The 143,800-nt window shown below is 46.4% G+C and overlaps 5 protein-coding genes and 1 non-coding gene across 14 annotated transcripts; 5 read left to right on the plus strand and 1 right to left on the minus strand.

The window, feature by feature from the left end:
- Positions 1 to 51,629: 51,629 nt before the first annotated feature.
- Positions 51,630 to 51,726, minus strand: MIR393c (microRNA MIR393c). The gene has a single exon (NR_121147.1). It is a non-coding gene; the product is annotated as a microRNA MIR393c (primary transcript).
- Positions 51,727 to 58,876: 7,150 nt separating this feature from the next.
- Positions 58,877 to 86,444, plus strand: LOC100282637 (protein kinase APK1B). 6 transcript variants are annotated; one of them, XM_035963052.1, is made up of 14 exons: positions 58,877 to 59,205; positions 59,312 to 59,467; positions 59,569 to 59,718; positions 60,300 to 60,517; positions 61,331 to 61,466; positions 75,587 to 75,720; positions 75,801 to 75,906; positions 80,212 to 80,297; positions 80,830 to 81,018; positions 81,319 to 81,483; positions 82,702 to 82,815; positions 84,415 to 84,702; positions 85,948 to 85,992; positions 86,082 to 86,444. In XM_035963052.1, exons 3-12 carry the CDS (start codon positions 59,622 to 59,624, stop codon positions 84,658 to 84,660), a joined length of 1,491 nt encoding a protein of 496 aa, XP_035818945.1. In that variant the 5' UTR covers positions 58,877 to 59,205; positions 59,312 to 59,467; positions 59,569 to 59,621; the 3' UTR covers positions 84,661 to 84,702; positions 85,948 to 85,992; positions 86,082 to 86,444. The 6 variants fall into 6 exon arrangements, with proteins under 6 accessions (XP_035818945.1, NP_001353372.1, XP_020400644.1 ...); NM_001366443.1 differs by having other exon boundaries at positions 58,926 to 59,205; positions 85,948 to 86,347; XM_035963051.1 differs by lacking the exon at positions 58,877 to 59,205 and having other exon boundaries at positions 59,268 to 59,467.
- Positions 86,445 to 86,772: 328 nt separating this feature from the next.
- Positions 86,773 to 88,316, plus strand: LOC109942972 (uncharacterized). 2 transcript variants are annotated; one of them, XM_020545585.2, is made up of 3 exons: positions 86,773 to 86,921; positions 87,791 to 87,958; positions 88,032 to 88,316. In XM_020545585.2, exons 1-3 carry the CDS (start codon positions 86,793 to 86,795, stop codon positions 88,137 to 88,139), a joined length of 405 nt encoding a protein of 134 aa, XP_020401174.1. In that variant the 5' UTR covers positions 86,773 to 86,792; the 3' UTR covers positions 88,140 to 88,316. The 2 variants fall into 2 exon arrangements, with proteins under 2 accessions (XP_020401174.1, XP_020401175.1); XM_020545586.2 differs by having other exon boundaries at positions 86,833 to 87,602.
- A 5,350-nt stretch (positions 88,317 to 93,666) lies between these two features.
- LOC732779 (pentatricopeptide repeat protein) lies at positions 93,667 to 101,519 on the plus strand. Of its 3 annotated transcripts, none has more exons than XM_020545257.2 (12): positions 93,667 to 94,523; positions 95,326 to 95,453; positions 96,106 to 96,246; positions 96,444 to 96,530; positions 96,655 to 96,808; positions 96,993 to 97,052; positions 97,520 to 97,948; positions 98,050 to 98,345; positions 98,771 to 98,900; positions 99,134 to 99,696; positions 99,937 to 100,137; positions 101,066 to 101,500. In XM_020545257.2, exons 1-10 carry the CDS (start codon positions 93,780 to 93,782, stop codon positions 99,623 to 99,625), a joined length of 2,661 nt encoding a protein of 886 aa, XP_020400846.1. In that variant the 5' UTR covers positions 93,667 to 93,779; the 3' UTR covers positions 99,626 to 99,696; positions 99,937 to 100,137; positions 101,066 to 101,500. The 3 variants fall into 3 exon arrangements, with proteins under 3 accessions (XP_020400846.1, XP_020400845.1, NP_001105869.1); XM_020545256.2 differs by having other exon boundaries at positions 101,063 to 101,493; NM_001112399.3 differs by having other exon boundaries at positions 93,725 to 94,523; positions 100,925 to 101,519.
- A 15,577-nt stretch (positions 101,520 to 117,096) lies between these two features.
- LOC100274826 (uncharacterized) lies at positions 117,097 to 119,297 on the plus strand. The gene has a single exon (NM_001149095.1). The coding sequence runs from the start codon at positions 117,197 to 117,199 to the stop codon at positions 119,057 to 119,059; it is 1,863 nt and encodes a 620-aa protein (NP_001142567.1). The 5' UTR covers positions 117,097 to 117,196; the 3' UTR covers positions 119,060 to 119,297.
- Positions 119,298 to 124,785: 5,488 nt separating this feature from the next.
- Positions 124,786 to 125,869, plus strand: LOC103642973 (probable CCR4-associated factor 1 homolog 11). Its single transcript, XM_008666124.3, has one exon. It carries the CDS (start codon positions 124,819 to 124,821, stop codon positions 125,716 to 125,718), a length of 900 nt encoding a protein of 299 aa, XP_008664346.2. The 5' UTR covers positions 124,786 to 124,818; the 3' UTR covers positions 125,719 to 125,869.
- The last annotated feature ends 17,931 nt before the right edge of the window (positions 125,870 to 143,800 follow it).

Here is a 143,800-nt window from a genome sequence, read left to right on the forward strand (position 1 = left end):
GACTCGGCGAGTGCTGGCCGACTCATGGCATGACTCGGCGAGAGCTGGCCGACTCTTGGCGTGACTCGGTGACCTTTCTCCTTCAACTTCCCTCTGCGAGAGGTTAAATAGAGGAGCACCCCTGTCACTCGGTACACGCGAGAAACACTTTCAGTCTCACAGTCCAGCCGCCGAGTGAGGGTATTTCCATCTCGTGACTCTGCGCGCACAGAGAAGCGAGAGGGCAGGTGCCTCCGAAGCCGGTGTCGTTCGAGACCTTGCACGGGGGATCGGCAATTAGGTTTTTGGGGAGCGTCTACGCGACTGCCCAAAACATCTACAACATGACAAAGGAAGCTGGCCAAGGATCTGGATCATCAGAGCGCATGGGAGGGTATGATCAGTTTATTTACTTACTGTTTTGTGTTCTGGAGATTATATATGTTTCATATATTCATCTATGTTGTTTCATATTTACGAATGATTTTATCTTATCTGTTCTGTCTTATTATAATATGATAGATCTGTCTGTTTTAATTTTACAGTCATGCTATTTATGTTTCTATCTGTTTATTTTCATTTGTTCAGTCAGTATACATGTTTATCGTATTTATATGATTTATATAATTCACATGCTCTATGTTCTCTTGATTCATATTGGTATGGATCAATTTAAGATCACGATTTTATGGTTAATTATTTATTATATGTCATCATCATAATGTTAATTTATGGAATTAAAATAATACGGAAAATGCCTAAATTTCTAACAATCCAAAAAACCTAATGTTAGGCATTTTTCTGTCAGAGGATTTGCTGCTGTGCTAAAGCCTGATCCTTTCGATGGTAAAAACTTCTTGATATGGAAAGCTAAGATGGAATTGTGGCTTACTGCAATGTCTTGTTTTCATGCCGCTGAGGGCAAGCCTGTCAACTTACCTCCTGAGGATGAGGCTAAGTTTAAGGCTGAAGACAACCTCTTTCGAGGAGCAGTAATTAGTGCACTGGATACTAAATTCCAGAAAAGCTATATCATCCTTCCCACAGGGAAAGAGCTGTGGGATGCACTTGTTGGAAAGTTTGGAGTAACTGACGCTGGTAGCGAGCTGTATCTCATGGAGCAGCTGTATGACTACAAGATGATTGAGAACCGATCTGTAGTGGAACAGGCTCATGAGTTTCAGGCACTAGCTAAGGAACTCGAACTTTTTCCTTGTCCTTTGTCTGACAAGTTTGTGGCTGGCGGTATAATCGCCAAGTTATCACCTTCTTGGAAGGACTTTGCTACCTCTCTCAAACATAAGAGACAAGAGTTCAATGTGGAAGAGCTCATTGGTACTCTTGATGTTGAGGAAAGGTCTAGAACAAAGGACAGTGGAAAAGGTGTTGAGACCTCTACTGCTAATGTGGTGCAGAAGAGAAACTTCCGCAAGTTTAACAAGAAGAAAAACCAGAACAAACAAGAGAATGCAAATAAACCTGTTCAAACAGCACAGTTTAAAAAGAAGAACAACAATAACAAGGGAAAGGGAGGATGCTTTGTCTGTGGCAGTGATCAACACTGGGCTAGAGAGTGCCCTGATCGCAAGTACACACAGGACAAGAAATCAGCTAATGTTGTAACCACTGAAACTGAAGGTGGAACATCTGGGTATGGTAATTCTTTACCATTTGTTCTCTCAGTTTGTAATTCACCTGAGTGGTGGATGGACAGTGGTGCAAATATTCATGTGTGTGCTGATGCCTCTATGTTCTCCACCTATCAGGTCGGGAGGTCTGGCGCCTTGTTAATGGGAAATGGGTCGCGTGCTCATGTTCTTGGTGTTGGTACGGTCATTCTGAAGTTTACTTCGGGAAAGACGGTGCCATTGAAGAGCGTGCAACATGTGCCCTCTATCAAGAAGAATCTCGTTAGTGTTTCGATGCTATGTCGAGATGGATATAAAGTTGTTCTTGAGTCTAATAAATGTGTTGTGTCGAAACATGGTAATTTTGTTGGTAAAGGATATGACTGCGGAGGCTTGTTCCGCTTATCACTGCATGATGTGTGTAATAAACTGGTGAATTCTGTTAATTTTTCTGATGAGTCAGATTTATGGCATTCACGTTTTTGTCATGCAAGTTTTGGCTGTCTTATGCGGTTAGCAAATATAAATTTAATTCCTAAATTTAACTTGGTCAAAAAGTCTAAGTGCCATGTGTGTGTTGAATCAAAACAAACCCGCAAGCCTCACAAGGCTGCTGAGGCGAGGAGTTTGGCACCTCTAGAACTTGTTCATTCTGATCTGTGCGAGATGAATGGAATTTTGACCAAAGGTGGTAAAAGATACTTTCTCACTTTTATAGATGACTCCACTAGATTTTGCTATGTGTATCTCTTAAAAACAAAAGATGAAGTGTTCAATTATTTTAAGGCCTATAAAGCTGAAGTTGAGAACCAACTTGAGAGGAAAATAAAACGTTTAAGGTCCGACCGAGGTGGAGAATATTTCTCTAATGTGTTCGATGAGTTCTGCGTGGAACATGGTATTATTCATGAGAGGACACCGCCATTCTCACCACAATCCAATGGGATTGCTGAAAGGAAAACCGCACTCTAACAGATTTGGTGAATGCCATGTTGAGTACAGCGGGATTATCCAAGGCATGGTGGGGTGAGGCGATTTTGACAGCATGTCATGTCCTGAATAGAGTTCCAACAAAGAATAAAGAGATCACTCCATTTGAGGAATGGGAAAAGAGAAGAGTAAATCTCTTGTATTTACGCACTTGGGGTTGCTTGGCTAAAGTGAATGTGCCAATCAACAAAAAGCGTAAACTTGGGCCTAAAACTGTTGACTGTATATTCCTTGGGTACTCTTTTCACAGCACTGGGTATAGGTTCTTAATTATAAAATCTGATGTGCCTGATATGTATGTTGATACTATCATGGAATCAAGAGACGCAACATTTTTTGAGAATGAGTTTCCCATGAAGAATACACCTAGTGATACAAGTCATGAGACTATAATTTCCCATGAGCATGAACTGTCGATTCCTATAGATCATGCTGAGGATTCTCACGTGCACATCCCTGAGGAGGATGACACTATAGTCACTCGAAAGAGCAAGAGACAGAGGGTTGCAAAATCCTTTGGTAATGACTTTATAGTGTACCTTGTGGAAGACACACCAACTACCATTAGTGAGGCATATTCCTCTCCTGATGCTGACTTATGGAAGGAAGCAGTAAGGAGTGAGATGGAATCTATTATGTCTAATGGAACTTGGGAGGTCGTTGACCGTCCTTATGGTTGTCAACCTATAGGTTGCAAATGGATCTTCAAGAAAAAGCTTAGGCCTGATGGTACAATCGAGAGGTACAAGGCAAGGCTTGTGGCCAAAGGATATACCCAAAAGGAGGGTGACGATTTCTTTGATACCTACTCACCAGTGGCTCGATTGACTACAATTCGCACATTAATAGCCGTGGCAGCCTCTTATGGTCTTATCATTCATCAGATGGATGTTAAGACAGCTTTCCTAAATGGAGAGTTGGATGAGGAGATCTATATGGATCAGCCAGAAGGGTTCATTGCGGATGGTCAAGAGAACAAGGTGTGCAGGTTGATAAAATCATTGTATGGCCTAAAACAAGCACCTAAGCAATGGCATGAAAAGTTTGATAATACTCTTACAGCAGCTGGATTTGTTGTAAATGAATCTGACACGTGTGTATACTATCGGTATGGTGGGGGTGAGTCTGTTATGCTGTGCCTTTATGTTGATGACATCTTGATCTTTGGATCAAATCTCAATGTGATTGAGGAAGTTAAAAATCTTCTATCGAGCAATTTCGAAATGAAAGATTTGGGAGAAGCTGATGTCATTCTAAACATCAAGCTTGTTAGAGAAGCTGATGGTGGGGTAACTTTGTTACAATCCCATTATATGGAAAAGGTATTGAGTCGCTTTGGTTTTAGTGACTGTGATCCTGCTCCAACACCTTATGACCCCAGTGTGCTATTAAGAAAGAATCGGAGAATAGCAAGGGATCAATTGACATACTCCCAGATCATTGGCTCGCTCATGTACCTTGCAAGTGCAACAAGGCCAGACATCTCTTATGCTGTGAGTAAGCTAAGTCGGTTTGTGTCGAAACCAGAAGATGATCACTGGCGTGCTCTTGAGAGATGTTGCGGTATTTGAAAGGTACTATGACATACGATATTCATTATACCGGAAACCCAAAAGTGCTGGAAGGCTATTGTGATGCCAACTGGATTTCTGATGCTGATGAGCTTTATGCCACAAGCGGATATGTGTTTTGAAAGTCGCCTAGAGGGGGGGTGAATAGGGCGAAACTGAAATTTACAAATATAAACACAACTACAAGCCGGTTAGCGTTAGAAATATAATCGAGTCCGAGAGAGGGCGTGAAAACAAATCGCAAGCAAATAATGAAGTGAGACACGAGGATTTGTTTTACCGAGGTTCGGTTCTCTCAAACCTACTCCCCGTTGAGGAGGCCACACAGGCCGGGTCTTTTTCAACCCTTTCCCTCTCTCAAACGGTCCCTCCGACCGAGTGAGCTTTCTCTTCTCAAATCAACCGGGAGCAAAACCTCCCCGCAAGGACCACCACACAATTGGTGTCTCTTGCCTTGGTTACAAGTGAGTATTGAACACAAGAAAGAATGAAAGAGAGAAAGCAATCCAAGCGCAAGAGCTCAAATGAACACGGCAAATCACTCTCACTAGTCACTAGGGCTTTGTGTTGAATTGGAGAGGATTTGATCACTTTGAGTGTGTCTAGAATTGAATGCCTAGCTCTTGTAAGTGGTTGAGAAGTGGAAAACTTGGATGCAATGAATGGTGGGGTGGTTGGGGTATTTATAGCCCCAACCACCAAACTTGACCGTTGGCAGGGTTGTCTGTTCGATGGCGCACCGGACAGTCCGGTGCACACCGGACAGTCCGGTGCCCCTTGCCACGTCATCACTGCCGTTGGATTCTGACCGTTGGAGCTTTTGACATGTGGGCCCGCCTGGGTGTCCGGTGCACACCGGACAGGTACTGTTTGCTGTCCGGTGTGCCAGTATGGGCACGCCTGCCATCTGCGCGCGCATTTATTGCACCGCAGAGAGCCGTTGGCGCGGAGGTAGCCGTTGCTCCGGAGTCGCACCGGACAGTCCGGTGAATTATAGTGGACTAGCCGTTGGAGTTTCCCGAAGCTGGCGAGTTCCTGAGGCCGCTTCTCCATGGCGCACCGGACACTGTCCGGTGTACACCGGACAGTCCGGTGAATTATAGCGCGAGTGCCTCTGGAAATTCCCGAAGCTGGCGAGTTCCTGAGGCCGCTTCTCCATGGCGCACCGGACACTGTCCGGTGTACACCGGACAGTCCGGTGAATTATAGCGCGAGTGCCTCTGGAAATTCCCGAAGGTGGCGAGTTTGAGTCTGAGTCCCCCTGGTGCACCAGACCAGGGGTGCCTTCGGTTGCCCCTTTGCTCCTTTGTTGAATCCAAAACTTGGTCTTTTTATTGGCTGAGTGTGAACCTTTTACACCTGTATAATCTATACACTTGGGCAAACTAGTTAGTCCAATTATTTGTGTTGGTCAATTCAACCACCAAAATTAATTAGGGATTAGGTGTAAGCCTAATTCCCTTTCAATCTCCCCCTTTTTGGTGATTGATGCCAACACAAACCAAAGCAAATATAGAAGTGCATAATTGAACTAGTTTGCATAATGTAAGTGTAAAGGTTGCTTGCAATTGATCCAATATAAATACTTACAAGATATGAATGGATTGTTTCTTTCTTATATAACATTTTGGACCACGTTTGCACCACATGTTTTGTTTTTGCAAACTCTTTTGTAAATCCTTTTCAAAGTTCTTTTGCAAATAGTCAAAGGTAAATGAATAGGATTTTGCAAAGCATTTTGAGGTTTGAAATTTTCTCCCCCTGTTTCAAATGCTTTTCCTTTGACTTAACAAAACTCCCCCTAAAGGAGATCCACCTCTTAGTGTTCAAGAGGGTTTTGATATATCATTTTTGAAATACTATTTTCTCCCCCTTTTGAATACAATAGGATACCAAATGATAAATACTCAAAGTGGTGGTGCGGTCCTTTTGCTTTGGGCTCATACTTTCTCCCCCTTTGGCATGAATCGCCAAAAACGGAATCATTAGAGCCCATTGAAGTACTATCTTCCCCTTTGGTCATAAGTAAATGAGTTTAGATTATACCAAAGACGAAGTCCGGTCCTTTTGCTTTGGGCTTTTACTCTCTCCCCCAAAGACAAGGTCCTTTTCTTGGAGCGATGGCGAAGGATGAGTTACGGAGTGGAAGCCTTTGTCTTCGCCGAAGACTCCAATTCCCTTTCAATATACCTATGACTTGGTGTGAAATGGACTTGAAAGACACATTAGTCATAGCATATGAAAGAGATATGATCAAAGGTATATAAATGAGCTACGTGTGCAATCTAGCAAAAGAAATTGCGCGAATCAAGAATATTGAGCTCATGCCTAAGTTTGGTAAAAGTTTGTTCATCAAGAGGCTTGGTAAAGATATCGGCTAATTGATCTTTAGTGTTAATATAAGAAATCTCGATATCTCCCTTTTGTTGATGATCCCTAAGAAAATGATACCGAATGGCTATGTGCTTAGTGCGGCTATGCTCGACGGGATTGTCGGCCATTTTGATTGCACTCTCATTATCACATAGCAAAGGGACTTTGGTTAATTTGTAACCATAGTCCCGCAGGGTTTGCCTCATCCAAAGCAATTGCGCGCAACAATGACCTGCGGTAATGTATTCGGCTTCGGCGGTGGAAAGAGCGACCGAATTTTGCTTCTTTGAAGCCCAAGACACCAAGGATCTTCCCAAGAACTGGCAAGTCCCCGATGTGCTCTTCCTATTAATCTTACACCCTGCCCAATCAGCATTCGAATAACCAATTAAATCAAAAGTGGATCCCCGAGGGTACCAAAGGCCAAACTTAGGTGTATAAGCCAAATATCTCAAGATTCGTTTTACGGCCGTAAGGTGTGATTCCTTAGGGTCGGATTGGAATCTTGCACACATGCAAACGGAAAGCATAATGTCCGGTCGAGATGCCAATAAATAAAGCAATGAACCAATCATTGACCGGTATACCTTTTGATCCACGGACTTACCTCCCGTGTCGAGGTCGAGATGCCCATTGGTTCCCATGGGTGTCTTGATGGGCTTGGCGTCCTTCATTCCAAATTTGTTTAGAATGTCTTGAGTGTACTTCGTTTGGCTAATGAAGCTGCCCTCTTGGAGTTGCTTTACTTGGAATCCTAAGAAATACTTCAACTCCCCCATCATAGACATCTCGAATTTCTGTGTCATGATCCTACTAAATTCCTCACAAGTAGATTCGTTAGTAGACCCAAATATGATATCATCAACATAAATTTGGCATACAAACAAATCATTGTCAAGAGTTTTAGTGAAGAGTGTAGGATCGACCTTGCCGACTTTGAAGCCATTAGCGATAAGGAAATCTCTAAGGCATTCATACCATGCTCTTGGGGCTTGCTTGAGCCCATAAAGTGCCTTAGAGAGCTTATAGACATGGTTAGGGATACTTGAAAGGGAAATGTGCCCTTGGGCCATTTCTAAGTATTTTGGTGATTGAGTGCAAACACAAGTGCTTAAATGTGAAAATGTGCCCACGGTTGAACAAAGTGCAAATCACAAGTAAAGGTATGTTTCTAAGCCTTAGTACATTGGTTTTGTGTACTAATATCTTGTCTAAGTGTTAGAAACAGAAAGAAGAAGAGAAGAGAAGACTTGGCTGTGTGCAGCCAAGGGGCTGCTTCGGTCTGGGGCACCGGACTGTCCGGTGGTGCACCGGACAGTGTCCGGTGGTGCACCGGACAGTGTCCGGTGCGCCAGGCCGCCTCGGCCGAAGAGGCCGCTCTCGGGTTTTTCTCCGGCGACTTCGGCTAAAATTCACCGGACTGTCCGGTGTACACCGGACTGTCCGGTGAGCCAACGGTCGGCCGGGCCAACGGTCGGCCGCGCGATCGGCGCGCGACACGTGGCCGAGCCAACGGTCGGAAGGAAGCACCGGACTGTCCGGTGTGCACCGGACTGTCCGGTGCGCCAGATCTGCAACGGTCGGCAACGGTCGGCTTCGCCAATTAAGGAAAGGAATCGGGCACCGGACACTGTCCGGTGTGCACCGGACTGTCCGGTGCGCCCGACGACAGAAGGCAAGAATAGCCTTCCAGATGTGCTCTCAACGGCTCCTAGGTGCCTTGGGATTATAAAAGGGACCCCTAGGCGCATGGAGGAGGGAGACCAAGCATTCTTTGAGCACTCTTGATCACTCACACATCAATCTCGCGCACTTGTTCGACATTCTAGTGATTTGAGCTCCGTTCTAGTGTGCTAGTCTTTTGAGCTCAAGTCTGGGTCTTGTGTGTGCGTATTCGCTGTGATCTTTGTGTCGTGTGTGAGTTGCTAATCCCTCCCTTGCTCCGTGATTCTCTGTGAACATCTTTTGTAAGGGCGAGAGGCTCCAAATTGTGGAGATTCCTCGCAAGCGGGATTGAGAAAAGAAAAGCAAGAACACCGTGGTATTCAAGTTGATCATTGGATCACTTGAGAGGAGTTGAGTGCAACTCTCGTCCGTTGGGACGCCACAACGTGGAAGTAGGCAAGTTTTGTACTTGGCCGAACCACGGGATAACCACCGTGTCATCTCTGTGATTGATTTCTTGTGGTTATTGTGTTTTGACTCCTCTCTAGCCACTTGGCCATAATTGTGCTAACACATAACAAGTTTTTGTGGCTTAAGTTTTGAAGTTATTCAGGATCACCTATTCACCCCCCCTCTAGGTGCTCTCAATTGGTATTGGAGCCGTTCTCTTTAAGAAAGGGACTAACCGCCCGAAGAGATGGATCCTAAGGGGAAGGGAATTGTGATCAACAACAAGGAGAAGGAGTCCTTCGTCAACGAGCCAAGGGATGACAAGTCCAACGACTCGGGCTCGGGCCACAGGCGCAAAGATGGGAAGAAGAAGAAGACAAGGCGCATCAAGGAGATCATCTACTACGACGATAGTGATGAATCTACTTCTTCCCAAAAGGATGGTGACAACGACTACAAAAAGACGGTCAATTCGAACTTTTCATTTGATTATTCTCGTATTCAACATAGTTCGAATTCGCATTTGCTTTCCATTCCTCTTGGCAAACCCCCACACTTTGATGGGGAGGACTACGGATTTTGGAGTCACAAAATGCGTAGTCACTTATTCTCTCTCCATCCAAGCATATGGGAGATTGTGGAGAATGGAATGAAATTTGATAGCTCGGATAGTCCTATGCTTATAAATGAACAAATTCATAGAAATGCACAAGCTACTACTGTTCTCTTAGCATCTTTGTGCAGGGAAGAGTACAATAAGGTGAGTGGCTTGGACAATGCCAAGCAGATATGGGACACTCTCAAGATCTCTCACGAGGGGAACGACATCACCATGCTCACCAAGATGGAGTTGGTGGAGGGCGAGCTTGGACGATTCGCCATGATAAGGAGAGAGGAGCCAACTCAAACTTACAACCGGCTCAAGACCCTTATCAACAAAATAAGGAGCTACGGAAGCACGCGTTGGACGGACCACGACGTCGTCCGCCTACTACTCAGGTCCTTTACCGTTCTTGATCCTCATCTCGTGAACAATATTCGTGAGAATCCCAGGTACACGATGATGACGCCCGAGGAAGTACTTGGAAAATTCGTGAGCGGGCGAATGATGATCAAGGAGGCAAGGTACGTCGATGACGCGTTGAACGGTCCAATCCACGAGCCTCAACCCATTGCTCTCAAGGCATCGAGAAGCAAGGAGGCACTACCAAGCAAGGTGGCGCAAATTGAGGCGGCCGGGCTTAATGATGAAGAAATGGCTCTCATCATTAAGCGCTTCAAGACGGCGTTAAGGGGTCGCAAGGAGCATCCCAACAAGACCAAGACGAAGGGGAAGCGCTCATGCTTCAAGTGTGGTAAGATTGGTCACTTTATCGCTAATTGTCCTGATAATGATAGTGACCAGGAAAAGAAGAGTGGAAAATGGGAAAAGAAGAAGAATTACAAGAAGGCAAAGGGCGAGGCTCATATTGGAAAAGAGTGGGATTCGGATTGCTCCTCGTCCGACTCCGACAACGAAGGACTCGCCGCCATCGCCTTCAACAAGTCATCCCTCTTTCCCAACGAACATCACACTTGCCTCATGGCAAGGGAAAAGAAGGTAATCACTCGTAATGCTAATACTTATGATTCTTCTAGTGATGATGAATCTAGTGAGGATGAAGTAGATTATTCATGTTTATTCAAGGGCTTAGATAGATCTAAGATAGACAAAATTAATGAATTAATTGATGCCTTGAATGAAAAGAATATACTTTTAGAAAAGCAAGAGGATTTGTTGTATGAAGAACATGATAAGTTTGTAGAGGCTCAAAAATCCCTTGCATTAGAAATTAAGAGGAATGAAATGCTTGCTTGTGAAGTGTCATCATGCCATGATTCTATTTCTAACTTAAAGAGCATAAATGATGATTTAAATGCTAAACTCGTAGAAGCAAATAAATCCAACTCCTGTGGTGAAACTGTTGTTATTTGCAATAGATGTAAAGACTTTGATATTGATGCTTGTAGTGAACACATAGCTTCTATTGCAAAGTTAAATAATGAAGTGGCTAGTCTTAATGCCCAACTTAAGACTAGCAAAAGTGAATTTGATAAACTAAAATTTGCAAGGGATGCCTACACTATTGGTAGACACCCCTCAATTAAGGATGGACTTGGCTTCAAGAGGGAAGTCAAGAACTTAACAAGCCATAAGACTCCCATTCCCACTAAGGAGAAAGGGAAGGCTCCTATGGCTACTAGTGCTAAAAAGAACCATGCCTTTTTATATCATGATAGGAGATATTCTAGAAATGCTTTTAAAGGTCATGATGTTTTTGGTTCACATGCTTATGACTCTTATGCTATGACTGCTTCTAGTTCTCATGTTATGCCTGGTAGAAATGTGCTTAGAAGAAATGTTGTTCATCAAATGCCTAGGAGAAATGATGCTCATAGTGCTCCTAGGAAAGTAGTAAATGAATCTTCTACAATTTATTGTGCTTTAAATGCTTCCTTTGCTATTTATAGAAAGGATAAGAAAATTGTTGCTAGGAAGATAGGGGCAAAATGCAAGGGAGACAAAACTTGCATTTGGGTCCCTAAGGATATTTGCACTAACCTTGTAGGACCCAACATGAGTTGGGTACCTAAGTCCCAAGCCTAAATTTGCCTTGCAGGTTTATGCATCCGGGGGTTCAAGCTGGATTATAGACAGCGGATGCACAAACCATATGACGGGGGAGAAGAAGATGTTCACCTCCTACGTCAAGAATAAGGATTCCCAAGATTCAATTATATTCGGTGATGGGAATCAAGGCAAGGTAAAAGGGCTAGGTAAAATTGCAATTTCTAATGAGCACTCTATATCTAATGTGTTTTTGGTAGAGTCTCTTGGTTATAATTTGCTATCTGTTAGTCAATTATGCAACATGGGGTATAACTGTCTATTTACAAATGTAGATGTGTCTGTCTTTAGAAGAAGTGATGGTTCACTAGCTTTTAAGGGTGTATTAGATGGCAAACTTTATTTAGTTGATTTTGCAAAAGAAGAGGCCGGTCTAGATGCATGCTTAATAGCTAAGACTAGCATGGGCTGGCTGTGGCATCGCCGCTTAGCACATGTGGGGATGAAGAACCTTCACAAGCTTCTAAAGGGAGAACACGTGATAGGTCTAACTAATGTTCAATTCGAAAAAGATAGACCTTGTGCAGCTTGTCAAGCAGGGAAACAGGTGGGAGGCTCTCATCACACCAAAAATGTGATGACGACATCAAGACCCTTGGAGATGCTGCATATGGACCTTTTTGGACCCGTCGCCTATCTGAGCATAGGAGGAAGTAAGTATGGTTTAGTTATTGTTGATGACTTTTCCCGCTTCACTTGGGTGTTCTTTTTGCAGGAAAAGTCCGAAACCCAAGGGACCCTCAAACGCTTCCTCAGGAGATCTCAAAATGAGTTTGAGCTCAAAGTGAAGAAGATAAGGAGCGACAACGGGTCCGAGTTCAAGAATCTTCAAGTGGAGGAATTCCTTGAAGAAGAAGGGATCAAGCATGAGTTCTCCGCTCCCTACACACCACAGCAAAATGGTGTGGTAGAGAGGAAGAACAGGACGCTCATCGACATGGCGAGGACTATGCTTGGAGAGTTCAAGACCCCCGAGCGTTTTTGGTCGGAAGCCGTGAACACGGCTTGCCACGCCATCAACAGGGTCTACCTTCATCGCCTCCTCAAGAAGACGTCGTATGAGCTACTAACCGGTAACAAACCCAATGTATCTTACTTTCGTGTATTTGGGAGCAAGTGCTACATTCTAGTGAAGAAGGGTAGAAATTCTAAGTTTGCTCCCAAAGCTGTAGAAGGGTTTTTGTTAGGTTATGACTCAAATACAAAGGCGTATAGAGTCTTCAACAAATCATCGGGTTTGGTTGAAGTCTCTAGCGACGTTGTATTTGATGAGACTAATGGCTCTCCAAGAGAGCAAGTTGTTGATTGTGATGATGTAGATGAAGAAGATGTTCCAACGGCCGCTATGCGCACCATGGCGATTGGTGATGTGCGACCACAGGAACACTTGGAGCAAGATCAGCCTTCTTCCTCAACCATAGTGCATCCCCCAACCCAAGATGACGAACATGTACCTCAAGTGGAGGTGGGTGATCAAGGGGGAGCACAAGATGATCATGTGATGGAGGAAAAAGCGCAACCGACACCTCCAACCCAAGTTCGAGCAATGATTCAAAGGAATCATCCCGTCGACCAAATTCTGGGTGACATCAGCAAGGGAGTAACTACTCGTTCTCGATTAGTTAATTTTTGTGAGCATTACTCTTTTGTCTCCTCTATTGAGCCTTTCAGGGTAGAGGAGGCCTTGCTAGATCCGGACTGGGTGTTGGCCATGCAGGAGGAGCTCAACAACTTCAAGAGAAATGAAGTTTGGACGCTGGTGCCTCGTCCGAAGCAAAATGTTGTGGGAACCAAGTGGGTGTTCCGCAACAAACAGGACGAGCACGGGGTGGTGACGAGAAACAAGGCTCGACTTGTGGCGAAAGGTTATGCCCAAGTCGCAGGTTTGGATTTTGAGGAGACTTTTGCTCCTGTGGCTAGGCTAGAGTCAATTCGAATCTTGCTAGCATATGCCGCTCACCATTCTTTCAGGTTGTACCAAATGGATGTGAAGAGCGCTTTCCTCAACGGGCCAATCAAGGAGGAGGTGTACGTGGAGCAACCCCCTGGCTTCGAGGATGAACGGTACCCCGACCACGTGTGTAAGCTCTCTAAGGCGCTCTATGGACTTAAGCAAGCCCCAAGAGCATGGTATGAATGCCTTAGAGATTTCTTAATTGCTAATGCTTTCAAGGTTGGGAAAGCCGATCCAACTCTTTTCACTAAGACATGTGATGGTGATTTGTTCGTGTGCCAAATTTATGTCGATGACATAATATTTGGTTCTACTAACCAAAAGTCTTGTGAAGAGTTTAGCAGGGTGATGACGCAAAAATTCGAGATGTCGATGATGGGCGAGTTGAACTACTTCCTTGGGTTCCAAGTGAAGCAACTCAAGGACGGCACCTTCATCTCCCAAACAAAGTACACGCAAGATCTGCTAAAGCGGTTTGGGATGAAGGACGCCAAGCCCGCAAAGACTCCGATGGGGACCGACGGACACACCGACCTCAACAAAGGAGGTAAGTCCGTTGATCAAAAAGCATACCGGTCAATGATAGGTTCTTTGCTTTATTTATGTGCTAGTAGACCGGACATTATGCTTAGCGTATGCATGTGTGCTAGATTTCAATCCGATCCTATGGAGTGTCACTTAGTGGCGGTGAAGCGAATTCTTAGATATTTGGTTGCTACGCCTTGCTTCGGGCTCTGGTATCCAAAGGGGTCTACCTTTGACTTGGTTGGATACTCAGACTCCGACTATGCTGGATGTAAGGTCGATAGGAAGAGTACATCAGGGACGTGCCAATTCTTAGGAAGGTCCCTGGTGTCGTGGAACTCTAAGAAACAAACCTCCGTTGCCCTATCCACCGCTGAGGCCGAGTACGTTGCCGCAGGACAGTGTTGCGCGCAACTACTTTGGATGAGGCAAACCCTCCGGGACTTTGGCTACAATCTTAGCAAAGTCCCACTCCTATGTGATAATGAGAGTGCTATCCGCATGGCGGAAAATCCTGTTGAGCACAGCCGCACAAAGCACATAGACATCCGGCATCACTTTTTGAGAGACCACCAGCAAAAAGGAGATATCGAAGTGTTTCATGTTAGCACCGAGAACCAGCTAGCCGATATCTTCACTAAGCCTCTAGATGAGAAGACCTTTTGCAGGTTGCGTAGTGAGCTAAATGTCTTAGATTCGCGGAACTTGGATTGAATTGTAGCATACATGTGTTTATGCATTTGATCAGGTTCATTCTGCATTTTGTTGCTTATTGTGGTGCTCAAGTTGTACCAACACTCCCTGGACCTCACAAGTCCGTTGCAAAGTGATGCACATGTTTAGGGGGAGATGTGTTACAACTTGACCCTTTGAGACTAACCATTTGCTTGAGTTTGCTTGATTGAGTCTCGAAGGAGGATTGAAAGGGAAAAGGTGGACTTGGACCATGAAAGACTTCCACTGCACTCCGATGAGAGGGTAACTAATTCCAAGTTCATCTCATGAACTCTTATTGCCATTTGCTCTTAATTGAAGATTTTGGTGAGGCAATGGGGTTATGGGGCCAAGATTGATCCCGTTTTGGTGCTTGATGCCAAAGGGGGAGAAAATAAAGGCCAAAGCAATGGATGGATCAGCTACCACTTGAGAAACTTTGAAAATAGTATAGTAGAGCTTTTGGTTTGTCAAAAACTCCTTTAGTATATCTTTTGTCAAAAGTTGGCTTCTTGTGGGGAGAAGTATTGATTATGGGAAATAGGGGGAGTTTTTGAAATCTTTGAACAATCTCTTTTGGAATGACTCTCTTTATGCTTCAACATGTGTGTTTGACTTAGAGATAGAGATGTGAGTTTGATTTGCAAAAACAAACCAAGTGGTGGCAAAGGATGATCCATATATGCCAAAATTGAATCAAAACCAATTTGAGTTTTTATTTGAAGTGATTTTGCACTTGTTCTAGTTGCTTTATGTTGTGTTGGCATAAATCACCAAAAAGGGGGAGATTGAAAGGGAAATGTGCCCTTGGGCCATTTCTAAGTATTTTGGTGATTGAGTGCAAACACAAGTGCTTAAATGTGAAAATGTGCCCACGGTTGAACAAAGTGCAAATCACAAGTAAAGGTATGTTTCTAAGCCTTAGTACATTGGTTTTGTGTACTAATATCTTGTCTAAGTGTTAGAAACAGAAAGAAGAAGAGAAGAGAAGACTTGGCTGTGTGCAGCCAAGGGGCTGCTTCGGTCTGGGGCACCGGACTGTCCGGTGGTGCACCGGACAGTGTCCGGTGGTGCACCGGACAGTGTCCGGTGCGCCAGGCCGCCTCGGCCGAAGAGGCCGCTCTCGGGTTTTTCTCCGGCGACTTCGGCTAAAATTCACCGGACTGTTCGGTGTACACCGGACTGTCCGGTGAGCCAACGGTCGGCCGGGCCAACGGTCGGCCGCGCGATCGATGCGTGACACGTGGCCGAGCCAACGGTCGGAAGGAAGCACCGGACTGTCTGGTGTGCACCGGACTGTCCGGTGCGCCAGATCTGCAACGGTCGGCAACGGTCGGCTTCGCCAATTAAGGAAAGGAATCGGGCACCGGACACTGTCCGGTGTGCACCGGACTGTCCGGTGCGCCCGACGACAGAAGGCAAGAATAGCCTTCCAGATGTGCTCTCAACGGCTCCTAGGTGCCTTGGGGCTATAAAAGGGACCCCTAGGCGCATGGAGGAGGGAGACCAAGCATTCTTTGAGCACTCTTGATCACTCACACATCAATCTCGCGCACTTGTTCGACATTCTAGTGATTTGAGCTCCGTTCTAGTGTGCTAGTCTTTTGAGCTCAAGTCTGGGTCTTGTGTGTGCGTATTCGCTGTGATCTTTGTGTCGTGTGTGAGTTGCTAATCCCTCCCTTGCTCCGTGATTCTCTGTGAACATCTTTTGTAAGGGCGAGAGGCTCCAAATTGTGGAGATTCCTCGCAAGCGGGATTGAGAAAAGAAAAGCAAGAACACCGTGGTATTCAAGTTGATCATTGGATCACTTGAGAGGAGTTGAGTGCAACTCTCGTCCGTTGGGACGCCACAACGTGGAAGTAGGCAAGTTTTGTACTTGGCCGAACCACGGGATAACCACCGTGTCATCTCTGTGATTGATTTCTTGTGGTTATTGTGTTTTGACTCCTCTCTAGCCACTTGGCCATAATTGTGCTAACACATAACAAGTTTTTGTGGCTTAAGTTTTGAAGTTATTCAGGATCACCTATTCACCCCCCCCCCTCTAGGTGCTCTCAATACTCACTGTCTTCAAAGCCGGGAGGTTGCTCAACATAGACTTCTTCCTTGATTGGTCCGTTGAGGAAGGCACTTTTCACGTCCATTTGATAAAGCTTAAAGCCATGGTAAGTAGCATAGGCCAATAATATGCGAATTGACTCAAGCCTAGCTACGGGTGCATAGGTTTCACCGAAATCCAAACCTTCGACTTGGGAGTATCCCTTGGCCACAAGTCGTGCTTTGTTCCTTGTCACCACACCATGCTCATCTTGCTTGTTGCGGAAGACCCATTTGGTTCCTACAACATTTTGGTTAGGACGTGGAACCAAATGCCATACCTCATTTCTAGTGAAGTTGTTGAGCTCCTCTTGCATCGCCACCACCCAATCCGAATCTTGGAGAGCTTCCTCTACCCTGTGTGGCTCAATAGAGGAAACAAAAGAATAATGTTCACAAAAATGGGCAACCCGAGATCTAGTAGTTACCCCCTTATGAATGTCGCCGAGGATGGTGTCGACGGGGTGATCTCGTTGGATTGCTTGGTGGACTCTTGGGTGTGGCGGCCTTGGTTCTTCCTCATCCTCCTTTTCTTGATTATTTGCATCTCCCCCTTGATCATTGCCATCATCTTGAGGTGGCTCATCTTCTTGATTTTGCCTTTCATCAACTTGAGTCTCATCCTCATTTTGAGTTGGTGGAGATGCTTGCGTGGTGGAGGATGGTTGATCTTGTGCACTTGGAGGCTCTTCGGATTCCTTAGGACACACATCCCCAATGGACATGTTCCTTAGCACTATGCATGGAGCCTCTTCATCACCTATCTCATCAAGATCAACTTGCTCTACTTGAGAGCCGTTAGTTTCATCAAACACAACGTCACATGAGACTTCAACTAGTCCAGTGGACTTGTTAAAGACCCTATATGCCCTTGTGTTTGAGTCATAACCAAGTAAAAGCCTTCTACAGTCTTAGGAGCAAATTTAGATTTTCTACCTCTTTTAACAAGAATAAAGCATTTGCTACCAAAGACTCTAAAATATGAAATGTTGGGCTTTTTACCGGTTAGGAGTTCATATGATGTCTTCTTGAGGATTCGGTGTAGATACAACCGGTTGATGGCGTAGCAAGCGGTGTTGACTGCCTCCGCCCAAAACCGATCCGAAGTCTTGTATTCATCAAGCATGGTTCTAGCCATATCCAATAGAGTTCGATTCTTCCTCTCCACTACACCATTTTGTTGTGGCGTGTAGGGAGAAGAGAACTCATGCTTGATGCCCTCCTCCTCAAGAAAGCCTTCGATTTGAGAGTTCTTGAACTCCGTCCCGTTGTCGCTTCTTATTTTCTTGATCCTTAAGCCGAACTCATTTTGAGCCCGTCTCAAGAATCCCTTTAAGGTCTCTTGGGTTTGAGATTTTTCCTGTAAAAAGAATACCCAAGTGAAGCGAGAATAATCATCCACAATAACTAGACAGTACTTACTCCCGCCGATGCTTATGTAAGCAATCGGGCCGAATAGATCCATGTGTAGGAGCTCCAGTGGCCTGTCGGTCGTCATGATGTTCTTGTGTGGATGATAAGCTCCAACTTGCTTCCCTGCCTGGCATGCGCTACAAATCCTGTCTTTCTCAAAATGAACATTTGTTAATCCTAAAATGTGTTCTCCCTTTAGAAGCTTATGAAGATTCTTCATTCCAACATGGGCTAGTCGGCGGTGCCAGAGCCAACCCATGTTAGTCTTAGCAATTAAGCAAGAGTCGAGTTCAGCTCTATCAAAATCTACTAAGTATAGCTGACCCTCTAACACTCCCTTAAATGCTATTGAATCATCACTTCTTCTAAAGACAGTGACACCTACATCAGTGAATAGACAGTTGTAGCCCATTTGACATAATTGAGATACGGAAAGCAAATTGTAATCTAATGAATCAACAAGAAAAACATTGGAAATAGTATGGTCAGGTGATATAGCAATTTTACCCAATCCTTTGACCAAACCTTGATTTCCATCCCCGAATGTGATAGCTCGTTGGGGATCTTGGTTTTTCTCATATGAGGAGAACATCTTTTTCTCCCCTGTCATGTGGTTTGTGCACCCGCTGTCGAGTATCCAACTTGAGCCCCCGGATGCATAAACCTACAAAACAAGTTTAGTTCTTGACTTTAGGTACCCAAACGGTTTTGGGTCCTTTGGCATTAGACACAAGAACTTTGGGTACCCAAACACAAGTCTTTGTCCCCTTGTGTTTGCCCCCAACAAACTTGGCAACGACCTTGCCGGATTTGTTAGTCAAAACATAGGATGCATCAAAAGTTTTAAATGAAATAGCATGATCATTTGATGCATTAGGAGTTTTCTTTCTAGGCAACTTAGCACGGGTTGGTTGCCTAGAACTAGATGTCTCACCCTTATACATAAAAGCATGATTAGGGCCAGAGTGAGACTTCCTAGAATGAATTTTCCTAATTTTGTCCTTGGGATAACCGGCAGGGTATAAAATGTAACCCTCGTTATCCTGAGGCATGGGAGCCTTGCCCTTAACAAAATTTGACAATCTTTTAGGAGGGGCACTAAGTTTAACATTGTCTCCCCGTTGGTAGCCAATGCCATCCTTAATGCCAGGGCGTCTCCCATTATAAAGCATGCTACGAGCATATTTAAATTTCTCATTCTCTAGGTTGTGCTCGGCAATTTTAGCATCTAGTTTTGCTATATGATCATTTTGTTGTTTAATTAAAGCCATATGATCATGAATAGCATCAATATCAACATTTCTACATCTAGTACAAATAGATACATGCTCAACAATAGATGTAGAGGGTTTGCAAGATTTTAATTCTACAACCTTAGCATGCAAGATATCATTTTTAGTTCTAAGGTCGGAAATTGTAACATTGCAAACATCTAGTTCTTTAGCCTTAGTAATCAACTTTTCATTTTCTACTCTAAGGCTAGCAAGAGATACATTCAATTCATCAATCTTAGCAAGCAAATCAACATTATCATTTCTAAGATTGGGAATTGAAACATCACAAACATGTGAATCAACCTTAGCATTCAAACTAGCATTTTCATTCCTAAGGTTGTCAATAATCTCATGGCAAGTGCTTAGCTCACTAGACATTTTTTCACATTTTTCAACTTGTAGAGCGTAAGCATTTTTAACCTTAACATGTTTTTTATTTTCCTTGATTAGGAAGTCCTCTTGGGAGTCCAAGAGATCATCCTTCTCATGGATGGCACTAATTAGTTCATTTAATTTCTCTTTTTGTTCCATGTTAAGGTTGGCAAAAAGAGTACGCAAATTATCTTCCTCACCACTAGCATTATCATCACTAGAAGACTCATATTTAGTGGAGGAGTTGGATTTAACCTTCTTCTTTTTGCCGTCCTTTGCCATGAGACACTTGTGGCCGACGTTGGGGAAGAGGAGTCCCTTGGTGACGGCGATGTTGGCGGCGTCCTCGTCGTCGGAGGAGTCGCTAGAGCTTTCGTCGGAGTCCCACTCCCGACAAACATGGGCATCGCCGCCCTTCTTCTTGTAGTATCTCTTCTTTTCTCTCCTCTTGCCCTTCTTGTCGTTATCCCTGTCACTGTCACTTGATAATGGACATTTAGCAATAAAGTGACCGGGCTTACCACACTTGTAGCAAACCTTCTTGGAGCGGGACTTGTAGTCTTTCCCTCTCCTTTGCTTGAGGATTTGGCGGAACCTCTTGATGACGAGCGCCATTTCCTCATTGTCGAGCTTGGAGGCGTCTATTGGTTGTCGACTTGGTGTAGACTCCTCCTTCTTCTCCTCCGTTGCCTTGAATGCAACGGGTTGAGCTTCGGATGTGGTGGCATCATCAAGCTCGTTGATCTTCCTCGAGCCTTCGATCATGCACTCAAAACTTACAAAATTCCCGATAACTTCCTCGGGGGTCATTTTAGTATATCTAGGATTGCCACGAATTAATTGAACTTGAGTAGGGTTAAGGAAAATAAGAGATCTTAGAATAACCTTAACCACTTCGTGGTCATCCCACTTTATGCTCCCGAGGTTGCGCACTTGGTTCACCAAGGTCTTGAGCCGATTGTACATGTGTTGTGGCTCCTCCCCTTTGCGAAGCCGGAACCGACCGAGCTCCCCCTCGATCGTTTCCCGCTTGGTGATCTTAGTGAGCTCGTCTCCCTCGTGTGCGGTTTTGAGCACATCCCAAATCTCCTTGGCGCTCTTCAACCCTTGTACTTTGTTATACTCCTCTCTACTTAGAGAGGCGAGGAGTATTGTTGTTGCTTGAGAGTTGAAGTGCTCGATTTGGGCCACCTCATCCTCATCATAGTTCTCATCCCCTACCGACGGTACCTGTGCACCAAACTCAACAATATCCCATATACCTTTGTGGAGCGAGGTTAGATGAAATCGCATTAAATCGCTCCACCTAGCGTAATCTTCACCATCAAAAGTTGGTGGTTTGCCTAATGGGACGGAAAGCAAAGGTGTATGTTTGGAAATGCGAGGGTAGTGTAGGGGGATCTTACTATACTTCTTGCGCTCTTGGCGCTTAGAAGTGACGGAGGGCGCATCGGAGTCGGAGGTCGATGTTGATGAAGTGTCGATCTCGTAGTAGACCACTTTCCTCATCCTCTTGTGCTTGTCGCCTTTCCGATGCGGCTTGTGGGAAGAAGATTTTTCCTTCTTCTCTTTGTGGTGAGAAGAGGAAGACTTTTTCTCCTTTCGTTTGGAGGAGTCCTTCTTCTTCTCCTTCCTCTTGGTGCGGGACTCTTCCGATGAAGTGCTCCCGTGGCTTGTAGTGGGCTTTTCGCCGGTCTCCATCTCCTTCTTGGCGTGATCTCCCGACATCACTTCGAGCGGTTAGGCTCTAATGAAGCACCAGGCTCTGATACCAATTGAAAGTCGCCTAGAGGGGGGGTGAATAGGGCGAAACTGAAATTTACAAATATAAACACAACTACAAGCCGGGTTAGCGTTAGAAATATAATCGAGTCCGAGAGAGGGCGTGAAAACAAATCGCAAGCAAATAATGAAGTGAGACACGAGGATTTGTTTTACCGAGGTTCGGTTCTCTCAAACCTACTCCCCATTGAGGAGGCCACAAAGGCCGGGTCTTTTTCAACCCTTTCCCTCTCTCAAACGGTCCCTCCGACCGAGTGAGCTTTCTCTTCTCAAATCAACCGGGAGCAAAACCTCCCCGCAAGGACCACCACACAATTGGTGTCTCTTGCCTTGGTTACAAGTGAGTATTGAACACAAGAAAGAATGAAAGAGAGAAAGCAATCCAAGCGCAAGAGCTCAAATGAACACGGCAAATCACTCTCACTAGTCACTAGGGCTTTGTGTTGAATTGGAGAGGATTTGATCACTTTGAGTGTGTCTAGAATTGAATGCCTAGCTCTTGTAAGTGGTTGAGAAGTGGAAAACTTGGATGCAATGAATGGTGGGGTGGTTGGGGTATTTATAGCCCCAACCACCAAACTTGACCGTTGGCAGGGTTGTCTGTTCGATGGCGCACCGGACAGTCCGGTGCACACCGGACAGTCCGGTGCCCCTTGCCACGTCATCACTGCCGTTGGATTCTGACCGTTGGAGCTTCTGACATGTGGGCCCGCCTGGGTGTCCGGTGCACACCGGACAGGTACTGTTTGCTGTCCGGTGTGCCAGTATGGGCACGCCTGCCATCTGCGCGCGCTGCGCGCGCATTTATTGCACCGCAGAGAGCCGTTGGCGCGGAGGTAGCCATTGCTCCGGAGTCGCACCGGACAGTCCGGTGCACACCGGACAGTCCGGTGAATTATAGTGGACTAGCCGTTGGAGTTTCCCGAAGCTGGCGAGTTCCTGAGGCCGCTTCTCCATGGCGCACCGGACACTGTCCGGTGTACACCGGACAGTCCGGTGAATTATAGCGCGAGTGCCTCTGGAAATTCCCGAAGCTGGCGAGTTCCTGAGGCTGCTTCTCCATGGCGCACCGGACACTGTCCGGTGTACACCGGACAGTCCGGTGAATTATAGCGCGAGTGCCTCTGGAAATTCCCGAAGGTGGCGAGTTTGAGTCTGAGTCCCCCTGGTGCACCAGACCAGGGGTGCCTTCGGTTGCCCCTTTGCTCCTTTGTTGAATCCAAAACTTGGTCTTTTTATTGGCTGAGTGTGAACCTTTTACACCTGTATAATCTATACACTTGGGCAAACTAGTTAGTCCAATTATTTGTGTTGGTCAATTCAACCACCAAAATTAATTAGGGATTAGGTGTAAGCCTAATTCCCTTTCATGTTTCTGTTTGGAGGTGGCGCTGTTTCCTGGAAGTCTTGCAAGCAGACTATCTTAACGAAGTCTACAATGGAAGCAGAACTCGCAGCATTAGACACTGTTGGGGCTGAGGCCGAGTGGCTTCGTGATTTCCTATTGGACTTACCGGTAGTTGAAAAACCGATACCGGCCATTTCCATGAACTGTGACAACCAAACGGTGATTACAAAGGTTAACAGTTCTAGGAATAACATGAAGTCTACAAGGCATGTTAACAGGAGATTGAAATCTGTCAGAAAGTTGAAAAACTCCAGAGTTATAACTGTGGATTATGTCCACACATCGAATAATCTGGCAGATCAATTCACTAAGGGTCTATCACGCAATGCGATAGAAAGTGCATCGAGGGAAATGGGTATGAGACCCATGTGAGGTCTACTCTAGTGGTAACCTACTCTATGTGATCGGAGATCCCGTGAAGTAGAGTGGTGTAACAAGCTAGGAGTAGATTGTGAGGAAAGATCCCTTCTATAACTCATTTTTGATGCACATCTTTCCTATCTGTAAGGCAGGATGGTTTTTACCTTAATGTATTCCAAGAGTCTTATAAAGGTGAGATGTTGTCCTACAGAACATCTTTTGAGAAATACACCTATATGAGTCAGACCGCTGGTCACAGTCTATGGGACTTGGGTAATCCCTAAATACTCATGAAAGGCACTGAAGTGTGACTTATATGCTTCTAAACAGCGGGAGTACTCTTTTGCAGCCTAGTATCAGCAAAGGATTTGAGTGAATCTTATTTCGCACAAAACTGTCAATTCAAGGCATAGTCCATTGTTCAGTTGTGAATGAGTGAAACTCTTATTCTAGATGGATGTTCAACTTAACAGTCTCCATCGAAACACTGGTATATCAAAGGATTGTGATTCTGATACTTCATCATTACAAACCCTAGAGTTTGGTGGGGATTGTTGGATCTTTTATGGTCTTGGCCCATTTATTGAATAAACTCTAAGGTGTGTAATGGTGGAGAATACCAATAGTACCACATTGGAAGTCCAAGGGTCTTTTGGCTTGACTTATATGGTGGGATTTATTCCACTTAACTTGAGAAGTCAAGAAATGGACAAGGGCATGCCACACGCGCGCGCGCCGCCGCCGCCGCCGCCGGCCGGGCCGGGCGTGGCGTGGCGAGGCAGGCAGGCAGGCAGGCGAGCGGGCGTGGTGTGGTTGTGTTAATTTTTAGCACTCACTAACCACGTTAACCTTTCAGTTGTCTGTCTCTTCGTCAGCCGAGTGACCCTGTCTCTTCGTCAGCCAGCCGAGTGACCCTTCTCCTTCAGCTGGCCGACTCATGGCATGACTCGGCGAGTGCTGGCCGACTCATGGCATGACTCGGCGAGAGCTGGCCGACTCTTGGCGTGACTCGGCGACCTTTCTCCTTCAACTTCCCTCTGCGAGAGGTTAAATAGAGGAGCACCCCTGTCACTCGGTACACGCGAGAAACACTTTCAGTCTCACAGTCCAGCCGCCGAGTGAGGGTATTTCCATCTCGTGACTCTGCGCGCACAGAGAAGCGAGAGGGCAGATGCCTCCGAAGCCGGTGCCGTTCGAGACCTTGCACGGGGATCGGCAATTAGGTTTTTGGGGAGCGTCTACGCGACTGCCCAAAACATCTTCAACATGACAAAGGAAGCTGGCCATGGATCTGGATCATCAGAGCGCATGGGAGGGTATGATCAGTTTATTTACTTATTGTTTTGTGTTCTGGAGATTATATATGTTTCATATATTCATCTATGTTGTTTCATATTTACGAATGATTTTATCTTATCTGTTCTGTCTTATTCTATACTATACTTAAAGCACCAGATTCAACGGTCGTCATGCGTCATTTTTTTACAAATAACCCCTCACAGCTATTTCAAATTAATCTGCTGCACGTCTATAGATGCCAAACGACGCCCGACACGGGCTAGATGCACGCGAGCCACAATTATGGCACAGGCACGTCATGCCGGCCTGCTAACTGTGTCAGGTCAGCCCGTCGATCCATTTAATTAAATCAACGTAACGACGCCCGACACGGGCTAGATGCACGCGGGCCACAACTATGGCACAGGCACGTCATGCCGGCCTGCTAACTGTGTCGGGCCAGCCCGTTAGCCCGTCGATCCATTTAATTAAATTAGCGTAAAATGTCAAAAAACGATGCAGGAGGTAGGGTTCGAACCCATGCCCTGATGGAAGAAGGGCGGGAGACACTGGGTGAAACTGTCTAACCAGTAGAACATCACGTTAAGATGTTTTTAATATTGAATATAAATTGTATATAGGTATATACGTTTTTTGTAAAATAAAAAAATAATCGTGTTGGGTCGGGCCAGCACTACGGGCCGAGGCTACAGCCCAAGCACGGCACGACGTTCTTTGCTCTTGCAAGTATTAGGTCGTTTCTGAGACCACATTGACGCAATGGACTACATGGTGTTTGAGGTTGCTGAATTGGATGGAGCAGCAATGTTTTGTCACACTAATAGCAAAATGAAAGGTTATTTGTTGGTTTTAAACGTTAGTAATTGCTACGAAGTAGCGTAATTTATATGGAGCGCATTTAGTTTTTATTGATGCCTGACTTTAGCAATCACTCCATATTTTGATCTATCTTTTTTATAAGTTTGACTTCATGAGACTTATTTTATAAACTTGATCTCAGAAACTTTCTCTTATTTGGTCTCTGTATGATGGAATTATGTCATTTTATAATCTCTGTTCATTCAGTCAATCGTTGTGAACTCTCTTCTAATCACTCACTTCATTGACCGTGTTGTACCAAGACATATTTACATGGAGTAAACAATAACATCAGTTAGCCAAATCAAAAAATATATTATACAGAGAGCGGAGACAATCAATAAAAAATCTTGAAATTTTTTTGATGGATAGTTTACGTGGGTATTGTTGTAAACCGTCGCAACGCACGGGCAACCGACTAGTATAATATGATAGATCTGTCTGTTTTAATTTTACAGTCATGCTATTTATATTTATATCTGTTTATTTTCATTTGTTCAGTCAGTATACATATTTATCGTATTTATATGATTTATATAATTCACATGCTCTATGTTCTCTTGATTCATATTGGTATGGATCAATTTAAGATCACGATTTCTATGGTTAATTATTTATTATACCTTATAATCATAATGTTAATTTATGGAATTAAAATAATACAGAAAATGCCTAAATTTCTAACAAACAACTCAAAGTCGTTATGCTGAGAAGCAAGCAAGTGATAACTTTAGATGGTTCTTTAGTGGATGAGCGAGGTTCTGTCCTCTACCGCACCCATGCATGCACCAATCTTCGAATCATGCATGAGCTCTGTAGCAGCAACAGAGAACTGAGCATGATAGATCGGTTGGCGTGGTTGGGTTCATGTGTTAGAAATATAGGCATTTTCCGTACCACTTTAATTCCATAAATTAACATTATGATGATGACATATAATAGATAATCAAACATAGATAACATAATCTCAAAAATATCCATAACAATATAGATCATGAGAACACAAAGCGTATGAAGCATGTAAATCATATAAATAAAATAAGCATATAAACATGGTTCATGGATTATTGCGGAACAACTGGAAATAAATAGATAACAATATAAACAGGATGACTGTAAAATTAAGACAGACAGAATATAAAACTGTAATGAACTGAATTGATCATACCCTCTCATGCGCTCCGAGGATCCTGATCCTTGTCCAACTTCTTTTGTCATCCGATCGAGATGAAGATGCCAAGAACCAGCGATGAAGACAACAACAGACGTTGGGCAGTCGCGAAGACGCTCCCCAAAAACCTAATTGCCGATCCCCCGTGCAAGGTCTCGAACGGCACCGGCTTCGGAGGCACCTGCCCTCTCGCTTCTCTGTGCGCGCAGAGTCACGAGATGGAAATACCCTCACTCGGCGGCTAGATTGTGAGACTGAAAGTGTTTTTCGCGTGTACCGAATGACAGGGGTGCAACTCTATTTAACCTCTCGCAGAGGGAAGCTGAAGGAGAAAGGTCGCCTAGTCACGCCAAGAGTCGGCCAGCTCTCGCCGAGTCACGCCATGAGTCGGCAGCTGAAGGAGAAGGGTCACTCGGCTGGCTGACGAAGAGACAGGGTCACTCGGCAGACGAAGAGACAGGGTCACTCGGCTGACGTACGCGGTTAGTGAGTGCTAAAAATTAACACAACCACACCACGCCCGCTCGCCTGCCTGCCTGCCTCGCCACGCCACGCCACGCCCGGCCCGGCCCGGCCGGCGGCGGCAGCGGCGCGCGCGCGCGCGTGTGGCACGCCCTTGTCCATTTCTTGACTTCTCAAGTTAAGTGGAATAAATCCCACCATATAAGTCAAGCCAAAAGACCCTTGGACTTCCAATGTGGTACTATTGGTATTCTCCACCATTACACACCATAGAGTTTATTCAATAAATGGGCCAAGCCCATAAAAGATCCAACAATCCCCACCAAACTCTAGGGTTTGTAATGATGAAGTATCAGAATCACAATCCTTTGATATACCAGTGTTTCGATGGAGACTGTTAAGTTGAACATTCATCTAGAATAAGAGTTTCACTCATTCACAACTGAACAATGGACTATGCCTTGAATTGACAGTTTTGTGCGAAATAAGATTCACTCAGATCCTTTGCTGATACTAGGCTGCAAAAGGGTATTCCCGCTTTTTAGAAGCATATAAGTCACACTTCAGTGCCTTTCATGAGTATTTAGGGATTACCCAAATCCCAAGACTTTGACTAGCAGTCCGACTCATATAGGTGTATTCCTCAGAAGATGTTCTGTAGGACAACATCTCACCTTTATAAGACTCTTGGAATACATTAAGGTAAAAACCATCCTGCCTTACAGATAGGAAAGATGTGCATCAGAAATGAGTTAAAGAAGGGATCTTTCCTCACAATCTACTCCTAGCTTGTTTCTCCACTCTACTTCACGGGATCTCCGATCACATAGAGCAGGTTACCACTAGAGTAGATCTCACATGGGTCTCATACCCATTTCCCTCGATGCACTTTCTATCACATTGCGTGATAGACCCTTAGTGAATTGATCTGCCAGATTATTCGATGTGTGGACATAATCCACAGTAATAACTCCGGAGTTTTTCAACTTTTTGACAGATTTCAATCTCCTCTTAACATGCCTTGTAGACTTCATGTTATTCCTAGAACTGTTAACCTTTGTAATCACCGTTTGGTTGTCACAGTTCATGGAAATAGCCGGTATCGGTTTTTCAACTACCGGTAAGTCCAATAGGAAATCACGAAGCCACTCGGCCTCAGCCCCAGCAGTGTCTAATGCTGCGAGTTCTGCTTCCATTGTAGACTTCGTTAAGATAGTTTGCTTGCAAGACTTCCAGGAAACAGCGCCACCTCCAAACAGAAACACATATCCGCTTGTGGCATAAAGCTCATCAGCATCAGAAATCCAGTTGGCATCACAATAGCCTTCCAACACTTTTGGGTTTCCGGTATAATGAATACCGTATGTCATAGTACCTTTCAAATACCGCAACACTCTCTCAAGAGCACGCCAGTGATCATCTCCTGGTTTCGACACAAACCGACTTAGCTTACTCACAGCATAAGAGATGTCTGGCCTTGTTGCACTTGCAAGGTACATGAGCGAGCCAATGATCTGGGAGTATGTCAATTGATCCCTTGCTATTCTCCGATTCTTTCTTAATAGCACACTGGGGTCATAAGGTGTTGGAGCAGGATCACAGTCACTAAAACCAAAGCGACTCAATACCTTTTCCACATAATGGGATTGTAACAAAGTTACCCCACCATCAGCTTCTCTAACAAGCTTGATGTTTAGAATGACATCAGCCTCTCCCAAATCTTTCATCTCGAAATTGCTCGATAGAAGATTTTTAACTTCCTCAATCACATTGAGATTTGATCCAAAGATCAAAATGTCATCAACATAAAGACACAACATAACAGACTCACCCCCACCATACCGATAGTATACACACGTGTCAGATTCATTTACAACAAAGCCAGCTGCTGTAAGAGTATTATCAAACTTTTCATGTCATTGCTTAGGTGCTTGTTTTAGGCCATACAATGATTTTATCAACCTGCACACCTTGTTCTCTTGACCATCCGCAATGAACCCTTCTGGCTGATCCATATAGATCTCCTCATCCAACTCTCCATTTAGGAAAGCTGTCTTAACATCCATCTGATGAATGATAAGACCATAAGAGGCTGCCACGGCTATTAATGTGCGAATTGTAGTCAATCGAGCCACTGGCGAGTAGGTGTCAAAGAAATCTTCACCCTCCTTTTGGGTATATCCTTTGGCCACAAGCCTTGCCTTGTACCTCTCAATTGTACCATCAGGCCTAAGCTTTTTCTTGAAGATCCATTTGCAACCTATAGGTTGACAACCATAAGGACAGTCAACGACCTCCCAAGTTCCATTAGACATAATAGATTCCATCTCACTCCTTACTGCTTCCTTCCATAAGTCAGCATCAAGAGAGGAATATGCCTCACTAATGGTAGTTGGTGTGTCTTCCACAAGGTACACTATAAAGTCATTACCAAAGGATTTTGCAACCCTCTGTCTCTTGCTCTTTCGAGTGACTATAGTGTCATCCTCCTCAGGGATGTGCACGTGAGAATCCTCAGCATGATCTATAGGAATCGACAGTTCGTGCTCATGGGGAATTATAGTCTCATGACTTATATCACTAGGTGTATTCTTCATAGGAAACTCATTCTCAAAAAATGTTGCGTCTCTTGATTCCATGATAGTATCAACATACATATCAGGCACATCAGATTTTATAATTAAGAACCTATACCCAGTGTTGTGAAAAGAGTACCCAAGGAATACACAATCAACAGTTTTAGGCCCAAGTTTACGCTTTTTGTTGATTGGCACATTCACTTTAGCCAAGCAACCCCAAGTGCGCAAATATGAGAGATTTAATCTTCTCTTTTCCCATTCCTCAAATGGAGTGATCTCTTTGTTCTTTGTTGGAACTCTATTCAGGACATGACATGCTGTCAAAATTGCCTCACCCCACCATGCCTTGGATAATCCCGCTGTACTCAACATGGCATTCACCAAATCTGTTAGAGTGTGGTTTTTCCTTTCAGCAATCCCATTGGATTGTGGTGAGAATGGCGGTGTCCTCTCATGAATAATACCATGTTCCACGCAGAACTCATCGAACACATTAGAGAAATATTCTCCACCTCGATCAGACCTTAACCGTTTTATTTTCCTCTTAAGTTGGTTCTCAACTTCAGCTTTATAGGCCTTAAAATAATTGAACGCTTCATCTTTTGTTTTTAAGAGATACACATAACAAAATCTAGTGGAGTCATCTATAAAAGTGAGAAAGTATCTTTTACCACCTTTGGTCAAAATTCCATTCATCTCGCACAGATCAGAATGAACAAGTTCTAGAGGTGCCAAACTCCTCGCCTCAGCAGCCTTGTGAGGCTTGCGGGGTTGTTTTGATTCAACACACACATGGCACTTAGACTTTTTGACCAAGTTAAATTTAGGAATGAAATTTATATTTGCTAACCGCATAAGACAGCCAAAGCTTGCATGACAAAACCGTGAATGCCATAAATCTGACTCATCAGAAAAATTAACAGAATTCACCAGTTTATTACACACATCATGCAGTGATAAGCGGAACAAGCCTCCGCAATCATATCCTTTACCAACAAAGGTACCATGTTTCGACACAACACATTTATTAGACTCAAGAACAACTTTATATCCATCTCGACATAGCATCGAAGCGCTAACGAGATTCTTCTTGATAGAGGGCACATGCTGCACGCTCTTCAATGGCACCGTCTTTCCCGAAGTAAACTTCAGAATGACCGTACCAACACCAAGAACATGAGCACGCGACCCATTTCCCATCAACAAGGCGCCAGACCTCCCGACCTGGTAGGAAGTGAACATAGAGGCATCAGCACACACATGAATGTTTGCACCACTGTCCATCCACCACTCAGGTGAATTACAGACTGAAAGAACAAATGGTAAATAATTACCATACCCAGATGTTCCTCCTTCAGTTTCAGTGGTTACAACATTAGCTGATTTCTTGTCTTGAGTGAACTTGCGATCAGGGCACTCTCTTGCCCAATGTTGATCACTGCCACAGACAAAGCAACCTCCCTTTCCCTTGTTATTGTTGTTCTTCTTTTTAAATTGTGCTGTATGAACAGGCTTATTTGCATTCTCTTGTTTGTTCTGGTTTTTCTTCTTGTTAAACTTGCGGAAGTTTCTCTTCTGCACCACATTAGCAGTAGAGGTCTCAACACCTTTTCCACTGTCCTTTGTTCTAGCCCTTTCCTCAACATCAAGAGTACCAATGAGCTCTTCCACATTGAACTCTTGTCTCTTATGTTTGAGAGAGGTAGCAAAGTCCTTCCAAGAAGGTGGCAACTTGGCGATTATACCGCCAGCCACAAACTTGTCAGGCAAAGGACAAGGAAAAAGTTCGAGTTCCTTAGCTAGTGCCTGAAACTCATGAGCCTGTTCCACTACAGATCGGTTCTCAACCATCTTGTAGTCATACAGCTGCTCCATGAGATACAGCTCGCTACCAGCGTCAGTAACTCCAAACTTTCCAACAAGAGCATCCCACAGCTCTTTCCCCGTGGGAAGGATGATATAGCTTTTCTGGAATTTTGTGTCAAGTGCGCTAATCACTGCACCTCGAAAGAGGTTGTCTTCAGCCTTAAACTTAGCCTCATCCTCAGGAGGTAAGTTGACAGGCTTGCCCTCAGCGGCATGAAAACAAGACATTGCAGTTAGCCACAATTCCATTTTAGCTTTCCATATCAAGAAGTTTTTACCATCAAAAGGATCAGGCTTTAGCACAGCAGCAAAACCTCTGACAGAAAAATGCCTAACTTTAGGTTTTTGGAATGTTAGAAAAATAGGCATTTTTCGTACCATTTTAATTCCATAAATTAACATTATGATGATGACATATAATAGATAATCAAACATAGATAACATGATCTCAAAAATATCCATAACAATATGAATCATGAGAACACAAAGCATATGAAGCATGTAAATCATATAAATAAAATAAGCATATAAACATGGTTCATGGATTATTGCGGAACAACTGGAAATAAATAGATAACAATATAAACAGGATGACTGTAAAATTAAGACAGACAGAATATAAAACTGTAATGAACTGAATTGATCATACCCTCCCATGCGCTCCGAGGATCCTGATCCTTGTCCAACTTCTCTTGTCATCCGATCGAGATGAAGATGCCAAGAACCAGCGATGAAGACAACGACAGACGTTGGGCAGTCGCGAAGACGCTCCCCAAAAACCTAATTGTCGATCCCCCGTGCAAGGTCTCGAACGGCACCGGCTTCGGAGGCACCTGCCCTCTCGCTTCTCTGTGCGCGCAGAGTCACGAGATGGAAATAAATCTCACCATATAAGTCAAGACTCTTGTCCATTTCTTGACTTCTCAAGTTAAGTGGAATAAATCTCACCATATAAGTCAAGGCAAAAGACCCTTGGACTTCCAATGTGGTACTATTGATATTCTCCACCATTACACACCATAGAGTTTATTTAATAAATAGGCCAAGCCCATAAAAGATCCAACATCATGTCGGCTTGTATATTTTGTATAATTTGAGATGTTGTTCTTCCGGCCGGTGGACTTCACGTCTTGCATATATATATTCTGTAGCAAGACTAGATTGTCATAGCGTGATCAACGTACGTGGTGGCTAGCTAGTGCCACTCATGCATACATTAATGTCGTGTTGTAGGAGGATAAGATCAATCATCCACGTACGAAAAGCGACCTAGCTCATATGTTCCTTTCAAGCCCGCTAGCTACAACTAGTCAGGCAGTATGTGCCAATGCATGCAAAACCAGTAGAGTTGGCAACCAGCAGCCTAATTAATTAATTAGTTTGAAATTATTTCCGATCTCTCTCACTCTCATGCATGCCAATCGCCGATCATCAATAATGCTAGCTCCAGAGCAGGTCGCCGCCATGCATTCCGACGACGGATGGATGGATGAACCCAAAACCCAGTGAGCGATCCAATGATGGATAGGACGGACGAGCTAGCTGAGACTGAGAGCCGATGGAACCTGCGGTTGAGCGGTGGTCGTCATGGCGGCCGGCGGCTGGATTATGACATATGTGTTTATTTGAAAATTGTTAATAGCTCAACTATTTAATTATTTGCTTCTTTATATGTTGATAATATATTAATTGTTATAAAAGAAAAAAAAACAGAAATAACTAAACGGAATGCACCATTGAGCAAAGAATTTGAGATGAACAACTTAGGTGCAGTTAATAAAATTCTTAGTATGTTATTGTTTGTTCTCGTCCTTATTTATCTCACGGAGGCCTAAAGTCGGCCGGAGGCGGTTACAATGCCTGACTCCAATAATTGATTTTGCTCGCTTGTATTAAAGTTGTTGTACTAGTGTGAGTGTTATTAGTAGATTCATGGATGATTATAGTAAGAAGTATTGAAGGGTTGTTCGATGATCTTTTAGATATCTATGAGGTACTTCCAATGTCTGTTCGCAAATTGAAAAATCTAGAAATAGCCTTGTTAGTTATGTTGATTTTGATTATACTAGTGTTTTGGAAAAAAGAGGAAATCTCTCACGGCTTATGTTTTCCATCATTGGTGGTTGTGTTGTTAGATATAAAGCAAGTTTGTAGCCTACTGTTGCTCTGTCTACTATAGAAACCGAGTATATGACAACTTCTAAAGCATATTGAGGAGATATTCAACACATGTTTGGAGACATAATATTTTAGTTATAGTATAAGAGAAGAGAAGACTGTAATTGTGTGCAAGTAAAAAAAAAACTTTTTTCTGACCCCAAAAATATTGCGGTATTACAAAATCATGGTTTAAAATACAGAGTTCTAGTATATGTTCCAAACACCTTTTATTTTAAAATATTGTGATATGTTCAAATACTTTGATATTATCTTGAAACTAAGGCTGGTGGCAACGCGGGCGAGAGAGAGCCGCTACCGCCCGCGCGTGGGCGAGAGGCCGCCCGGGCGAGAGCGAGGCGAGGCACTGGCGGGGCGAGAGCGCGGGCGAGAGCGACGTGGCGCGATCTGACTAGTCCACGTGTCGCGATCTGATTGGTCCACGTGTGCTAGCCGTTGCAACTAGCCGTTTTTGACCGTTTGGAGTCCAAAAAATTCGAAAATTTTTTGCAAAAAATCACAAATTTCATCCCCAATCCCTCTATATATATCCCTACCCGGGTGGAGTTCATTCCACATACCATTTCATCTCATTTCTCTCTTCCAAACTCGGCTTTTCTACTCATCTTCACGTCATGTCTTCCTCGAGCACAAACTCAAGGGGGGATGCATTGGCAATGGAGGAATTGTCCGGTCGCCCATGCCGGTCAATTCACAAGGGGGATATCAAACATCCCACCATTATCTTAGAAGCTGTTGCATCGTATGATCGGTGGATCTGGCATGTTTTTTTTGGGGTGGCTGGGTCCAACAATGACATTAACGTACTGAATCAGTCGCCATTATTCAAGGATGTCCTTCAAGGTCAAGCACCCATAGTGAACTTCATGGTTAATGGACATGAACACAATATGGGATACTATCTTGCCGACGACATCTACCCTTCCTGGCCGGTGTTCATCAAGGGTATTCCGCTTCCACAAAGTGAGAAACATCAGTTATTCACAAATGCTCAAGCAGCATGGCGCAAAGATGTTGAGTGCGCTTTTGGAGTGTTGAAATCTCGGTTCAACATTATAGCAGTTCCTGGACGTTCTTACTCTCAACGTACTCTTGGTTTGATCATGCGTGCATGTGTCATTTTGCACAATATGATCATCGATGACGAGCGTGATGCCGATTTAGACGAGACATATGAGACAGTTGATTCTACAGTCAGTCCGTCGATCTACTACAATGCAACCCTGAGCCTAGCAGCTAGGATTCAAATGGACAACGAGATGACGGACACATCGATGTATACACAACTACTAAATGATTTGGTTGAACATGTATGGGGACATAATAATCATTAGATTTATGTAATTTTCTATTAATTATTATATATTTTTAAATCATCATGTAATTTTATTTTAATTATTACACATTGTCGACGTTTCGAGACCGGGGGTCCCCGAGCCGACGAGTGAGTGTGTCGCGTGCCCCAGCCCAGATGGGTCGAGCGCGTGGGCGAGCGCGAAGGGGGGAGAAGCGAGGTGGCCGGAGACGGGCGTGAGAGAGGTGGAGATCCCGCGGCCTTCGTGTTCGTCCCGCGCCCAGGTCGGGTGCGCTTGCAGTAGGGGGGTTACAAGCGTCCACGCGGGTGAGGGAAGCGAGCGGCCCTAAGAGAGCGCCTGTCCCGTCCTCGTCCCGCGCGGCCAACCTTCTCTAAGAAGGCCCTGGTCCTTCCTTTTATAGGCGTAAGGAGAGGATCCAGGTGTACAATGGGGGTGTAGCAGAGTGTTACGTGTCTAGCGGAGGGAGAGCTAGCGCCCTAAGTACATGCCAATGTGGCAGCCGTAGAGATCTTGGCACCCTGCTGGCGTGATGTCGTGGCTGTCGGAGGAGCAACGGAGCCTGGCGGAGGGACAGCTGTCAGAGCGGTCGAGTCCTTGCTGACGTCCACCTGCTTCCGTAAGAGAGCTGAGAGCCGCCGTCGTCACAGAGCTTGTGGGGCGCCATCATTGCCCATCTGGCGGAGCTAGCTAGATGGGACACCGGTCTTGTTCTCCATGACCCGAGTCGGCTCGGGGTAGGATGATGATGGCGCTTCCTGTTGACGTGGCGGGCCTGTGCCCTAGGTTGGGCGATGTGGGGGCTCCTCCGAAGCCGAGGTTGAGTCTGTCTTCCGTGGCCGAGGCCGAGTCCGAGCCCCCGGGTCGGGCGAGGCGGAGATCGTTCGGCAGAGGCCCGGGCGGAGTCCGAGCCCTGGGGTCGGGCGAAGCGGAGTTCGTCGTCTTCCGGGTCTTAGCCCGAGTCCGAGCCCTGGGGTCGGGCGGAGCGGAGTTCGCCATCTTCCGGGTCTTAGCCCGAGTCCGAGCCCTGGGGTCGGGCGGAGCGGAGTTCGTCGTCTTCCGGGTCTGAGCCCGAGTCCGAGCCCTGGGGTCGGGCGAAGCGGAGTTCATCGTCTTCCGGGTCTTAGCCCGAGTCCGAGCCCTGGGGTCGGGCGGAGCGGAGTTCGCCGTCTTCCGGGTCTTAGCCCGAGTCCGAGCCCTGGGGTCGGGCGGAGCGGAGTTCGTCGTCTTCCGGGTCTGAGCCCGAGTCCGAGCCCTGGGGTCGGGCGGAGCGGAGTTCGCCGTCTTCCGGGTCTTAGCCCGAGTCCGAGCCCTGGGGTCGGGCGGAGCGGAGTTTCCTATGGCGCCTTTGGCAAGGCCTGACTGCCTGTCAGACTCACTCTGTTGAGTGGCACTGCAGTCGGAGTGGCGCAGGCGGCGCTGTCCTTCTGTCAGACCGGTCAGTGGTGCGGCGGAGTGACGGCGGTCACTTCGGCTCTGCCGGGGGCGCGCGTCAGGATAAAGGTGTCAGGTGAAAGGGAATTAGGCTTACACCTAGTTCCTAAATAATTTTGGTGGTTGAATTGCCCAACACAAATAATTGGACTAACTAGTTTGCCCAAGTGTGTAGATTATACAGGTGTAAAAGGTTCACCCTCAGCCAATAAAAAGACCAAGTTTTGGATTCAATAAAGGAGCAAAGGGGCAACCGAAGGCACCCCTGGTCTGGCGCACCGGACTGTCCGGTGTGCCACCGGACAGTGAACAGTACCTGTCCGGTGCACCAGGGGACTCAGACTCAAACTCGCCACCTTCGGGAATTTCCAGGGCGACTCGGCTATAATTCACCGGACTGTCCGGTGTACACCGGACAGTGTCCGGTGCGCCAAGGGAGGTCGGCCTCAGGAACTCGCCAGCTTCGGGAAACGCCAACGGCTAGCCCGCTAAAATTCACCGGACTGTCCGGTGTGCACGGGACTGTCCGGTGCGCCTCCGAAGCAACGGTCATCTCCGCGCCAACGGCTCTCTGCCGCGCATTTAATGCGCCCTCTGCGCGCGCAGAAGTCAGAATCGCCCATGCTGGCACACCGGACATCAAACAGTACCTGTCCGGTGTGCACCGGACACCCAGGCGGGCCCACAAGTCAGAAGCTCCAACGGTCAGAATCCAACGGCAGTGATGACGTGGCAGGGGGCACCGGACTGTCCGGTGTGCACCGGACTGTCCGGTGCGCCATCGAACAGACAGCCTTCCAACGGCCACTTTTGGTGGTTGGGGCTATAAATACCCCAACCACCCCACCATTCATGGCATCCAAGTTTTCCACTTCTCAACTACTACAAGAGCTCTAGCATTCAATTCTAGACACACCAAAAAGATCAAATCCTCTCCAATTCCACACAAAGCCCTAGTGACTAGTGAGAGTGATTTGCCGTGTTCATTTGAGCTCTTGCGCTTGGATTGCTTCTTTTCTTTCTCACTTGTTCTTGAGATCACAACTCCATTGTAATCAAGGCAAGAGGCACCAATTGTGTGGTGGCCCTTGCGGGGAAGTTTTGTTCCCGGCTTTGATTTGAGAAGAGAAGCTCACTCGGTCCAAGGGACCGTTTGAGAGAGGGAAGGGTTGAAAGAGACCCGGCCTTTGTGGCCTCCTCAACGGGGAGTAGGTTTGCAAGAACCGAACCTCGGTAAAACAAATCTCCGTGTCTCACTTGCTTATTCGCTTGGGATTTGTTTTGCGCCCTCTCTCTCGGACTCGTTTATATTTCTAACGCTAACCCGGCTTGTAGTTGTGTTTATATTTGTAAATTTCAGTTTCGCCCTATTCACCCCCCCTCTAGGCGACTATCAATTGGTATCAGAGCCCGGTGCTTCATTAGAGCCTAACCGCTCGAAGTGATGTCGGGAGATCACGCCAAGAAGGAGATGGAGACCGGCGAAAAGCCCACTACAAGCCACGGGAGCACTTCATCAGAAGAATCCCGCACCAAGAGGAAGGAGAAGAAGAAGGACTCCTCCAAACGGAAGGAGAAAAAGTCTTCCTCTTCTCACCACAAAGAGAAGAAGGAAAAATCTTCTTCTCACAAACCGCATCGGAAAGGGGACAAGCACAAAAGGATGAGGAAGGTGGTCTACTACGAGACCGACACTTCATCAACATCGACCTCCGACTCCGATGCGCCCTCCGTCACTTCTAAGCGCCAAGAGCGCAAGAAGTATAGTAAGATCCCCCTACGCTACCCTCGCATTTCCAAACATACACCTTTACTTTCCGTCCCATTAGGCAAACCACCAACTTTTGATGGTGAAGATTACGCTAGGTGGAGCGATTTAATGCGATTTCATCTAACCTCGCTCCACAAAAGCATATGGGATGTTGTTGAGTTTGGCGTGCAGGTACCATCCGTAGGGGATGAGAACTATGATGAGGATGAGGTGGCCCAAATCGAGCACTTCAACTCTCAAGCAACAACAATACTCCTAGCCTCTTTAAGTAGAGAGGAGTATAACAAAGTTCAAGGGTTGAAGAACGCAAAAGAGATTTGGGATTTACTCAAGACCGCGCATGAAGGTGATGAGCTCACCAAGATCACCAAGCGGGAAACGATTGAGGGGGAGCTCGGTCGGTTCCGGCTTCGCAAAGGGGAGGAGCCACAACACATGTACAATCGGCTCAAGACCTTGGTGAACCAAGCGCGCAACCTCGGGAGCGTAAAGTGGGATGACCACGAGGTGGTTAAGGTTATTCTAAGATCACTTATTTTCCTTAACCCTACTCAAGTTCAATTAATTCGCGGTAATCCTAGATATACTAAAATGACCCCCGAGGAAGTTATCGGGAATTTTGTAAGTTTTGAGTGCATGATCGAAGGCTCGAGGAAGATCAACGAGCTTGATGATGCCACCACATCCGAAGCTCAACCCGTTGCATTCAAGGCAACGGAGGAGAAGAAGGAGGAGTCTACACCAAGTCGACAACCCATAGACGCCTCCAAGCTCGACAATGAGGAAATGGCGCTCGTCATCAAGAGCTTCCGCCAAATCCTCAAGCAAAGAAGGGGAAAGGATTACAAGTCCCGCTCCAAGAAGGTTTGCTACAAGTGTGGTAAGCCCGGTCATTTTATTGCTAAATGTCCTATATCTAGTGACAGTGACCGAGGCGACGACAAGAAGGGGAGAAGAAAGGAGAAGAAGAGGTACTACAAGAAGAAGGGCGGCGATGCCCATGTTTGTCGCGAGTGGGACTCCGACGAAAGCTCAAGCGACTCCTCCGACGACGAGGACGCCGCCAACATCGCCGTCACCAAGGGACTCCTCTTCCCCAACGTCGGCCACAAGTGCCTCATGGCAAAGGACGGCAAACGGAAGAAGGTTAAATCCAACTCATCCACTAAATATGAATCTTCTAGTGATGATAATGCTAGTGATGAGGAAGATAATTTGCGTTCCCTTTTTGCCAACCTTAACATAGCTCAAAAGGAAAAATTAAATGAATTGGTTAGTGCTATTCATGAAAAGGATGACCTTTTGGATTCCCAAGAGGATTGTCTAATTAAAGAAAACAAAAAACATGTTAAGGTTAAAAAGGCTTATGCTCTAGAAGTAGAAAAATGTGAAAAATTATCTAGTGAGCTAAGCACTTGCCGTGAGTTGATTGACAACCTTAGGAATGAAAATGCTATTTTAAATACTAAGGTTGATTCTCATGTTTGTAATGTTTCAATTCCCAATCCTAGAGATAATAATGATTTGCTTGCTAGGATTGAAGAATTAAACATTTCTCTTGCTAGTCTTAGAATAGAAAATGAGAATTTAATTGCTAAGGCTAAAGAACTAGATGTTTGCAATGCTACCATTTCCAATCTTAGAGATAAAAATGATATTCTTCATGCTAAGATTGTTGAACTTAATTCTTGCAAACCCTCTACATCTATTGTTGAGCATGTATCTATTTGTACTAGATGTAGAGATGTTGATGTTAATGCTATTCATGATCATATGGCTTTAATTAAACAACAAAATGATCATATAGCTAAATTAGATGCTAAAATTGCCGAGCATAACTTAGAAAATGAAAAATTTAAATTTGCTAGAAGTATGCTATATAATGGGAGACGCCCTGGCATCAAGGATGGCATTGGCTTCCAACGGGGAGACAATGCCAAACTTAATGCCCCTCCTAAGAACTTATCTAACTTTGTTAAAGACAAGGCTCCCATGCCTCAGGATAACGAGGGCTACATTTTGTACCCTGCCGGTTATCCCGAGAGCAAAATAAGGAAAATTCATTCTAAGAAGTCTCACTCTGGCCCTAATCATGCTTTTATGTATAAGGGTGAGACATCTAGTTCTAGGCAACCAACCCGTGCTAAGTTGCCTAAGAAGAAAATTCCTAATGCATCAAATGAACATAGCATTTCATTTAAGACTTTTGATGCATCCTATGTTTTGACTAACAAATCCGGCAAGGTCGTTGCCAAGTTTGTTGGGGGCAAACACAAGGGATCAAAGACTTGTGTTTGGGTACCCAAAGTTCTTGTTTCTAATGCCAAAGGACCCAAAACAGTTTGGGTACCTAAAGTCAAGAACTAAATTTGTTTTGTAGGTTTATGCATCCGGGGGCTCAAGTTGGATACTCGACAGCGGGTGCACAAACCACATGACAGGGGAGAAGAAGATGTTCTCCTCATATGAGAAAAACCAAGATCCCCAACGAGCTATCACATTCGGGGATGGAAATCAAGGGTTGGTCAAAGGATTGGGTAAAATTGCTATATCTCCTGACCATTCCATTTCCAATGTTTTTCTTGTAGATTCTTTAGATTACAACTTGCTTTCTGTTTCTCAATTATGTCAAATGGGCTACAACTGTCTTTTTACTGATGTAGGTGTCACTGTCGTTAGTAGAAGTGATGATTCAATAGCATTTAAGGGAGTGTTAGAGGGTCAGCTATACTTGGTAGATTTTGATAGAGCTGAACTCGACACTTGCTTAATTGCTAAGACTAACATGGGTTGGCTCTGGCACCGCCGACTAGCCCATGTTGGGATGAAGAATCTTCATAAGCTTCTAAAGGGAGAGCACATTTTAGGATTAACAAATGTTCATTTTGAGAAAGACAGGATTTGTAGCGCATGCCAGGCGGGGAAGCAAGTTGGAGTCCATCATCCACACAAGAACATCATGACGACCGACAGGCCGCTTGAGCTACTCCACATGGATCTATTCGGCCTGATTGCTTACATAAGCATCGGCGGGAGTAAGTATTGTCTTGTTATTGTGGATGATTATTCTCGCTTCACTTGGGTATTCTTTTTACAGGAAAAATCTCAAACCCAAGAGACTTTAAAGGGGTTCTTGAGACGGGCTCAAAATGAGTTCGGCTTAAGGATCAAGAAAATAAGAAGCGACAACGGGACGGAGTTCAAGAACTCTCAGATTGAAGGCTTCCTTGAGGAGGAGGGCATCAAGCATGAGTTCTCCTCTCCCTACACGCCTCAACAAAATGGTGTAGTGGAGAGGAAGAATCGAACTCTTTTGGACATGGCAAGAACCATGCTTGATGAGTACAAGACACCGGACCGGTTTTGGGCCGAAGCGGTCAACACCGCCTGCTACGCCATCAATCGGTTATATCTTCACCGAATCCTCAAGAAGACATCCTATGAACTCCTAACCGGTAAAAAGCCCAACATTTCATACTTTAGAGTTTTTGGTAGCAAATGCTTTATTCTTGTTAAAAGAGGTAGAAAATCTAAATTTGCTCCTAAAACTGTAGAAGGCTTTTTACTTGGTTATGACTCAAACACAAGGGCATATAGAGTCTTTAACAAGTCCACTGGACTAGTTGAAGTCTCATGTGACGTTGTGTTTGATGAAACTAACGGCTCTCAAGTAGAGCAAGTTGATCTTGATGAGATAGGTGAAGAACAGGCTCCATGCATAGCGCTAAGGAACATGTCCATTGGGGATGTGTGTCCTAGGGAATCCGAAGAGCCTCCAAATGCACAAGATCAACCGTCCTCCTCCATGCAAGCATCTCCACCAACTCAAAATGAGGATGAAGCTCAAGTTGATGAAGGGCAAAATCAAGAAGATGAGCCACCTCAAGATGATGGCAATGATCAAGGGGGAGATGCAATTGATCAAGAAAAGGAGGATGAGGAAGAACCAAGGCCGCCACACCCAAGAGTCCACCAAGCAATCCAACGAGATCACCCCGTCGACACCATCCTCGGCGACATTCATAAGGGGGTAACCACTCGATCTCGTGTTACACATTTTTGTGAACATTACTCTTTTGTTTCCTCTATTGAGCCACACAGGATAGAGGAAGCACTTCAAGATTCGGATTGGGTGGTGGCGATGCAAGAGGAGCTCAACAACTTCACGAGGAATGAGGTATGGCATTTGGTTCCACGTCCTAACCAAAATGTTGTAGGAACCAAATGGGTCTTCCGCAACAAGCAAGATGAGCATGGTGTGGTGACAAGGAACAAAGCACGACTTGTGGCCAAGGGATACTCCCAAGTCGAAGGTTTGGATTTCGGTGAAACCTATGCACCCGTAGCTAGGCTTGAGTCAATTCGCATATTATTGGCCTATGCTACTTACCATGGCTTTAAGCTTTATCAAATGGACGTGAAAAGTGCCTTCCTCAACGGACCAATCAAGGAAGAGGTCTATGTTGAGCAACCTCCCGGCTTTGAAGACAGTGAGTACCCTAACCATGTCTATAGGCTCTCTAAGGCGCTTTATGGGCTCAAGCAAGCCCCAAGAGCATGGTATGAATGCCTAAGAGATTTCCTTATTTCTAATGGCTTCAAAGTCGGCAAGGCCGATCCTACACTCTTTACTAAAACTCTTGAAAATGACTTGTTTGTATGCCAAATTTATGTTGATGATATTATATTTGGGTCTACTAACGAGTCTACATGTGAAGAGTTTAGTAGGATCATGACACAGAAATTCGAGATGTCGATGATGGGGGAGTTGAAGTATTTTCTAGGATTCCAAGTCAAGCAACTCCAAGAGGGCACCTTCATTTGCCAAACGAAGTACACTCAAGACATTCTAACCAAGTTTGGAATGAAGGATGCCAAGCCCATCAAGACACCCATGGGAACCAATGGGCATCTCGACCTCGACACGGGAGGTAAATCCGTCGATCAAAAGGTATACCGGTCGATGATTGGTTCATTGCTTTATTTATGTGCATCTCGATCGGATATTATGCTTTCCGTTTGCATGTGTGCAAGATTTCAATCCGACCCTAAGGAATCCCACCTTACGGCCGTAAAACGAATCTTGAGATATTTAGCTTATACTCCTAAGTTTGGGCTTTGGTACCCTCGGGGATCCACTTTTGATTTGATTGGTTATTCGGATGCCGATTGGGCAGGGTGTAAGATTAATAGGAAGAGCACATCGGGGACTTGCCAGTTCTTGGGAAGATCCTTGGTGTCTTGGGCTTCAAAGAAGCAAAATTCGGTCGCTCTTTCCACCGCCGAAGCCGAGTACATTGCCGCAGGCCATTGTTGCGCGCAATTGCTTTGAATGAGGCAAACCCTGCGGGACTACGGTTACAAATTAACCAAAGTTCCTTTACTATGTGATAATGAGAGTGCAATCAAAATGGCCGACAACCCCGTCGAGCATAGCCGCACTAAGCACATAGCCATTCGGTATCATTTTCTTAGGGATCACCAACAAAAGGGAGATATCGAGATTTCTTACATTAACACTAAAGATCAATTAGCCGATATCTTTACCAAGCCTCTTGATGAACAATCTTTTACCAGACTTAGGCATGAGCTCAATATTCTTGATTCTAGAAATTTCTTTTGCTAGCTTGCACACATAGCTCATTTGAATACCTTTGATTATATCTCTTTTATATACTATGACTAATGCGTCTTCAAGTCTATTTCAAACCAAGTCATAGGTATATTGAAAGGGAATTGGAGTCTTCGGCAAAGACAAAGGCTTCCACTCCGTAACTCATACTTCGCCATCACTCCAAGCATCTCTCTATTCCTTAGGGAGAAATGAGAATTCAAAGCAAAAGGACTTCGTCTTTGGTATAATCTTAACTCATTTACTTATGACCAAAGGGGAAGATAGTACCTAAGGGCTCTAATGATTCCGTTTTTGGCGATTCATGCCAAAAAGGGGGAGAAATGAGCCCAAAGCAAAAGGACCGCACCACCACCAATTTCAAAACTTAGTGTTTTCCAAGAAGTATTTATCAATTGGGATCCTGTTGTGTTCAAAAGGGGGAGAAAGTAGTATTTCAAAATGGTATATCAAAACCCTCTTGAACACTAAGAGGAGGATTTAATTTAGGGGGAGTTTTGTTTAGTCAAAGGAAAAGCATTTGAAACAGAGGGAGAAAATTTCAAATCTTGAAAATGCTTTGCAAACTCTTATTCATTTACCTTTGACTATTTGCAAAAGATCTTTGAAATGAATTTACAAAATTTTTTTGCAAAAACAAAACATGTGGTGCAAACGTGGTCCAAAATACTAAATAAGAAAGAAACATTCCATGCATATCTTGTAAGTAGTTATATTGGCTCAATTCCAAGCAACCTTTACACTTACATTATGCAAACTAGTTCAATTATGCACATCTTTGTTTGCTTTGGTTTGTGTTGGCATCAATCACCAAAAAGGGGGAGATTGAAAGGGAATTAGGCTTACACCTAGTTCCTAAATAATTTTGGTGGTTGAATTGCCCAACACAAATAATTGGACTAACTAGTTTGCCCAAGTGTGTAGATTATACAGGTGTAAAAGGTTCACCCTCAGCCAATAAAAAGACCAAGTTTTGGATTCAATAAAGGAGCAAAGGGGCAACCGAAGGCACCCCTGGTCTGGCGCACCGGACTGTCCGGTGTGCCACCGGACAGTGAACAGTACCTGTCCGGTGCACCAGGGGACTCAGACTCAAACTCGCCACCTTCGGGAATTTCCAGGGCGACTCGGCTATAATTCACCGGACTGTCCGGTGTACACCGGACAGTGTCCGGTGCGCCAAGGGAGGTCGGCCTCAGGAACTCGCCAGCTTCGGGAAACGCCAACGGCTAGCCCGCTAAAATTCACCGGACTGTCCGGTGTGCACGGGACTGTCCGGTGCGCCTCCGAAGCAACGGTCATCTCCGCGCCAACGGCTCTCTGCCGCGCATTTAATGCGCCCTCTGCGCGCGCAGAAGTCAGAATCGCCCATGCTGGCACACCGGACATCAAACAGTACCTGTCCGGTGTGCACCGGACACCCAGGCGGGCCCACAAGTCAGAAGCTCCAACGGTCAGAATCCAACGGCAGTGATGACGTGGCAGGGGGCACCGGACTGTCCGGTGTGCACCGGACTGTCCGGTGCGCCATCGAACAGACAGCCTTCCAACGGCCACTTTTGGTGGTTGGGGCTATAAATACCCCAACCACCCCACCATTCATGGCATCCAAGTTTTCCACTTCTCAACTACTACAAGAGCTCTAGCATTCAATTCTAGACACACCAAAAAGATCAAATCCTCTCCAATTCCACACAAAGCCCTAGTGACTAGTGAGAGTGATTTGCCGTGTTCATTTGAGCTCTTGCGCTTGGATTGCTTCTTTTCTTTCTCACTTGTTCTTGAGATCACAACTCCATTGTAATCAAGGCAAGAGGCACCAATTGTGTGGTGGCCCTTGCAGGGAAGTTTTGTTCCCGGCTTTGATTTGAGAAGAGAAGCTCACTCGGTCCAAGGGACCGTTTGAGAGAGGGAAGGGTTGAAAGAGACCCGGCCTTTGTGTCCTCCTCAACGGGGAGTAGGTTTGCAAGAACCGAACCTCGGTAAAACAAATCTCCGTGTCTCACTTGCTTATTCGCTTGGGATTTGTTTTGCGCCCTCTCTCTCGGACTCGTTTATATTTCTAACGCTAACCCGGCTTGTAGTTGTGTTTATATTTGTAAATTTCAGTTTCGCCCTATTCACCTCCTCTCTAGGCGACTATCATCAGGCCACCTTTGCGTTAAATGCTCCTGCAACTCGGTCAGTCGGTGCGGCGATTTGGTCAGGGTTGTTTCTCAGCGAAGCCAAGGCCTCGGGCGAGCCGGAGATGCGTCCGCCGTTAAAAGGGGGGCCTCGGGCGAGACGGAAGTCCCTCGAGGTCGGCTGCCCTTGGCCGAGGCTAGGCTCGGGCGAAGCGTGATCGAGTCACTCGTATGGACTGATCCCTGACTTAATCGCACCCATCAGGCCTCTGCAGCTTTATGCTGATGGGGGTTACCAGCTGAGAATTAGGCGTCTTGAGGGTACCCCTAATTATGGTCCCCGACACACATTTTGTAATTTTTAATTTAATAAAAAATATTATGTTGTGTGTTTTCTGAGCGTTGAAATAAATCCGCGTGAATTAATTAATTCTGAAATAGAAAAGCTGATGTAGCTATAGCCTGAGGCTGTAGCCTGCTGCAGCCTGTGCACTGAAGCAGTAGAGGCGAGAGTGGAGGCAAGAGCTAACGTGGCAGGGGCGAGAGAGAGACTGTGCACTGGACTCAGCCTAAGAAAATACCAACAGTCACGTAATATTCGTTCCTGCCGCCCAATAACACTGTATCCAAGTGGCGTCGCTTTCGGCAACTAGGCATCGGGCAGAGCAGGGCGGCCCTAGGACCTCGCCACTTGCATGCGTTGTGCCCAATCATGTGGACGACTCGGTGCGTGCGGGCGGGCGAGAAGGACCCGACCCGGTGGCGCTAGCTGCCCGATGGATGTTGCTGGGCGAGGGCCCCGGCGGCCACCAGCGGCAGGCGGCGCTGTCGTGCGTGGGAATGGAAACCCTGTGGCTGCGCGCTGTTCCGTCCATCCAGCGATCGATCGATTACCTGTCTGCAGCTGCTGCCTAGCGATCGATCGAGCGGCTAGCTGGGACGATGGAGAGGGATCGTGGTTAGAGATGGCAATGGGGATCCGATCCCCGATTCCTCGCGGGGAATTCCTCTATTAGGGGATGAGGATGGGGAAGTTTCTTTCCCCACGGGGATGTAAATGGGGAAAAGTTCTCCCCCGACGGGTAAACGGGGACGGGGATGGGAAACATTCCCCATCCCCGTTCTCCGTGGGGACCCGTTAAACTTACATGCGATAATGTTTTCATGTAATAGTTAATGATAAAAGTAAAGAATTACCTTGTCAAGAGATCACCCGTTGTACAAATACATTGATTTTAATGTGCACATAATGAATTTTACATCTAACAATGCGTATAAGTGACAATATTTTATATTAATAACAAATGAAGTATAATTTAATTATAATTTAAGCGGAGATGGGGATCCCCGACGGGGATTTATCCCCGCGGGGAACGGGGATGGAGAAGAAATGTCCCCCGCAAGCGTTCGTGGGGATCCCCGCGGGGAAATTTTTTTGTCGCGGGAACGGGTTTGGGGAGCTAAAACCCGACAGAAAATTCCCCGTTGCCATCCCTAATCGTGATGGGGGAGCGGCTAGCGTAGCGTCGTCGTCGTGGCCCCACATGCCGATATCCATGACGCGTGCGTGCGCTAGCGTACCCGTGGACGGCGCGTGCCAATCAGTTACATGCATAAAGCAGACTCCCTCCATATCACGCTCCTTATTATAATTTCTATTTTAAACTATACTTTATAAATAAAATAATCTACGGTACAAAACAGTACTTTACATGGCCTAACGATGACGTACCTCGAATCCATAGCGTACTACAAGAAGAAGAAAAAAGGAAACGGGAAGTGGATACATAGATAGATCCATGCGGCAGGGGGCAACAATTGTTTATCACTAGTATGCAAAAGCTCTATAATAGCGGTTGTAAACTTATTTGCACAAACGTTTTCCATAACCACCAGTACTAGAGGCTAATAAAAAAAATTATTTTTTTACAGGCGAGTAACTAGAACCGTGAGTGAAAAATCGATTTTCACTAACGGTCAAGTTAATAAAATCGCTAGAGAAACATAAAAATAGGTTTCAAATTAGTAAAAAATAATTTTATTAGGAGAGGCCTTGCCCGTCTGTCTCCGTTGAGGTGACTTTGTTTTTCGCGCATGCGTCTACACTACCCGGGGAATTGAAACCACGACCTCCCCTCACGTGTAACCCCCTCGACCACTCCTCTTATCACTTACTTCATATCTATATTGCAGAGCTGAGTGTAAATTAATTGTTTGATGATGTAAACGAACTCAAATAAAAAAGTTGTCAACTACAAAGTTTCATAACTTTTGAAGTTATACAACTTTTATTTTAACACTTTTCCCATCCAAGTTCGTTTGCAAAAAATGTATTTTAAATTTGATAAATTTAGATGTAACTTTTTAGACCCGAAATAATTTGAAATAAAAGAGTTATCAACTATAAAGTTTCATAACTTTTAAAGACCTATAAATTTTATGTTGGTGGTTTTTTCATAAAAGGTAATTTGGAAAATTCAAAAAAAAAAGATAAAAATGATTTTTAGTGGCGGTTGCTGGAAATCATATTTGTAGTGACGGTTCCTTGAGAAAACCATGACTAAAAAACCACTGACGTTTGACAACCGAAACCGTAATTAAAAATTAGACCACGTTGCCGTTTAGAGTTTTTTTTGTAATAGTGTATATTGATTTAGTACCAAAAAAATGGAAGGAAAAAAAATCCCAAGTCACTCTACGTACGGTGCTGTTCAGGTACGTGTGTGTGCATACTGGTGGTACTCCGTACAACGTACAAGTACAGCTCGCTTTCTACATATATAATGCCCATTTGGCAGTTTGGCCATTGCAAAGTCAAAGCTCATTGCAATCCGGCAGACACAAGCATGCACTCAGCGCCTCACGATCGAAACCTGTCTTTCCTTTTCGCCTTTAATTAATTTCAGCGGTACAGGTTAGATTTTGGGCTCAAATAGTGTCTGCATGACAGGATACATGATATGTCGTCACAATCTGCATGCGCGTTACCCAGAACAAAACAAATAGGATATATGCTACGTTCAGGCAATTATTTGGCATGACCTTTGGTTTCCATATCTCCAAGGGTTAGAGCAGAAAATGCAATATAGGGGTTTTCCGATCCTCAATTGAAAAACAACTCTAAAACGATTCCAGTAACATCAAATTTTTGACTTCTCTTGTACTAGTAGTTTATTTCAGAGCACACAGAAATATTGAAACTTGGGTACACGAGCGCATGATTTCTAATCTTTGGGCGCATAGGTAATTGGATTTTGCGATCCAAAGTGTTTGGATTTTATTATCGCTTTTTTTTCTATAGGAGATATAAAACATTGCCTAATAAGTTGAGATAGACATCTGTGCATGCATGTCCGTGTGCTAGCTCTTCATGTACGTCGGGAGGGAGAGGCACCACCGCATGTGCGAGCGACAAGTGGCCTTTCAGTTTGGTTTGCTATCCATCTCAACGTGCAGTGGAGAGGTGTAGCACATGGATATGCATATGGTGACAGCACGGACAGGATAAGGCCGCGGCCGGGAAAGATGCCAACAGTGACCGCCGGGTCTCGGGCGGACGCGGACGCATGCACCCATCCGCTTCGCTTCAACAAATCATGCCCAGTGCATGTGGAAGTGCAACCCATGGAGGAGGAGGCAGCATCCTCCTACCGGCCCATTTATCTGAACTTTCGTTGCGTGCTGTCAAGGCCCCTTTCCTTTTGTTCAAGCTCCGGCCCAAAAAGGGCGCCAGGTCGTATTGTTTTTTTTTTTTCATTTTCTTATGGAAAACTGTACATGCATGCATTGTGAGGACTGTATGTGCACTGTGAGATAGGAACTTGAGTAGCATATTAGTCAACGGAGCAGCAATTGCCTTGCGTTTGCACTTCTCTTCGTTGCGTGCTGTCAAGGCCCCTTTTCTAGCAATATATATATATGCCACCATGGCAAGGATGGAAAATATCTAGCTAAAACATATGCAGATCTCCCTAAACAAGAAAGAAAGCCTGAAAACAAAATTAGGGGTACAAGTTAGAGAGATGGCTGGTTGGGGACAACCATCCTCTTAATTATTGGGAAGTTTTTCACATTCCCAACATAGCCCAAAATATTTAGAGTTAAACCACTTAGTCAGAGCATAATGGACAGACTCTCGTTCCGATGATCTGACGCCCATGCTTTACTTCGTGGATTTGTTTCGCCTTGACATGTCCTCCACAACGGCTTCATGCGATGTCTCTGATTCCCGCGCGAAACCGACGCTCGATGTTTTTGAGGCTAAGAGCAACTCCAATAGTTCTCTAAAAAATAGCTTGCTAAAATCATGTTTAGCAAGTTGCTAAATAGCTATTGGAAGTAAAAAATAACTTAGTCTCCAATAGTTGCTCATATTTAGGAAGTAGTTCGATTTTGAATCTAGATTTAGCGGCCCTGCCCCTATGTGAGGGCGAAAGAGAAAAGGCCGGTCGATATGAACTATGGAGGAGTGGTGGTCCGGTGGCGCAACCTATGAGAAAGTTGGGTTCGACGATGAAGGAGAAACTTGTGTCATACGTGTTTGACCTGGCTATCTCATTATGCTAGAAAGTGAAAAAAGAGTGTGCTATACCTGTCTACCTCACTGTGTGCGAAACGGAAAAATAATCACGCTAGTGTGAAGAAATTGACGTCAACTACATTTAGGGAGTTCCTACCGAGTTGCTAAATGTGGAGAGTAAATAGAGTTGAATAGCAACTAAGTAAATTTAGCAAGTCTATTTAGAGAACCATTGGAGAAGCATTTTTCTGTTTACTTCTTAAATTTAAGATTTAGAGAGTTGTTTAGAGAACTATTGAAGTTGCTCTAAATCCGTGAAACCGTCACTCGATGGTTTTGAGGCTAAACCATCGTAGGTAACATACTTCACTCGCACGCGCTACCTACATCCTGGATATGTGTCCCGCCAGTTCTTGACTGCGTCGGTGACGCGAACAACTCCGTCATATTTCCACGCCTATAGGTGTCCCCAGGTGTCAGCCACTGGAACTAGTGACCTGACTTTTTGTAGCCCCTCGGTCAAGTCCCGTCCCTCGTTCTTCAGTGGTCCCACTCCATCGACGTAAAAACCGCATGGCTCTCACATTCAACCCTAAGAGATATGGATGTGTCGTACAATATCGGCACACACATATGCTCCAGTTAGTCCACCCAATTCAACCCTAAGTCGCTACTCCGTAGATTGTCACTCATCACAAAAATTGAACCACAAGAGCAAAAATATCAACATTGTGTTGGCAATCTTGTAGTGATAATCTTATTCATGAACAATGATTACCTTCTTGCCACGTTGGTATGCAAGAAGTTGACATGTCGGTACATAGATCAGTTAGTAAAGAATTTGCTATTTGGCTAACATATATGCTTCTCTCGAATACTTGAGTTAATTGGTAATTGTTTGACAACTTGAATGGTAGTACAAGCAATGAAGAACTTGGCATGTTGGTCCATAAGAGTCCTCAAGATCGATGTAATTGGTTGCCATGTTGGTCTGCACAGCTCCTCTCATGCATCGGACCAATGTAAAAAAACCCTTAATTATAGCATACAGTAGAAGCCGATGGATCGAAAGGCGTTGCAAACAGAGTAGATAGACCGGCGGCGGCGAATCAAATAAATAATAAAAAAAAAACAAACGAACTAATTTAAACGAAGGAAACATGGATGGATCGAAGCGAAACCTGGAGGCGCTAAGTGGAGAATTCCAAAGGGATTGCACTGACTGATCTGCTTGTCCTCGGGCACGTACGTACGTCGGCGTCGATCGGCAGGTTAGATCAATGCGATCCCTTTGGAGTCCTCCACTAGCTTCCTGCTAGTAGGCGGCATAGGGGGGACGACGGCAGGAGAGCTAGCTATATAGATGCCATGCCATTGATGGGACGACGGGGAGAGCGAGGAGAGGTCCATGCCAATGCCAGCTGGTTAATTCCGGCGATGGCTGTTGCTTGCTTTGCGCTCTCGCTTTCGACGTACACGTGGGCCCGCCCGGTCCCGGGGTGGGGTGTGGGAGGAGAGACACGGCGGCCCCACCACGGAGATGCTGCTCCTCCGATCCGTCTCACCGGGCCGGCCGGTGGTGGAGACGACGAGCTAGCCAACGCCAAGCCTCCGAGTCTCCGGACCAGACCATGCACGCCGCACGCATTATCTTCTGGCTTGCATTTGCCTCCTCTGATTCGCCGACGCACGCTGATCTAGATGCGTCGTACGATGTGCTCGCTAAGCCCCGTGCAACGAGTCTTGCCGCACAGTGAAATGGATGTGCGTGTCTACTTTACATAAGCTAGCTGTGGTGTGTGTGGCCCATCATGTTGTCCTCCTCTTTTACCTCTCCCTCTTTCTTTTTACCACTGCTCTATCTAAGCATCTACACACTGTCACTTAGGGCATATACAATCCTAACACTGCTGCACCATATTCTAAGTATAAGACATAGTTAAAATAAAATATAATATAATGGATGTGTCTAAAACTTATGTCTTATTATATCTATTGCATCTAGAGATGGCCAGGGTCCGGCTTGCCAGTCACGGTTAAGAAACCGGGCCGTCTAAGCACGCTGGCTCTGCGGGCCTAAACGGGCCGTTAGCACGAAAAAAGTGGACCGAAAAGCGGGCTATGTGGGCCGGTAAGCACATTTTAGTGTAAAAAAGCAGGCTCAACGGGCTTAGAGATAAACGGACCGTGCCGGGCTAGCCCACCGTGTCTAGTTTCCTGACGAGCCCGGTCCGCTTGTTCGTGCCGGGCTCGGATCGGGCCCAAACAGCGGGCTTCGTGTCGGGCTCGCGGGCCTCGTGCTTATTGGCCATCTATAATTGCATCAATTAGAGCATTCAATAAATTAAATTGACCAATTAGCTAGTCCTTATCTCGAGCATAAAACCAAGACATTGTGTCTTCGTCAATATACGTGTTTTTAGTTTTTTTTACATTTAACTCTTTAGATAGACTTGAAGACACAGCTCAACATATTTATTGTACATGTCCTTATGTCCTAACACTGCATGCATGAAGTTTCTGATGATATATATATACACGTATGGTAGATATTCTATGTGGTGCGTGATAGCAAAATTGACATGAAAATAAACTCTTGGAGTCCGGTCTGGATCACTGGATGTGCAGTGATGAACTGAAGCGACGGAGTTGGAGACAGCTAGCTCATATGATTTGGACACACCACTGACCTTAACAAATTAAGACGGATCTGAGGCGATACATCGAACGAATCCAAATTTATTAAAGCTTCTAGAACCGCATTCTATTTCAGCAAGAGGTCCAAGTAGGGGAAAAGACGAGGCAGGACTTTGGAGTGGCCTTCATCCTTTTTTCTGCATGCAAGAAAGGACAAGCGGAGCTCTTGGAAGTCACTGCTGCCACTTCTGACTGGCAGAAACAGCATGTCCATGGCACAAACACAACTGAAATTCAACCGTTCCTCGCAGGTGAAAAGCTAGCTGACCAATACTCTCTGTCCCTCCCTCTCTGAGAAAACAAACAAAGACTGTCTACTGAAATACGTAGGGGAAAGGTCGCTGTTACTACTGCACAGACAGTTAGGCAAACGCTGAAACCAGAGCTGCCTAGCTGCAGGAACTTCGGCGATGCAAGGTCTCTTGTAGTGATAAACAGCAGGGCCGTTCCTGTGGGGGTGCCCAAGGTGCGGCCGCACCGGGCCCCCAAAATCAGAGGGCCCCTAAGTACCAGACGCTAGCATTTTTTCCTATTAAACCTATCTATTCTAGACACAAATACGCAATGAGCGATACACTATCAATCAGTCTCATTTAGATTGTTAAACTAATGTCTCAATGGCTTATCGAATACTCCGTTCGTTTCAAAATAGTATTTATTTTTGCTATATATTTTTATGTTTATATTCAACTAGATGATGATAAATCCACTAAAGAAGCAAACAAATTTTATTTTGATATAGATATAGTATTATTTACTATACACATGATAGTTGCATCGTCAAACAGAAGCTTTTTAAAATTGAAATGTTTTTGTGGACTATTTATGGTCAAACATAACTTAAGAGAGGTTAAATGACTTGATGATTTTATATATCGAAAAAAGTTGTTGTATGAAATTGATCTCAACGATATAAGGGATGACTTCGTATCACAAAATGTTAGAAGATATTTTTAATGATATCAGATGAGAAGTAAGTGTTTTTGGCTATATTTTACATTTGTTATCTTATAAACATTAAAAGGTGCATAATAATTTTTATACGTTAAATATTCAATATTGTATGTATAATTATATATATTTGTGTGTGGATGGGCCCACCATATCGAATTTCGCACTGGGCCCCTAAAAAGTCAGGAACGACCCTGATAAACAGCGTACTGCGTACGTCATGTTGCTTTCCCAGCTTCAAAGAATCGCATGCATGTGTTCAACCACCATTTTATAGTACTGGGAACGGCCATACGGTTCGGTCCTGAGGTCCGAACGGTCCGGCTCATAGACGGCCGCGCAGACGATACGCGAATAGATCGATTAGGTGACTCTAATTCTGCGGAAGCTGTTGGAGAACGTCTAGAAACAGGTCTAGACCCCTTATATATATTTGAAAGTGTACGGTCGATTGAACAACCAATAATCGATCAAACAATTAATTTATCTTCCGTTCTTTACTTTTCGCCATAGGAGTAGACAACAATATAGACTTCGTCCTCTAATCTTCACCTCTTTCCGGCTCTACGTCATTTAGAGACATTTTGGGTGGTCTGCCAATCACAGGACAAAACCCTAAGATCTCTTCTCCCCGACGGATCTCTCCCGGGAGCGAGATCTCTCCGACTCGTGGTGCATAAACTCTAGCGTCTGCGTCAAGTCCCGGACCGTCCGTGCATCCGCAGAGACCACCGTCGTCAGTACTCAGTGCAGTGATTGGCGATTAGATCGATGCCAACAACATGGGAGGATTTGGACTTGTAATGTAACAGGTCCTCTAAAAATGAATAAGCTTTAACTCGGTTATCCTTAATCGATCGAGTGGGAGAACACGTACGTACCTCTAACAGTAGGTAGCTGTTGAGGCATCCAATCCAAGGAAGCAGTCCGATTATGAAACAAAACTATCGCTTAATGTAACCGGGTGGGTGATCGTCTGAATTCTGGTGCCAAATAGAAAGGGTACCCAAACAACAGAAAAAGGGGAAGCGGGATTATTCCGGTCGAGATCATCCAGCTCCCCGGACGCCGTGCATGCAGTTCATACACCTGCAAATGATGCATGCTGCGAGGAGGAAAGGCGAGAGCGGCAGCGGTGTTGCCGTGTTGGACAACTCGATCGGATGCCCACCCAAAGCACGGGCACTGTGGTGGCATAGTGGAGGGCAGGCACGACGCCTGCCCGTGCCCGGCACGCCAACCAGAAACCGATGGATCGGCCCCATCCCCATAGCATTGAGATGCTCGTTCCCAGTTGCCGACGTCCGGGTCCGGCCCGCTGGAGCTAGCGCCTGTACTCTGTGCCTGGGTGGGTGGGTGGCATTTCGTCGACCACGACCATGCTTATGTGGCATGGGACGACGGAATAGAATGGAATTCACCGGCCGGCATTTGGCCGGCCGACACTCGGCGTGTCTGCCGCCGTACGTGCTGTAGGCCGTAGCCTGTACACTCGGTGAGCTGTGGGCGAAGCGAAGGCGCCATTGCTGTGGCATGGCAATTGGCAACAGAAGGGGAGAGGAGAGGAGGAGGTGAGAATCGCGGAGTGCTAAGTGGGCTGCGCATTTCGTGATTCCCTAGTACTCCATGGGCTTCCTTGCCCAGTTCGTAATAGTGGGCCTTGCGTGCGACCTCATGAGTCACCAAGGAAAGTGCGCAACGAGTGAGTGGTGGACCGGCCTGATGACCAAGGAAATGGGCATCTAAAATAAGTGAAGCCAAAAAATAATAATAATTGTGATGAGCCACGATTTTGGTTGCCCTTTGGTTCGCTATAAAAACTTCTCTGTCGGTCATATTTAGAGCTTGCTAGATCTGTGACAATTCTTTTATCCAGATTTCGCATGCCAAATCTTTTTTTAAGAATCAGGAGGGGGCCCTACTGAGAATTTTATTAAAGAAGTGAAAAGAAAACGTTACAACTTAGTCTCTTTACAAAAGTTAAAATACATTGGATTAGGAAGCACTACTCCTATGCTTGCCACAGACTCAGCCAATTCGGGATAGAGGTGTCAAAGTTCACCCGCGCTCTGTGCATGATCAACCGCAGCTATTTACTGAATTCCTGTGTACAGCGATGTACCAAAGGATCTTTGTTTGAAAACAGCCACTCGTTTCGGCTTTTCCAGATGCTCCATGTCATGAGAATAATAATTTCCATAGAGAAGGGGACGTTAAGCTGCTGATTAAGGTTCGCTGATGCCTCCTCAGGATTAGAAATTCTGGGTGGGGTTATGCCAATTGAGTTCCAGCAGGCTTTCGTGAAATTGCATCTGAGGAACAGATGATAGCGAGTCTCCTCTCTTTGCCATAGGCAGTTCTCGCAAGAATAAGAATCCAGCTCCATGTTTCTCCTTCTCAGCATATCTCTGGTATTTAGCCTATTTTTAAGCCACAACCAATAGAAGACTCTATGCTTAGGCTGACATTTGCTTTTCCATAAGAGTCTGTAGATAGGGTGAACCTGCGTCTGGCCCATAAAAAATCTGTAAGCTTTTTGAGAGGAGAATTTGTCAGATCCCCAAATGTACTGCCAACGGTCGTGGGCGTTACTGAGGACAATTTGCTCCCAAGACACCTTCAGCTCCAGGTATTGATCATACGCTTGTTCAGAGATAGGCAAATGAAAAAAAACCATCAAACTGCTCCTGCTCTTTAGCCTCTCTAATAGTCAACTTTGTGTTTTTGACAAAGGAGAATAACTCTGGGAATTTTCATGCCAAATCTTTGATATAACAAATTTTGGTGGTGAACAAAGCGAGCCCAACAAGATAAATATAACACCATTACAACAACAAAGTTTATGAACACGTTGCGTCGCGTCCGTGCGTACAGCAGGGCACGCCTCAACTCCAGTTGAAGGCTTGTGCCACGTGTCGACGAGCGACGTGGCGGCTTCGGACCACTGCCTGAGCGGATAGTGTGGGTCAAGAGCGCATGCTGGTTTGAAGGCCCAGCCCCCTTGCCATGAGTCCAGGAGCCGCCAGCGAGGATCCGGACGACATGCACGTAGGGCCAGGATCCATCTGTGGGGATTCAGACTCATAGCAGTAGTCATTGAGCAATTCCACCCCCTAGGACATTTGGTGGCACCAGACCTGTCCCCGAGCGGGGAGCGGGTCTCGAGGCCAATGGTCCCGTCACACGGGTCTAGACCCATGGGCCCGACGGTTCAGTTCCTAAGTACGCAGTTACAGGTAACCACACGCGCGGGTATCTGCCTTTGGCACGGTAGGAAATGGTACCCAATTACAGGGTACCGGCAGATACCAACGACACTATTTATAGGGTTAAGTTTGAGATATAAGATAAGACAAAATAGCTGCTAAATACATACCCAACACATGTTATATGCTAGTATATAGAAAAAGAGAGAACATATGTGGACCAAGACATAAATACACTGTCACCTCCCCTAGATATTTTTATATAATATATATATCAACAAAATACATCATTCAATTTTATATACTCCATCCGTTCCAAAATATAGGTATTTTTAACCCACCTTTTTTTCCGACTGCATTCATTCAAATGCTAATGAATATGAGCATACATATAATTACATTCATATTCATATGTTACTTAATAAATACATGATTAAGCTAAAATAAATTATATTTTAGAATGGATGGAATAGTTTATAACATTTCTTAATAAATAATATAATTTTATCATAACATATTGTATAAAATCCATAAAACGCTCCTTTCTCAATCTATATATTTTAGATATAACTTCAATTCAGGATCATCGACCAGCCAAACATAAGGTAAGAGACGACTCGAGCTATCTGCCAGGTGCGGCGTAAGGCTATCCGCAGTAGATCTTCAATTATATTCTTTATTAAATCTGTTATATTAAAATTTTACCTTATTTAAGATGTTTTCTATAATATGAAACAGTATTTTACATTATATACACGTTGGACACAGCATAAGTTATACTCATTGATATTCTTATCGGTTGATGAGCGATTTGCGGGCAGCCTAGGGCCTAGCTAGTTACGCTGAATTGAAGGTCGTGGGTGGGTGGATTCATTCGTCTCCTCTGCCCGTGCGTGTTCGCACGCACACAGGCGCTGATGCTACCTAAAACCCACTCACAATCCCAAGATACAGTGGTTGCTGCTGCTGCTGGTAGTATATAGTACTACTAGAAGAGAAAAAAAAGGCGTGCATAGCAGCATAGGCACAATGGTAGGATTAGCTGTAGGATTGGTAGGCACGCACAGTTGACGGTAGTAGGATTGGAGTATATGATGATAGAGAAGCGCTGGGGTCACGATTGATTGAAGAAATCGTCAGCCTTTCGTTTTGCTTGCAGTCGTTTAATATAAGCAGGGGCAGGGCAGCTGCCGCCTTTGCGTTGCAACCACTAGAAAAGAAGAATACAAAGACAGAGACTAGAGGGCAGCTCAGGGGGGCCGCCGGTGCATGCATGTCCAGCTCAGAGATTACATTACATATTGCTTCCTAATATACTCCAGTTTTGAACATTTGCCGCTGTTTCTTCTGTCTACGCACGCGGCGCATGTCTTTTCCCCGTCGCAGGCTGGCCCGCTTTTGACGAGCAGAGAGACCACCGGGTCAGTCAGTGCCCCCTTTTTTTTTTACTCTCGCAGTGCGTGTGCATGAGGACATTAGTTTCAACTCTCAACTACTCCCACCCGCGCGGCCACCGGCTTGGTAGGTCGAAAACTGATTGACGTGAAAACAAACATGTCGATTACGAGAACCCGCCAGAGAAGATAGACGAGCAAAGAAACAGGAGAGCATGTGGCGAATTTCTCCGTGACACAACGAGAACCCGTCCGCGTGCTTTTCGTGACTTGCGTTCCCGGGCCCGACCCCGAGCGAGTGGAAACGCACCCGCGCCCCGAGCAGAAACGCACGTCGCCAACTTTGCCGTGCCGTTACGGCGGTTTGGCTACCATGCCACGCCATTTTTATGTTTTTTATTTTTACTGCTCCTCCCCGTCCTCTTGATTCCACTCCATGCTGCTGCCTCTCATGGTTTTCTTTTCTTTATTAATAAAAAGAAATGTACCGCTTCATTTGACGCCGCACTGCACTGGTCCCGAGTACAGGTATGTCGGTATAAATTAACCTGAAAAATATTCCTCTAGTCAAAATTAACCACCAGAAAATTACTCATAATCCTCCTACTGCTTCATGCTCGAACGGCCGAACCAGCGCTAGCCCTCTTCCTCTTCCTCGCTATACAGTACTTCCCAGCAGAGCAGAGAGCTGAGACGAAAACGAGAAGATCCCATCCACTACCGCCCGGTCGCCGTCCTCCCTTCCCGCCGCGCCCCTCCTGTTCCACCCGCTCCGCTTTGCTCGCCGCAGGTGACAAGCTCGGTCGCTTCCATTCGGGCGGCCCCGTCCCGTGCTCAGATCCGGCCAGGCAGGCTTTGAATTCTGCTCTGACCTCCCAGTGTCCCGCGCAGATCGCCCTCAGGATTTTATTCCGCCCTCCGTCTCCGGGCTCGCTTGGATCGAGATGGGCGTCTGCGCGTCCAAGGCCGCCTACTCCTGCTGCTGCTGCTGCTGCTGCCGCGAGCCGCACAACGGGGTTACTAACGAGAGGACCGATGCTGGTGCGTGATGCCTTCCGCCTTCCATGCTGCCTTTTAGGTGCTTTGCTTTTTGCTGTTTAACTGTTTTGGCGGCTGCTTTTCCCTTCTCCGAGATGTTTTTTTTTTGGTCAGCTTCTCTTCTGGGTGTTTGGGTTCGCGTATGGCCGCTTCCATCCAGTTCGATGCGTGATATCTGCAGCTGCGTTTCCGCACTGCCGCTGAGCCCTTTTTTTTTAGTGGAACCGTTTCTGATTTCGGCGCTCTTTGATAGCTAAATGATCATGGCTGGAAATGCGCGGATTAACTTATTTGATGCCATTTGTTGGTGTTCGGGTTCACGTATGCTTGCCACATCTGCATTCGGATGGTTGCTAGGTTGAGTAGAGTGCCATCCAGTTCGGTTGGTGACATTTGCAGCTGCGTGTCCAGACAACTTCTGTGGGGGGTTTTACTGCAATTGTTTCTGATTTTTGGTGCTCTTTGATGCCTGCTGATTAGGATAGGATGCAAATAGGTTTTGTTAGGCATGTGGATTAGCTTTTCCATGGGATTCGGAGTATTTTGACGGCAACACTCGGTTTTTTTTTTTGCCCCATCCATAGTAACGGATGACGAGGAGGCATACGACCTGCCTGCGTTCCAGGAGTTTACCTTCGAGCAGTTGCGGCTAGCTACATCAGGGTTTGCGGTGGAGAACATCGTGTCTGAGCAGGGTGAGAAGGCTCCCAATGTGGTATACAAGGGGAAGCTCCATGCCCAGCGCCGCATCGCCGTCAAGCGCTTCAACCGCTCTGCCTGGCCCGACCCGCGCCAGTTCCTGGTATTCCATCCGCCTTCTCTTTTACCCTTTCTAATTATGTGCGTCCTGTGGGTGTAATTGATAGTTGGGAACCTGGTTGTTTATTTTGAGCATGGTAGATTCCTTGCAACTTTTTGTTCACATACCTAGGCTCTGAGAATGCCCCTTATCATGGAGGTTGTTGATTTGTACCTGTTCTCGTGATGCTATGTATGCTTGCTATTTACTTATTTTGCTTTTCGATGGATTATGATGGCTTGCAAATGGAATGGAGTGCTGGCACCTACCAACTGTTTGCCTAATTGTTAGATTCCATTTCTAAACAAGTGTTGTGTGAGGCAGCTATCATATCAGCTGCTATGTGTCCCATCATTCTGTCCATCGCTGAACACCACTTTTTGCCCCCCTTTCCAGATTGAGCTGTTTAATGTGAAATTACAGAGCTAGAAATAGAGTGTGTTTTGTTCATATAGTGCCAAATATGGGGAACTTGTAGGTTTATTTCTGTAGCGAATCAGCATTTTATTATCTATCTCAATGGTGACGCTTTAATAGTGGTCATCAATTTTTTTGTCAACCACATTTTGTATCTTTGATTCTATCAGATCTACTTTTACTAGTGCTTATGCGCCTTCCAAATTGTGATACTTATCCACAAGATATTTTATCACTTATGGTTCTGTTTGTCTGTTCTAATTGTACTCTGCATCGCAATGACATAGGGGAAAACATCCTCTTTTTTGTGTATATGATTGGATTTTATTTGCTTGCCCCGAAAGTGCAAATTTTCTAAGACATGGTCAAACAATCAATCTGGCCTTTTGATTTGTGCAGGAAGAAGCTAGATCAGTTGGCCTGCTCCGAAGCAAAAGGTTGGCAAATTTGCTTGGCTGTTGCTGCGAAGGTGATGAAAGGTTGCTTGTTGCAGAATACATGCCCAATGATACGCTCGCGAAACATCTTTTCCACTGTGAGTCCTTTGAAAACATTCTATGTTAGTTATGTTTAGCATTACAAAATTGTCGGGGACCATAATTAGGGGTACCCTCAAGACGCCTAATTCTCAGCTGGTAACCCCCATCAGCATAAAGCTGCAAAGGCCTGATGGGCATGATTAAGTCAGGGATCAGTCCACACAAGTGACTCGATCACGCTTCACCCGAGCCTAGCCTCGGCCGAAGGCAGCCGACCTCGAGAGACTTCCGTCTCGCCCGAGGCCCCCTTTTTATGGCGGACACATCACCGGCTCGCCCAAGGCCTTGGCTTCGCTCAGAAGCAACCTTGACTAAATCACCACACCGACTGACCAAATTGCAGGGGCATTTAACGCACAGGAGGCCTGACACCTCTATCCTGACACGCGCCTCCGGCAGAGCCGAGGTGACCGCCGTCACTCCACCGCTCCACTGGCCAGTCTGACAGAAGGACAGCGCCGCCTGCGCCACTCCGACTGCAGCGCCACTCGACAGAGTAAGTCTGACAGGCAGTCAGGCCTCGACAAAGGCGCCACGGCGAACTCCGCTCCGCCCGACCCCAGGGCTCGGACTCGGGCTAAGACCCGGAAGACGGCGAACTCCGCTCCGCCCGACCCCAGGGCTCGGACTCGGGCTAAGACCCGGAAGACGGCGAACTCCGCTCCGCCCGACCCCAGGGCTCGGACTCGGGCTAAGACCCGGAAGACGGCGAACTCCGCTCCGCCCGACCCCAGGGCTCGGACTCGGGCTAAGACCCGGAAGACGACGAAACTCCGCCTCGCCCGACCCCAGGGCTCGGACTCCGCCCTGGCCTCGGCCGAACGACTTCCGCCTCGACCGACCCCTTGGCTCGGGCTCGGCCACGGCAACAGAAGGCAGACTCAACCTCGGCTTCGGAGGAAACCCCACGTCGCCCTGCCTAGGGCACAGACCGCCACGTCAACAGGAGGTGCCATCATCATCCCACCCCGAATCGACTCGGGTCACGGAGAACAAGACCGGCGTCTCATCCGGCCAGCTCCGCCAGAGGGGCAATGATGGCGCTCCACAAGCTCTATGACGGCGGCGGCCCCTAGCTCTCTTACGGAAGCAGGACAACGTCAGCAGGGACTCGACCGCTCCAACAGCTGTCCCTCCATCAGGCTCCGCCGCACCTCCAACAGCCACGACATCACGCCAGCAGGGTGCCCAGATCTCTCCGGCTGCCACATTGGCATGTACCTAGGGCGCTAGCTCTCCCTCCGCTAGACACGTAGCACTCTGCTACATCCCCATTGTACACCTGGATCCTCTCCTTACGACTATAAAAGGAAGGACCAGGGCCTTCTCAGGAAAGGTTGGCCGCGCGGGACCGAGGACGGGACAGGCGCTCTCTTGGGGCCGCTCGCTTCCCTCACCCGCGTGGACGCTTGTAACCCCCCTACTGCAAGCGCACCTGACCTGGGCGCGAGACGAACACGAAGGCCGCGAGACTTCCACCTCTCTCACGCTCGGCTCCGGCCGCCTCGCCTCTCCCCCCTTCGCGCTCGCCCACGCGCTCGACCCATCTGGGCTGGGGCACGCAGCACACTCACTCGTCGGCTTAGGGACCCCCCTGTCTCGAAACGCCGACAGTTGGCGCGCCAGGTAGGGGCCTGCTGCGTGCTGACGAACAGCTCCCCGTCAAGCTCCAGATGGGCAGTCTCCAGCAACCTCTCCGGCCCGGGACGGTGCTTCGTTTCGGGACTCTTGAGTTCATGTCCTTCGACGGCAGCTACGACATGACACTTCTTCCACCGCCGCGCGACTACGACAATGGCGGCCGACAACCCGCCCGCCGGCGGCGGAATCGACGACGTCTACCCCGCGTGGTGGAAGAGCAACATTCGGGCTCGCTCCGTTCTCTCCCCCGCCAACGGAGGAGGAGGCGGGGCCGTCAAGGCCAGACGGGAGGCCACGCTTCGCCGGCCGTCGAGCGAATCGACGCCCCCGACGCCCCGACGGAAGGCACGCCGGACGTCGACCTCGCGTTCGAGACGGAGGCAAGCGCCGTCCCCCCGCGGCACGCTGACCCCGAGCAAGAAGACGACGCCGGTGCGCTCGCGGAAAGCCTGCAGGACGTCGCCCTCGAACCAGAGATGACGGCGCAACCAGTCCCCGATGTGACTACGTCGCTCCACGTCGACCAAAAGGTAACGACTAACTCCCATCTTGCGTCATTTCGACTCGGCCTCAACCCGCCAAACGACCTCGTTTTGGCGGGCGCTCTCATTGAGGCGAGTGCAACCCCACTGAGGTTCTGTATGTGGTCGCCTTGGGACCGACTGACGGACGTCTCGACCTACGGGCCCTCCGGGTCCGAGGAAGATGACGATCCCAGCATCGGTTGGGATTTCTCCGGACATGGCAACCCCAGTGCCATGCGGGACTTCATGACCGCATGTGACTACTGTCTATCCGACCATTCCGACGGAAGCCGCAGCCTCGGTGACGAGAGCTGCGGCCCAAGCCGCGAATGTTTCCACATCGAGCTAGGGGATCCCACCGAAGGCAACCATCTTGGCATGCCGGAGGATGGTGATCTCCCTAGGCCGGTGCCTCGCGCCGACATCCCACGAGAGCTAGCTGTGGTCCCCGCTCCGGCGGGGGGTTACGACCCACAACTCGAGCAAGTCCGCGAGGCGCAGGCCAGGCTCAACGAGGGAACAGGGGCGCTTGAGCCGATCCGTCGGGACGCCGGACAGGCATGGGTGGGCCAACCCCTGGCCGGAGAAATACGTCATCTGCCCCAAGGTCTCCAGCACCGCGTCGCCAACGACGTCAGGATCAGGCCGCCGCCCGCATCCAGCGGGGTCGGTCAGAACCTGGCGACCGCAGCGATGCTCATCCGCGCGATGCCGGAGCCGTCAACCACCGAGGGGCGGCGAATACAGGGAGAACTCAAGAATCTCCTGGAAGGCGCTGCGGCCCGGCGGGCCGAGAGCACTGCATCCCGGAGGCAAGGATATCCCTCGGAACCTCATGTCGCGACTTCCCGATTCATGCGGGAGGCCTCGGTCTACACCGGGCGCACGCGCAACACCGCGCCTGCGGCCCCGGGCCACCTCGGCAACGAGCACCATCGACGCGACCGTCGGGCTTACCTCGACGAAAGGGTGCGCCGAGGCTACCACCCCAGGCGTGGGGGGCGCTACGACAGCGGGGAGGATCGGAGTCCTTCGCCCGAACCACCCGGTCCGCAGGCCTTCAGTCGGGCCATCCGACGGGCGCCATTCCCGACCCGGTTCCGACCCCCGACTACTATCACAAAGTACTCGGGGGAAACGAGACCGGAACTGTGGCTCGCGGACTACCGCCTTGCCTGCCAACTGGGCGGAACGGACGACGACAACCTCGTCATCCGCAACCTCCCCCTGTTCCTCTCCGACACTGCTCGCGCCTGGTTGGAGCACCTGCCTCCGGGGCAGATTTCCAACTGGGACGACTTGGTCCAAGCCTTCGCTGGCAATTTCCAGGGCACATACGTGCGCCCCGGGAACTCCTGGGACCTTCGAAGCTGCCGGCAACAGCCGGGGGAGTCGCTCCGGGACTACATCCGGCGATTCTCGAAGCAGCGCACCGAGCTGCCCAACATCACCGACTCGGATGTCATCGGCGCGTTCCTCGCCGGCACCACTTGCCGCGACCTGGTGAGCAAGCTGGGTCGCAAAACCCCCACCAGGGCGAGCGAGCTGATGGACATCGCCACCAAGTTCGCCTCCGGCCAGGAGGCGGTCGAGGCTATCTTCCGAAAGGACAAGCAGCCCCAGGGCCGCCCGTCGGAAGAAGCTCCCGAGGCGTCTGCTCCGCGCGGCGCCAAGAAGAAAGGCAAGAAGAAGTCGCAATCGAAACGCGACGCCGCAGACGCGGACCTTGTCGCCGCCGCCGAGTATAAGAACCCTCGGAAGCCCCCCGGAGGTGCAAACCTCTTCGACAAGATGCTCAAGGAGCCGTGCCCCTACCATCAGGGGCCCGTCAAGCACACCCTCGAGGAGTGTGTTATGCTTCGGCGTCATTTCCACAGGGCCGGGCCACCCGCCGAGGGTGACAGGGCCCACGACGACGACAAGAACGAAGAACACCCAGCAGGGGGGTTCCCCGAGGTCCGCGACTGCTTCATGATCTGTGGAAGGCATGCGGCGAATACCTCGGCTCGGCACCGCAAGCAAGAGCGCCGGGAGGTCTGCTCGGCGAAGGTGGTGGCGCCAGTCTACCTAGACTGGTCCGACAAGCCCATCACTTTCGACCGGGCCGACCACCCCGACCATGTGCCGAGCACGGGGAAATACCCGTTCGTCGTCGACCCCGTTGTCGGCGATGTCAGGCTCACCAAGGTCCTGATGGATGGGGGCAGCTGCCTCAACATCATCTACGCCGAGACCCTCAAGCTTCTGCGCGTCGATCCGTCCTCCGTTCGAGCAGGTGCTGCGCCCTTCCACGGGATCATCCCTGGGAAGCGCGTCCAGCCCCTCGGGCGACTCGACCTCCCAGTCTGCTTCGGGACACCCTCCAACTTCCGAAGGGAGACCCTGACGTTCGAAGTGGTCGGGTTCCGAGGAACCTACCACGCCGTGCTAGGGAGGCCATGCTACGCGAAGTTCATGGCCGTCCCCAACTACACCTACCTGAAGCTCAAGATGCCGGGCCCCAACGGGGTCATCACCGTCGGCCCCACGTACAAACACGCGTTCGAATGCGACGTGGAGTGCGTGGAGTACGCCGAGGCTCTCGCGGAGTCCGAGGCCCTCATCGTCGACCTGGAGAACCTCTCCAAGGAGGTCCCAGACGTGAAGCGCCATGCCGGCAACTTCGAGCCAGCGGAGACGGTCAAGGCCGTCCCCCTCGACCCCAGCGGCGACACCACCAAGCAGATCCGGATCGGTTCCGGGCTCGACCCCAAATAGGAAGCAGTGCTCGTCGACTTTCTCCGCGCAAACGCCGACGTCTTTGCGTGGAGTCCCTCGGACATGCCCGGCATACCGAGGGATGTCGCCGAGCACTCGCTGGATATTCGGGCCGGAGCCCGACCCGTCAGACAGCCTCTGCGCCGATTCGACGAGGAGAAGCGCAGAGCGATTGGCGAAGAGATCCACAAGCTAATGGCGGCAGGGTTCATCAAAGAGGTATTCCATCCCGAATGGCTTGCCAACCCTGTGCTTGTGAGGAAGAAAGGGGGGAAATGGCGGATGTGTGTAGACTACACTGGTCTCAACAAAGCATGTCCGAAGGTTCCCTACCCTCTGCCTCGCATCGACCAAATCGTGGATTCCACTGCTGGGTGCGAAACCCTGTCCTTCCTCGATGCCTACTCGGGGTATCACCAGATCCGGATGAAAGAGTCCGACCAGCTCGCGACTTCTTTCATCACGCCGTTCGGCATGTACTGCTACGTCACCATGCCGTTCGGCCTGAGGAATGCAGGCGCGACGTACCAGCGGTGCATGAACCATGTGTTCGGCGAACACATCGGTCGCACAGTCGAGGCCTACGTCGATGACATCGTGGTCAAGACACGGAAGGCTCCCAACCTCCTCTCCGACCTTGAAGTGACATTCCGGTGTCTCAAGGCGAAAGGAGTCAAGCTTAATCCTGAGAAGTGTGTCTTCGGGGTGCCCCGAGGCATGCTCCTAGGGTTCATCGTCTCTGAGCGAGGCATCGAGGCCAACCCGGAGAAGATTGCGGCCATCACCAGCATGGGGCCCATCAAGGACTTAAAAGGGGTACAGAGGGTCATGGGATGCCTCGCGGCCCTGAGCCGCTTCATCTCACGCCTCGGCGAAAGAGGTCTGCCTCTGTACCGCCTCTTAAGGAAGGCCGAGTGTTTCGTTTGGACCCCTGAGGCCGAGGAAGCCCTCGGCAACCTGAAGGCGCTCCTTACAAAGGCGCCAGTCTTGGTGCCGCCGGCGGACGGAGAAACCCTCTTGGTCTACGTCGCCACGACCACTCAGGTGGTTAGCGCCGCGATTGTGGTCGAAAGGCAGGAGGAAGGGCATACATTGCCCGTTCAGAGGCCGGTCTACTTCATCAGCGAAGTGCTGTCCGAGACTAAGATCCGCTACCCACAAGTTCAAAAGCTGCTGTATGCTGTGATCCTGACGAGGCGGAAGCTACGACACTACTTCGAGTCCCATCCGGTAACTGTGGTGTCATCCTTCCCCCTGGGGGAGATCATCCAGTGCCGAGAGGCCTCGGGCAGGATCGCAAAGTGGGCAGTGGAGATCATGGGCGAAACGATCTCGTTCGCCCCTCGGAAGGCCATCAAGTCCCAAGTGTTGGCGGATTTCGTGGCTGAATGGGTCGACACCCAACTACCAACGACTCCGATCCAACCGGAGCTCGCGACCGTGTTTTTCGACGGGTCGCTGATGAAGACGGGGGCCGGTGCGGGCCTTCTCTTCATCTCGCCCCTCGGAAAGCACTTGCGCTACGTGCTGCGCCTCCACTTCCCGGCGTCCAACAATGTGGCCGAGTACGAAGCTCTGGTCAACGGATTGCGGATCGCCATCGAGCTAGGGGTCAGACGCCTCGACGCCCGCGGTGACTCGCGGCTCATCATCGACCAAGTCATGAAGAACTCCCACTGCCGCGACCCGAAGATGGAGGCCTACTGCGACGAGGTTCGGCGCCTGGAAGACAAGTTCTTCGGGCTCGAGCTCAACCACATCGCTCGGCGCTACAACGAAACCGCAGACGAGCTGGCCAAGATAGCCTCGGGGCGAACGACAGTCCCCCCGGACGTCTTCTCCCGGGATCTACATCAACCCTCCGTCAAGCTCGACGACGCGCCCGAGCCTGAGGTACCCTCGGCTCAGCCCGAGGTACCCTCGGCTCAGCCCGAGGTATCCTCGGCTCAGCCCAAGGTACCCTCGGCTCAGCCCGAGGTACCCTCGGCCCCCGAGGGCGGGGCGTTGAACGTCGAGGAAGGGCAGAGCGGGGCCACGCCAGACCAAGATTGGCAGGCCCCATACCTGCAATATCTCCGTCGAGGAGAGCTACCCCTCGACCAAGTCGAGGCTCGGCGGGTAGCGCGACGCGCCAAGTCATTCGTCTTGCTGGGTGACGAAGAGGAACTCTACCATCGCAGCCCCTCGGGCATCCTCCAGCGATGCATCCCCATCGCCGAAGGTCGGGAACTGCTGCAAGAAGTACACTCGGGGGCTTGCGGCCACCACGCAGCACCCCGAGCCCTTGTTGGAAATGCCTTCCGGCAAGGCTTCTACTGGCCAACGGCGGTGGCTGACGCCACTAGAATTGTCCGCACCTGCGAAGGGTGCCAATTCTATGCGAAGCGGACACACCTGCCCGCTCAGGCTCTGCAGACAATACCCATCACCTGGCCCTTCGCTGTATGGGGTCTGGACCTCGTCGGTCCCTTGCAGAAGGCGCCCGGGGGCTACACGCACCTGCTGGTCGCCATCGACAAATTCTCCAAGTGGATCGAGGTCCGACCCCTGAACAGCATCAGGTCCGAGCAGGCGGTGGCATTCTTCACCAACATCATCCATCGCTTCGGGGTCCCGAACTCCATCATCACCGACAACGGCACCCAGTTCACCGGCAAAAAATTCTTGGATTTTTGCGAAGATCACCATATCCGGGTGGACTGGGCCGCCGTGGCTCATCCCATGTCGAATGGGCAGGTAGAGCGTGCCAACGGCATGATTCTACAAGGGCTCAAGCCTCGGATCTACAACGACCTCAACAAGTTCGGCAGGCGATGGATGAAGGAACTCCCCTCGGTGGTCTGGAGCCTAAGGACGACGCCGAGTCGTGCCACGGGCTTCACGCCGTTTTTCCTGGTCTACGGGGCTGAAGCTATCTTGCCCACTGACCTGGAATACGGCTCCCCAAGGGCGAGGGCCTACACCGAACAAAGCAACCAAGCCAGCCGAGAGGAATCGCTGGACCAGTTGGAGGAAGCTCGGGACAGGGCCTTACTACACTCGGCGCGGTACCAACAGTCCCTGCGACGCTACCACGCCCGAGGGGTCCGGTCCCGAGAACTCCAGGTGGGCGACCTGGTGCTTCGGCTGCGACAAGACGCCCGAGGGAGGCACAAGCTCACGCCCCCCTGGGAAGGGCCATTCGTCATCGCCAAAGTTCTGAAGCCCGGAACATACAAGCTGACCAGCAATCAAGGCGAGATCTACGGCAACGCTTGGAACATCAAACAGCTACGTCGCTTCTATCCTTAAGATGTTTTCAAGTTGTTCATATACCTCGCACCTACGCAAAGTTTAGTTGTCAAGGAAGGGTCGGCCTAGCCTCGGCAAAACCCGACCCTCCCTCGGGGGCTAAAAGGGGGGAGACCCCCTCTGCGTCGAATTTTTCCTCGAAAAAGGATCTCTTTTTAGCAGGATTTCTTTCGTGCTTCTTGACTACTTCGGAAAGCGGATCCTGGAAACGACGAGGTACACGTAAGCAGCCAAGGCTGACCGAGCCGAGGGACTCCTACGCCTCCGGGATACGGATACCTCACTCGTCCCCTTCTGCGATAAGTAACTTGCGCTCGGATAAAGCGACTCCGTGGACCGAACGAGTCATCACGTTCGGAAGCTCTCCTGCCGAAGCAGTCCTTCAAGCTTTCTCGACTAAGTCGGGGACAGGGCCTCATGGACGGGTGAAAGTACGCGTAAGCGGCAAGGCCGACCGAGCCGAGGAATTCCCACGCCTCTGGGATACGGATACCTCACTCGTCCCTTCCGCGAAAAGCAGCTCTTGCTCACACAAACATCCCTGTTACCGACGAAGTCCAGATGCTCGAAACAGGAGGAAAAAAGGCGCAGCTTCACAAGTGCAGCGAGGGCGTTTTCTTCTGGCCTCGGCGGCCGCAGGAAGCACACGCTACAAGATGATCGGATCCTGCAGGCTCGGGTCTTCACGCCGAAGGGAGCTGTAGCACCCTCGGCATCGACGACGTCTTCAGCAAAGCCCGACCCAGCCTCGGGCGGCGCCGCGGTCCAGGGGCTCCTCCGGGAATCCGGCCCGAGCAGGTGGCTCAACCGGTTACCCCTGGGGCCTCGGTCAACCGGCTCCCAAGGGCGCCAGCCCGATCCGAGGCCTCGACTGATCGACTTTGGCGTCGGCCCCGCTGACGGACAACACGGCTAGGCTCCGGCCAACCAGGTTCCCATTCTCGAGCCAACTCCGCCTCTGTTCATACTGATATCGCTACCCCCGGCCTCGATCCACCGAAGGGCGACCGAGGGGTCTCTTCAACTATGCTAGAGGAGCCTCACATAACAAGGCCGAACGGGCCGAGGGATTCCTACGCCTCCGGGATACGGATACCTCACCCGTCACCTTGACACGGGGCAACTCATGCTTGGTAAAGCGGATCAGATAATCAAACAGGCGAGACCTAGTGCTCGAAAATGAGGAAAAAACACGGCTCCGTGCCAAAATTACATACACGTTCAGGCCTCGACAGCCACAATGAACGAACTCACTGGCATTCGAAGTGCCATTACAAACGGAACTCCGGTTCCCCCTCCGCAGGTACGAACAACCCCACTCCGAGGGGGAAGGCCTGCGGAGCAACGGAAGGCCAACGAACGGCGCGCCGTCACCTACTCCAGCAGTGGCGACGACGGCGACTTCTGCTCCGGGGGGCCGAACAGCGGCAACGCTGACCTCAGGGTGGATGCCGCTGCCAGGAGGCCCCCGCCCGTGCCAAAACTCGTGAGGCAAGGACGGGCAGAAGGCCGTAGAAGTTGGAGGTCAGCCCGTGGCCGGTCCCGGCCGCCACGCCGGCGGAAGAACCTCTTCCGGCTGCCGTGGCAGACGCCGACGCCGCAAGTGGCCCCGAAGCCACTCGCGGCTGAAGACCAGGCACGCTGCAGCTGCCGGACGCCACGGGCAATGCCCGCTTCTCCCCCCATCACTGAGTGAAGGAGCGGGCCACCGCCCACGCAGGGGCCGACCCCAACTCGGCACTCTCCCCTCCCCGGCCTTGGTGATGAAAATCCTTGAGGCTGAGGAAGGGGCAGAGGCCGCAGCCCGGCTCGCTTTCCCCCACCATCAAGCTGGAGGTCGCCATCTCGGGTGACCGCCGGTGAAGGGGTGCGACCGGGCTGCGTGATGAAAATCCTTGAAGCCGAACGATGGCTGAGAGGTACCAGCTCCCATGGAGTTGCGTTCCTCCAACGAGGAGGCGGAAAGGCGGCGGATACCCCCCATCCGGGGGCTTGGAAGACGGGAAGACCCGACGCTTAAGGGAGGAAGAAGACATGGTTGCCTTACGAAGGGAGCCTCCCTCCTTTTAAAGCCAACTCCCCCTACGTGCGCCCCCAAGCGCCGCGGGCCGAGTCTTCTCCAACACGCTCCAAGGCCCTCCCCTGCGACTCGGGGGCTGGGTCCCGCACGTCATGCAAGCCGGCTCAGGGCAGAAGAAGCCAAACCGCCGCGCATGGTGCGCACGACCGTCCAGCGGTTACAGGCGACCCCCCATTTTCGCCCAGACCAACGGGCGGAAGGGGCGGGCAGCCATGCAGGCGGCATGCAACCGCGCCAGATGGACGCGCTTCTCCGACTTCTGACACGCCAGCCTGGAACCCAGGCCCACGCGTCGAGCAACCGGCACGCCAGTTGCTGCATGCAAGCAACCGCACCGCCACTTGTGCCACCATCGCGCCTCTTCGGTTGCGAAGCCTGTGCCACGACTCGAGGCGACCCAACAGCGCCAGACTGGCGCGTCGGTCAAAGCGACCGAAAGTGGGCCGGCAGTAATAGCGGTGGCAGGCGGGCGGGCACAGCAGTCACGTCGTCAGCCAGGCTCACGTCCCATCCTGAGACAGCAAGGGAGCCTCCTCTCACGGCGTGAAGACGGTGCACCCGTGACCCATTCCTCGAACGGATCGCACGCGCGCAACGGCCGCCCCGTCAACCACTCACCCCGTCGCATTAACTCCGCGGCGAGACACGCGGCGCTTCTGGCAGGAGGAGCGCGCGACGCTTCACCTTCGCCGTAATAACCGCGTCAGAAAAGGTACGCCACGTCGTCCGATTTCGTATCATTTTCCGTTTTCCTCTTTCTCTATCTCTTGCAACAGGGACCGGGAAAGGGGGATACCCCGAAAGGGATCCTTCTCCGCGAAGGAACCGGGCTCCGAGCCCCCCATTACTGATCAGGGGTTCGAAGGTTGGCCCCCCGAGGGTTCAACAGTCGCCTCAGATCGCGTGGGCCCGACACCCACTACTGGTCAGGGGTTCGAAGGCCAGCCCCCCGAAGGGCTTCATGGCCGCCTCAGGCTACTCGGGCTCCGCGCCCATTACTGATCAGGGGTTCGAAGGCTGGCCCCCCGAGGGTTCAACAGTCGCCTCAGATCGCGTGGGCCCGACACCCACTACTGGTCAGGGGTTCGAAGGCCAGCCCCCCGAAGGGCTTCATGGCCGCCTCAGGCTACTCGGGCTCCGCGCCCATTACTGATCAGGGGTTCGAAGGCTGGCCCCCGAAGGGTTCACAGTCGCCTCAGACACCGAGCGAGGGATGACCAGGGGTACGTTCGATACATAACCGAGGCTCGGGCTGCGCTCCCGAGGTACCCTAGGACATTTCCGAGACCAGTGGGAACGATCTTGTAACGGAATCCCATCGGAGGGAGGCATCGAGCCCTCGGACCCCGTCGCCAGGGGACCGGGTCCGGCAAATCACCCGCAGGTACTTTTGGGCGTGCCTCTGGGCCCCTAGCCGACCCCCAACGAACGGGGCACGGACGTCCACTCGGATTACCCGCTTGCAGCTCACCGGAGACACCATGTTCGGTGCCCATCGAGGGTAACATGGCGCACTCCCCCCCCCTCCTCCTTGCGGAAAGGCGACGAAGGGGCGTATGTAAAAAGCCGAGTCTGTCCCTGATCGTCCTCTCGCCCTGTGCAGAGGCTCGGGGGCTGCTCTCGCAAAAACCGGCTCCGGCCAAATCGTTGACAGCGTCAACATACCAGCCCGAGAGCTTGGGCCCCGACCGTGCACCCGGGCTACAGCCAGTTCGCATGAGGGAACAACCAGACCAGCCAAAGTATTAAGACCTCGAAGGAGTGTAACCACTCCTCCGAGGCCTCGGGGGCTACACCCGGCGGGTGCGCTCGCGCGCACCCACCGGAACGAAATGCAACCGAGAAAGGCTGGTCCCCTTGCAAAAAAGTGCGACAAAAGCCTCCAAGCGAGTGCTAACACTCCCTTCGAGGCTCGGGGGCTACTGTCGGGGACCATAATTAGGGGTACCCTCAAGACGCCTAATTCTCAGCTGGTAACCCCCATCAGCATAAAGCTGCAAAGGCCTGATGGGCATGATTAAGTCAGGGATCAGTCCACACAAGTGACTCGATCACGCTTCACCCGAGCCTAGCCTCGGCCGAAGGCAGCCGACCTCGAGAGACTTCCGTCTCGCCCGAGGCCCCCTTTTTATGGCGGACACATCACCGGCTCGCCCAAGGCCTTGGCTTCGCTCAGAAGCAACCTTGACTAAATCACCACACCGACTGACCAAATTGCAGGGGCATTTAACGCACAGGAGGCCTGACACCTCTATCCTGACACGCGCCTCCGGCAGAGCCGAGGTGACCGCCGTCACTCCACCGCTCCACTGGCCAGTCTGACAGAAGGACAGCGCCGCCTGCGCCACTCCGACTGCAGCGCCACTCGACAGAGTAAGTCTGACAGGCAGTCAGGCCTCGACAAAGGCGCCACGGCGAACTCCGCTCTGCCCGACCCCAGGGCTCGGACTCGGGCTAAGACCCGGAAGACGGCGAACTCCGCTCCGCCCGACCCCAGGGCTCGGACTCGGGCTAAGACCCGGAAGACGGCGAACTCCGCTCCGCCCGACCCCAGGGCTCGGACTCGGGCTAAGACCCGGAAGACGGCGAACTCCGCTCCGCCCGACCCCAGGGCTCGGACTCGGGCTAAGACCCGGAAGACGGCGAACTCCGCTCCGCCCGACCCCAGGGCTCGGACTCGGGCTAAGACCCGGAAGACGACGAAACTCCGCCTCGCCCGACCCCAGGGCTCGGACTCCGCCCTGGCCTCGGCCGAACGACTTCCGCCTCGACCGACCCCTTGGCTCGGGCTCGGCCACGGCAACAGAAGGCAGACTCAACCTCGGCTTCGGAGGAAACCCCACGTCGCCCTGCCTAGGGCACAGACCGCCACGTCAACAGGAGGTGCCATCATCATCCCACCCCGAATCGACTCGGGTCACGGAGAACAAGACCGGCGTCTCATCCGGCCAGCTCCGCCAGAGGGGCAATGATGGCGCTCCACAAGCTCTATGACGGCGGCGGCCCCTAGCTCTCTTACGGAAGCAGGACAACGTCAGCAGGGACTCGACCGCTCCAACAGCTGTCCCTCCATCAGGCTCCGCCGCACCTCCAACAGCCACGACATCACGCCAGCAGGGTGCCCAGATCTCTCCGGCTGCCACATTGGCATGTACCTAGGGCGCTAGCTCTCCCTCCGCTAGACACGTAGCACTCTGCTACATCCCCATTGTACACCTGGATCCTCTCCTTACGACTATAAAAGGAAGGACCAGGGCCTTCTCAGGAAAGGTTGGCCGCGCGGGACCGAGGACGGGACAGGCGCTCTCTTGGGGCCGCTCGCTTCCCTCACCCGCGTGGACGCTTGTAACCCCCCTACTGCAAGCGCACCTGACCTGGGCGCGGGACGAACACGAAGGCCGCGGGACTTCCACCTCTCTCACGCTCGGCTCCGGCCGCCTCGCCTCTCCCCCCTTCGCGCTCGCCCACGCGCTCGACCCATCTGGGCTGGGGCACGCAGCACACTCACTCGTCGGCTTAGGGACCCCCCTGTCTCGAAACGCCGACAAAAATAATTTGCATTCATGATAATCTGCCGTTCGACTATTAAGGAATTAAGGATGATGCCATCACGTTTCGTAACTATTAATTTCTGTTTCTGCACAAGATCTTGCATCTATTGTGAATTCTCTCTTTGAATTTCTAATGGGACCAAGACATCTAGAGAGATTCAAATGCATTTTTCATTTTACTCAACTGACACTTAAATATCTGATACATTGTTTTGAATGCCCGATGAGATTGATAGTGCAACTACCTCCACATTATTCTGTGCATTTCTCAGGGGAGTCACAATCAATGAAATGGACCATGAGATTAAGGGTTGTTCTCTGTCTTGCTGAGGCTTTAGAATATTGCACCAACAGGGGCCGTGCTCTCTACCATGATCTCAATGCCTATAGAGCTCTGTTTGATGATGTGAGTATCATGTGATTTACTTTTTTCAACATGATCAGCAGTGGGTTCTGTAACACATTTGTGCTGTCTACATGCTGCAGGATTGTAACCCTAGACTTTCCTGTTTTGGCCTCATGAAGAACAGTCGTGATGGAAAAAGTTATAGCACCAATTTGGCATTTACGCCTCCAGAATACATGAGGACTGGTGGGTCTTATCTTACTTTCTGAATGACCTAAACCTTGTTTGTTTAGTATACATTTAGTGCGAGTTTGATTTGATAATCTGTTATGGTCGTTAGTTCGGTGAGGGATTGGAGAGGGGTATCGATGGGCAGGAACACCGGCCGGGGGCCTCTGCCCACGACCGAGCAAGAGGAGGGTTTCTCCCTTCTAATTCTTGCCTACTTTATTTTTCATCCATTGATTACATAAATAGGCCAGCTGGCCGCCCCTATCTAGCTATAGATCCTTATCTCCTTAAAACTCTCCTAAAAACTCTCAACAACTACTAACTGATAACCTTCCTAGATAATCTCAACTAATCTCCTAGATAATCTCAACTAATCTTCTAATCTTATCTCTAACTATTCTTATCTAATCTCCCTTGGAGGACCCATGACTGCTGCTGCCGCAGCCCCTCCGTGGGCCTCCTTAGGCCCTGACACTACACCCCTCCTGGACAAGCAGCTCGTCCTCGAGCTGCAGCATGACGGATGCTCAAAGACCGAGTCTACTTGACCCAAAACGAGACACCTAGAAGATAAGCCTTTTACATCTCGGCTTATCTTATTATTCCGAATCTGATTTTTTTGACCCTATAAGATAAGGCGGACACCCTCCGCGCATTGGACTTGCACTTGTGCTGCCACCTGGATCCCATGGACGCCATCTGGACGAAAGGGGAGCACATGGACGGGCACCTGGAATAGGTCGCAACAATAACCAGTGGAGGCGCCCTCGTGGCGGCCGGTAGTGGAATGTGGTGGCGCTAAATAGTGCGCCCTTGCCGATGACGAGGGGAGTGCCTTCCCTACCGCCGCTGCCGTAGAGCTGAAGTTTGTCGCCCGTGGGACACATACCATGCTCGCACTTGGAGATAGCGGCCCGGTGCCGCTGCTGATGGCCGTCTGACAGGGCGAGGTCGCACATCCGTGTGCCGAGGTCAACCGTCACCAAGGCTGCCTCGAGCATCTGCCGGCGCATCTCTCGCACTCTCCGTCGTGCAAGGAAGCCACGAGCAGCAGCTTGTATGCCCACAGCCGCCGACGTCTGGAGCCGTGCGGACAACGCTAGCTGGTGCTGCTCATGTTGCACTGCTGCCTTGATTTGTAGCAGCCCTTGCTCAACCTTCTGGAGCGTGGCTTGCATCTTTGCGAGATCAGCCCTTATGTTGGTCCACAAAACCCTCATCGATGGAGCTGGTGATTGCTGAGTCGTGGCTGCCCCTAGTGGCGTCGCCCATGGGGACGGAGACGCCGTCAACGAAGATGATGTGACGAAATTTGGCGTTGTCCTTGGAGATGGACACACCGGCGTCCAGGATGTGGTGACAAAATTGGCAGGCGATGCTGCCCATGGAGATGGGGACGCAGGTTGACAGGATGGCGTGACGAAGGTGGCATGCGTCGCAGCCCATGGAGATGGGGACGTCGGTTGCCAGGACGGCGTGACGAAGGTGACATGCGGCGTAGTCCATGGAGATGGGGACGCCGGTTGCCAGGATGACACCGCGGAATTGGCAGCAGAAGCCATGGGATCAGATCGAAACCCAAGCTAGCCGATACCAGATGTTATGGTCGTTAGTTCGGTGAGGGATTGGAGAGGGGTATCGATGGGCAGGAACACCGGCCGGGGGCCTCTGCCCACGACCGAGCAAGAGGAGGGTTTCTCCCTTCTAATTCTTGCCTACTTTATTTTTCATCCATTGATTACATAAATAGGCCAGCTGGCCGCCCCTATCTAGCTATAGATCCTTATCTCCTTAAAACTCTCCTAAAAACTCTCAACAACTACTATCTGATAACCTTCCTAGATAATCTCAACTAATCTCCTAGATAATCTCAACTAATCTTCTAATCTTATCTCTAACTATCCTTATCTAATCCTCCTTGGAGGGCCCATGGCTGCTGCTGCCGTAGCCCCTCCGTGGGCCTGCGGCAGCAGCAGCCATGGGCCCTCCAAGGAGGATTAGATAAGGATAGTTAGAGATAAGATTAGAAGATTAGTTGAGATTATCTAGGAGATTAGTTGAGATTATCTAGGAAGGTTATCAGATAGTAGTTGTTGAGAGTTTTTAGGAGAGTTTTAAGGAGATAAGGATCTCTAGTTAGATAGGGACGGCTAGCTAGCCTATTTATGTAATCAATGGATGAGAAATAAAGTAGGCAAGAATTAAAAGGGAAAAACCCTCCTCTTGCTCGGCCGTGGGCAAAGGCCTCCGGCCGACGTTCCTGCCCATCGATACACCTCTCCAATCCCTCACCGATCTAGCGACCATAACATCTGGTATCGGCTAGCTTGGGTTTCGATCCGATCACATGGCTTCTGCTGCCAATTTCACGGCGTCATCCTGGCAATCGACGTCCCCATCTCCATGGACAGTGCCACATGTCACCTTCGTCACGCCGTCCTGGCAACCAACGTCCCCATCTCCATGGGCTGCGCCGCATGACACCTTCGTCACGCCATCCTGGCAACCGGCGTCCCTATCTCCATGGGCAGCATCGCCTGCCAATTTTGTCACCACATCATGGACGCTGGCGTGCCCATCCCTAGGGACAACGCCAAATTTCATCACATCATCTTCGTTGACAGCATCTCCGTCCCCATGGGCGACGCCACTAGGGGCAGCCACGACTCAGCAATCACCAGCTCCATCGATGGGAGATTTGTGGACCAACATAAGGGCTGATCTCACAAAGATGCAAGCCACGCTCCAGAAGGTTGAGCAAGGGCTGCTGCAAATCAAGGCAGCAGTGCAACATGAGCAACACCAGGTGGCGTTGTCCGCACGACTCCGGACGTCGGCGGCTGTGGGCATACAAGCTGTTGCTCGTGGCTTCCTTGCACGACAGAGAGTGCGGGAGATGTGCCGGCAAATGCTCGAGGCAGCCTTGGTGACGGTTGACCTCGGCACACGGGGGCGCGACCTCACCCTGTCGGACGGCCATCAGCAGTGGCACCAGGCTGCTATCTCCAAGTGCGAGCATGGTACGTGTCCCACGGGCGACGAACTTCAACTCTACGGCAGCGGCGGTAGGGAAGGCACTCACCTCGTCATCAACAATGGCGCACTATTTAGCGCCACCACATTCCGCCACGAGGGCGCCTCCGCCGGTTATTATTGCGACCTATTCCAGGTGCCCATCCATGTGCTCCCCTTTCGTGCAGATGGTGTCCATGGGATCCAGGTGGCTGCACACGTGCGTGTCCGCCTTATCTTATAGGGTCAAAAAAAAATTCGGATTCGGAATAATAAGATAAGCCGAGATGTAAAAGGCTTGTCTTCTAGGTGTCTGGTTTTGGGTCAAGTAGACTCGGTCTTTGAGCATCCGTCATGCTGCAGCTCGAGGACGAGCTGCTTGTCCAGGAGGGGTGTAGTGTCAGGGCCTAAGGAGGCCCACGGAGGGGCTGCGGCAGCAGCAGCCATGGGCCCTCCAAGGAGGATTAGATAAGGATAGTTAGAGATAAGATTAGAAGATTAGTTGAGATTATCTAGGAGATTAGTTGAGATTATCTAGGAAGGTTATCAGATAGTAGTTGTTGAGAGTTTTTAGGAGAGTTTTAAGGAGATAAGGATCTCTAGTTAGATAGGGACGGCTAGCTAGCCTATTTATGTAATCAATGGATGAGAAATAAAGTAGGCAAGAATTAAAAGGGAAAAACCCTCCTCTTGCTCGGCCGTGGGCAAAGGCCTCCGGCCGACGTTCCTGCCCATCGATACACCTCTCCAATCCCTCACCGATCTAGCGACCATAACATAATCAGTGCTGAGTTTCTGAGGAACTGCATTGTATTATTCACCCTGTTATGTACTATGCTATGCCAAACTTTTTTTCTTTCTTTTACATGTGGAACACATAAAGCAAGTTCTTGTATAGAAGCTAAGGTACCTTTGCAAAGCTTGTTTGTCACTGCCATTCAATTGTGCATATAGATAATACAGTGCAATCATAATTTATGCTACGGTTTAGAACCGTTTTTGTGGCAGACCTATAGTAGATTTGGCAAAACATAGCATGCACTAATCTGCGAAGTAAACCTACTTGATACAAATGATGACGAGCATTGTTACTGATCATCACACTTGCAAATTCATATTTTGATGCTTTGTCTTTGTAATAACCTTAGGTTAATGCTAGCTTCAAAATTATACATGTAGTTTGAACTGGTGGAAAACCCTGGACCATTATTTTGGTGTAGATTGTACAAGATTATTAGGCTATCTTTGTACTAACCTCAAGTCCTCAACATCTCATTCTTGCATATTTGTCTTTTGTTTTACCTGCAGGACGTATTACTCCTGAAAGTGTCATACACAGCTTTGGAACCTTACTGATTGATGTTCTTAGTGGGAAACATATTCCTCCTAGCCATGTAACAACTTAAGCTCTAATGCTTTGAAAAATGTTCTTGTTTTAATCTTTTAAGCGCTCCCTTATGCTGAATGATATGTCAGCTTCTACTAGCAATTTCATGTGAATATGACTAGCTCGTAGTTCATAGAAGGCTTATTTAGCAAAAAGTTCAGTTATGTTGCCTTCTAAATGAATAGTGACATTGAAAAATGCAAAATCGCACTCGTTGTCTATAGTTTTGAGTATTCATCTTCATTAAACAATGCGAGATCATCAGATATTGGGTTATATTTACTCATTCAAATCAACCTGCATGGCAGCATTGGAATTTTTTATCTAGTAGACCATAAGGGCAATCTAGTGTATCATTATCATCTTGACTATTTTGCACTCAGAGAGTGTTGTCTGATGAAATATCTGTTTTGGAATAAAGTATGAGACAATAGTGACCGTTATATGCAACAATAACTATCATTTCACACTTACATTTGTTCTACGTTCAAGAAAAATCAACCGTACCAGACTAATGATTATGGAGCAAATATGTGCAGGCCCTTGACCTGATTCGGGACCGAAACTTCAATATGCTCTTAGACTCATGTTTAGAGGGTCAATTTTCAAATGAGGAAGGGGCAGAAATGGTACGATTAGCTTCAAGGTGCCTTCACTATGAACCCCGTGAACGACCTAATGTCCGATCACTTGTGCAAGTATTGACTCCTCTACAGAGGGATGTTGAGGTGAATACTTTAACTTTCTATTGTTAGCTTGGAGGTGAATAATTTAACTTTCTATTGTTAGCATTCTTGAATTCAGGCTTGCAACGTGTTTGTGGGCCATTTCAGTCATTGCCTTCAGATAGCTCATTAATTAAATCACCAGACCTTGTGTGCAACATTTAGTCTATTCCTAATTTAGCCTGACAAAGCAATTCAATTGCGCAAAGGGTAATTACAGTTCTTTTGTCTAATCCAGGCCATTTTAGCACGTCCAAGATAATGCTTTGACATTCTTGTTGACAATATCTGAATCTTTTGCAGACTCCATCTTATGTGCTGATGGGTGTTCCACGTGGCGGTGCATCTTCTATCCAACCATTGCATCTTTCCCCTCTTGCCGAAGCTTGTTCCAGAAAGGATCTGACAGCAATACATGAAATTCTAGAAAAGACAGGCTACAAGGATGATGAGGGGACTGCAAATGAGGTTCATTATATTTATTTATTTATTTTCTTTAGAGGTTTAATGACATAATTTATGCATATTTTAATACAACATTATTGGATAAATTCAAATTGTTAGAGTGGACACACTAACCAGTTTAACCCAAAAGCTTAAGTTGTTAGGAGAAGGTATGCAATCCACGTATACACTTCAACACCCCTACTCATGTGCAACTACAGAGATAGACGCAAACGTGGAAATAAAGGGACATAGACACAAATAAAGCCTCTGTCGGGATTCGAACTCAAGATCTCTGGCTCTGATACCATGTTAGAGTAGGCGCACTAACCAGTTCAACCCAAAAGCTTAAACTGTTAGGAGAAGGTATGCAATTCACGTATACACTTCATAATCTCTAACAACTTCAGTTCATATGTGTTAGAATGGACACACTAACCAGTAAACCAAAACAATTAAGTTGTTAGGAAAAGGTAAGCAATTCATTTATACACTTCAACACCCCCACTCATGTACATCTAGAGAGAAAGACGCATATGTGGAAATAAAGGGACGGATACACAAGTAAAGCCTCTGCCAGGATCAAACTCAAGACCTCTGGCTCTGATACCATTTTAGAGGGGACATACTAACCAATTCAACATAAAAGCTAAGCTATTAGGAGAAAGATAGACAATCCACTTATATGCTTCAACAATATGCATATACTCTAAATAGTTAAATAATCAAAAATCTTATCCTACATTTCATGATGTTCATTTGGTTTACGTACATTTAAAAAAACTTGACCTGCGAGGGGTAAGACAACCCCCGGGTATTGTATTAAGAAGAAGACCTTCTCACACAGGTCAAAAAACCCCCCAAACCCCTGCCCCACCCATACACAGCGGCATCGAAGCCCATGTGAAAACGACCACGACCGGGGCTGAGCCTTAGACCTGTGCTTTAGCATGGGATAGACGAGAGAATTTTTTTAACCACAGCCTAAAATTCCGCTCCCACGGGGAGTCGAACCCAGGACCTGAGGAGTGCTACTCAGACCACCTAACCATCTCAGCTAGAGGCCATTTAAAAGCCCTTCATGTGATACTTAATCTCAATCACACATATTATGTTGTGTTGGAATATTTTTTTGGGGTTCATCTTGTTGTTTGAAATTTGATGTTTCCTACAATATATTTTCAGCTAAATTGTTAATGTTTGCTGCTATGTCATCCTGTTTATACCTTTTTTATGTTCCAGCTCTCGTTTCAGATGTGGACAAATCAGATGCAAGATACACTGAACTCAAAAAAGAAGGGTGACAATGCTTTTCGACAAAAGGATTTTACTACTGCCATTGATTGCTATTCCCAGGTTTGAAGTTTGATGTGTTCTGTTCTTCTATTTTGTATGGATGTGACAGAGATACTGGAGTTGCATGATTGAATGTAATTAGAGTCATACAGGTTCAACGTCTTCTAATTTGTTCCCTAATACTCGTATATTAAGGCACTATGGGAAAACAGCTCTGGGTTACATATGCTAAAAATATTGTTGTTCATGATTATGTTATAACAAGCATATTCCAGTGTCACACCCGGGTTTTAGGGGTCCAAAACCCAGGCGCGAAATAAACACTAGATGTGTTGGTACAAAGTCTCACACATATGATGAACAGTGGTACAGAAACGAATGCCACATCTTTACTGTATAATAGGAGTTCTGTACAAAATAAATAATTACATCATATGGGGACAACGATCCTACAACCCAAAAGTTGATTGGAAGACGACGGTCTAGACCTCTCACGAACTCGTCACAGCACCCTCCTTGCGCCTCATCACCGGATCGACGGCTAGGGCCATTTCTCCCCCGCCCGATCCTGTTCATGTCGGAACGGGGCTGCGACATCCTGCCCGCGGTGGCAGGCCCATCGGCGAGCGGTGGCTGCTGCAAAGCTATGGATGAGATGAGTCTTTGATTGATGGTTTGAGGTGTTATGGTGGCATGTATTTATATAGGCTAGGAGGTGGGCGGTTACATGATAGATCTAATCTGGTACTTGTCCTTACAACCATATCCTATATATTAGGAACTCTAACAAACTCGATCTCAAATCTGTTACATGATAGATCTAATCTGTTACTTATTTGTTACAATCATATCCTATATATTAGGAATTCTAACTTATCTCTTTTATTACAATAATATTTTTGTTAATTTGTACTAATCATATTAGTCCTTCAATTTAAATAAATCTTAGAATATATTTTTATTTAAAATTTTAAATTAATTTTTTTGGGTGTTACACGCGAGCTGAAAAGAGTATTTTCTTAAATATTTTATCGCGATACCCTAATTCGTATCAACTTTACCTAAAGGACGTCGTATACAAACAAACCAACCAAACATACATCAATCCATTATATTAGCTTATATTTCTAATTTTTGCTTTCTATTTTAAATTTAAAATTCAAGTCTAATTTAGAGATGAGTTAAATTTTCTATTTCAAACATATATTGCAACAAACAAAAATTCAACATGAATGCAAAGCATTTTTGTTAATTAATTTATCCATTTAAGCAAATGAAAATTAGTAGGAATAATTCATGTAAGATGCTTTACAATAATAATTATTAAAGAAAATCATTCAAACACACAAACATATTTTAGAAGTACAATAAAATAAATTTATAATCTTCACATATTTATTTAAAAGGATATAATTTCTTATGTAAAATCTATATTAAGAGATAATCTAACTTAAATTCTTTTTTTGGCGAATAAATCTTTAACACAAAGGATAGTTCACATAAGAATCTTTTAGGTAATCTATTATTTGAAAACACATTTATTTAATTCATGAAATGAGTTCTTCTAATTTATCTAGAATAGGATTTTGGAGTGCTACATGCAGTTTACCTGAAGGCTGTTGTTGACTTGGTCTTTTCTAATTGTTGTTTGTCATGCAGTTCATTGAAGTTGGTACAATGGTATCTCCAACCATTTATGCTCGACGCTGCTTATCATATCTGATGAATGACATGCCACAGGAGGCATTGAATGATGCAGTGCATGCTCTGGTAATATCTCCGACATGGTCAACAGCATTCTATCTTCAGGCAGCAGCACTTTTATCACAAGGCATGGAGAATGAAGCCCAAGAAGCACTCAGGGATGGTTATAGCCTAGAGCAAAGTAGCAGCGGTGGACATTGAGTGTGAACAGATTTGTAGTCCCCCAAATGCACATAATTTCAGGTATACATACTTTTTAGAAATCCTAATATCTTGCTCCCTTCGTTCCAAATTATAAGTTGTTTTTTGCTTTTCTAGATACATACTTTTGTTATGCACCAATATAATCTCTGTATCTAGAAAAAAACAAAACAAACTATAATTTAGAACGGATATACTCTCTGTATCTAGAAAAAAACAAAACAAACTATAATTTAGAACGGAAGGAGTACTTAAGAACCAAGTACTACATTTCTGATGGGATCTATACACTACTTCCATATCATGCAAATAGCCTGCTAAATCTAGGGATCTCATGACGGGGTTGTGACTAGAGTTCCATTTCTTGTTTTGGGTTAAAAAATTGGTAACCTGGTAACTTCTCGTTCTGTTTTGAGTTCTGAAGTCCAGTTTGTCGGTTTGATTTCTTGGAGATTCTGAGTTTGAAGCTTGGATTTTGGAATCTAACTAGCTAGTAAATGTACTTTTATATAACTACTACCTCCGTTGTCGAATATTTGTCGTCCGGTAGTTCATTTTTGAACTAAAACACGACAAATAAAAAAGAATGGAGGGAGTACATGTTTTCGTGACCAGAGGAATTATTTAGCAAGATGGGACAAATGGAGTCTATGGCCTCGAACGAGTTATTTGAGAACTTTGGCTGTTAATGAAAAAAATAACCGGGTTAGTTTCTGGTGGATTTTGAAACCTGACTTGCTGGGCTGTCATACTTTACTTCTGCTCCGCAGCATTGTCCCCGACTCCATGGGATCTTAAGACCATCACCAGCAGTTTGCGTGCTGTGATGCGGAAAAGCTTTCTTTCCTCAGTGGGCCAACCACGGTCCCGCGCCCGTGTGGACTTGGCTTCCAGTAGCTCTCGCCTCCAGGTGCGGAAACTTGTCCGAACTTGCTGCGGCCGTTGGAATTGATGAATCGCGAGGAGAAAAAATACGGACCGCGCTGCCCTACTTTACACATCCGCGTCCGGTTGTTGTTGGGTACATGTACAATGTCACCTCATCGCGTAAATCCCGTATTCGCAGACTCTTCGGGTAACAAAGCCTTAGAGCCTTTTCCCCTTATTGGCCTGTTTGGATTATACTAGTTGCTTCAAACAGTACTGAAGCTGCTGACATGTTTTGCTTCAAACAGATGAAATTTTATCAAGTTCATCAATGTGCTGTTGTCTCAACTTGTGTAAGCAATGTTTAAGAAAGTCATTGACATCACTATCTTTTTCTCATCATTTTGTTTTGTGGCGCAGGTGCTTGTTTGAAGAGAGTATTATTGTCTATGGAAGCAGCCATCGGTAATTTGTCGATTTGTTTGGCTAGGGTTTCGTTAACCTTCAGATTTTGTGCGTGTGGAACGTCGTCCCTCGTATATATCTTCATGTAGGATGTACATATGGAAGAAAGCGATAACAGAGGCTGGCTCTGAAGGAGAGGGCAAAGACATCCGAGGTGAATAAGTGCAGTAGACAGGAAATTAATGGGGTGAAGAAGGTGAAACATTTTTCTTGGTCCTACTGAAACAAAAGAAGGAAAACGTAGGGGGAAAAAGGTTGCTGATGTACATGTCTATCCTTGTTGGTGGTAGCCTGGTAGGTGCGTAAACCTGTACAGCAAGCGTGGTTTTTACCTTGTCTTTGTTCTTCGTTTCTTATGCGTTAGCTCCCATTGATATATTTCTGCATAAGATAGTGGAATTCTTTTAAAAGGAAAAAAATGTCAGCGTTCTGGCTGTTCCATTTCTTGCTCATCAAGACTTTAACGCTTTTCACCCCTTGCTCCAGATAATTTTGGTGGGATTTCATGTGCTAGTTAACTGCCATAGTGCCATCAGAATGTCTGATTGTTCACGCGTAACGCTTGAATGTATTTCTCGGCAAGCAAACCTTCTCAAGTTCTCGTAAGGGGATGCAAAGCTGCCGGGTTTGATAGCGGATCGGCATTGTCTAGTACGTCTGATTTCATATCAGACAATACAGATCTATACAAGTAGATGGACATACAAAAAAAAAATTCTCTTCCGTCACTTGACTAGAGGTCTATACTATAACGTGCCTGCAATGTAATATAAGGGTGAAGTTTGAATATAAAGATGTAGATGAATAAGCTGCATGCTCAAGATAGTCTAAGCAACCAATTTTTCGCTGTTGTTGACGGAGGCGGGGGTGTTGCCGAGGCGTCTGCATCTGGTGATGTTGCAGTGGTTGCTGTGAGGCAGCTGTGTTATGTAAGCGACTCTCTCATTTTCTCTATCGTTTTTTGTGACGAAGTATGTATGTGTTAGGTTGACGCTTTTGCTGAACAAGTGGTGTCTAGGGCGCTAGTGGACCTCGCGACCTCACAGCTGTGCTCTGATAAGAAACGACTGGAGTACAAGGTTGAGCGTCTCCGAACGCAAAATACAGAAGCTATCAGAGATAAGTTTGTTGTCGAGAACAAGAGTTGCAATCTTTTGGACAAGGTTGGCGCTCTTAAGAAGTAGGACGAGGGGCTCAACCGTCAGCTGGGTGAGCTGAAGGATGTCGTGGCCAAGTCGCAGATGGAGGCCCAGGCCGCCCGAGAGTGCGCTGCCGCGTTGGAGCTAGAGGTAAAGAACGAGAGGGCCTATAATGATAAGGTGGAGGTTGTCACGTAGCCTGACGTGGCCCAGGCACATATGCTTTTTGTTGACGCCCATCATGATTTGGGTGCTGAGATAGCCCCCTTCGATAGATTTGGGGAGGTGGGGACTCGCTTCCTCAATTGGCTGTAGGAAGAGCTGGAGTCCCTCTCGTTCATCGTGACGGGCCTGATGTTCTACGCCTTTCTCGTCACCTGCGAAGCTGCCAATGCCTTGTCCCGCAAAGGCTGCCGACACTTCGAAGCTTTTGACCAGGGCAATGAGAACTTCGATCGGGAGGTGTTCCAGGTAAAAGACGTTGTACTGAAGCGGTCTGCTGAAGCGTTGTATGATTGGGTGTGGGGGTCGTATGATCGCGTTGTTGTTAAGGAAAGGGTTGGTCGTGCGTTGGAGCAGGCGAAGGCCTTTTTTCCGGTCGGTGTGGGAAGCTGTGTTTACATTTGTGATCTTAATGCTTTGTTGTTTTCTTGCCGCAGGCGTTTAGGGACAAAGAGATTTTGGAGCTCGCTGGCTTGGAGGGCTCCCTGGCCATTCTAGACGACGACGTCGCTGAGAGGGGGGTGGAGGTGCAATCGTCCCGTGCGGTGGATGGCCATGCCGATCCTAGTGCGGCGGGGACTTCACGCCATTCTGCTAATGAGCAGGTGTAATAGGAGTAGGTTTTCTAAGGGGTGGTACTTATGGTGTATGCTGACACTAAATTTGGTGCCTACGTAGGTTCCTATGACTGACTGGGGCTGTCGAATGCATTACACCATTGACTCACCAGATTCCGTCTGTGAACAGCGGCGAGGACTCTGGTTTTGGCTCGTGGTCGTCGGATAGCGAGGGGTGTTTGAGTCCCTTCACGAAGATGGACAAAGAGTCCTCCGAGGAGGACTTAGATTTTCTTGTTGCGTTGTATGTTGTGTCTGCGGTAGAAGTTGAAGCAAATGAGGGGCCCTCGACTAGGGCCTCGATACCCATGATAAAGGGAAAAAGGAGCCGAGTTGTTTTTTCAAAGCGAAGATTGGGAAGTGTTGATGCGTCTATACACGGTCTCGAAGGCGATTGTAGACTGCGACGTATGGGATTGTGCGGACCCCGCTCTCGGGTTTCGCTCCACGAGGCTTTTGGTATGTCGCCTTCACGCCTTCGTGAAGGGGAGAGGGTGCAATCAGAGGACGGACCTCGCCGAATTCTTCTAGCGCAAACAGCTGAAGGGGTCCTTGGCCCTTGTCGCTTTGAGGAACATGAGCTTAGGGTGCTCTTTGAGGGCGAAGAACTTGAGCTCATGTTGTTTAATTTTTGGGAGGTCGGTCTTGTTCCAAAAGAGGACCCTTTGTAAACCTAAAAAATACGCTTGTGAATCGAAGGGCGAGGACTTTGGAATTTTGATTTGTGTATTGTCGTTGCTTGGCAATTTTGATGTGGAACGCTACCCTCACTCCCCTTTGCCGAGCGACGACTATATTGTGCCTGCTAAGTGTCCTCGCACACTTTTTCTGCTAATCCGGCTACACCCTTAGGCGACTTTTGATCAAAATGTTTGCGTCTACTAGGACGGCTTCACATCCCTAGGCGTCTTTTGCTTGGAATATTTGCGTCTACTAGGAGGACTTCACACACTTAGGTGTCTTCGTGCACTTTTTGTGCTAATCCGGTTGTATCCTTAGGCGACTTTTGCTCGTAATGTTTGCGTCTACTAGGACGATTTCACACCTTTATGTGTCTTCACGCACTTTTTGTGCTAATTTGGCTACACCCTTAGGCGACTTTTGCTCGGAATATTTGCGTCTACAGGGACGACTTCGCACCCTTAGGTGTCTTCGCGCACCTTTTTTTGCTAATCTGGCTACACTCTTAGGCGACTTTTGCTTTGAATATTTGCGTCTACTAGGACGACTTCGCAGTCTTAGGTGTCTTCACTCACTTTTTGTGCTAATCTGGCTGCACACTTAAGCAACTTTTTCTTGGAATGTTTGCGTCTACTAGGACGACTTCACACCCTTAGGTGTCTTCGCACACTTTTTGTGTTAATCCGGCTGCACCCTTAGGCAACCTTTACTCTTTAGATAATTCTACCATCACTATATATTCACATATATTACTATTTCTACCTGATGTTTATATATATACATACATACACAACAACATTCTTTCGCCATCTGTCAAGTAACTGTGTAAGCACATCATTCAAGGGCTCGCGCAAGGCGCGATGAAGCTACTAGTTAAACTTCAAGGCATTGTATATATTTGCGTCGACCTGAGTTGTGCTATATACAAGCAACCTAACAACTTTGCGGGCCGTGGTCACATCAAAATGTAATGTGTGGATGCCTGATGAGCGAGATGTGTTGCTCAGACTTATTAGATTTGCGATGTCAGGATCATATCATATTTTAAGTAAATTATCTAGCTAAGCTAAGAAGTTTTTCATGGACTATCGAACCTTAGTTAAATAACATATTTAATTCATCATTCTAACCACCTATGCAATGCACTAAGACCAGCCTTCATCCATGATCATGACAGTCGAAAGAAAATTACCTCAACCTTGCAGCTAAGTTCACATCACATTCAAGCTAGTTAACTTTACAACCACTATTCACAAACTTAGTAATCACACTATATAACATCCATCCAACAACAATGTATTCTTCACAACATAGTTTTTTTAAATAGCATGTGTATCGCTCTCCATCGGATAACTTTGTGGATATAGCATAGGTCCTTCTTTACACAAAAGTGGGTCTTCGAAATAGCCTCTCCCATAACACCCCCATCGTCTTCACTATTGAATTATGATCACAATTTTGTAGGCCTTGTTCTCTTCGGTACATGATGTCGGCCATATCACCCACTATCATATCACCAACATAGTGGGTGACGAGGTGTGATCTCACAAAACTACAATCATCTTTAAATACAATTCCAATGGTGCATGCAAACATAAAGTTATTTAAGTTATGAAATCTCAATGAACACTAGTCCTAACCCTATAGCAAGTGATATTTGTGGTGGTCTAACTAACTAATCTAATCACTTTGCAAAGGACCTATCACCTATGCAAAACATTGAGGGATTTTTGAGCACTTGAATGCCTAGAGCTAATTTGAACAAGTCTCAACTCACTAGATACACTCCTTAGCTCCTACATGCCTAAAACAGACAGTTAGGATCCTATTTATAGCCTCTATGGAGAGATGTAGTTGTTGCACACATGATTGTCAAACCAGTAAAATGCGCTAGAAATCTCTCTCCCCAACTGCTGGATTGTGTAACTACATAACGCTCTTACACCTATTTTATTTCATGAAGGATGAAGATCCATAGATACCATAAAGAAGGGATTTTCAACATCAGCCTCATTGACCCTTTGGTTGTTAATCAGAAAGCAATTGAGGACTTCCACATAGACGTCCTAAGAAGATTGACCAAGATTTTTTTTCCAGAAGCAACATTATATGCAATACATAATTATTCTATAGCGTCAACTGTCTTTCCACACTTTTACCTATTTCTAACTATTTTAGTCTAATTTTCTCTTACTATTTATAATTTTTTTAAAAACTTTCACTCTTCAAGTGATCTCAATAGATCAAGGCATTGTACATATCTTTGACACAATGAGAAAGCCAATCAAAAAGTTACAAGAAATAGTGGACCTTCTTAACGAGTAACTCTTATCATTCAAACTTAACTCTCTAAACCCTTGTATGATTGAATCAAACTTGCACTAAAGACTTATTATTTTTTGTTATATAGGACACAGAGGCCGCTAGAAAAAACATCCTGCCCGGAAGAAAACTCTTTAAGTTTAGACCTAACTTTCCTGTATATATGAAGCTTGCACGTCTCATAATTTATTTGTCAATAATAAGTCATAACTTTTTTCTGATTTTAGTGCTTGAGGCTGTCTTCGTGGACCGTGTAAAATAGAAGATTATACTGTAGATGACACTATTTATAAAGTAAAGTTTGAAATAAAGGATGTGATAGATAATGAGATAGGAAGCTGATGGGGATAGACTGACATAGGGAAAGGGAAATAATCTTTATAGATACTATATTTGTAAATTTATTTACACCTTTATAGATAATAAGTACAAAAGGTATAGAGATCCATTAATAATTTTTGTTGTATTAACATTGATTTCATGATATATATAATAGAGTATCAGGAAATGATGAACGACTGCATTCATATGCATGTGCCGTTGTTGTTTTGCTTTCGTCGTGCAATGTGATTTCAGCTATGCGTATGTAGAGATTTTTTTATAATGGAAACATGAGTTCTGGCTTTAGCATGGTAATACGTACAGCCAACACAAGACAATTATTACATCCGAGAAACGTTGCATAGAAAATGAAACTAACTTAAAGAAGCAAAATCACGAGAATGTAGGTAACTCTAGCCATCCTCAATTCTTGCATGTGAGCGCCATCCATGATTTGCAAAGACTTCCATCGCCACCACTTCCAACGCTTGAGAGACATCGAGGATTTGTTGATGTGATTCCTCCTTATGTAGAAGTCTCCAGAATCTGAACCAATAAGTACCTCTGAAAATGACCTGCAGAATTGATGGTATTGGTTTATGATTAAAAGCAACTTCATTTCGACTAAGCCAAATAGACCAAAATAAAACTGAAATTCCAGAGAGTAATAATTTTTTGTATCCTGGACTCATATTGCTCCCCCAAGACCCAATAATGTGATTAATGCTAACGGGCTTGTCTATCTTTAAGACATAGTAAATTAATCTCCATATGTTGCTGGCCATATAGCAGTCAAAAAAGAGATGATGAATACTCTCATTTCGGTTGCGAAAGCTACAAGTCAAGCTGCCTTTCCAGCGTCTTTTGGCTAGGTTATCTTTAGTAAGGATCGCTCCCCGACATAAATTTCACAAAAAAACTTTTATTTTCAAGGGGAGCTTAAGTTTCCAGAGCTTTTTATTCCGTTCGTCGTTGGGATTATTCATCAAACAATGGTACATAGATTGGACTGAGAAAATTCCATTCTTATGACCATCCCAAACAAATTTGTCGCTAGACATATTCAAAGTAACATTAGATAGAAAGTTTAACATGTTGTGCCATTCCATCAATTTAATCCCCCTAATTATTCGGCGAAAAGATAAATTAAGATTCGTAGCTGAAAAAATGTCTACCACTAATGTTGATTTATTCCGCATTATATTAAATAGATTCAGAAATTGCTCACAAAGAGACCGACTGGTTAGCCATTTATCCTTCCAAAATCTGATAGTTTGATGGCAGTGGATATCCACGATCCAATATCCGATGGATACTTACTTTATTAGGATATATATATAGACTAAATATTCTATTTACAGGTCTTTTATTGAGCAAAAAACTTCACCTAATGGATACACGAATATTAGAACGTTACGCCATACTAGTTGACCTGTGGGTATAAAATACCTAATATAAACTTAGCCTAAAACCATGAACTTAGGCTTCAGTCACCCCATCTCTTTTTACTATTTAACAATCTTTTGGGTGATAATGTCATCGAAAGATTAACAACTATTTAATGACCATGTAATGAAACATGTAATATGTTATGTAGTACTATTCTAGTGTTGCTACTTTATCTAATTATATATGGTTTTGTTGAATGGATGATTCAATGATGTTAGAAAATTTGTAATAGTATTTAGATGAATATACTTGATGTTTGTATAATGTATTATTTTGATAGATGTTTAATCTTTACGGGTACAGATGACCCGACGAGTAACCCATACCTGCATAGGTATGTGGTAAATATACTCACCAGTGGATATGGGGTGACCCGACGGGTTATTTTTTTGCCGTGAGTATGAATATGGGATAGTAATACCCGGTGTGTATTTACCCATCGTCATCTCTATGTGAATGAGATGCTTGTGTAAGTGTACGTGAGCAGTGCGCAATGGCATCCGTCTAAGACTATCTCCAGCATCTTACCCATATGCATACCCATATTTAAACTATACTCTACAAACAATACAATCTACAATGCAATTATGTTTTTGGTGATGAGTGGACTACTGTACATTGCACCTATATGGTCACTATAAACACTATTTTGCATCTTTTTTATTGTAGATTGTACTATTTATAGAGTGTAGTTTGAATATGAATACGAGTATAGGTAAGAGTATAGGTAAGTTGGTTGAGATGCTTTAAGATTTATTGCCTGTAAATATATACTCGTATACAAAGGTGGTAGAGTGTTCAAGAAAAATGTATATGCGATTTTTTTTCCGGAAAAATAAGTGGCCGGCCCTAAATGAAACCCAGCCCAGTTCAGGTAGGCTCGTACCACATATTAGAAGAACCCAAGGACCAAATCAAAAATCTCTCGCCGCGGCTTATCCTCCATGTCCAGCCTTGGCCGAGGAGGAAGCAGGCGCAGCGCAGGTGGGCATCGTCTTTCCCGGGCCATTCGAAAATCTGACACCACCACCCTCTGATGCAATTCCTCTCGCTCCCCACCGCCTCCTCGCCTACCCCGAGGCCCTTCAAGCCCGTGGCCTCCTCGGCCTCCTTCCGCCGCCCATCTCCGCCGCCGCCTCCTCCGGCCCCCAAACCCTCGCCTCCACCCCGGCCGCCTACTCTTCCCGCAAATCCACTAGCCTCCAAGCTATGGCTGACGAGCAAGCTGTCCCCACCGCCCCCTCCGCCTGCGCCGCTCCAGACTGCGGAGGAGCCTTCGCCCCCGCCTCCGACGCCCCCGACGGAGCCGGAGCAGGAGGCGCCGCCGCTGCGGCAGGAGGACTTCCGGCAGAAGGGCAAGGTGTTCGTGGGGAACCTGCCGCTGTGGGCGAGGAAGCCTGAGATCGCGGAGTTCTTCCGCCAGTTCGGGCCCCTGGAGAAGGTGGAGCTCGTGCGGGGCCACGACGACCCCGAGCGCAACGTCGGCTTCTGCTTTCTCTACTACGGGGGCGACGACCCGGAGGCCGCGGCGGGCCGGGCTGTGGAGGTGGACGGGGTGGAGTTCCGGGGGAAGTTGCTCACCGTGAGGCTCGACGACGGGAGGAAAGGGAGAGCCAGGGCGGAGGAGCGGGCGCGCTGGGTCGAAGCCGGGGTTGTCCGGGAGGCTAGCTCCCCGTGGCACAAGGGCAGGGAGGACGCGTGCCGCGAGTTCCGGAGAGTGCTGGAGTCGCGGCCCGAGGACTGGCAGGCTGTCGTCTCCGCTTTCGAGCGGATTCCCAAGGTGGTGGCTTCTTTGATCGATCACCTCAGCATTAGTATTACCCGACCTTATTGGTTCCTGTAGAATGCCATTTATGCAATTGCGAGGTGGTACACATGCTGAACATGCTGACGGAGTGATGGGTGAAGTTTTTCTGTTTCTGGGCTGTGATTTGGAAACCTTTAGGGGATACTGGCTCTGAGGGGTGCTTTAAATAGCAGACAGCACCAGCAAAATATGCTTAGAGTAAGCTTTGTTAGGATGCCACTGAGTAGGTCCATCTGCCACCTTAGTCGTAGAATAAACTACAATGTTTTTGATGTCATTTCCAATTCCAATCATTAGCTGACACCAAAGTTCATCTCCAACTCCAACTTAATCAGACAGCTTCATTAAACAATTCCCTTCTTCCGAGTTCCAACCCTTATTCAAGTATGAACCCTTTCCTGAGTTACCTTTGGAAATAAGTTGCTTCACTAACATGTAACATATACCCTATTTTTAATATATATATTTGCAACCTTGCCCTATGACTTGTTTGAGATTTGGAGCTGGTGATCATTTAATTTGTTTTATCTGGACAATCATGTTTTGATTTCAATGCCGTTTTCTTATTTGGCATCTGGTAGTCATGTTTTAGCAACTTCCTAGGAAAGTATCGTACCTCCTTTACTCAATTTCTAGAATTCAAAAGGGAGGGGTATGTAGGTTCAATTATTTCTAGGAATTTATGCTTAGAGTATAAAGTTGTCTCAGTGTTAGTGTTAACTTTTCTCTTTTGGTGGCACTGATTATAGTCTTATTTTCTACTTTGCTTGTTTAGCCATCAAGGAGGGAATTTGGTCTGATGGTTGTGTATTATGCCAAGCGAGGTGATAAGCATCACGCTCGTGCAACATTTGAGAACATGAGAGCAAGGGGAATAGAACCCAATGCGTTTGTCTTCACAAGGTGGGTGCATTGTTACTTCTGTTTAGCAGTTATTTCTTGTTTTTTCTTCATCACATGGTAAAATGCACCATGGCAACCTAAACTTACACAGCTGGGCCAACTAAATTGACTTACTGAAAAGAAAAAATCATTTATACTGCTAAACTAATTTAAGTAGGTCAAGTGAGGTTTGGCACAGTACGGATATGTTATTTTTGCTTGTTATGTTTTGGAGCTCTGGCTCAAGTTCAGAGATCCACAGTGAACTTTCTCTTGGTAATGCCACCAAATTACCTGTATAAATTGCTATCTGAATAAATGGTAATTTTAATATGTAAAGAATACTTATGAAACGATCTTGCATGATGGCATCACGAGAAGCTAACCTGTGAAGAATATAGGCAGTAATCTACCAAGAAACTTTGTGCCTGATCACTTCTGTGCTTGCTTGACTATTTGAGATAAAACAAAGTTTGGCTGGTAACATTATTGAGGTGTAAAGGGGGCTGTTCTAAAAACAGGAGGGAGGGAGGTGGGGATATGCTGTTATCTTCTTCTTTACTTTTACTTTACTAATATCATACAGATGTATGTGTTAATGAGTGACAAACTAGCTCTAGCAATGTCTCTATGTACCTTGTATCCTGCATTAAGTTTAATTCATTTCATGCAGCCTTGTTCACGCTTATGCAGTTGCTGGAGATATGCGTGGGGCACTGTCATGCGTTGAGGAAATGAAATCTGAAGGCATCGAAATGACAGTTGTTACTTATAGTATCCTTATTTCAGGATATGGCAAAACTAATGATGCTCAGTGAGTATTTTCTTTTTTCACAGTTCTTTAACTCTGCTCTATGTGCTACTGAACATGTTTTTTCTCCAGAATTTCAATATAGCTATAACTGCACGTCTGCACTTTCATATAAGATACTGAGCCTTAGACACTTTTAGGCAACAGATCACATGGCCTTTTCATTTTAGTCTTTCTAACATCATTTCTTGTTCTGGAAGATCTGCAGACAACTTGTTCAAAGAGGCTAAGACCAAGCTTGACAACCTAAATGGAATCATATATAGCAACATTATACATGCTCACTGGTTAGTGGTTGCTGGTTACAAGATTCATAAACATCTTAAACTTGAGAAAAATAATACAATTATGCCTTAATGGTTACTGTTTAATCTGCTTACTAATAAATCCTGTTAGAGCACTCAATTGCAGCCAATCTGGGAATATGGATCGAGCTGAAGAGCTGGTTCGTGAAATGGAAGAGGATGGTATTGATGCTCCTATCGATGTTTATCACAGTATGATGCATGGATATACTGTCGTCCAAGATGAAAAGAAATGTCTAATTGTGTTTGAAAGGTTGAAGGTATAGTGGGAAGGCATCTCATAACTAATAAGTAATTGTGACATGTTTCTTAGAAACAATTATTTTTACATTTATTGTGCTCACCTTCGTAATCTATAATGTGTTTGTGGATTTTGATTTGGGGATGGAAGGGAAATGAAGTGATGTATTTGCCAGCCTGATTCAAGTTTCTCTCACTTTGCAGGAGTGTGGCTTCAAGCCAACTATAATATCTTATGGTTGCCTTATTAATCTGTATGTTAAGGTTAGTTTCTGCTCTTGCCCATTCTTCTCATGTATTTACAGGCTGACTAGGGCTTTAAATGAGTCGAGATCCTGGCCTCAAGCTTGGGCTTGTTGGAGGGTCGAGCTGAGCCTCAGAACTGCCCGAGCCTACAACCAGGCTCAAGCCTGGCCGACCATGTTAAATACGAATTGCCTTTTCATCTATCCTTTCCCTTTTCGGTTCAAATTCTCAAAGGAGCTGGTTTTGATGTCCATCTTTCTGGTTCCTCTTTGTTTTTGGTTACTAATGCTTGGTAACTTCAATGGAAGGACGATCAATGAAATATCAGATACTTGAAGTGCAGCTTTGGTTTAACCTTTGTGGAAACAAAATGCCTGACTAATCATTTGAACTTGAAACCTTACATTATTTGCATATTCCTGTAGTCTTGTACTTCTCTGAATGAAAAACAGTTGCTAATGCCAGTTTGAACATTCTTTTTACAGGTTGGGAAGGTTCCCAAAGCCATAGCTATTAGCAAAGAAATGGAATCACATGGCATCAAACATAATAACAAAACTTACTCTATGCTGATCAATGGATTTATCCATTTGCATGACTTTGCAAATGCTTTTAGCATTTTCGAGGACATGATAAAATCAGGTTTGCAGCCTGATCGTGCCATATACAATTTGCTGGTAGAAGCATTTTGTAAGATGGGAAATATGGATCGAGCTATTCGCATATTCGAAAGAATGCAGAAGGAACGAATGCAACCATCAAATAGAACATTCAGACCTATCATAGAAGGATTTGCAGTTGCTGGAGATATGAAAAGGGCTTTCGATACCCTTGACCTAATGCGGCGAAGCGGTTGTGCTCCTACTGTAATGACTTACAATGCTCTCATTCATGGGCTAGTTAGAAAGCACCAGGTATTTCTCGAATACATGTTAGATTCTTCACACTGAAAACTAAATACTTTTGGCCTTAGTCTATTCTTTTATTGTATCTGTGTATGTCTGCATGTTTGCAGGTTGAAAAGGCCGTTTCTGTACTTGACAAGATGTCTATTGCTGGCATTGCACCAAATGAGCATACATACACGATCATTATGAGAGGTTATGCTGCTAGTGGAGATATTGGGAAGGCTTTTGAGTATTTCACCAAAATCAAAGAGAGTGGCCTAAAGCTTGATGTGTACATTTACGAAACATTGTTGAGAGCATGTTGCAAATCAGGAAGAATGCAAAGTGCCTTAGCAGTTACACGAGAGATGAGCTTTCAGAAGATACCGAGGAATACATTTATATATAATATTTTGATTGATGGGTAGGTACTATATGAGCACAGTTGTTAATACCAGTTAACATTATTTCTATCTGTCCTACTGTGTTCGAATTTGTTTAGTTATTCTCTGCCTACGTACAAGAAGTGTTTACAATTTGACCCATTCAAAAACCTTTTAAGTAAATGGATCTCTGGGGAAACAATTTTGGGAAATGGACCCTTTTGTGCAGTGCCATGGCATTGACACCATGGCAGCTGCCATATATGATGTCCATTTATGAAATACTATAGAAAAGGACCAAAATTATTATTATTTACCTCAGTAATTCAGACACTTGCTTTCATATCATGTCAATTTATGATTTACTTGAGCCATGTTATAATCAAAAATAGTTTGTCAAATCCCTGTTAAGAGTATTGTATAATCTAAAGACTAAAATACTGTGTCATTACATTCTTTCATGTAGTTGGGCTCGGAGAGGAGATGTCTGGGAGGCAGCAGATTTGTTGAAACAAATGAAAGAGGATGGAATCCCTCCTAACATCCATACATTTACTTCCTACATAAATGCATGCTGCAAAGCGGGAGACATGCAGGTGTGTGCATTTTGCATCAAAATATTTGATTAGTAGTTTGTGGTGTTACAGTTGGACATTATTGGAGTTTTTGAAGGTGGCTGAACACAATGTCTGCAATGCCCTTTATTCACACAATGTGCCTACATGGCTTCATCTTAGCTTATTGTCATCGGGAAAATGTGAATGGAGAAGTAATCCTGGCCTTTGTTGCACATTATTCACTAATTTCTTGTTTGAACTATTTATTGTAGAGAGCGGAAAATGTGATTCAAGAAATGGCAGATGTTGGATTGAAACCAAATGTCAAGACGTTTACCACGTTGATTAAAGGTTGGGCTAGAGTGTCACTGCCAGATAGAGCGTTGAAATGCTTTGAGGAGATGAAATCAGCTGGGCTTAAGCCTGATGAAGCTGCTTATCATTGCTTGGTGACCTCACTTCTCTCAAGGGCAACTGTGATGGAGGGAAGCACCTACACCGGAATCTTCAGTGTCTGTAGGGAAATGTTTGAGAATGATTTGACAGTTGACCTGCGCACTGCTGTTCACTGGTCAAAATGGCTTCACAAGATCGAGAGGACAGGAGGTGCACTAACAGAAGCACTTCAGCGAATATTTCCACCTGATTGGAATTCGTCAGAAAATTTGGAGGCTTCGAATTCTGCAAGTGATGGAGATTCTGAGTCTTGCAGTGACGCAGAGTTTAGTGATAATGATGAGGATCACGACGTTGATGACTTGTGACATAATATCAAGACAGTTTTAACCTTTCTCCAATTCCTCACTACTGCTTCAATGACAGTTAAACTATCAAGGTATGCTGCACACACATGTTCTTAATATATCGCAACCTTTGCTGCCATCTTTTTAGAAGTATAGTATGCCAACCGTTAATGAGTTGACTAAGTTCCATATCATATATTAAGAAGTATAGTTTGCCTATTATGCTCACTAATTGCCAGTTTGAGTTCTCATAATTTGATTCCAGGTGACATCTAAAACATTTTTCCAAATTGGTAGTGTTTCTGATGAAACTTTTTGTCCTCAAATCACAGGCTACTTGCTTGTGGCCTGCCAAGAGGAAGGTTTGGAATCTTATTGTGATTTTAAGCGTGAGCCGTCTGCCCTCTGTGGTGTTTTAAGAGTCACGGACTGTCAGTAACAGTACTGCTGGGGCTGAAGACAAAGGCTGTCAATGCAACAGACGAACTTCCAGTTATATCTGTTGTTGTACAGATCAGTGACTCGTAGTACAGGTAGGTAAATATTCTCTATATTCTTGAGAAATCGACAAGTTCATTTCTCATCATTATTCATTGCTCTATTTCTAGTGCAACCTAACTAAGTTAAATCTACTTTTCTGTAATCGGAGAAATGCAAGTGAAATTATGGTTTTACTTTGTTTATTTCCCACGTGTTCCAGGTAGGTCTTTTGTACAATTAGAACCTGTTCGTTTTGTTTCAAATCCATGTGGATTGAGGGGGAATAAATCTACTACTAGTCAAAATCCATCTCAATCCACCCCAATATCCCTCAATCCACATCGTTTTAAGATGAAACGAACGAGGCCTTACTCGGTAAAATATGTTACAAAAGGCAATTCTTGGCTTTCCTTTGTATTGTTCTATCTATACCAAATGTACCTTCCATGATAAGAATTTAAGGTCTCGGCACTCATTTCATGTTACAACATTAGTAGGACCTACCAGAGTAGTAGAGTGTTTGCAGGCTATTGGTTGAATACCACCTCTGACCTCTCCAGCTCTGTCATCGGCATTTAGGGAGCATTCCCAGCACAACAGGACTCGTAACTGCATTTAGACATTGTAATCATATATATTTATCAATTATATAAATAACTTTGTAATCTCTTTTCTTCCTTTTGTGAGCTATGAACTGAATTGGATGCTATAAAAATTAGCCGACGATTTTTAACATGGTAAAACACTAAAACAGGAATACAAACATGATTTTAGACCAACTTGCTAGATAATTTGTGTGGATCTTTGCCTTGGTTCTGATGATTTTACACATTAAAATAGGAGTTTGGATTGGTCCCTTCTGCTTTATTGCAGTCTGAACCGATTGAATGGGGAAATTTCCTATTTGAAACTGAAGTACAACTTCAATCAAATGATACATGATGGCTGTTCTTTCATCTAAGGTTTGACATCTTACAGCAGCTTCAACCAAGTGAACCTTAACTTACCACATCTCGTTTGAGTGAGCTTGGAATTGCTGGCCCCTGTCCAAGCTGAGCTTTTACTATCGGGGACATGCCTGCTTGCACAATACGGCATTATTATATTTATTAAAGCTGGTGTGTATTTTTGCGTTTGTGTCGTGTGTGATATATGAACTTCGAATCTTAGCTGTCTGGTATCTTTAGTTGAATCACAAGATACATATGGTTTCCGTCAAGGTAAATTTTTTTTTACGGTCACGAGCCGTAACGTAAATGACACTTGAGTGCTAAGTGCTAACAGTAGTAAGTTTGAATAGGTCAGACTTTGTCATTTGTTACCTGTCACGTTACAAATATGTAAATTAAACAAAAAGTTGCATGTATGAATAGCCTGGACTATTCTATATAAGTCTGGTCGAGCTACTCTTTTGAAGGGTCTCGGTCCTTCGTTACCCCGAGGCCGAACATGAACTATCGTCTATCGGCCCCACTCTCGCTGTAGACTGTAGAGGGTCCTGGAACTTAAGAGGACTACAGCAAGATACACTTGAGTATTGCTCTTTGGTGGAAGCATCACAATGCTGAAGAGGGATCAAATGAGTTTCTCTAATTTTTGGTGAGAATTTAATTTTAATTACAAAGCCTAATTTTATTCGTATGTTTAATATCTACTAATTCATATGTGTGTACTGTAGGTGTCCACACCCGGCTTTACCATGCCTTCGTCCTTCCCCACCATCCCTCTGGCGCCTCCACCGCACACAACATGCACGTTCCTTCCTCGGCTCTCTTCTCATCCCTGCGGCGTCTAGATCCCGCTCCTGCTCCTCGCCAGCACAATCCACGCGTGTGCCCTCGACCCATGGCGTGTCGATCTGCTCGTGGCCCCCAAATCCTGCTCCGGCTCCTCTCCCTTCCCCGGCATCGTACGAGGAGGTGGGCGCTGAAGACGTGGAGCAGATCCACGTCAATGATACGCGTCGAAAGTGGGCTCGTCGGTGTCGGCCTGTCCAGGAGGAGCACGCCGGTGATGGAGTCCTCCTTAGGGAAGTCGAGGAAGTCATCGATGTGGTTAGCCGTCGTTCTTGGCCCTCGCCCTGCCGCGCAACCCCCTCCCTCACGAGATCAGCCCCAACCTGGTTCAACAAATTCGTACCTCAGTCACGCACCTCACCACTAGCTCGGTGTCCTCTCCCTTCGTCTCCGGCATGGCACAACTTGCCTCCATAGAGGGCCTCCGCCCGCGCGCCGTCATCCTCTCTTGAAAGCCCCACTCAGTCCACGCCCCCAGCGCGCCCTCCTTCCTCAAGGGATTCCTAGGCTTCGCAGCTGTTGCGGGCGCTCAAGTATCTCGCCCACTCCCTCGGCGGTGGCGTTGTACAGTTTCTCGTGCAGTCCCTCAGCGGCAACGACGTGTAGCCCCTCAGGGATAGCGACGTGTAGTCCCTCAACGGCGACATGTAGCCCCTCAGCGACAACAACGTGTAGTCCCTCAGCGGCGGCGGCGTGCAGTCCCTTGGCGGCGGCGACGTGCCTGGGAGTGTCGTTCCGGATGAGGTATAACATGGCACACCCGACCACGCTGGACACTGCAGTGCATCCATTGATCTGATCCAGTCTTATCGCGCCCACCTGAATCATGTCTGATTTGGACACCCACCTCTCTACTCTGCACGACCTGGAGGATGAGCCCAGCGTGACGAGAAGTTCGATGGCGTGGAACGCCAAGCGCAGCCGCACCACCGAGGTGCACAACCTGTCAGAGTTTGTGTTTAGGTGGTCTCTGTTTTTGTTCATTAGTAGTAGTTACTTCAAATCAAGATTCTGAACATTTTTTTTTGCTCTATGTTCAAAAACATTTTTCTTTTTTTTTGCTCTATGTTCAAAACAACCATGTGAATACATTACACAATCAAATGTCCGCATTCTAGGACATTTTCTACTGGATAAGACAAACAAATAAATGGAAATTATTGGAAAATAAAATTGATATATTTTATTTTAATGAGTTCCCCTTCTTTTTCAATTTTTACATTACCAATTCCATTCATCTTTTCCATATAATAATTTCTATTCTATAAAATAAATTTGTAAACTAAAAAATATAATAGTCAATACATTCGTTTGAAACAATTTCCATACGATATCACAGATAATGATATGTTTCCCAGCCACAAGACATCTACAAGCATACAAAATAATTTCATTTGGTCTTCCTTAGATATTGAATGGTATCCAATGCATCCTGCACACGAAACAAAGGATAAATAATAAACAAGATAAAATACTAGCACAACTTTGGTTGGAAGTTATTTGGATTTTCCAGTAACATTACCACTAGAACTGTGAATTTTTTTGAATCATCAACACCAATGGCAAACATCACAACATTTGAGGTTGAAGAAGTTGCGTCCGCTGCTTGCATCGGTAAATTATCTTCAATGTTGACATGGCAAAGCATGATATGAGCCTTAATGCTTAGACTAGGGATTATCTACCTTGGTACTCTTAATAAAATTAACCAGAAAAGCTCTTTGATGTGATCAGATTTATGGGTCAGAATGAGCAACGACGAAAGGCCCGTCCAGCGTGGAGAGCGCCTCAATCTCTATGGGGTTTTAATACATTTCCCTTTGATGTGATCAGATTTATGGGTCGGAATGAGCGACGGCCAAAGGCCCCGTCCAGCGTGGAGAGCGCCTCAATCTCTATGGGGTTTTAATACATTTTCGTACAACCAACGATTAGGATTGAGAATGTTAGTAACATGTTTTTAAGTTTAATTAAGTAGGACCTTACTCTCTGAAAGGGAATTAGGCTTACACCTAGTTCCTATATAATTTTGGTGGTTGAATCGCCCAACACAAATCTTTGGACTAACCAGTTTGCTCTAGTGTATAAGTCTTACAGGTGCCAAAGGTTCACAACAAGCCAATCAAAAAGACCAAAGTTGGGTTCAAAATGAAGTGCTAAAGGCATCCCGAAAGCCTCCCTGGTCTGGCGCACCGGACTGTCCGGTGACGCACCGGACAGTGTCCGGTGCACCAGGGAGCCTCGCTCTAAACTCCTCAGCCTCGGGATTTTCCTGGAGCCAGCTCGCTATAATTCACCGGACTCTCCGGTGTACACCGGACAGTGTCCGGTGCTCCAACGAAGACGCTGCTCCGGAACTCGCCAGCCTCGGGATTTCACGAAGCCTGCTTCGCTATAATTCACCGGACATGTCCGGTGTGCTCCGGACTGTCCGGTGCAACCTCGGAGCAACGGCTACTTCGCGCCAACGGTCGCCTGCAACTGCAATAAATGCGCGCCAGAGCGCGCAGGCGTCAGGCACACCCATGCTGGCGCACCGGACAGTGAACAGTGCATGTCCGGTGCGCCACCGGACATCGAGGCGGGCCCAGAAGTCAGAACTCCAATGGTCAAATTCCAACGGCACTGGTGACGTGGCTGGGGCACCGGACATGTCCGGTGTGCACCGGACTGTCCGGTGCGCCATCGAACAGACAGCCCCACCAACGGTCAAGTTTGGTGGTTGGGGCTATAAATACCCCCAACCACCCCACCATTCATAGGATCCAAGTTTTCCACTTCTCAACCACTTACAAGAGCTAGGCATTCAATTCTAGACACACCAAAAGAGATCAAATCCTCTCCAACTCCACACAAGTCTTTAGTGATTAGTGAGAGAGATTTGCCGTGTTCTTTTGAGCTCTTGCGCTTGGATTGCTTCTTTTCTTTCTCACTTGTTCTTGAGATCATAACTCCATTGTAATCAAGGCAAGAGGCACCAATCGTGTGGTGGCCCTTGTGGGGAAGTTTTGTTCCCGGCTTTGATTTGAGAAGAGAAGCTCACTCGGTCCGAGGGACCGTTTGAGAGAGGGAAGGGTTGAAAGAGACCCGGCCTTTGTGGCCTCCTCAACGGGGAGTAGGTTTGAGAGAACCGAACCTCGGTAAAACAAATCTCCGTGTCTCACTTGCTTATTCGCTTGGGATTTGTTTTTCACCCTCTCTCGCGGACTCGTTTTATATTTCTAATGCTAACCTGGCTTGTAGTTGTGTTTATATTTGTAAATTTCAGTTTCGCCCTATTCACCCCCCCTCTAGGCGACTATCAATTGGTATCAGAGCCCGATGCTTCATTAGAGCCTAACCGCTCGAAGTGATGTCGGGAGATCACGCCAAGAAGGAGATGGAGACCGGCGAAAAGCCCACTACAAGCCACGGGATCACTTCATCGGAAGAGTCCCGCACCAAGAGGAAGGAGAAGAAGAAGAGCTCCTCCAACAAAGGGAAGGAGAAGAAATCTTCTTCTCACCACAAAGAGAAGAAGGAAAAATCTTCTTCCCACAAGCCGCATCGGAGTGGGGACAAGAAGAAAAGGATGAGGAAGGTGGTCTACTACGAGACCGATTCTTCATCGGCATCCACCTCTGGCTCCGACGCAGCGTCCATCACTTCTAAGCGCCAAGAGCGCAAGAAGTATAGTAAGATCCCCCTACGCTACCCTCGCATTTCTAAACATACACCTTTACTTTCCGTCCCATTAGGCAAACCACCAACTTTTGATGGTGAAGATTACGCTAGGTGGAGTGATTTAATGCGATTTCATCTAACCTCGCTCCACAAAAGTATATGGGATGTTGTTGAGTTTGGTGCACAGGTACCGTCCGTAGGGGATGAAGGCTATGATGAGGATGAGGTGGCCCAAATCGAGCACTTCAACTCTCAAGCAACAACAATACTCCTCGCCTCTTTAAGTAGAGAGGAGTATAACAAAGTTCAAGGGTTGAAGAGCGCCAAGGAGGTTTGGGATGTACTCAAAACCACGCACGAAGGAGATGAGCTCACAAAGATCACCAAGCGGGAAATGATCGAGGGGGAGCTCGGTCGATTCCGGCTTCGCAAAGGAGAGGAGCCACAAAACATGTACAACCGGCTCAAGACCTTGGTGAACCAAGTGCGCAACCTCGGGAGCAAAAAGTGGGATGACCACGAGGTGGTTAAGGTTATTCTAAGATCTCTTATTTTTCTTAACCCTACTCAAGTTCAATTAATTCGTGGTAATCCTAGATACACTAAAATGACCCCCGAGGAAGTTATCGGGAATTTTGTAAGTTTTGAGTGCATGATCGAAGGCTCGAGGAAGATCAACAAGCTTGATGATCCCTCCACATCCGAAGCTCAACCCGTCGCATTCAAGGCGACGGAGGAAAAGAAGGAGGAGTCTACACCAAGTCGACAACCAATAGACGCCTCCAAGCTCGACAATGAGGAAATGGCGCTCGTCATCAAGAGCTTCCGCCAAATCCTCAAGCAAAGGAGGGGGAAAGACTACAAGTCCCGCTCCAAGAAGGTTTGCTACAAGTGTGGTAAGCCCGGTCACTTTATAGCTAAATGTCCATTATCAAGTGACAGTGACAGGGGCAACGACAAGAAGGGGAGAAGAAAGGAGAAGAAGAGGTACTACAAGAAGAAGGGGGGCGATGCCCATGTTTGTCGGGAGTGGGACTCCGACGAAAGCTCAAGCGACTCCTCCGACGACGAGGACGCCGCCAACATCGCCGTCACCAAAGGGCTTCTCTTCCCCAACGTCGGCCACAAGTGCCTCATGGCAAAAGACGGCAAAAAGAAGGTTAAATCTAAATCCTCCACTAAATATGAATCCTCTAGTGATGATAATGCTAGTGATGAGGAAGATAATTTGCGTACCCTTTTTGCCAACCTCAACATGCAACAAAAGGAGAAACTTAATGAATTGATTAGTGTCATTCATGAAAAGGATGATCTCTTGGACACTCAAGAGGACTTCCTTATTAAAGAAAATAAGAAGCATGTTAAGGTTAAAAATGCTTATGCTCTAGAAATTGAGAAATGTAAAAAATTATCTAGTGAGCTAAGCACTTGCCATGAGACAATAGACAACCTTAGAAATGAAAATGCTAATTTGTTAGCTAAGGTTGATTCTCATGTTTGTATTGTTTCAACTTCCAATCCTAGAAATGATAATGTTGACTTGCTTGCTAGGATTGATGAATTGAACACTTCTCTTGCTAGCCTTAGAATTGAAAATGAGAAATTGCTTGCTAAGGTTAAAGAACTAGATGTTTGCAATGTTACAATTTCCGATGTTAGAGATAATAATGATATCTTGCGTGCTAAGATCGTTGAACTTAATTCATGCAAACCCTCTACATCTATTGTTGAGCATGTATCTATTTGTACTAGATGTAGAGATGTTGATATTAATGCTATTCATGATCACATGACTTTAATTAAACAACAAAATGATCATATAGCAATATTAGATGCAAAAATTGTCGAGCATAACTTAGAAAATGAAAAGTTTAAATTTGCTAGAAGTATGCTCTATAATGGGAGACACCCTGGCATTAAGGATGGCATTGGCTACCAAAGGGGAGACAATGTCAAACTTAGTGCCCCTCCTAAAAGATTGTCCAATTTTGTTAAGGGCAAGGCTCCCATGCCTCAGGATAACGAGGGTTACATTTTATACCCTGCCGGTTATCCCGAGAGCAAAATTAAGAGAATTCACTCTAGGAAGTCTCACTCTGGCCCTAACCATGCTTTTATGTATAAGGGTGAGACATCTAGCTCTAGGCAACCAACCCGTGCTAAGTTGCCTAAGAAGAAAACTCCTAATGCATCAAATGAGCATGACATTTCATTTAAAACTTTTGATGCATCTTATGTGCTTACTAACAAATCCGGCAAAGTAGTTGCCAAGTTTGTTGGGGGCAAACACAAGGGCTCTAAGGCTTGTGTTTGGGTACCCAAAGTTCTTGTATCTAATGTCAAAGGACCCAAAACCGTTTGGGTACCTAAAGTCAAGAACTAAACTTGTTTTGTAGGTTTATGCATCCGGGGGCTCAAGTTGGATACTCGACAGCGGGTGCACAAACCATATGACAGGGGAGAAAAGGATGTTCTCCTCCTACGAGAAAAACCAAGATCCCCAACGAGCTATCACATTCGGGGATGGAAACCAAGGTTTGGTCAAAGGATTGGGTAAAATTGCTATATCTCCTGATCATTCCATTTCCAATGTTTTCTTGTTGATTCTTTAGATTACAACTTGCTTTTTGTTTCCCAATTATGTCAAATGGGCTACAACTGTCTATTCACTGATGTAGGTGTCATTGTCTTTAGAAGAAGTGATGATTCAATAACATTTAAGAGAGTGTTAGAAGGTCAGCTGTACTTGGTAGATTTTGATAGAGCTGAACTCGACACCTGCTTAATTGCTAAGACTAACATGGGTTGGCTCTGGCACCGTCAACTAGCCCATGTTGGGATGAAGAATCTTCATAAGCTTCTAAAGGGAGAACACATTTTAGGATTAACAAATGTTCATTTTGAGAAAGACAGGATTTGTAGCGCATGCCAGGCAGGGAAGCAAGTTGGAGTCCATCATCCACACAAGAACATCATGACGACCGACAGGCCACTGGAGCTCCTAGCCTCCTACACATGGATCTATTTGGCCTGATTGCTTACATAAGCATCGGCGGGAGTAAGTACTGTCTAGTTATTGTGGATGATTATTCTCGCTTCACTTGGGTATTCTTTTTGCAGGAAAAATCTCAAACCCAAGAGACCTTAAAGGGATTCTTGAGACGAGCTCAAAATGAGTTCGGCTTAAGGATCAAGAAAATAAGAAGCGACAACGGGACGGAGTTCAAGAACTCTCAAATCGAAGGTTTTCTTGAGAAGGAGGGCATCAAGCATGAGTTCTCTTCTCCCTACACCCCACAACAAAATGGTGTAGTGGAGAGGAAGAATCGAACTCTATTGGATATGACAAGAACCATGCTTGATGAGTACAAGACATCGGATCGGTTTTGGGCCGAGGCGGTCAACACCGCTTGCTACGCCATCAACCGGTTGTATCTACACCGAATCCTTAAGAAGACATCATATGAACTCCTAACCGGTAAAAAGCCCAACATTTCATATTTTAGAGTTTTTGGTAGCAAATGCTTTATTCTTGTTAAAAGAGGTAGAAAATCTAAATTTGCTCCTAAAACTGTAGAAGGCTTTTTACTTGGTTATGACTCAAACACAAGGGCATATAGGGTCTTTAACAAGTCCACTGGACTAGTTGAAGTCTCATGTGACATTGTGTTTGATGAGACTAACGGCTCTCAAGTAGAGCAAGTTGATCTTGATGAGATAGATGATGAAGAGGCTCCGTGCATCGCACTAAGGAACATGTCCATTGGGGATGTGTGTCCTAAGGAATCCGATGAGCCTCCAAATGCACAAGGTCAACCTTCCTCCTCCACGCAAGCATCTCCACCAACTCAAGATGAGGATGAAGCTCAAGTTGATGAAGTAGAAGATCAAGCAATTGAGTCACCTCAAGATGATGGCAATGATCAAGGGGGAGATGCAAATGAGGAAGACAAGGAGGAAGAGGAACAAAGACCGCCACACCCAAGAGTCCACCAAGCAATCCAACGAGATCACCCCGTCGACACCATCCTCGGCGACATTCATAAGGGGGTAACCACTCGATCTCGTGTTGCACATTTTTGTGAACATTACTCGTTTGTTTCCTCTATTGAGCCACACAGGGTAGAGGAAGCGCTACAAGATTCGGATTGGGTGGTGGCGATGCAAGAGGAGCTCAACAACTTCACTAGGAATGAGGTATGACATTTAGTTCCACGTCCTAACCAAAATGTTGTAGGAACCAAATGGGTCTTCCGCAACAAGCAAGATGAGCATGGTGTGGTGACAAGAAACAAAGCTCGACTTGTGGCCAAGGGATACTCCCAAGTCGAAGGTTTGGATTTCGGTGAAACCTATGCACCCGTAGCTAGGCTTGAGTCAATTCGTATATTATTAGCCTATGCTACTTACCATGGCTTCAAGCTTTATCAAATGGACGTGAAAAGTGCCTTCCTCAATGGACCAATCAAGGAAGAGGTCTATGTTGAGCAACCTCCCGGCTTTGAAGATAGTGAGTACCCTAACCATGTCTATAAGCTCTCTAAGGCGCTTTATGGGCTCAAGCAAGCCCCAAGAGCATGGTATGAATGCCTTAGAGATTTCCTTATCGCTAATGGCTTCAAAGTCGGAAAGGCCGATCCTACTTTATTTACTAAGACTCTTGCAAATGATTTGTTCGTATGCCAAATTTATGTTGATGATATTATATTTGGGTCTACTAACGAATCTACATGTGAGGAATTTAGTAGGATCATGACACAAAAGTTCGAGATGTCTATGATGGGGGAGTTGAAGTACTTCTTAGGATTTCAAGTGAAGCAACTTCAAGAGGGCACCTTCATCAGCCAAACAAAGTACACTCAAGATATTCTAACCAAGTTTGGGATGAAGGATGCCAAACCCATCAAGACACCCATGGGAACTAATGGGCATCTCGACCTTGACACGGGAGGTAAGTCCGTGGATCAAAAGGTATACCGGTCGATGATAGGTTCTTTACTTTATTTATGTGCATCTCGACCGGATATTATGCTTTCCGTTTGCATGTGTGCAAGATTCCAATCCGACCCTAAGGAATCCCACCTTACGGCCGTAAAACAAATCTTTAGATATTTAGCTTATACTTCTAAGTTTGGGCTTTGGTACCCTCGGGGATCCACATTTGATTTGATTGGTTATTCGGATGCCGATTGGGCGGGGTGTAAAATTAATAGAAAGAGCACATCGGGGACTTGCCAGTTCTTGGGAAGATCCTTGGTGTCTTGGGCTTCAAAGAAGCAAAATTCGGTCGCTCTTTCAACCGCCGAAGCCGAATACATTGCTGCAGGCCATTGTTGCGCGCAATTGCTTTGGATGAGGCAAACCCTGCGGGACTACGGTTACAAATTAACCAAAGTCCCTTTTGAAAGGGAATTAGGCTTACACCTAGTCCCTAATTAATTTTGGTGGTTGAATTGCCCAACACAAATAATTGAACTAACTAGTTTGCCCAAGTGTATAGATTATACAGGTGTAAAAGGTTCACACTCAGCCAATAAAAAGATTAAGTTTTGGATTCAACAAAGGAGCAAAGAGGCAACCGAAGGCACCTCTGGTCTGGGGGCACCGGACTGTCCGGTGTACACCGGACAGTGTCCGGTGCACCACCGGACAGTGTCCGGTGCACCAGAGGATTCCAACTCGAACTTGCCACCTTCGGGAATTTCCAGAGGCACTCGCGCTATAATTCACCGGACTGTTCGGTGTACACCGGACAGTGTCCGGTGCTCCAAGGAAGAGCTGCCTCCGGAACTCGCCAGCCTCGGGAATTCACTTCAGCCGCTCCGCTATAATTCACCGGACTGTCCGGTGTACACCGGACTGTCCGGTGTAACAGCGGAGCAACGGCTATTTCGGCGCCAACGGCTACCTGCGACGCATTAAATGCGCGCGCAGCGCGCGCAGATGTCAGGAACGCCCATACTGGCGCACCGGACATCCAACAGTACATGTCCGGTGTGCACCTGACATCCAGGTGGGCCCAGAAGTCAGAAGCTCCAACGGTCAGAATCCAACGACATTGGTGACGTGGCTGGGGCACCGGACATGTCCGGTGTGCACCGGACTGTCCGGTGCGCCATCGAACAGACAGCCTCCACCAACGGTCAAGTTTGGTGGTTGGGGCTATAAATACCCAACCACCCCCACATTCATTGCATCCAAGTTTTCCACTTCTCAACCACTTACAAGAGCTAGGCATTCAATTCTAGACACACCAAAGAGATCAAATCCTCTCCAATTCCACATAAGGCTTTAGTGATTAGCGAGAGAGATTTGCCGTGTTCTTTTAAGCTCTTGCGCTTGGATTGCTTCTTTTCTTTCTCACTTGTTCTTGTGATCAACACTCAATTGTAATCAAGGCAAGAGGCACCAATTGTGTGGTGGCCCTTGCGGGGAAGTTTTGTTCCCGGCTTTGATTTGAGAAGAGAAGCTCACTCGGTCGGAGGGACCGTTTGAGAGAGGGAAGGGTTGAAAGAGACCCGACCTTTGTGGCCTCCTCAACGGGGAGTAGGTTTGCGAGAACCGAACCTCGGTAAAACAAATCCTCGTGTCACACTCTTCATTTGCTTGCGATTTGTTTTGCGCCCTCTCTCGCGGACTCGTTTATATTACTAACGCTAACTCGGCTTGTAGTTGTGTTTATATTTGTAAATTTCAGTTTCGCCCTATTCACCCCCCCTCTAGGCGACTTTCACCTTTGCTATGTGATAATGAGAGTGCAATCAAAATGACCGACAATCCCGTCGAGCATAGTCGCACTAAGCACATAGCCATTCGGTATCATTTTCTTAGGGATCACCAACAAAAGGGAGATATCGAGATTGCATACATTAATACTAAAGATCAATTAGCCGATATCTTTACCAAGCCACTTGATGAACAAACTTTTACCAAACTTAGGCATGAGCTCAATATTCTTGATTCTAGAAATTTCTTTTGCTAACTTGCACACATAGCTCATAAATATACCTTTGATCATATCTCTTTCATATGCTATGACTAATGTGTTTTCAAGTCAATTTCAAACCAAGTCATAGGTGTATTGAAAGGGAATTGGAGTCTTCGGTGAAGACAAAGGCTTTCACTCCGTAACTCATCCTTCGCCGTCACTCCGAGCCGCTCTCTATCATTGGGGGAGAGAGCAAAACAAAAGGACTCCTACTTTGGTATAATCTTCACTCTTTTATTTATGCCCAAAGGAGGAGAAATGAATTCAAAGGGCTCTAATGACTCCGTTTTTGGCGATTCATGCCAAAGGGGGAGAAAGTATTAGCCCAAAGCAAAAGGACCGCACCACCACCTAATTTTAAAATGTAATTTTCAATTGTCAATTTTGTATCTTCTTGTGTTCAAAAGAGGGAGAAAGTAGTATTTCAAAATTGATTCATCAAAACCCTCTTTAACACTAAGAGGAGGATTTTATTTAGGGGGAGTTTTGTTTAGTCAAAGGAAAAAGCATTTGAAACAGGGGGAGAAAATTTCAAATCTTGAAAATGCTTTGCAAACTCTTATTCATTTACCTTTGACTATTTGCAAAAGAACTTTGAAAAGATTTACAAAAGATTTTGCAATAACAAAACATGTGGTGCAAGCGTGGTCCAAAATGTTAAAAATGAAGAAACAATCCATGCATATCTTGTAAGTATTTATATTGGTTCAATTCCAAGCAACCTTTGCGCTTATATTATGCAAACTAGTTCAATTATGCACTTCTATATTTGCTTTGGTTTGTGTTGGCATCAATCACCAAAAAGGGGGAGATTGAAAGGGAATTAGGCTTACACCTAGTTCCTATATAATTTTGGTGGTTGAATCGCCCAACACAAATCTTTGGACTAACCAGTTTGCTCTAGTGTATAAGTCTTACAGGTGCCAAAGGTTCACAACAAGCCAATCAAAAAGACCAAAGTTGGGTTCAAAATGAAGTGCTAAAGGCATCCCGAAAGCCTCCCTGGTCTGGCGCACTGGACTGTCCGGTGACGCACCGGACAGTGTCCGGTGCACCAGGGAGCCTCGCTCTGAACTCCTCAGCCTCGAGATTTTCCTGGAGCCAGCTCGCTATAATTCACCGGACTGTCCGGTGTACACCGGACAGTGTCCGGTGCTCCAACGAAGACGCTGCTCCGGAACTCGCCAGCCTCGGGATTTCACGAAGCCTGTTTCGCTATAATTCACCGGACATGTCCAGTGTGCACCGGACTGTCCGGTGCAACCTCGGAGCAACGGCTACTTCGCGCCAACGGTCGCCTGCAACTGCAATAAATGCGCGCCAGAGCGCGCAGGCGTCAGGCACGCCCATGCTAGCGCACCGGACAGTGAACAGTGCATGTCCGGTGCGCCACCGGACATCGAGGCGGGCCCAGAAGTCAAAACTCCAACGGTCAAATTCCAACGGCACTGGTGACGTGGCTGGGGCACCGGACATGTCCGGTGTGCACCGGACTGTCCGGTGCGCCATCGAACAGACAGCCCCACCAACGGTCAAGTTTGGTGGTTGGGGCTATAAATACCCCAACCACCCCACCATTCATAGGATCCAAGTTTTCCACTTCTCAACCACTTACAAAGGCATTCAATTCTAGACACACCAAAAGAGATCAAATCCTCTCCAACTCCACACAAGTCTTTAGTGATTAGTGAGAGAGATTTGCCGTGTTCTTTTGAGCTCTTGCGCTTGGATTGCTTCTTTTCTTTCTCACTTGTTCTTGAGATCATAACTCCATTGTAATCAAGGCAAGAGGCACCAATCGTGTGGTGGCCCTTGTGGGGAAGTTTTGTTCCCGGCTTTGATTTGAGAAGAGAAGCTCATTCGGTCCGAGGGACCGTTTGAGAGAGGGAAGGGTTGAAAGAGACCCGGCCTTTGTGGCCTCCTCAACGGGGAGTAGGTTTGAGAGAACCGAACCTCGGTAAAACAAATCTCCGTGTCTCACTTGCTTATTCGCTTGGGATTTGTTTTTCACCCTCTCTCGCGGACTCGTTTTATATTTCTAACGCTAACCCGGCTTGTAGTTGTGTTTATATTTGTAAATTTCAGTTTCGCCCTATTCACCCCCCTCTAGGCGACTATCACTCTCTCCTATCAGTATTCTATCAAAGAATTACCTCTTATTGGATTTTTAGATACAAAGAGAAGCCTGTGTTAGTCTATGCTAATTTCTCTTGCTTATCATAATCTTATTTTCTACTTAATGAATTCACACGTCCTAATAGTTTAATTATTAGCTAAATTTAATTTGGGATCTAACTTCATTTGTTTTCTTGGCAATTTTTCTAATTGGGTGGACATGATGATAAGAAGGTGATGATTCCTACTATAATAACTTTGCGAGACATGTTTACTCATGATGAACTATGCTTGATGTTGCCTTTAGTATGCGCTCTTTTCAAACTGCTCTGTACCTTTTGATTTTGACCCTATGCTATTTTTTTAAGAAAGTAAATTTTTGAAGTAAGTTACACAAATGAAATTGTGAAAAGTAACATAAGGATTTCGAAGACTCAGAATTTTGAGGTCTCAAAGAGTTAGTACTCTCCACTAATTTTTGTTGGAGCACTCATATAAGGGTGTTGCTCCCTCTTATCTAGGACAAGTACCAAATGCTCTCCATAAACTAGTTCTTTAGGTCTGTTTGTTTCAGCTTTTTTCTGACAAACTTTTCTGAGAATCTGGCTGTGGGAAGAATCTGGCCGTGGGGAGAATTTGAGTATCGCGAGGATTACATGGAAAGGAAGATGAAGGGATTCATAGGATTTATGATCTATAAGGTGATGGATTCCTACTATCACGACGACTCGGACAATTCTATGTTCACATTGATTTTGAATGGTTTTCACCAAAGTGATTCTCACAAAAACGGGCTAAAAAGCTAGACGTTTGGCCGGACACAACAAGTTTTGGTGGCCAGAAGCTAAAAGAATCGGGCCCCTTTTTCAGCTTGTGTTGTGGTTTTGGAAAACGGGGGACAATAGATTTGTGTTCGGTGGGGCGCAAGCGTGGACTCACTCTGAATGGTGGACCACGAAAATCCGAGCAATGAACTGAGACACGAGGTTTATACTGGTTTAGGCTTGCACCCTAATTCAGTGTAGTGCTGGTTGTAGTATGAGGGCGTGTTACAACTGTTGTGTCAGAAATAAAGTTGCCCTGCCCTTTTATAGCTCAAGGGTGGACTTTACAGCGGGAACTCATATTCTATTTGGAGGGAGCTCGGCTTGTTGCCTCTAGATGGTGTAGTCCTCCTAACGTCGTCCGTAGGATCGTGCGCTGCCGTACCCGTAGTATTGCATTCCATCTTGTCTGTCTGGTATACGAGTATCTGTAGCTTGCCTTGTGTCAACGTTACAGTACCTGGCGGGTCCGCAATGTGGGCTTACGGAGAGGTCCTGGGTTGTGTCCCGTACTGCTTCATCTGTCGTCATACCCCTTGCGTCACTATCAATCATGCGTAGGTATATTCTCGGTATATAAGCATACAAAGAAAAACTTTTAGTTTCATAGGTACCTTGCTTTTCCATGCTTTACTCTTTCTTCTATTTACCACATCCATGAAGGTGAGCCTTCTATACATAGATCTAGTTGAGTATTGTTGTGATTTGTGTTGTCTCCAAATAAAACTATCTTATGCTTCATTCACAACATAGTTGTCCGTCGAGCCCATCAACTTTTCCCATTCTAATACATATCTTACTCTAAAGATCCATCCTCTTCGCAATACTCTGACCACCAACCCAGTTTCCCTACTAATATCAAACTAGTTAGTTGCTACGATTTCTATATATCTTACATGTACGTCTTACTTAAATAAGATATTCAAACATGATTATATTTTTATTTTTAAATTATTAGTATATGTATATATTTATAATGTCTCTTCTTTATATAACATAAATATACATGAGTTGCAGCGGTAGAAGCCATACACTTTATATACCAAGCGAGCAAGGTTCAAATCCTCCACATACAATTGTTCGGATACCCCACGTGGGAGGAGGGGATTCGCTCACTACGCTGAAGAAGGTGATGCACAAAGAAATCCATGCTTAAATATAGTAGACCGGGAAATTTCACCCTCAAAGATACCTCCTAGTCCATGCGTACTCCCAAAGTCATCACCCACCACTGCCTTATAAATCCACTATCTGACCTTAATCATCCCTTTTTCCATAACTATGTTATTTTTCTTCGTCCTACATAGTTTTTATGGCATAAAAATATTTTCAATAAATTAGACGGGCCATGGTCGGGCCCAGATATATTTCCTTAGTTCTTGCTGTCAAAAATCCAAACCATGCCCATTAAGGGCTTGTTCGGTTAGGCCAATCCAGAAGGAGATTGAAGAGGTTTAAATCCCCTACTAGTCAAAAATGACTAGGAGGGGATTTAAACCCCTCCAATCCTCCTCTGGATTGGTGTAACCGAACACACCCTAAGCGTTGCGGGCCGGACCGGGACTTACCTAAAATACTCATGTCTACCTACCACAGTACCACTACCGCCACCGGGTAGACCGGCTTTGGCTGCAAAATGTATCCGTTGCCCCTCTTCCTCCTCGGCCTCCGATCTCCGAGATTTGAAACCGCCTGAACCGCCGCCGCTCCGCCCTACCGTACCGCCATGCCCTCCGCAGCTACCGCCATGGACAGGCCGTCATCCCGTCCATCCTGCTCCACCTCCAAGCCCCGGAAGACCTCCCCGTCCCCTTCCCCATCACCGGTGACGGCGCCTAAGCCCAAGACCGTTGGTTCTAGCCGCCGCCGTAGCCCGCTATCCGACATCAACTCAAGGGACGCCTTGGCCGCGCGCGAGCGCCTTGGGTGCTTCCGCTTTTTCCTCCCCTCCGCCTCCGCCTCCGGGTCCAGGGCCAGGTCCGCGTCCACCCCGCGGACCCCGAAGCGCCCCGACTCCAAGCCCCGGCCCGGGACCAGGAGGCCGAACCAGCTCCCGGATAAGGAATCGAGGACTAGGGGGCAGAAATGTCCCGGGAAAGAGCCGACAATATGTGGTCGGGAGCCGATCGGTGCGCGTATCAACAAGATCGGGCCGGCCGCCGGCAACAAGCAGTGGCTGGCGAAGGACGAGCAGCTGGATCAGTTCCAGGCCTTGACGCCGGAGAAGAAAGCGGATTCCGAGGCCACGCCGTCTACCGGCGCGACGCCGCCTGTCCACGCGTCGATCTCGCCCGAGGTGGCCGCGGCGTGCGGGTCCGCGACGCCCGCGTGCTTCGCGGCCGGCCACCACGTTGTCCCCGGCGTCGGGGACCGCCGCAAGTGCCGGCCTCGGGGAATCCTGGCGATCGCGGGGGAGGGGTTGACTAGCCAGGACCTCGACGAGGAGCCGTCTCGCGCGTCCATCCACTGGCTGTCCTCGCCGTCGGGGGCGGTGGCCTGGACGTCCTCGACGAAATGTGGCAACGAGGAGGCGTCGGTGAACTGGCTGGTGTCCCCGCGCGACGAAGGCGGGGTGGACCTGCTCGAAGATGAGATCTTCGTGCCCAGATGCTCCTCGGAGGACGCGTTCTGGCGCTTCTCTCCGGACTGCACTGGGCTGTTAGGCTCGCCGCTGCTCAGCGGTCTGCTGGATTCCGGCACTCCGTCGTCGGAAATGTCTGGGGCAACGCCGTCGTCAGGGTTTCTCCCAGTGCAGAAGACTCCAAGCAGTGGCGATAGCATCAGTCCTTTCTCTCTTATTGTCAAGCGAGCATCGGAGTCCTCTGCCAGATTTCGGACTTTGTGTGCCCAGCAGGGACTGGGCAGCAGCTACCGGTACGATTCGGTGGCGGATCCGACACCAATTTCTGGTGAGTCATGGCCTGAAAGTGTTAGCAATTGTACACGGTCAGGGTTGACAAGGACAGGCAGTCGTCCCCTGAAGATGATGGATCCAGTGATGGAATGTCTTGAGATGATGAGTTTGTCTCCAAGGCCTGGGGACGATGACTATGATGGAAATGGCACACTGCCTGCACCATTGCCTCAGCATAGCTTCCAGTTTGCAGGGGATCCGACGCCTCTGGAATCCATAGACTTGACCTCTTTTAAGAGGTCTCCTCGTGACATAGAATTGAAGGCAAAGGACACAAGTTTCCGGAAATCAGTCATGGAAGACACTCGGATCTCTTGGCGGGAGGGGCTTGTCAGCAGAATGTTTGATATGGGTGACTTGGATTGCTGCAAATGGCTGTCTGACGATGAAGATTCACCAGTGTTTTTGCACACTGACAAGGCTTTGGCTGATGGTACCAATTTTGAGCCATGTAATGGTTGTTGCCTGCATGAGGGTGGCGACCGACAGGAAGCATGCGGCTTTGGCTCTGTTGAGCTCAGTTGCATTGGTGATGAACTGAACAATGATAGCATCAAGGCCTCTCCAAATCCTGTTACAGTTGCAGAGTCCATGAATGCAGAAGGATTCGAGCTTGTCACATCGGATGACTCTGATTGGACTCTCTTCTACAAGAATTACTTGTTTGAATCATGAGATATCTGAACTGCAGCTGGTTTCTTTGCTCAGATGTTTTGTACTAATTGTACCACTAGAACCATTGCAAACACACATTTGTGTTTGCTGCATCCTTGTACTTTTTTGTCAACATTTGAAGTTTCCTTTTACATTCTTTGGTAACTCATGTAAATTATGTTAGTACATAAATTTGTTTCTGGAATAACCACTTGTGGTCCCTTTTAATCTATTGGAAATAATTCAGGGAGTATTTTACAAAGAAATTGTTTTTTTTATCAACAATTCATTCGAGCTGGTCCATGAAATGAAAGATGATGGCATTGATCTGGTAATAGCTGTGTTTGAAAGGCTGAAGGTACAGTGGGGAAAGGCATCTCATGATTAATTTCCATGTGTTCCTAACAAAGAAATTGTTCTTAACCTGTATTTGGCAGTCTGATTAAAGTTTTTCTCACTTTGCAGGAATGAGGCTTCAAACTATCAATCTATATCTATACTACTTATTAAGAAGGTAAGAGTAGTCGGCCGTTCTGCCGTTCTGCCCTCCCCCGTTCCGCGCGCAGAAAAAAAATCAAACCATGGCTGCTCGGGGATCGAACCTTGGATCTATTGAGCAGAATGCCTAGCCTTCCACCCTCTAGCCAACATGACTCATGTTGAATTGCGTACAACTTCAACTAAGACGTCTTTTGTGTTTAAACCGCCGTCCACTCTATATGCTCACTGAGTCTAGAAAAACGTTTATAGCTTGACCCCTGATCTTTCTGGAATTTGGGACACAGTCCAGGAAATAAAGAAAATATGGAAAAGGAGTTTAGAAATTGATTTTTAGTTTAAAAATAATTGCAGAAACCCATTTAATTCATGAAAATTTCATATTAAATCCAAATGAGTTCATTCCAATTTCTATAAATCTATAATATTATTTTTATCACATAATACCTCTGTTTTGTCATGAAAACAACAATAAAATTGATTTCCTAATTAATCCTATATCAAATACATAGAAACTTTGGAAATTCGTAACTTCCCCATTTTAATTCCAAATTGAACCGTTCCAGTTGTGTTAGTCTCGTATGAATATTTACTACGCAGTAACAACATTGATTATACCATGTTTCATACTTTTATAATTAGATATTTATTTATCCTATGTTAATTGGGTTAATCTATGTCTATTGGATTAATTTATTTAATATATTAATATAGTATTCTAACTTTATGGTTATACGATGTTTGACCATTAGTCTTGCAAACACACACACTTACCTTTTTGTTTAAGCAAAAGCGTATGGTGGTACGTGTCCGATGACTAACGATGTACGAGAGAATTTCTTCTGGTATGTGTGAAACATGCTCTCCAATAATGAGACCATGCAAATCGTGACATATATCGAAGTCTGCATGATACTGATGGTTGCAATGTAGTGGTGAAACAGATAGATTATAAATAACAAAATTTATGTATGGTCAGAATCACAAATTGATTATCTATACTACTTATCCCTACTACTAATTAAGCATGGAGAGTGGGCGCCTGGCGCGTCCATGCCCCCGCCTCCCAATCTCTACCGTCCTGGTTCCACCAACCTCACAGGCCACCCACACCGAGCAGAATAATCCCCTCCACCGCCATCAGCGCTCGCGCGCGCAGATCCCGCTCTCAGCGCTCGCCCGCCATCTGCGCTCCATGCTTAGGGTCCGCCATCAGCGCTCGCCTGGCTGCTCGACACATTCGCCAGCGCCACCTTCGACCAGATCGACTCCGCCTACCGCGAGGCCGGAGGGGACCCATTTGTGGCCGCCAGTATCCTGTCTTCCACGCAGGACATGCACCCGCCGCAGCCCCCCGCCGCCACTGGATCTCTCGCCGCACAGTGGATCTGGTGGAAGAAAGGCTGGTCGGAGGCCCAAGCGGGTTGCGGTGGCCGCTACGGGCATGGTCGCGGACGTGATTGGCAAGGAGTACACACGATCCACGACTAATTCTGTAGTAAGCATGCCAAATGCTTGGAAGGGTCGAGACGGGGAGAGCGATGGCGATGGATCTGGTGGCCGCAAGGACAGTGTTGAAGAGGTAGAGCAGTTCCTGTGCTCCATGCTCGGGGATAATTCCGAGCTTGGCATGGGTGTTGTCAGAGACGTGCCAGGTGAGCCTGTGAGGCATTTTTTCACTTGCTGGTCTATAGTTGTCCGTTCAGAATTCTTCATTTTGACCAATCGGTGTCATGCCGCTGTTTTCATGACTCGACTGAATTCTGGAATCTAGACCTTTAATTTGTAAACCCTATGCCCTTAGATGCAGCGAATGTTCAAAAGATATATATACAGATGTTCTATTAGGAGCAACATATTACAAGAACATGAAAATGGATCCTTTAGATTAAATATTCAGTGATTTTTTAGCAAAGATCTTATGAAAAGAATGAACTTCTGGCTTATTGTTGCCTACTATTTGCTCATGCTCCAGCCTCTAGCTAATTTCAGTGCCCGCCACAGAAGATGAAGCATGGGCTATTCAAGCTCTAGAGTCAAGGTGGAAGAGATTTTGACATATCCATAGAAATGAAGTTCTACTAATTTCACTTACATACATAGGCATATGACTGGTGCTTGTTTTCTACTTGAACTTAGGTAGCAGTCGTGGTTCGTTCTCGATAATACTACTTGCTTTTTTTACACAGCTGGCGTTAATGACACAGGTTGTATGGTCCTTGATGAACAAACAATACCTGGGGTCATAGATTGTCTGCATGCATGCTAGATGAGAAAAAAATAGCCAGCCGGGGGTGTTTGGATTCACAACAGATGGTTGAGAAGCGCAATGCGCAAAAACTGACATAAAGGTAACCACTTTGTTAGCGGGTGATTTGTTGCAAAACTCTAGGAACTCCTCAGTTGGCCTAAAACAACGTGTTTCTGTACTGGTTGATCTGTTTTTGCAGGGTAGCTAAGCAGTTTCGCAACTAATCATTTGTCTTTCGACATCCGTGTTGAAACAAGGATCAGTCCCGCATCTATACATGTCATTAGCCACACGGCTCAGGAAAACCTTAGTCCCCCATTTGTTCTCCTAAACATACATATTTTTTTCTTAGAAATATCTTAGAATTATATTTTTGGGTGTATCAACATGAGCATGAGCATGAGCATGAGGTGTAAAATCATTGCAGATCCGTAAAAAGCTAGAATGATGCTTGGATCGAACTTATCCTTGATCATGATTTGTGGTGCTAAGGGAACAATGATAGATTGATTTGAGGTTTGCAGGTGTAATCATGTGTATAATAACCTTTTTTATTTTTCCTCTGTCCATGTGGTGTAGTACCTGAAAAGCAAAATGATGCCTGCATTTGTTGTGCTTATTGCTGTTAAATATTTTTCTAATTCTAACAGGTCAGTGCCTTGCTTCCTAGCTGTAGCTAGAATGCATGGCCTTATACTTTTATCTGCTTTGCTTGGCCTCTACATCAGACAGAGCCTTGAGGGCATTCATTCATGTGGCCAAGTGTTGGTTTGTAATCTCCCTTGCTGGTGAATTCCTAGAGACAATTTGGGGATTTGTTGTGATGAGAAGGTTTTATTGGGCTTTTGGGCCCGGGGAGTCACGTGTTGTGATCTCATCACTCCTCAAGTGCCATCTTGGCGTTCTGCACTTGAATGGTGATGGTTCGTGAGATGTGATTAGGAGTGGTGATGGATTATGTCTTTTCACAATTTGTTTGAACCCTTTAATTAATTTTAGTTCAAAAGTGAATAAAAATAAAACATGATTCTGATTCGATCTGATCCTTAATTTTATAGTGTAAAATTTATAGCTCGTTACCACCCTATATGTGATTGAGAATTTAAGATTAGTGGATTTGACTTCTGACCGGTTGTTGCCTGCTAATGTCCCGTTTACTGGAATCCTAAGAGAGGACTGAAGAACAAACCTAATAACATGGTACATACAATATTTGTAGCCTAGACGTCGCTCTCCATGCTCCCCACCTCGTGCCAACGCACGGGCACATACCTATTTATATATAAGTTATCATGGTATTATATGTCTCCGTTGCAACGCACGGGCACCCACCTAGTAATATCATATGGCTGCCTTATTAATCTGTATGTCAAGGGGCTGTAAATGATCCAGCTTGTTGCCTCAAGCAGTCAAGCTTGAACTTATTGGAGGGTCGACGCGAGTCTACAGTTAGGCTCAAGCTTTGCCTTCTCTTGATCTTTTCTATCTTTTTCCTTTTGGGGTCAAAGCCTGAAAGATCCAAAATAGCTGATTTTTTTTTGATTCATGCTTTCCAGTTTCTCTTCGTTTCTCATTGAACTTGGCAATTTCAATGGAAGGACGATCGGTGAAATAAGATACTTGAAGTTCAGCTCTGATTTAAAATTTGTGGAAATTAAATGGCATGGCTGATCATTTGAACTTGAAGACTTACGTTATCTGTGTATCCCTATATTTGTCCGATGAAAAAAAAACTTACTAATGTCTGTTTGGTATTTCTTTATACCAGTGCTTGGCGACCTTCTCTCGTGGACAGCCGTGGTGGAGGGGAGCACCTGCACAAAAAACTTGAGTGTCTGTAGGGAAATGATTGGAAAAGATGAGTGTTGACCTGCGCTTTGCTTTTTGATGGCCAAAATGGCTTCACAAGATTGAGAGGACAGGGAGGGTGCACTAACAGAACTAAGCACTTGAGAAAATATTGGGAGATTCGTCTTCAGAAAATTGGGAGATTCTGAATTTCTGAGCCTTGCAGTCATTCAGACTTTAGTGATAATGGAAACTTTTGACACAATATCAAGACGGTTTCTGCGACCCCCTCGCTACTGCTTCAGTGCCAGAGTTAAACTAACAAATTATGCCTGGACATTTGCGCTTCATATATCTCAATTCTCAACTCCTGTTGTCATCGTCGTAGAAGGATCAAGTATGGCATGCGTGTATCATTGATCACTGCTTGGGTGCCTAAATAAGAGGAGGTGCCAGCAAAAAAAAATGTACAAGAGTTAGGATTAAGTTTGAGGACATGATGTCACATTATCAGACGCGACAATGTGTGCAGCGTGTCTAATAAGGGCTTGTTCGGTTAGCTCTCAATCCATGTGGATTGAGTGAGATTGGATGAGTTTAAATCTCAAACAAGTCAAACTTTTTATTAAATTTTTCCAATCCATAAATAACGGAATTAACCGAACAAGACCTAAGTGAGTTCCTAGCTTCCGTCCTCCTACAGTCCTACCGCTTGCATGTAAAAGTAGTTAGTATAATTACTATGTTTTAAACTTAGCAGCTAAGATTCAAGTCTTGTTGATCCTTATTTTTTGTTTCTTTTTTTAATATGTTTTTCTGGCACACCTAATCGTTATCAGCGGTTGTGCGGGTCAATTGCGGGGGACGCCGCCGGCAGACTAACGTTAGCCGTTGCCAGTTGCCAGGAGAGTGCAGTAGTGACGTTGACGTTGACCGTCGCCAGAAGCACATCGACTGTCCAGACCACCAAATACAAATCACCTGGACTGCTCTATTGTCGGGTCAGCGAACCTTCCCCAATCAATATCGTATACAAATTCACGGCACGCACGCCGTAAACGTGTGTTGCGTCCACCGTCCATCCCTGTTGCCGCACTGATCTCCACGCGCCCGCCGGCTTCCTCGCAACCCTACCACGCCACTCCCCCCCCCCCCCCCCCCCCCCCCCCCCTATAAAACCTTGGCAGCCACCACCAGCCTCCCTCACGACGGAGGATTTCAGGATTGACCGACCCGAGCCGACATGCCTTCAGTACAGGCCGAGGTGGGTGGCGGTTGGAGACCGAAGCAGCAGCAGTACCCTCTGGAGATCCGCGAGGTGTGGGCGGACAACGTGGAGCGCGAGTTCAAGCTCATCCGCGCCGCCATCGAGCGCTTCCCCTACGTGTCCATGGACACGGAGTTCCCGGGCGTCATCCACCACCCTCCCCCGTCCGTCCACCACTCGGCGCTCACCCCGCCGCAGCGCTACGCGCTGCTCAAGTCCAACGTCGACGCGCTGCACCTCATCCAGGTGGGCCTGGCCTTCGCGCCGTCCGCCTCGTCCCCGCCCGCGCTCGCCTTCCAGGTCAACCTCCGCGAGTTCGACCCGCGCCTGCACCGCCACGCGCCCGACTCCGTGCGCCTGCTCGCCGCCAGCGGCCTCGACCTGCCCGCGCACCGTGCCAGGGGCGTCAGCGCGCGCGCCTTCGCCGCGCTGCTCATGTCCTCGGGCCTCGTCTGCAACCCGGACGTGGCCTGGGTCACCTTCGCCTCCGCCTACGACATGGCCTACCTCGTCAAGGTGCTCATGGGGCGCAAGCTGCCGAGGGCGCTCCCGGAGTTCCTCCGCTACGTCCGCGTCTACTTCGGCAACGCAGTGTACGACGTCAAGCACATGGCGAGGGTAGCCTCCGCCCCCGCGCTGCTCGGCGGGCTCGAGCGCGTCGCCGCCGCGCTCCGGGTGCGCCGCGCCGCGGGCCGGAGCCACCAGGCGGCGTCCGACAGCGTGCTCACGTGGGACACCTTCCGGGAGATGGCCAGGCTCTACTTCCCCAAGGAAGGCAGCCTGGAGATGTGCGCCGGCGTGCTCTACGGCCTCGAGCTCCACGACGACGACGGCCGCGGCACCAAGCCGCGGGCCGAGTACGCGCTGCTGAGATGATCAAGAATACCATAGCTTGTTCGTGTTATCATCTTGTACAGTGCAGTCAGTTCCACCCGAACTGAATTCGGGGCGGGAAATAACATAAAGAAAGACAAGCAAGCACGGTTCTTTGATTGGATAATAAATTCTTCTAGGCATTGTTTGAATGGATCCTCCGTTCCGAAGCATGAAAATGCGGGCGACCATCGTCGATCTGAACGAAGAGTGATAGCGTCCCGGCACCGGCAGCCAGCGGGGCAGGGACTGCGATCCATCAACTCAAATTGGTTGCTTCGCATCGGTCAACATGTAATAGAGAATTGCTTATTCGCATTACTCTCTGTGCAAGGCACGTTAGTTACTGATTCATGATTGTTCTAGCTTGGCACAGAGATGATGGAGCGAACGTAGCTTCAATAGTCTTCTGTCTACCACTGACGAACCCCTTCGCGGCGGAGCTCAGGTCCCTTCGCTCCTCGCGCTCCCCTGCCCCTGGTCTTCTCGTTTCTTCAGGTATGGACCTCGCTCTCCTGGACTTTCGGCCAGGGTTGGCCTTCGAGGATTCCCTCAAGTTCAATTTGGCTTCTTCAGTTTGTCCTGCTCGCTCCCGTCTTTAGTCGTCTTTCTGGCTGGTGGTTTCTTTTGGCAGATGCATCTTCAAGTTGAACTCGGATTCTGTTGGTCACCTCCTCCAGGCGGCACTTGGCGGGTTCGCGACTGGCTTTGAGGTGCTTCAGCTCGCTGACCTGGTTTTTCGGTTTTTGGTTTCTTCGATGGCTGTGGGTTTCCATATTTACAATTCCAGATACATTGATCGTAAGGAATTCAGGGCCTTCTTCAACCTTTGGAATCATGGTGGCCCTAACTGGAAACGTGAATTCAAGAATTTTTCGGATGAAGAAGCGGCATCTTGGCAGAAGGTTCGGGGCAAGAAGAGTTTATCTTTTGCGGATATTGTTAGGCTCCCTCTCACCGGTGCTAATGCTATTCCGATTCGCAACAACGTTAAGTTCTCCGGTGGTCATGCGCGTCAGGCTCGGGCTAGTGTGTCAGTGTTCAGTCGTTTGGGGGCTCCTCCTAGTAATCTGGCTCCGGTTCATAGCGCTAGGAGGTTCCCCGCTGGTGGGCTTCATCAGCCTCACCCAAGAATATCTGCGTTCAATCGTTTGGGCTTGCCGTCTTCTTCCTCTCGACGGGGAGCTTATCCCCTCGGTTTTCGAGCTCTGACCCCATTGGCGAAGTCCTTGGCGGCGGAATTCACGACCGTTCCAATTTTCAAAATTCGAATTTTAATCGGTCTCGGCTTCGCAACCTCCAATGGCGTCCCGTTCGGGCTTGGGGGCCTGTTGGGCTGCTGGGCCCGTCGGCCTTTCGCTGTCTCTTCTGTAAGGTGCGTGGGCACTTGGAATTATTTTGCCCCTCTAAGAAATCTCCCTTCAGTTTTCCGTTGGCCTCATTTCCTGCCTTTGGGAGTCGGGCCATTTTGGTGCGAAATCGAAAATCTCCGGACCTCAGTACCTGGTTTCGCTCCCCCGTGGTGTCTCTGTCCGGTGGACCGCCTAGTTACAGTTGCTTCGAGGAGTTCACCCGGGAGGTATTATTAAAAAAATCCGAATCGTCACCTCTCCAGTCCCTGACGCTTTCTTTGGGTGTCACTTCACCAAAACCCCAAACGGCTCCTTCTCCGTCCGCTGGGTGGCGATCTTCGCTTCCTGTTCTGATGGCGTATAGGCGTGTTGATCCTGAGCCCTTTCTTCCGCCGGGCTTCAGTGCTTCGGTGGTCCTGCATCGGGAGGTTATGGCCAGGTCAGTGACTCGGCGTCTCCCGCCATTGCATGAGGATTGGGCCATTATCAATATTCAACCTTTGCCTGATCATGAGGTCACTTTCCTGGCGGTGAGGGACGTGGTCAGAGAATATTTGGTGGAGCACCGACGACTTGGGGTGCGGGATATTCAGCGGTCGCACCTAGGTCAGGTTCTGGTTCAGTTTAGTAGTGTGCTTGAAAGAGACAATCTTGTCTTGCTTGGTCCGCAACATTACCTTGATGCCATCTTCACTGCTCAGCGGCATAATGATGCCTGGAACCACAGAGCCCTTGTTTTTAATTGCGAATGCTGGCTTATGTTGTTGGGATTCCCGCTTGATTATCGTTCATCAGAATACTTGCAGGCTGCCATTGGTTCCTTTGGCAGATTACTCTTATGGGAAGAAGACAGGCATAATGTTTACAGGACTATGCTTAGGGTCCGGGTCACGTCTCGCGAGGAGGTCCCGCAGTTCATTGTTTTCTCGGAAGCTGATGTCTTTATTGGGGACTCGTGGACAGTTCAGTGCGAAATCATTCAGCAAACCTTGCTGGGGGGCCAGGCCCAAGATGAGGACCCGGTTCCAGTGGCCCCGGAGGATGGTCAACAGCTCCCCCTCAAGTTCTTTGGTCTGGGTCAACCTGTGCCTGCTGCGGGGTGGGATCTCAATCTCCCGCCAGAAGACAATGCTCCGGTTCAGCCAGCAGACAATATTCATGGGGATTGGGACCAACGGATTGTCAATGACCCACCTGCGCAGCAGCCCCAGCAGGACCTACCACCGGACGAGCAGCAAGTCAGCAACCCAAATTCGTACCTGTCCTCGGATAGTTCTTCTGGTCACATTCATGGCGTTCCGGTGCAGAATGGGCAGATTCTTGATGACCTGGATGTTGTTGGGACGGTGCTCCCCTTTAATGCCCCTGCCCTACCTGCTGTGGGTGGTGCTCCTTTGAATGGGCTTCAAGTGATTGACGGGCCACCAATCCAGGGAGACCTCCAAGTGCCGAGGGATAATTTTATCCCTGATGCCCAGCCTGTGGAGCCTAACATCAATGGCCCCAATAATGTGATGTTGAATTATATGTTCACCCAGGATTGGTAGCCAAACCCTGTTCTTCTGAGCCACTTGGAAAGGAAAAGGAATGCCCAATTCTACAGGATCTAGGCCAACTACTTTGCTCCTGCTGGTAATCCTGAGCTCTCTGTGCAGATCCCCAAGAAATGGGCTCCTTTTTTCATGTCTAACCTGCTGCATAAAGATTCCTTCAGTTGGTCGAAATCTTTCTTGTCTTCAGATATTCCCTCTGCTTTGCTGGAGTCTGAGTCTGTGACCCACCCTTTGGCCATCCCTAAGAAATGCCCTGATGGCACGTTCCTTGAATCTGTTCTCCAGGAAGAATCTACTGATAACGTCTCTGCTACCTCAGACTCGGCCTCTCTCACCCACAAGCCTGCTGTTGTGGAGTCTGACCTGAGGAGAAGCAAGAGACTTCGTGATGCTCGGGCTGGGTTCAGGCAGGGATCCTGTCAGAAAAAGAACTGCTTGATGTGTCAACACAAGTTCGAGGGTCCTCCCTCCCTTACTGCCAAGAACATCAGAAGCCTTGGGAAAGATTTTGCAACCTGTCAGATGTAGACCTATCCGATAATGCTCTGAAGAAGAAGAAGAATCCCTCTAGCTGTGTGGGTCCCAATAAGCCCAGGAAAGGAGACAAGGAGGATAAGAATCAAGACTCCACAGATGAAGACAACTAATGTGATGGTGCTGCTCCGGATGTGGGGATTTTGCAGGACTTCTCTTCGCCAGGCTTTTTGGCTATTTCGGCCCTGGCGCTTTTGGCTAGTTGTTGTGGCGACAAACTTTGTGGTTTCTGGTTGCGCTGTGTCCTGTTCTAACAGTTTCTCTTTTGCCCACCCAGTTATTGGGTTTGGGTTTCTTTTCGTTGACGAACCTAATCATTCCCCCGATGAATAGTCACAATACTGCTACTTTTTCTGATTGGTCTGTTTTAAGTTTTAATGTCCGAGGGATCAATTCGGTGGTTAAGGGGAATGGTATTCATTGCACGATTAGGGATTCCAGATGTGATATTGTCTGCTTGCAGGAGACCAAGAAGGATTTTTTTGACAGAGCTGACCTCAGAAAGTTTTGTCCCAATTCCTTGGATGCGTTTGCTTTTGTTCCCTCGGTGGGAAATTCGGGTGGCTTCATTACTGTTTGGAATAGCTCAAAGTTGATGGACACTGTTATTTTTCAGAATGATTATGCTCTCTCGTTTGAATTTTATGCTAATTCGTCCAATGAATCCTGGATGTCACCAATATTTACGCGCCCTGTTCTCCGCATGGGAAAATCGAATTCCTCAACTGGTTCTCCAATATAAATATGCCCTCTGAAAAACTCTGGCTGATTGTTGGGGACTTTAATCTCATTCGTAGGCCTAAAAACAGAAACATTGCGGGGGGGACCTTAATCTGATGTTGAAATTTAATGAGGCCATTAGTGAGCTTGACCTGCTGGAAATCCCCCTCCATGGTCTTTCCTTTACTTGGTCGAACAGGCAAAGGGAGCCTCTTCTTCAGAGACTAGATTGGTTTTTCATCTCGCAAGAATGGTCGGCTTTTTACCCCGACACCCGCGCAACGACGCTGCACAGGGATTTCTCTGATCATGTTCCTTGTCTGATTTCTTTCAAGTCAAAGGTCCCCAGGCCTAAGATCTTTAGGTTCGAGAACTTCTGGCTTCATTTTGAGGAGTTTATGACTGTCTTTCAAAATTCCTGGACTGGTCAGCCAACTCTTGCAGACAAAGCGAAAAACTTAACAGCAAAATTTAAGTACACCAGAAAGATTCTCAAAAGTGGCAGCGGTCTCTTCCAAATATTGATAAAACAGTGAGACAAATTAAGTTGCTTATTGAGTTCATTGACATTATTGAGGAACATCGCGACCTTTCGATTGAAGAATGGAATTTCTAGGAGCTTTTGCGAACCAAAAATGCTGATTTGCTCCAAATTCAGAAAACCTATTGGAAGCAACGGGCTTCAATCAAATGGGTCACTGAGGGAGATATTTGCTCTAGATTTTTTCATGCTCATGCAACGGTAAAGCATAGGCGTAATTCGATTGCGCTGCTCTCTGATGATAGTGGGTCAATCTTTTCAGAACATGATCTTAAAGCTAACCTTCTGTGGAATGTCTTCAAAGGTCGCTTGGGTTCTTCTGACTTTTCGGAAAATGTTTTTGACCTCTCTGGCCTGATAATGTTGCAAGAGGGCTTGCATTGGTTAGATGAGCCTTTTTCAAAGCAAGAAATCGATAGTATTGTTGCAGCTCTCCCCTCGGACAAATCGCCGGGGCCTAATGGGTTTAATACCAATTTTCTCAAAAAATGCTGGCCGGTCATTTCTCAGGACTTCTACAACTTATGTGAGCAATTTTATCATGGGGATGTCTGTCTTCGAAGTATTAATGGTTCTTTTATTATTCTGATTCCGAAGAAGGAAAATGCTCAATTGGTGGGAGATTTTAGGCCAATATCGCTTCTAAACAATAGTATGAAAATCATCACTAAGTTGCTGGCCAATCGATTACAGACAGTGATGACCTCCCTAGTTCACAAAAATCAATATGGCTTCATCAAAGAAAGAATCATTCAGGACTGCTTGACTTGGGCTTATGAATATATACATTTATGTCATGTTTCCAAAAAAGAAATCATCGTGCTCAAGTTGGATTTTGAAAAGGCCTTCGATACTGTTGAGCATGATCTGATCCTACAGGTGCTGTCCTTCAGAGGCTTTGGGCCCAAATGGCTGGGCTGGATTAGGGATATCCTCCAATCTGGCACGTCTTCGGTCCTCCTTAATGGTGTTTCAGGCAAAACTTTCCATTGCAAGCGTGGGGTAAGACAAGGAGACCCCCTTTCGCCTCTTTTATTCGTTCTAGCGGCAGATCTGCTTCAAAGTATAATCTGTTGGGGACTTGATCTCAAACGCTAAGAGTTAAGAACAAGGCAACATAGAAAATATTAAACATTAAGGTCCTTCGTCCTCTGAAACATTATGCCCCTTTGGAAAATAATGCTTTAGGACGAAGGTCATAAAGGACATACCTTCGTAAAATTAATAAATAATGCCGAAGGGTTCATATAAAGCATGAAATATAAACATTAACATAAAATCATTTCTATTTTATTCATGTGAAGAAATAGAAATGATTTTAAATTACACATGTACCTTCGGTCCTGAGAGAAGGTAAAGATTACAAGCGTGACGCAAAAAGCCAATGCCAAGTCAGCGTGAACAGTACGGGAGTACTGTTCATCTATTTATAGACGCGGGACGCAGCCCACGTGAAATTACATCCATGTCCATCACATTTGTTGAAGGTTTATGGAAATCTGTCGAGGCCCCCGAAGTCTTTTCATCTTTAAGTCGGTTCCCCCTTATGCCATCGCGCCGAAGCTTCCCTGCGCACAGCTTCGGCTGTTTTCGACCTTCGTCTGGTTCAGGCTTCGTCCTGGCCGTGCTCCATATCCATAATTCTGAATCCGAAAATACCTGTTCACATAATCCACTTGGAAAACATTGTCAGATCATGTTTTTGAGGACCTTCGGAGGACGAAGGCCCCCAACAGTAGCCCCTCGCAATATTAATTTGTAAGTAATAAATTCAGATTGCGATATGGACGAAGGCCTTGAGCCGAAGGTCCGAAAAAACACCTTCCCTTTGCTAGAATAGCAACATTCACTGACAAGCGGGGCCTTTCAATTTTCAACGCCCTAGGCGTATAAATAAGATCACATCGCGAACTCATTTGGTACGCACACTTGCCTTCTGCTTCGGCCCACTAAAATTTTTAGCTCTTGTGCACCAAGTTTTGCTGGTCTTTTTGATTTTGAAGCTTCGGTCTCGGGAATAATTTTTTTAGCGTTTCCGAAGATGTCTGAAGGCAAGAAGATCCCTACTGAAACGAAGCTGAGTCTCGAGGAGGAGAAGAACTTAGGGTTTATTATGGCAATGGCGGAAACCAATACAGAGAAAATCACCAAGGAAATCCTTGAAGGTCTGTCCGAAGACACTGATGACAGCGACAGTTTTGATGTGGAGAGTGGCGGGGAAGAGGCCGAAGATCGACCGTGGCGACCAAGTCACGCGGTTTTTGGGAAAACTGCCATCAAATAGAGCCATATTGATAATATGAGGGGGCGATACTTTCGAGATATAACTATTGTGAGGGCTGATGCTGGAGAAAAGACTACCCCCACCCCCGAAGAAGATGAGGTCGTAATCTTCCGAAGCTTTCTCAAAGCTGGGCTTCGATTTCCCTTAAGCAACTTCGTTGTTGAAGTACTGAAAACATTTCAAATCTTCTTGCATCAAATTACTCCCGAAGCCATTATAAGAATGGGGATATTTGCCTGGGCTGCAAGGAGCCAAGGTTTGGAACCAAACGCTAAAAGCTTCTGTAACATTCATGAGTTGTTATACGAGACGAAGCCCTGGGGAAAGGAGCAATACCACAACAACTTTGGGTGCTACAGCTTCGGCGCGCGCTCCGGGTCAAGCTGCCCTGTGCCGACCTTTCGGAAGAGGTGGCCCGGAGCCTGGATGACTGAATGGTTTTACGTGAAGAATGACCTAACAGCTCAAGAAAATGTGAAGAAAATCATTATGCGACCAATCTGGCAACGCTTCGGTCTTCGAAGGCCGAAGGTTGAAATGGACGAAGCCGCCGAAGAGTGCCAAAGGGCCTTTGGGGTAGTCTGCTCGTTTATTGGGTCAAGGGACTTGGTCCAAGAACACATTGCATTCAGGGTATGGCCACTTGCGGAGAAGTGGGAAATGCCGAAGGAGACCATTAAAGAGCCCGACGAAGGCGGTCTAGTTAGACTGAAATACACATTCAAATATGCTGATAAATTCGTTGAACCTGATGATGACTGGTTGAAGAGCATTGAAACATTAAGTGATGATCTACTTGGGGCATATTCGAAGGCTGAACATACTGCGCTATCAGCAGCCTTCGGAGGCCGAAAAAAGAAGAGACTCAACCGAGTGTTTGATGCAGTCGGGTTCTTCTACCCTGATTATCATTATCCCATCCGAAGGCAAAAAAGGAAAAACACAACTTCTGAAAAAGAAGAAGCTGTAACTGCTCCTAGCGAGCCAGTACCGAAAGGAAAAAGGTTGAAGGTCCTCACACACCGGCCACGCCATATTGAACCAGCTTCGGTGCCTGAGTTTACCGGGGAAACATCTTCGGCCGCCGAAGCTGAACAGCCAACCTTGCTGCCAGAAGTTGTAGTGTTGGCCGAAACGCCATCCACAGAAAAAATAGAAGTGAAAAAACCGACTACGGAAAAAGCATCAGAAGTTTTGAGTCCTATAGTAAATGTCGGAGCAGCAAAAATCCAAAAGGGGCCGACGATGACCCCGAAAAGGAAAAGAATGGTAAATGTACTAGATGTCTTGGAAACGATTAAGTCTTCAAGCACAACTCCAAAAAAGAGTGTTGGGATTGCTGAAACTTCTACTGAAGCTTCGGCGCAACAAGCTGAAGCTAAAGCTGGGCCTTCAGAGCCCTTCAAAGAACAACCTTTTGAAGCCGAAGCAGTAAAAATTCCGGAACCAATATTAGTTGAAGAAACGGACACCGTCATCCCCGAAGCACCTGCCGGCATGCATGATTACATCATACGACATGCTTCGGGGAAAAAGCTATCTGAGGAAGAAACTCATGAGGCCAACCATTATGCAAAGGAGCTGAAATATCCGAAGGGGGCAGTAATATTCAATGGAACAAATGAAGATGACTTCTTATACTGCCTGCCTGATAACAAAGAGCTATCCGTCTGCCGAGAGATGGCGAGAAGCATAGGCTTTCCGAAGCTTGAAGCTGGGTTAAGTGCCATGACGAAAGAGGATCTCGCAGACAGCCTCGCGTACAACAGCCTGAAGGTACGGGAATTAAACACTTGAGAAAAAACCCCCTATTTTTTTTACGCAATTCATTCCTTTTTTCTTATATGAATTCTTTTTCATATAGGGCCTGATCCTAAGCAACGCGTTAAGAGCGCAAAAGAGCGCCGAAGATGAAAGTTATGAAATTGCGTTTAATAATTTACGCTCCGAAGTTATCAAACTGAGAAACGAAGCTTTGGAAAAAGATAAGATTCTGCTTACACTGGTAGATAAAGTGAGAAAAGACGAAGCTGCTTCAAAGGCCCAGGCCGAAGCTCAAAAACTCGAAATTAAAGATCTTCAGAAACAGCTGGCCAGAGCCGAAGAGGATCGCGCTCTTGAGGAAACGAAACGAGAACTTAGTGATTTTATGGTCAGCAAATTGGAATCAAGAGTTAAGGAGCTTCGCACATCTCAGGGGAAATATTATGTGAAATCTGTAGAATGTGTTAATAAAATTAAATCCAGCTTCGCCAGCGTAGGCGCTTTTTCCAGCGAAGAGAATTTCTCTCGAGGCAATCCCGAAGGTCCGCTGGAATGGATTAGCCACGAAGCAGAGGCCTTCGAAGAGATTCTGAACAGTCGTGGCGACATATGTGCTTTTTCGGGCGCCAGAGGAATTGCTTCCGTCTTAGAGAAGAAAGGTTGCGAACATGTAAAATTTTTAGCTCAATCCGAAGCTACCTTATCTTCCGAAGACATCAAGGACCCCTCGGCCGAAGCGAGCGCAGTTGGAGGCAAATTTTTTACTGATATCTGGAACGACGGCGGCCGAGGAATGGCGCGAGAGATCATTGAAAGAAGCGAAAAAGGCATTCACGATGCTAGAAGAGTAGCAGACGCTGCCGAAAGGAGTAGGGAGCCCGAAAGACAGTTAGGTACCAACTAGTCGTTCTTGTTGCGTTGTAATTTTCATTTTAAACTTTGCTCGCGATTTGTAAAAGTACTGAAGAAGTGTTCTCTTCGCTCAGAAACTGTTGGACGATCTGCCGTCCCCCACACAAAAGGGGATGAAGAAATTAATCAAATGGCCGAAACTATCATGGACAAGGTTGTTGACCAACTTCTGAATGAAGCCGCCGAAGCAGTATTGAGGGAAGATTAGGTGCTATTTGGAAAAAACATTTAAAGTGTAATCTATGCAACACTTTGTACATTTGAATGTAATATACAAGTCTCTTTTCATTATTGAATTCTTTACGATGCATGAAACTTTAAATACATACCACTTTTGAGCCTTCGGCGAAAAAACACCTTCCCTTCTTTTCATGCGTCGTGAAGAAGATAGCCTTCGTCAAAATTATTCTGATGAATGACATCGATGCCTCGTGAAAACATTTTCCGAAGCTATTTTCCGAAGCTATGCAACTTTGATATTGATCTGATAAAGTTCGCCCATGTTTCGTGAAAATATTCCCCGAAATTGTATTCCGAAGCTATACAATTTCAATGTCACTTTTTCAAAGCATCCCTTCGAAGGTTGAGAGTGTCCCCTTCTCTTGCCAAATGCGATATGATGTATGATGCTTATGCTATGCAAAATGATGTGATGATGTTATGTTATGCATGTGACATTTGTTCCGAAGATACACATAAAATATATTCGTAAGCTCTGCATTCCCTTAGGAACGTCTTTGGAGCTTCTTCGTCTTTTACTTAGACGGCATCAGCGTTGACTTTTCGCTGTAAGCCTCCCTTAGGAGCTTCTTCGTCTTTTACTTAGACGGTATCAGCGTTGACTTTTCGCTGTAAGCCTCCCTTAGGAGCTTCTTCGTCTTTTACTTAGACGGTATCAGCGTTGATTTTTCGCTGTAGGCTCTGCATTCCTTTAGGAACGACTTCTGAGCAGAAAACTTACGCTGCGCTCCCTTTGGAACGACTTTTTGTGACTTTATAAACTTACTCTGCGTTCCTTAGAACGACTTTTTGTTACTCCGAAGGATTTTTAGTCCGAAGGTCCTTCTTGGTAACGGAAGAAATTTTAGGCTTCGGCAACTTAGGCCTGTGAATCAAATAAATTTTTCTCGTGGAAACAACGAAATTATTACATGGAAACTATCAATGTTTTTTGCTTCACAGAAAATAAAACTGAATAGAAAAGACTGCTATCAAAGGTAGGATATGTCAATAAATGTGCTTCGACTCTGGCACAGTGCTGTTGACTGTGCGAGCTTCGGACTGTTCTCTGAAGTCCCTCTGCTGTGGAGCGTATTGACTCCCTTCTGGCTGTTGACCTTGCTGCAATGGAGGTGGAGGCGGAAGCTGCTGCCAGGAAGCTTGAGGTTGACTTGCCGAAGCTACAGAAGCCGCAGGGTGGTTGTCTATGTATTGTGGGACATAAGGCGGATGAAACGAAGCAGTATGCATAACCTGCTTCGACTGAGCTTGTTGAGATGCAGCTTCGGCTAGTTCCTTTTGCTTCTGGATTGTAACATGGCACGTCCTAGTGGTGTGGCCCTTGCCCTCTCCACAGAATAGGCAAAACAGTCTCCTTGGCTGATCTCCGAATCTTCCGCCGAAGCCCCTGGCGCCTCTGCCTCTTGGAGCTGGTGGCCGAAAGGAAGTTTGTTGTTGCCCCGAAGCCTGTGAGGAGCACTGCGGCCTGTTTTGCTGACTCCCCTTATCATCATTCTGAGTGCTGTGAATGGAACGGACATGCCTCGGGTAGTATCTTCCTCCGAAGCCCCTGGTCATCTCAGAAAATCTGAAGGCCTCCTCCCTTCTTTGGCGAAAGTCATTGTCAGCACGAATGTACTCATCCATCTTTTGGAGCAATTTCTCCAAGGTCTGAGGAGGCTTCCGAGCAAAGTATTGAGCTGCAGGTCCAGGACGAAGCCCCTTGATCATGGCTTCGATAACGATTTCATTGGGCACCGTTGGTGCCTGCGCCCTCAATCGTAAGAACCTTCGGACATACGCCTGAAGGTATTCTTCGTGATCCTGAATACACTGGAAGAGAGCTTGAGCTGTAACCGGCTTCGTTTGAAATCCTTGAAAGCTGGTCAGTAACATATCCTTCAGCTTCTGCCATGAAGTGATTGTTCCTGGCCGAAGGGAGGAATACCAGGTCTGAGCAACATTCCTGACGGCCATGACGAAAGACTTCGCCATGATTGCAGCGTTGCCCCCGTACGAAGACACTGTTGCTTCGTAGCTCATCAAGAATTGCTTCGGGTCGGAGTGGCCGTCAAACATGGGGAGCTGAGGTGGCTTATAGGATGGAGGCCAAGGTGTAGCCTGCAGCTCAGCAGACAGAGGAGAAGCATCATCAAAAACAAAATTTCCCTGATGGAAATTATCATACCAGTCGTCTTCGTTGACGAAGCCCTCCTGATGAAGGTCTTTCTGATGAGGCCTTCTGTTCTGCTCATCGTGAGTGAGATGGCGAACTTCCTCAGAAGCTTCGTCAATTTGCCTTTGCAACTCAGCTAGGCGGGCCATCTTCTCCTTCTTCCTCTGCACTTGTTGATGTAGCATCTCCATCTCTCTGATTTCTTGGTCTAGCTCTTCTTCCTCAAGCGTCGTGCTGACGGCTTTTCTCTTCTGGCTTCGGGCCTCCCTGAAAGTTGCCTAGAGGGGGGGTGAATAGGCAAGTTAAAACTTTTTCAACCAAAACTAGAAGCAAACTGGGTAAAACTGAATTGATCTCGAAATTCACCCAGTTAACTTTGGAAATGAGATGTTCTAAATGATCCACAGGGTTCAAGGTAGTAGATCTGAGAAGGGCACTTCTCAAAATCCACACACCAAAAATATATAAACAAATCTTCCACACAATGGTGAGAGAACGAAGAACACAAATAAGCACAATGACCAAGAATACAAGAGACACAAGATTTATCCCGAGGTTCGGTCACACCACCAAGGTGCCCTACTTCCTCGTTGAGGCGCCCACAAAGAGCCGGGTCTCTTTCAACCCTAATCCTCCCTTTGCCGACCACAAAGGTCAAGCCCACACAATAATCTTTGCTCAAACGAGCGGGTAATACAAACTTTCTTGTGGTCTTCCACAAGATTTGGAGACTCACAAGAGACACCTAGTCGTCTAGGAGCTAGAAGCTCCAAGAGTAATGAATCCACAAAGAACTCGATGTTGTACCAAAGCTCGAATGAAGAAGAACAAGAGAGATTTAGAGATGAAGCACAAAAACCGCAGCTCTCAAGCTCACTCAAAGATTCCTCTCCAAAGATTTGAAATGGGAGAGGCAAGAGATGTGTGTGAGGGAGAGGGAGGTGTTTCTTGGGTTAGAAATGGAGTTCAAATCGTGCTCACTGCTTTGGGGAGAGAGGTAGGAGGTAGTATATATAGTTGGAGCTCAAAACTAGCCGTTGGGCCAATTTTTCTGTTTGAGGGCGGTTGAGCCTCCCCCTAGGGCGGTTGAGCCTCCCCTGGCAGGCCTAGCAGCCTGTCTGCCAGTCTGACTGGCAGACTGACGCGTAGACTGACCGCAGACTGGTCAAAGTTGACCAACACCGGTTGAACCGCCCAGGGGGGGCGGTTGAACCGCCCCTGACACCTCTGGCGACCTGTTTGCCAGTCTGACTTGCAGACTGTTGGTCAGAGGTCAGAGGGGTCAGAGACCAGCTGAACTGCCCCTCAGGACCAATTCAACTGGTCTTGACCAGAGAGTTTAGGAGAGAAAACCCCAGCTCAACTGCCCGGAGGCAAGTTCAGCTGGTGTATGGTCAAAGAGGTTCACAGCTGAAGTTGAGTTCAGCTGAAGTTGAGAAAGCTCAACTCAGCTGAAGTTCAGCTCAGCTGAAAAGCTCAGCTGCAGCTGAAGAAGCTCAACTCAGCTGAAGTCAAGTTCAGCTGGAAAGCTCAGCTGCAGTTGAAGAAGTTCAGCTGCTTTTCAGCAAGAACACTCTAGGTTTCTCAACCCTAACCACGGTCAACCATAGAACGTTAAAGAGATTTTTGTTTTTCAAAAATAGCTTTTGAATATAGAGGTTTGAGCTTTGGCAAACACCAACCTTCTTTTTGGATCCCCCTTTATAGTACGACGATTCCTATACTCAAGTTAAATAAAATATAATGAAGTAAACTCCTTGAGTCATTGGTGTCTCATGTGTGATTTCTCCATGGCATTTCTTCATAAGGATCACAAACATCTTTGTCTCACCTTTTGAAGCAAACTCAAATCAAACCCTGTGACTTGTACCATATCACCTTATATGAGTTCAAATCATGGCTTCAAGTCACCTTACTGATGCATCAACATGTTATAACTCTTCATAGCTGATTAGTTCATCGACTTAGTGCAAGTACTCTCTTCTTCACCTTAGCCATGGTACCTCGGTCTACAAGCCGTCACTTGGCCTTCACCTTCGCTTAGTTCCTCGAAGCCCTTTCCTTGCTATCTTCACCCTATCAAGCCATTCTTGAGTCACATCATATTGATCAACCATTGAGAGAATCATTTCTTCAATATTGTGAACCTTGCTTGAATGTCTTCTAGATATAACCGTTAAGAACAATCAAGCTCTAGTTTGATTCTCATAGAAGCATATATGGACTGATAGTAATATGGTCAAGCCAATTCACGATTCCTCATATCTTATTCTCTTTGGCTTGACCAATCCTCTAAATCACTTTGTCCTCTATTTTGATCATATGTATGTAGTGATTTCTAAGGTCTTGTCCATATATTCAAACCAATGTAGAGATCATATTATATCCATTTGCATTGTCTCATTGGTTATATAACCTCGTGTTGAACCTTTGTTCACTGATCATTATACACTATTCAAGTATGTTCATCATACTGAATTTCCTGTTCAACACTTAGCAAACTCGTTAGACCTTTAAATGTGTTGTTATCCAAATCACCAAAACTCACAAAAGGGATGAATGCACTTTCAATCTCCCCCTTTTTGGTGATTGATGACAACACATTTAAAGCTTACATAAGATTTTGAATCCTATGATATAGTTTCCTCCCCCTAAATATGGGCATTTCAGAAAACAACACTTTTGTACTCAAATGCCAAAAGCACATATTTAGGTCAAAGTATGGAGACAACTTATATCATACTATTCATTGGGTGCAGTGTGTCATAAAATAAACGTGATGCTCATGACAAAGAATGCACTTACCAATTTTCTACATATTATGTTTTTCTTATGATTCCCCCTTTTGTTAATTATTTCTCCCCTTTTTAAAAGTCTTCTAACACTTAGTTACATAAGACTAAAGGTAAGCTTTAATACAAAATTTCTCCCCCTTTGTCATAAATCTCCAAAAGGATACAAAGAATATAAAGGATCGAAATTATGATTAAGCGAGATGTGAACACACTATCATGAAAGGGATCCTTAGATGGCACAAAGGTAATGGATAAGTGTCATAAGTGATGTACCTTTGCGTTTTACCTTTTCAAGGGGTTTCCAGACTTGTGTTGGATTTAGAATTCATTTGCAAGCTCTTGTTGGCATAATTGTGACATAGGTCCAAGATATCAAATTAAGATTGTCATACTAACTGAAAGATAAATCTTGATACCTGGAGTCTAGATGTCACCTAGCATTTTCTTATCACAACAAGAGGCAACATGAAAATTGCACAAGTATGGATTATGCAACTAGTGATCATGTATGAAAAATATCAATTGAAAAACACCAATTGATACAATTTGATAGATAAATAGATCACTAATAGCATATTACACTAAGTTCTCCTCAAGTTTTAGTGCACACATATATATATATGAATTCAATTGATATATGTTGAGAGTACTTATTTGAAATTTATAGTACCATTAGCATAAAAGGAGTATCAACTGAACATAATCATGCAACATAAGGAACATGTGCACTATTTAATCAATTAAGTTCTAGACAGGAGAATCTATAAGCTATGCTACTTCAGATATTTGTAATCCAAAAAGATGTGATACATATTTACCAATTTTAGATGACGTTGGAGTAGCATATACAAGAGAAACTCATTCTCTTATGAAATGTATAGAAGTTACATTTATTGGAGCAAAGAATCTTTGATACTCATCAAAATTTGCAGTGGAAGCGATTGTCTTTGCTTGAAGATTCCTTTCTAATTTGAGACTACACACATAATAGACTTGAAAATGAAGTTAGTCTCAAAGATGCAAATTATAGACCATTCTCCCCCTAAATGTGTGCATACAAGTGATGAATACTTGTTTAGCTTATGCACTTGGACTTGTGAGGCCAGGGGATTAAGTTCTACAATTTGAACCTTGGTACAAATAAAGTATGAAAATATGAAATTGCACCAATTTAAGGAATTACTCATAATCAAACGGTATACTAATCGACATGATATGCAATATTTTAAGCCAAGATTCAAGTGCAACTTTATGATGTGACTTAAGATATTGCATATATATGCATACACTAACTTGTAAGAGCCTAGATACACAAATGTAATACAATAGTTCATGGAGTGACACACCTCTGTTCCATGCCATATGGTCTTCATTATAATCATGAATTTCTATCTTAGCTTTTGATAGGCTTGACATTTCAAAGAGAAACTTATCCTCTTTAAACGATCAAGAGAAACTCATTCTCTTCAAAGAACTACACAAATTCACTAAAAGAAAATGTTAGTCTTTAAGGACACAAGATATAGAATGAGCTCCCCCTAAATGTATGCATCAAGTATTCGAATTACTTGTAACATGCACTTGATTCAAATAAGATTCTTAGAGGAGTTCATCATATATCTTGGTCAAGGCATAATATATATGAAACAATTGAATTTATGCTAGAGAACACATATCATTCCCCAATAGAACTAATCCATGGGGTGACATGTGGTAAATATTTGATCATTTCCTTGGAACCACTCATCCTCATTTGATGTTCTCCAAGGTGTGAGACTACAAAACATGAACTTGAAGAAATCATTAGCCTCACAAGATATAGGCTAAACTCCCCCTCAATTTGTGCATGCAAGAGTACACAAAGTACACTTATGCACATTAACAATGCGAGGTTAAAGGAGATGTTTGCACTATATCTTGGTTTAACATAACATGCTTTACATAGATGATGAAAATTAAACCAATTAAAAGTTTAAGAACTAAAAGTATATCAATTGAAATCTTGGAGGGTAAAGCATGCTAATATGAACCTTAAACCTCATAATGAAGGATATCATATAAATATGTCACTACATCTTCATTATTAGGTTGACAAAAAGTGTAACTCCCTTCTTGAATCACTGTGATTTCTTTTCTCTTTATGATTTCATCCAACCAGGCGATCTTGAACTTCATTGATCTTGGCTTGGTTCAATCAAACTTGATATGAGACCCATTGAAACTCAATGATTGAAACACCCAAGACTCTTATATCCGTGGATTTTGAATCCATCTTGAAAGCACTTGGAAGGACCTTATTTAAACACTTAGAAAAGAGAGCATTAGAAACACAAGGGAGGGTTTCACAAATGATAATCCTTATATGTGGATGGAAAATGAATCATCATTCTTGAAACCCAAAAAGATAGATTAAATTCCTTTAAATTAGTGCACACATATAGTTGATGTCAAAGTTATATGCACTATTGAACAATTTATATTGCAAGGAAATTAACCTATACTATGGAACATCCCACTAAGGATAGAATACTAAAACAACTGAAGGAGAGGAAGTTTTCATACCTTGGCCTCTTATCAACTTCATCTTACTTTAGTTGAATAGTATCCTTTAAGCTTGTGGTTTATCCAATGTAAAACAAGCACCATCTCTTAACATAGATTTTCTATGGATAAACTCAACATAAGAGATGGCATTAGTAGCACAAGCACTAGTTTCTTATTTAGCAACCATTTTATATGTGGGAGGCAAGCGAGTTGCTAAAATAGAGAAACCTCATAATATAGACTAAATTTCCTTGAACCCTCATGCACAATATATTTTGAATGACATGGATAATATGCATGGTTATTCAATGAAGCCTAGAGGGATGACTTAATCCATATTATGGTGTGTGTCTAATATAGAAGAATCAAATCCAAATTAACTAGATAGAGAATACATCACATAATTTTGGATTGTTCACCATATGATAATATTCATTCAACTTCCAATTAGACCTTTATTTCATAATCAACAACTGATGTATATCCTCAAGTGCTTCTTTTCCCTTAGTGGCTACACAAGTCACAAAAGAGATAAGATTTGAAAATAATTTGCACTTAAGATTCAGTTGTTACCACCCTTGCTACTATCTCCAAAGATGATTTATACATTCATTATCGAGCACCCAACTTGATCCATTGAAGGAGTGATCCTGCAAAACAAGTTTAAGCCTCATATCTTGGTACCCAATTT

The sequence above is a fragment of the Zea mays genome, chromosome 10, assembly GCF_902167145.1.
Source record: "Zea mays cultivar B73 chromosome 10, Zm-B73-REFERENCE-NAM-5.0, whole genome shotgun sequence".
NCBI lineage: Eukaryota > Viridiplantae > Streptophyta > Magnoliopsida > Poales > Poaceae > Zea > Zea mays.

What these genes read in the sequence shown, in the direction of transcription:
- LOC100274826 (NM_001149095.1), top strand. Translation starts at nt 117,197, where the DNA reads ATGCCCTCCGCAGCTACCGCCATGGACAGGCCGTCATCCCGTCCATCC.
- LOC103642973 (XM_008666124.3), top strand. Translation starts at nt 124,819, where the DNA reads ATGCCTTCAGTACAGGCCGAGGTGGGTGGCGGTTGGAGACCGAAGCAG.
- LOC100282637 (XM_035963052.1), top strand. Translation starts at nt 59,622, where the DNA reads ATGGGCGTCTGCGCGTCCAAGGCCGCCTACTCCTGCTGCTGCTGCTGC. An exon ending in TAACGAGAGGACCGATGCTG is followed by an intron (nt 59,719 to 60,299) that starts GTGCGTGATGCC and finishes CCCCATCCATAG; the next exon opens with TAACGGATGACGAGGAGGCA. An exon ending in ATAGAGCTCTGTTTGATGAT is followed by an intron (nt 75,721 to 75,800) that starts GTGAGTATCATG and finishes TACATGCTGCAG; the next exon opens with GATTGTAACCCTAGACTTTC.
- LOC732779 (XM_020545257.2), top strand. Translation starts at nt 93,780, where the DNA reads ATGCAATTCCTCTCGCTCCCCACCGCCTCCTCGCCTACCCCGAGGCCC. An exon ending in CTTTCGAGCGGATTCCCAAG is followed by an intron (nt 94,524 to 95,325) that starts GTGGTGGCTTCT and finishes TTGCTTGTTTAG; the next exon opens with CCATCAAGGAGGGAATTTGG. An exon ending in GGCTAGTTAGAAAGCACCAG is followed by an intron (nt 97,949 to 98,049) that starts GTATTTCTCGAA and finishes GCATGTTTGCAG; the next exon opens with GTTGAAAAGGCCGTTTCTGT.
- LOC109942972 (XM_020545585.2), top strand. Translation starts at nt 86,793, where the DNA reads ATGAATAAGCTGCATGCTCAAGATAGTCTAAGCAACCAATTTTTCGCT. An exon ending in CTGTGAGGCAGCTGTGTTAT is followed by an intron (nt 86,922 to 87,790) that starts GTAAGCGACTCT and finishes TTCTTGCCGCAG; the next exon opens with GCGTTTAGGGACAAAGAGAT. An exon ending in GCCATTCTGCTAATGAGCAG is followed by an intron (nt 87,959 to 88,031) that starts GTGTAATAGGAG and finishes GTGCCTACGTAG; the next exon opens with GTTCCTATGACTGACTGGGG.